General features: G+C 40.2%; 3 protein-coding genes across 4 annotated transcripts; 2 read left to right on the forward strand and 1 right to left on the reverse strand.

Moving 5' to 3' along the window:
- Positions 1-16,309: 16,309 nt before the first annotated feature.
- nkain4 (sodium/potassium transporting ATPase interacting 4) lies at positions 16,310-84,945 on the forward strand. 2 transcript variants are annotated; one of them, XM_012862337.3, is made up of 7 exons: positions 16,310-16,636; positions 39,453-39,590; positions 42,472-42,552; positions 55,012-55,212; positions 70,819-70,879; positions 80,112-80,196; positions 81,731-84,945. In XM_012862337.3, exons 1-7 carry the CDS (start codon positions 16,583-16,585, stop codon positions 81,738-81,740), a joined length of 630 nt encoding a protein of 209 aa, XP_012717791.1. In that variant the 5' UTR covers positions 16,310-16,582; the 3' UTR covers positions 81,741-84,945. The 2 variants fall into 2 exon arrangements, with proteins under 2 accessions (XP_012717791.1, XP_012717792.1); XM_012862338.3 differs by lacking the exon at positions 80,112-80,196 and having other exon boundaries at positions 16,312-16,636.
- Positions 84,946-84,987: 42 nt separating this feature from the next.
- birc7 (baculoviral IAP repeat containing 7) lies at positions 84,988-90,189 on the reverse strand. Its single transcript, XM_012862259.3, has 7 exons — positions 89,454-90,189; positions 88,854-88,953; positions 87,914-87,995; positions 87,739-87,784; positions 86,803-87,012; positions 85,450-85,515; positions 84,988-85,338 (listed from the first exon to the last, which is right to left on the reverse strand). Exons 1-7 carry the CDS (start codon positions 89,944-89,946, stop codon positions 85,139-85,141), a joined length of 1,197 nt encoding a protein of 398 aa, XP_012717713.2. The 5' UTR covers positions 89,947-90,189; the 3' UTR covers positions 84,988-85,138.
- Positions 90,190-95,533: 5,344 nt separating this feature from the next.
- Positions 95,534-103,153, forward strand: LOC105926113 (YTH domain-containing family protein 1). Its single transcript, XM_012862315.3, has 6 exons — positions 95,534-96,043; positions 96,843-96,867; positions 98,624-98,703; positions 98,900-100,552; positions 100,696-100,740; positions 102,993-103,153. The coding sequence occupies exons 1-6, from the start codon at positions 96,017-96,019 to the stop codon at positions 103,017-103,019; spliced, it is 1,857 nt and encodes a 618-aa protein (XP_012717769.2). The 5' UTR covers positions 95,534-96,016; the 3' UTR covers positions 103,020-103,153.
- Positions 103,154-144,179: the final 41,026 nt, after the last annotated feature.

The raw sequence follows: 144,179 nt of genomic DNA on the forward strand, positions 1-144,179 counted from the left end.
TGTTTTTTTGTTATTTTTTTTGGTTATCTTTTTGAGGAGAATGCGGATGTGACATAAAGGATAAAAAAAGAAGCAGCAATTGAGAGGAGCATCCCATCCCTGCTAATGAGATCCCGAAGGTTTGCTCTGATTGTGCAGATTAGACTGTTTTGGGGAGAAATACTTCTCCGCCCACAATGAGTGACAAACTTTGGCTTAAAGTAATAAAAAGCTTAAAAAAAATTGTATACACTGGCAGAGCTGTGGCTGAGAGGATCTTTTCAAGCATGGCTCTGAACACTGAATGGAGCAAATTCAGCAACGAAACCAAGAGTGACGTGAACAGAGTGTCATGGATTCACAGAGCTGAGGTCAAGGCAAGTCAAATATCCTAAGGCTGAAATATACAGAATAGAGTTCCTTAAAATAGAGATTTTGTACAGTATATCCTGCAGAAGGAGGAAAATGTCAGAAATGATAACCAAGATTCTGCTCGGTATGAGGAAAGAAATGCCATGATTCACATGTAGAAATGCAACTGCATTTTGAGTTTAACTTTTTGGACATATTAAACCCCCCACTCCATTTTTAACCACTATGATACAAATATATTTTCAATAGATAGCTAAGAATTACATTTTCCTAACAATAAGATTATTTAATAAATAACGGCAAAAGGACCATCTTTATCAAACGTAGCCATGTTTAAATATGTTATTACTTTCTCACAGGTTATTCTGAACTATTCACTCAGATGTACACTAAAGAAACACTTAAAACTTTCTGAAATCTTATCCGTATTTATTTAAAAAAAAATCTACAATCTATGTGGAGGGAGGAAATGAAGTGCTATTGTACAACAATGTGTGGACCAAGGTCTGGTATCATTGTAAGGCAAGGCAAGTTAATTTATAAAGCACTTTTCAGTAATAAGATGATCCAAAGTGCTCTACATGAACAGAAACAACATTACAGAGGGGAATATTACATAGGAAAAGAAAAACATTACATTAACAAAGGAATAAGCCAAGTAAATCCTTGACTAGACTTCTTTCATAGATTATCAAACATACAGAAAGCATAAAATCAAAGTACTTTATTGTTTCTATTCATAATAAAAAATAAACTAGTTAAATAATTGGGGGTTTCTGATCTGAAGTAATTTTGTCCAACTTTTTAAAAACTACATATATAATAATTTATTTTGTTTTATTGTTTCACTGGAACAAGCTTCATCACTAACATGTTAAAGCTTAATTGTTTCTATTCATATATCACTCAATTGTTAATGTAGATCGTGCGTATGCTCATGTGTCTGTGAACTATGGCAGATAGCTCTAACAGCCAAAGTCATTGATAGTGATGGAACGTTATCAAGCAGTTCAGTAAGACTCTGTTTCAGGTCACAGATGTCACAGAGCGTCTTGTTTACATAACATCCAGCAGAAATTAAGATATTCAGCCTTTCAAGGCCAAACGGGGAAGCTAGATTCTGATAACAGCAGCTTATACCAAAGTCATTAATTAAATTAGAGAAAGTTTAGTTTTTCAGAACATCCACCCTCACCAAATTATGCACACTGCTGGTCAGCTGGCTGATAGAAGGCCCTGACATTTTTCTCATATTCACAATAAAGACAATTATTTGGTCTTTATCGTGAATTGTTCGGCAAATATTTCTGGCCATCAGAAACATGAGTGTGCGTGTTGTGTAAAACTAAAGAAACGCCATGAGTTCTTTAGGTACTGTTTTAGACCTACAGTGGGCCCAACTAATTAACCATCTGATATAAGCATGTTAAACACCCAAAATTACTCTATAAAGAGTAGCAAAAAGTATTATATTCACCACATCAAGAAAACACTGTGGATTTTTAAGACATAATTTTGCAATGATCTATGTATGAACCCCCAAATTAATAATGAATAAATGTCATGGTTATAATTTTTAAAAGTAAGACATTTTTATTCAGCTATTACTGCTGTTACTATTATAAATATCAATTAATATTAATATTATTACAAATCTCACTGCGTATTGACAAACATTGGAAAATTATGAGTGCAACTACCAATGCTTGCTTATATTGGCATGCAAATATGAAAAGCACTGTAATATAATAAATATATTGGATGATCCTATTTTCTATGAAAATAAAATATAATTGAGTTAATATCTACGAGGCTAGAAATGGTGGTGGTGGTGGTGGTGGTGGTGGGGGGGGGGGGGGGGTTTAGAAATAAATATAGATGTTCACCCGTTCCTTTGAACATGTAAATATTTTTGTACTTTACTGTTGTTTTTTAGTTATTTTTTTGTAACTTTACTATTCCTTTTGATATATGTTCAGTAAAATAAAAATTCCAATAACTGATGTCTAGAGATATTTTAGGAGCAACATGAATAATTGTTGTTCCTGTTTTAAATAAGCTGAATTTCATTTTATATATTTTTGCTTAAAATGTTTGTGCTAATACCATAAAACTGTGGCATGGGTATTAAAGGTTATCGTACAGTTATACACATGGGACACAAAGTAGCACTTTCAGGGTGGTGTTCTGTGTAAGAAAGTCTGTTTAGTCACCAGATATTCACTACTATTAACATATTTTAAAACGTTTTTTGAACATTGGTTTCAACAAGCTAATAAATCCAAAGAAACTGGTGACGCCAAGAAAGTTAAAACGTATAAATGCATGTTTTATCAAACTCTGAAACTGAACACACCAAGAAAAGGGGCCAACTCTCCAAAGAGTGAAATCATGGTTTCAACTTTTCTGCCTGATTGTAAACAATTCCCCAATGTACAATAGCTGTCTATTTTATGAAAGTCAAGATGCCTGATAAGCAGCAGTAAGGTTTAAACACAAGCAGCTGGTTTAAGCTTCAATGGAGGGAAATTGAACCTCTTAGGCTGCATGACAGGTGGATAAATGGGAGCAGAAGATGTGCAGCAGCATCTGTGCCGCCTTAGAAACAGCAACAAGGTTCTGAGAAAGCGTTATTAAATGTTTCTGCATTACGAGCACATTGCAAATTAAGAAAAAGGGGGTGGGGGAGATAACAGCATAACTATGTAAAGCATTGCTTCCTCTTTGCTTTATTTACTCAACTGGCTTCTGTATGGAGTTGTGTTCAGAGTCGTTTTGCTGAAACGCTGCTCAGACACCAATCAATAGTTATGAATTACAGTGCTCCCGCTTTTATGGCAGCCGATTGCCACTCTGAGCCTGAAATGCATTTAGCTCAGATCGAGACAGATACTGCACTGCCACCAGAACTCTACAATTACAAAGCTCAACAGCTATCGCAGTGAAAAGCTTGAGTTTTCACAATGTTTACATGTTGAACAAACAACAAGAGTCCCCTTTTTCATGTTCCTTCCTTCTGTTTCACACAAATTGAATAAGAGTGAGCATTTTAAGAAAACTAAGAATTTTAGTCTTTAGCCCTTTGGTTACAGATATATGGCACTAATCCTGGATGGCAGGCCAGTTTGAAGCCCAGCGCTCCAGAGTCCAGGCCAGGGCACATCTGTCCGGCTGACTGGCCAATCTTCATGGCCCTGTGTGTTCGCTGAGCTATCACACGTACGCAAACAGACAGTTGACACGTACACGAGCATGTGCACGGACACACTGCGAGGATTCATGGACCATTTACTCTGTGATCTGTGAAGCTCACATCGCAATTTTGCACCTTTTTACAAATAACCAAAGGCCACGGACAATTGCTGACATTTTCAAAACCCTCAATGTGCTCAGTGTGCACTCCCCCCTTCTCTGTTTGGCGGCAGGATGACAGTCCAGAGATGATATTTTATTTAAAGACAGAATGATAAAATGACTGTGAACGAAACTGGCAGTCAGCATGCAACAAAAGTGTGAGCAGAAGGCACCAATAGTTTTTTTTGGCCACATTAGAGATGAGTATGACGTGAGAAAAGAATGATTGTGCGCCGGGTGGGGATTATCAGCGTGTAGGAGACAGTTTCCTTGAAAGGAAAGGTACCTCGACAGGCAAAAATGGCTGGTGCATTCTCAGTTTCTGATTGGCTCACAGCCTTTTCAAGAAAGCCAACAGAGTTTCAAGATACGTATACATTTTTAGAAGAATTGTATTCATCCTGACGCATTTAGGAACAACCTAACCTTCACATTTCAGGGCCGTGGATCACCTAGGAAGTACAAACTAAACACACGTCACACCATTAGAGCAGGGCAGACTGGAACTGGTTGTGATACATTTTGCTCTTGCATCAGTCGTTCATCGTCGAACGCTACTACAATAATAATTATTTTGTTAAATTAAAGCTCAAAGCTTAAATCAGGTATCCTGTTCATCTTTGCAATTAAGTGTAACAAAGAGTAATTGACAATCAAAGGCAATCTGACACCGTATGACAACCAACTCCATAGCAGGGTGGGCCGTACCTGCAGTTAACAATGGGATTTCAGTAAAAATGGCAAACAACCACCCACATGATTTGGGCTTTCCAGTGAAAAAGTGATTCAGATTAAAGTTGTTACCATCAGCATTATTATAAGAGTATTTTTTTTTAATGAGTAATACTATGCGAGCGTTAGGGTAATACAAATAACTTCACACTCAGTTTTATGAGTGTTTAACCACTGCAATATTCACAGACTTTTGGGTCAATGTTGACAGAAGTTCCTTATAGTGGGGCAGCAATGAGCAATGTGATAACCAGCAACAGCCAGCCCTACAATCATCTGAGCTGTCTTGATCGAAAAACATTTTTTTTGTTTGTTTTACTTAAAAGGAAAGTTTGTAGGCTTTGGGGTGATCTGTAGTAACCCAATAGCATATCTCAGTGATTTTCTGAAAAAGCTTAGAAATCCTCAGAGAATTAAAAGGCTAACAGCTAGTTAGAGAGCCCCACCCCCTTGCTTTACGTTATTTTACTTTTTTTTTAAACAACTCAAATGATCTAAACGTTCCTATGCACAGGATTCAACATTATATTAGCAAATATTAACCATTTATCACTCGACAAGCTATTTTCTCATGTGAACACCTTTAGGATTAGGATGTAAGGTTACGGTGGTTAAGGTTGCCCAGACGAGGGTGTGCCAGGATGATTTCCAAACAACTACATCTTTAAAATAAGCTGTGTTCCAGTTGCACACATGGTAGCCTGAGAAGAAAGTGAAGTTGTTTTCAACTCATGGCGGACAAAAAGCGGATCCAGCTTGATACGGCTCACAGTGTCAACTGTTGCACAACTGTGGATAATTATTATCTGCCGGTACAACATTGTATCCCACAGATATTTTCCGTATGAGTCGTTTTAACTTGCTAACAGCAGAGAAAAGGGTTTCCTTTTGGCTAGTTGTCATGTGGCTTCCCGACCCGAAGCCGCATGTGCTGAGCAGTGAACCTTGTTTAATGCAGCGCAGTTTAATGTAGCAGAGCACAAAAATAGTTCAAAATAACGAGTGGATAATGGCTATGATTTATTTTCTAAGACGTAGTGGTATTAGTGATGAGGATGCATTTGTAACCTGTCAAAAATTGTGATCAGATGCTATAATCAAGAGTATTGTGAGCCTTAAAAATAACTCAGTTTCCAAACTGAACGGCTGCTCCCTGCTTGGTCAAAAACAGTCTGATAGATGATTTGTGTTAATTTGCCATGCACCATTGTCAAAGTTGTTCAACTTTGATCCCTGCAGAGCGCAGGTTCCACTGAGCCGCGTGCACCTCCATGCCGAGGAGGGCACTGCGCACCCCTTCTGCTTTGCTAAGCAGCTCCAAACTGTCGTTGCGTCGCACATGCAACACAAATAAACAGGTTCCCGAGCACATCGCCACCGGAGCTGAGAATTTCATCCTTTTCCTGAAACCTCAGGGCGATATGACATCTGTCTGTCACAGGTAATAGAGCTATTATTGATATGAACTGCACAGAACCGCGTTTCCAAATATCTGACCTGACGATTTAACCTTGAAAAAAAAAAATTCCGGGGAAGGATTTATATGTAGTTTGTCCCAGTGGCTAGTGGCTGGAGCCTTCCTTTGTGGAGTTTGCATGTTGTCCCTGTGCCTGCTTGGCTTTTCTCCTCCTGCTCCCAGAGTTTTAAACAAGCTTGTTAGGTTAATTGTTTTGCTCTAAACTGATGTTTGATGTGATGCTGGCGTTGCTGTGCATTTGACTCCTGAGATTAACTCCAATTGTCCACAAACCTGAACAGCTTTAGGCCGATACAGAAAGCCCATGAATGAATTACCAATTTACTTTTATAATAATTTTACCACAACTAATTTTTTAGAAGGCTTCACAGTGGTAGCACTGTTGCCTTGCAGCAAGAACCCCGGCCTGGGCTCTTTCTTCATGGCGTTCCCTGTGCATGAATGGGTTCGCTCCGTGTACTCAGACTTCCCCCCACAATCCAAAAACATGACTGTTCGGTTAACTTGTCTCTTTACATTTCCCTTAGATGTAAATGTTTGTGCATGCATGGTTGTTTATCCCGTGTCTCTGTGTTGCCCTGTGATGGATAGCCAACCTGTCCAGGGTGTACCCCACCTCTTACCCAATGATCACTGGTCCCATCCCCCACAACCCTGCACAGAAGAGGGTATAGATAATGGATGGGTGAATTGATAGTTTTTGAAATCCAAATCTGACAGGTTGTCTGCTCTGAGCCCCTTGTGCCCAGAGGGATGCTGTCGGCTTTGCAAGTCAGCCCATTTTCAACAGACGCTCAGTGAATCTGGAGATCTGGTCAGTGCTCAGATGTTGTATGTTTTGATTTTAGCAGTGGAAACCGATGCATCCCAGCATGAGAGGTGATGGGATAAGCATAAGCAGTCGAGGAAAAAGGGACGGAAAGCACTTCTGCTATTTTAACCCTAGTATCTTATGCAGGTAAATGAAAACACAAGAGCTTTATGTAATGGGTTGAACAATTATCTATTAGTAGATGGTTTATCATGTCCAGTGGAAAGCATTTAGTTGTTTTTTTTTATTCTAAACCTCTAAAAAAGTAGTGAAATATCCAAACAAATAATAAAAGTGTGGCATGCATTTTTATCCAGCCCCTTTTTACTGTGATGTCCCTAAATAAAATGAAGTTTAACCAACTTCCTACAGTCACCTGATTACTAGAAAAAGTTGACTTTAATGTATCTTATTCACAGTATAAATCCAGCATTTTATGAAGGCTTCGGAGACTACTTAGAGAACTTTAAAGAACAAACAGTGCTATGAAGAATATGGAATACAGCAGGTGGGTCAAGGTAGAAATTGAGGAAAGGTATCAGTAATAAAGAATATTCCAAGCGTTGAACATATTACAGAGCGCTGTTCAATCTGCAATATAACAACCACATAAGTCTGCTTTGATGCAGGAATCGGTAGGATATTATGTTGCAGGTGTCAGGCATTCATGTTCTGCATATGGTTAATGTAGCTGGCCAGTAAGATGGATTGTGTGCATCAGCAGGAGTTGGAACCAACGGCCTGTTCTATCACCCTCAACTCAAAACCCGACTCAACCTTAAAAAAAGTGGTTATTTGGCTTTGGGGAAAAGAAAAACCCGAGGAACGCTTTAAGCATACTTGACAGGCTTGATGTTTAATACATACCAAAAGGGGGGAATTTAGAAATCCCTCTGAAAAATATGCACCTGTAAAAAGGAGACGGTTTAGTTTTGTCAATTTGTGGAGAAACCGAGTGGATCGCGTGGGTGGGCTGGCTGCAAACATAATTTCTCAAGAGTCAAACAAGACCCGGAGCTCCTACACAAATTTGAAAAAATAAAATTAAAAAAAATCAAGATCCAAGAGTTAAGCACCTCTCGTCAAAACGTGCTTTATGAGGAGCAGGGAGCAGCCTAATCCCCTTCAGGCAGAACATTTACGCCACATAAGATTAATACATGACGCTTCAGTCTGGAGTACCAGTGCTGAACTTGATCATGTCAGCTGAAAAGCCTCTCCCATCTAGGAGTGTGGTGTAATTCTGAGCATCGCTCCTCAATAAGGCAGGTGAACGGGCCTCAGGGGTGACCCTACTGCTTAAGTCAACACAATGAGTGTAATGAGGTGAGCTACACACACACACACACATACACACACACATCCACCTAGCAGACAGAGACCTTTGCAGAATAGTAAGTGGATTTTTATTCATCTGCATGCACTTGGCCTCATGTAGAAGTTCTTCTCACACCCACACCCACATACTTAGCAGAACAGCACGCATTGCATGAAGACCCTGTATGAATTTCACCACAAAATACGACAATAATATCACTCAGATCAGCAAAGCAAAAGAAGGAGGACACATTTAAACCCCGTGTTGATAATTTTTGTGGGAAGGGGTGGGGGGTTTATTCAGATAATCCAAAATGCAACTTATAAACGGGGAGAATTTAACACAAACTGCTATTCGAAGCTGCTTCTATACTGTTTGAGACGTGTGCATCATTTCTGTGCACATCACAGCCAGAGTCCATAATTAATCTGCCCGAGTGTGTGAGCTGGACTGGTGCCGTCCTCCTATCAGCGCGGACACCAACCCACGCCCTCCGGGCCATCATTGGATTAATGATGAGTGCCTGTGATAGAGGAAGCCCCTCACAAAGGCTTTATTAATTAGCCACTAAGACCGCTGTGTGCAACACATGTTCACTCTAATCAAAACTTTAAAGAGACACGATCGACCCCGCAATCCCTCCTCCCTCCCCCCCTGCTGAAGCGCACTGCATGGCGTTCAGCCCCGATGATGTGTGCGCGCATCACCGCGAGTTGCCGGCGTGCGCACGGGCTGAGCGCACTATTTCTTCTAGTTAGCAGCCTGTTTAAGTCGCTGTTGATCTGCTGGACCTCAAGAGGGCACGCTAATGAATGATCAGACAGGTGGGATCGATGTAGTTGGGAGAATTGACAGGTGTTTTTTAAGGAAACTAAGAGCCCATTCAACTGTCGCGTTAGAGACTCGGATATGAAGAGATGCGCTGGGCGCTACTCACCCGCCCCCGGTGGTATTAGAGCAGCATCCCGGTCTCTCGCGGCCAGCTCTTCGGATGAGTTCTCCTGGGACAGCGCGCCTTGATCCTCACTACCATTCTCCGTAACGCTCCTCACAGCCTGCCCTTATTCGTCTCCTCTGCCATTACATTTACCAATAAAAAAAGGAAATTAAATAAAACAATAAAACGCTGCATTGCCCGGACCAGCTTTTAATTGTCGTTTGCAGCCGTGCGTCCTCTGCGATCAGGGCTGAGGTGACAGCAGCGGATTTCTATTTGAGGGGATGCTGACGCGCAAGCGGAGGGGCTCGCCTCCTGCCTCTTTCATCTGGCTCCATCAGCTCTCGGTTGGGCAGCACCATGTGACTTACAGCGCCGTCAAGGCGCATCCAGGAGCGCCATTCATTTCCTGTTGAGACCGTCAAAATAAAAACGCCATCGGGTATTACAGGACCGGTATTACAAGAAGCATGGTTTATACTCTTGCATACATTTGCTCACATTAGTTCACCTTATTGTAATCCTGTCTACTTTTATTCAACACATTTAACTGTTGTAGGTGTTTTATATGCAAACTATCTGATCCCTCAAAAATGATGAAAAAACAAAAAAATCCCTAACTGGGGAATTTCTTAAATAACGCTGCAGTTATAATTTTTGATAACGAATAACAGAGATCCATGTCCAAGTCAAAGCAAACACTTATAGTGCCGCTGGTTAGATGTGACATGTTAATTACTTTTATTTGTAATTCAGCACTTAAATGGCTTAACTTCAGTTTGAACGAAGTCCATTCATTCTTAGTCTCTCTGAAATGATGCTGCAACTTGCACGGGGAACTAATTTTTAAGACTGATTCACCCTTAGACATTCTGACTTTTAAAAGTGGTAAAGTGTAGAAGTGATAATAGACATAAGCAACTCCTTTTTGAAGTCTACTCATACGACAATGAAACAGGATGAACGCATTTATATACAGGCAAATTTGTTGATGCCTGTAATGAGGACACACTTCTATTCCTAAAAATGTGGGTTTAATTAGTAAATTATTCCCCCCCAACAAAGGGTCTTTGAAAGAGGAACTTACATTTTAGCCATGACATCAATATAAAATAACTGCAAACTAACTGGTTAACAGAACAAACATCTGTCTCAGATTTGAAGGACAGAACTTCGATGCTGCAGCTTGTATATCTTTCCATTGATGTTCAAGACTTAGTTGTGCTTCGCATAAATTCAAGGTTCCCAATACTAAATGCAGCAAAGGGTCTCCGTTTAAGTAGACTGAATGGCTCATGAAATGCCTGAAAGCACCCGTCACTCTAAGGTTTAAAGTTTGAACGTTTACTTTGAAACATGATTGTAATGGAAGGATTATTACTATCTTTCGTGATACCAACAAATCTGTTAATATATTTTAAAGATATCACCACGTCTTTAAAAAAACAAAAACTACCCTTCTTTTAAAGTTGTATTTGTTTACTCACATAAAATCCATCACTACAGGCTTGCTAGCACACATTAGACAGTTGTTTTTTTATGAACTCAATGCTCAGGAGAAATAAAACAATGTTTCATTAGGTAACAGATAGATTTGGCCACATCTGTACAAATTTACTTTGTGGATTTAATGTGAAATGAATAGATTGGCATGTGATTATAGTGCTGTAAGTATGTGGACCATCTTGATTCATCTAATTTTTTGCTGTAAATTCCCCATAAGGCCGCCACAGCTCATGATTGTGCTTTTATTTTGAAGTAGAGCTTTTGTATGTCCCATTTTCTCCAGCTTGTGTCTCCATTGGTTGACGCACAGTTCAATCTGAGAACGACCTCAGAAAGAAGGCCCCCAAGTGGCAAACATCAGAATAACACCAGATGTTAAAAGGATTCCACCAATATTTCCTCACCAAAGAACAATCCAGTCATAAATTATTGACAGCCTCCTCATATCATCCTTTGTATTTATTCTTCGTCAACCCCAGGACGTTGGTGGAACAAAAAAGAAAAATCAGAACAGAATTTGCCTGCTTGTTATACCCAGTGGCACTTGTATGATATTAAAGTTTCATAAGATGGACCTAAATAAAGAAAGCATTCGTGTGCTTCTTCGACAAGCAGAGAAGGCAACAATTTGGAGCCAAGTCAGCAAGTTTGTGCTAATACTGACGTCCTAAACGCTGACGAGAGCAGCTTGCTTTTCATTCTGATTTACTTATAAAGCAGACTTCAGCCAATAAAAAAATGACCTGTTTCTGTCACCCAAAGCAGGCCCTCATGAGACTTTGACTGAAATGATTTTATAATCCAGGCTGAAATACTCTGAGATAAATTCTAGGTCACCGCAATCATTTTCTGAAAATCGATTTATTCAAACTCCTACGTGTGAGAGCGGATATAATCAGCTCTGCTCTCACATGTCTACCTCAGAAAGGATGAAATGGATGTTTGATCATCAGCAAACAGACTTGTCTTGAGTGTGCCTGCACAAGGGATCCTGACTGGTCTGCTTAATCTCCAAAACGTGCAAGAAAAAAGAAAAAAAAGAGAGAGAGAGAAAGAGAGAAACAGACAGCCAGAGTGGAAACAAGAAGCGACAGTCTAAAATGCTTTCAAAGAGAAGAAAAGAAAAAACTCTGTCCTTCGAAGGTCTTTTTTTTCTATTGTTGTCCACCATGAGACAGACTCTCAGGTCTCCTCCACAAAGCAGGTCCCCTCCAAGCAGAACGCCACTGGCTGTCCTGTCACTTCACATTAGCGTCTTTGTTGAGAACAGCAGCCCTGGAGGGCTGCACTTGTCATGAAAGAAGTGCCCCCCCCCCCCCCCCCACACACACACACACACTCACACACACACATGAACAAAGAGTATGGAGAAAAGAAGGTGTCAGGCAAAATGGGAACACAGTAGAACCATCAGGCTTTCAAACAGTCAGAACTATAACAGTGACCTTATTTCAGCTATCACCCAACACACACACACACACACACACACACACACACACACACACAGACACACACACACACAAACACACACACATTCACGCATGCATCGTGTTCTGGTACACACTGAGATGTTCTCATAAGAAATGCAGCTGTGCGGGATTTGAACATCATGCATGCAGGAGTGGTTAGAGCTGTGTTCTGCTGGTGGGCCTACTTCCTGCTCTGACTTGCATAAAATAAAATGCTCTTGGTCTTCTAAAGACCCACCTTATGAAATAAGACTGAAAATGCATTTTTTTTAAAAACTGTTTACCATAGTTTCTGAAAGCAAATTATTATTATTAGCATATCATTATTTGTCAGTGACATGCTGCCAACATATACAGTGGCACCAACATTTGTTAGCAGCTCTGGTGCAAGAAGGTTGGGTGAAAAAAGCTCACTGTTTGAAAAGCAATAATAAGAGTGGAGTGACCGAGTCTCCAAAACAAACCTTAAACTATATCAACCGACTGGTTGTTTGGATATGACAACAGGAACAAGTATTTCTTGTACTACCACAACTAATGTAAACATGTGAATTCTGCTAAGCTCTACTGAGGCGTTAAGTGATGTGCCTTGGCCAAATGAGACCAAGACTGTGCTTTTCAGCATTAAACACCCAAGGTTGATGGGATTTCAAACAAAGCGATGGTGTTGCATAAATAATGCCCACTGTTAAGTATGGTGGGTGATCTGTGATGCTGTGGGCCTGTTTGTTTTTCAAAGGTCCTGGGAACCTTTTCAAAATGCATGGTTTGATAAACTCATTACAGGTTTTTTTTTTTTTTTATGATTGCATAAACCACAAAAAACCTAATAATTACATAATTATCGACACCTTACACTCAAGGAGCAAAACATTGGACCAGATTCTCACCACTATACACACAAAGTCATCCACACACTTAGAACAATGCACACAGGGATTTGCAGAACGCTTGTCTGCATTAGACACTGAAGTATATCTTAATATCTGTTCCTTACAGTTCCAAAGCACCGACTGACAAATGGCCACACTCATGTTGATTAAACTCGCACATCAGGTGTACAGACACATTACTGCTTTATTGTAGAGACACCGATCAGGTTTGAGCACTACAAAAATGCAGCAGGCGAGTTCACCTGAATGGAAGAAGACAGAGGAAGAAGGGGGTGGGGAGAATCTGTGGAGGGTGAGCAGGAGGTAGATCTGAACCAGGAGGAGAACATCCTACTGTTTCCAAATTTGTCAAATATCAGCTGTGCAACGATGGATCCATCATTCAAGATGGTTCTTCCCACGTTTTCTTGCCAATGAGGATATTGCCTGAGATGTTCTTCTTTTCTTTGGCCAGGTCCAGCTAGGTGTAGAGATGAGTAGTATTTTCTGTACAGATTTATTTTTGTTTTCTTCTTTTACTTTGCTGTACTTTTTCTATAACCTCTCCTGGTTGGACAGTATTTTCATTTGTCCATTTTCTGGACTTACACCGTTGGGACATGTTTTGTTGTGATTGTCCATGTCGGCACATTTTGGTTATGTGAAGAGAAATAAATCATATTTTCGATAGTCTGCAGCATTGATCTTGGGTTGTGTTTGGTGAATTTACCATGTTTTATATTTTCACTTTCTCTGTGTGCTTCATTTAAAGTAATCTAATCACTGAGAGGTAGAATTGTTTAAAGTTAAACACAGCAGTGTGTGACTGGTTCAAACAAAATCAAGTCTTATAAAACGTGTATTTCATATGGTAACATAATATGTTTTTTTTTTTATATAAATGTGTCTATTGTTTCTACTAGAGTGTTTCATTTTGCACAGAATCTGAGGTCTTCTGCATGTTGTGTGTGTAGCTGTGCTAATAGTGTGTAGTGTTTTTAAATTAATCGTTTAAAAAAAATTTAAATTTAGGACATGTTAATTAAAAAAAAATCTGGAGGACTCGGTTAGAAAACTGAAATAATTCAAATAATTCAGGATAATGATCCAAAGCATGTGGGCAAATCAACCCAAACTCAGCCTTCTTTCGTGGCCCACAGTGGAACAGGCCAATACAAATTTTTCATAAAGAGGGATGTATATAACAGTGTGTGTAATCAATCAAATGAAAATCAATAGCTCATATAAATTATTATTATTATTATTACTTCAGCAGCCATGTCGGATTTAGGGATCAGGATTGACAATAAACCTTAGATTTTCCTGGATTAAAAAAAACAAAAACATTTTCAGTGTCAGATTATGCTCCTGAAATAAAAGATGAATTTATTTAAGGCCGTTTTGCACGTCTTCCCCAAGGATGGCAATAAATTAAGCTTTAATACACTTCCAAGATAAAGACGCTGCAAGAACGTTAGGACAGCAGGAGGAGAAAAGTCATCTGTGTTGTTAAAATATTTAAATATGTTCATCCACATAGCTTTATGCTATGTTTGCAAGAAGGTGAAAATACATCTGAATATGGGATTATTAAAGTATGTCTGATTCTGATTCTGATATTATATGTACCTGCTAGATGTCAGAAAGTGATTATTCAATACAAAGGCTATGATTCACACTATGTTGACTCCCTGCTGTTGGCTTTTCCAAAGGCTATCCTGAGTTATTTTGTTCAGAGGGGCAGCTCCTTCTGGGCCGGGGCCGGAGCTGAAGGATGCCATAAGAAGAGGAGTGGAGCTTAAAAAAAGGAACAGAATGGAGGAGCGTGTGATGAAATTAGACGTGAAGTGTTCCCCCGGTCAGCCCTCAAAAGCCTGAAACATTTATGAAGCTGGTGAGGAAAGAAGTGGGAGCCACATCCTCGCAAGGACCATGAGGTTACCCTTTAAAACAAACCATAGGGACAAAAATATGTTGTTTACAGACAGAGCTTACCCAAGGTTGTATGAAGACCGAACCAGAATTTAATTTGGGGGTCCGACTGCATTTAGGTCATCAGCAATTACCGTGCCACCAATCTCCCTTTTATGTTCTTCTTGCTGAATCAGTTTTAAACATCTTGTTTTGAAGTGCAGAACCATAAATGGCCTGTACTTGTATAGCGCCCCGTCGAGTCGGAGGGCTCCAAAGCGTTTCACACTACAGTCAGTCATTCACTCCTTCATAAACTGACGGTATTAAACTACATTGTAGCCTCAGCTGCAGACTGTCAGGTGGAGCTTTCATGCAATCGCGTCACCGGGCCCTCTGACCAACAGCAGCAGTCAAGACGGGTGAAATGTCTTGCCCAAGTACACAGCAACCAAGATGGATGGAGCCAGGGCTCAAACTGACAACCTGCTTGTTACAGGACCAACCTCTACCTCCTGAGTCACTGTTGCCCCATAAGTCAATATGGAATATCATTGTTATATTATAATTTTTCCTACATATATCAAGCATGCCAGGAAAAAGGTACAATGTGTGTTACAGCTAATTATATGGGAATTTTTTTTTTTACTGTGTGGAGGTGTCTGTATATTTTAGAACGTGGCCTTGGGGAATAATCAAATGTTTTTATATTGTAAAAACTGGTAGTTTGGGAAAGGAAGGGTCACACTTTAATGTTGTTTCGCAGGAAGCCAGAGAGAAGGGACTATTATATGCTCATTTATTACTTTTTAACCACTTATAGTGTGCATAAAATGTTTTCTGCACACAAGCCACAGAAATAATCAAATCATATTTAAATCATTACTCTGTTAGTATGGCATTCAAACATGAAAGTTTTTTTATCTTATTATTTGTGATTTACTTTATTATTTTGTTATTATTTACGTGTCCAGCCGGTGCATTTGTCGTCTTTTCTTGTTTCAATTCGAGTAATCTTGGGTCCCCCAAGTCAGCAGGAGTCCTAAAACAACTAGTTTTACCAAGAGCCGGCCCTCGGTTTCTCCAAAGTCTCGCATTTACCACCAGGTGGCGCCCTTTCTCCATTTTTTTTTTTGTAGAGATTCGGTCCCGCGTGTTCAGTGGTTCTCACGCAAGGATCAAGTCATGAATAAATTGCTTGTAGGCCCAATTAACGCCACCAATAATGTTAAACAGACATTAAAAACATTGTTTTGATTTTTTTTTGTGAAGATGGGAGGAAATAATCAGCATTTTAAATATCAAGAATTATGAATCAAGAAATTGATTCTTGATTGCTGATATTTTAATATAATTGACAAATGTATTATTATTATTATTATTATTATTATTATTATTATTATTATTATTATTATTATTATTATTATTATTATTGGGATGTTGATGACGCCCCCTGTCAGTCGCTCAGTCTCAGCAGCTCCGGCCGTCTACCCCACCAGCACCACTCTGACCACCCCCTACCCTCGTCCCTGCCCCTCCTCCTTTTTTTTTTTTTTTTTTTTTTTTATTTTTTTACACACACACCGGCTTGCTCCCAGTCTCTCCCAGCCAGTCACCGCCAGTGCGCCCGGTCGGCCAGATCGGAGGTAAACAGACACGTCCGGAGCAACGAGACCGGAGGCAACCTACTGCAGTCGCTGTTCCCGGGGCTCAGTTAAAATAAGGACGCCGGAGGAGGATGGGACAAAGCCGGTGTTTGGATCAAGACTGAGAGTGGTCGGCAGTGAGAGCTCGATTCCAAGTCCTTCATAGAGTCACCGCGTCCCCCCCCCCCTGCTGACACAATGGGCTGCTGCAGCGGACGATGCACTCTCATTTTTATTTGCACTTTACAACTGGTGAGTTTGCGCACTAGCTTTTCTTTTTTCTTTAATTACTACTTTTAAAATTAAAAAAAAAAAATCCACATCTTTAATGTGAGTACAGATAGTGAAATAATGCATTTTGTGTTTTTTGTAAAAAAAAAAAGTGGTTGAAGTGTCCTCTAAATGAAAAGAGAACCCGCTGAAGAACCTAACTCTTCCCAGTCATTAATTTAACTCCCATCTGAATAATGTGATTAAGAACCCACTCTTTGTTCAGACAGAGAGAGCGCCACAGGAGCACAGCACCACACACACACACACACACACACACACACACACGCACACGCACACACACACGCTTTGCTACAGTGCACCTCACTCTCTGTGGTCCCCTCTTTCTGGCACTTTTCTGTGTGTATAGAAAGTAAACTTGCATTTGTTGTGTGATTTTAAAGTCTGAGCTTTGTGTCAGTCACGAACCTGGAGCATGTGAGGCCAGGGAAGCTTCACAGAGCTTTTCAAGTTCAGGAAGTCGCTCAAAGTAACAGGATTGTAAGAGTGCACTCTCACAAGGATGCTCCTCAGGCTTGCCTTTTCCTCCCTCCTCCTCCTCTGAGCAGAGTTTACTTGACGGGGTGTGACAGCGTAATTTATGATGGCGATAAATACGAGCCTGCTCACACGACCAAGTAGAATGCCTCTTTCAGAAAATAAGATGGCAACAAAATGTTCTGTTCAGGGACAGAAACAGCCCAGGTTTTTGATGGATTGTGTCTAGCATGAAGTATTTCAAAACACCAACGGAATGGAGATGTTAAGAAGATAAAAAGGAGGGCGTGTTTAATCGTTAGTAATGCATACCATCACTTCTAGCATTTCTGCAGGTCAAATAGAGTTTTTGACCTGCAGCCACAGAGGAGGGACTATAAAAACGCTACTTTTGCCTCAGGTTACATTATCTAAAACTATGGTGCTGACGATGTGCGGCGTTACTTCATACATAATTGTTTAAAAATGGAAACACAATACCGATCTTTCATAGAAACCTAAAATAAACAGAAATAGCCCTCAAGTAATAAAACTAGGGCTGGGCAACGATTAAAATATTTAATCGCGATTAATCGCATAATTTGCCTGATTAATCGCGATTAATTGCATTGTATTTACAAACTCCAAGAAGGAATTCAAAAGTAGTGTAAAGAGCACTTTTATTTTAATGTTCTGCTGCCATATGAACAAAAGTGTTGTAACATTTGTAGCACTTATCAGTAACACATATTTAGTGTAAAGCTCAACTTAAACATGTAAAACAAAAAAAAAACAATAATAATAAATTAAAGCTTATTGCCACTGACAGGGAATTCTCTTTATGGGGAAAAAATCTACCAAAAACAGGCAATTTCTGAGGTAACAGCAGGGAGCAGCATTACCATTTTATGTTCAATACCAAAGTTTAACTTGGCAGTGGTTCCAACTAACTTGTTTCTGTCATATTCGATGCTGGAAGAACTTTAAACTGAAATGCTTGCTAACTCGATATGCTTGCGTTGCTTGCGTTTATTTGACGTTGACACGCGGTTTTTTGTTGTTGCTTTCTCGCGTGCATATAGTGAATGGCAGGGAAAAAACAGGCAAAAACACATGGATACTTTGAAACGAGAAGCGACTTCACCGACGGCGTCGATGCAGACTCCGCTCCGCACAAAACTTGTTCCGTTCGCCAACTCACCACCTCCCCTAAGCAAATTCCTGCGGGAAACACCGCCTTCCGCATGTCGGCTTTGTTTTTTTCCGGCCAGCATCTTTCTTCCTCTGAATCCGAGGTTTGGCTGACAGCGAGGTTATTGGCGCATTATCGCCACCTACTGTTCTGATTCAAACCCCTACACCGCAGCAACAGACCTTCACAAAATAAAAGCATGTGAGCAACATGCGTTAATGCGCGTTAAAGAAAATATCACCGTTAATAGTCTAATGAGTTAACGCGAAATTAACGCGTTAACTTGTCCAGCCCTAAATAAAATGAATAAGTTTTGCTCCATTTTAATACTAAGCCATTTTTTTTCCTTTGTAATAAAACTAAAGTTATCAGCTGCTAGACTTGTGAAGTCGAATGTGGTCAACAGTGCAAAAGCTCAGCTCTGCCAGGGGTTTTACGAATATTACCTGAAACATGATCATTGGCTAACCTCCAAGTGATTGTTGCTGCATAAATATTACAGAGAAAATGCAATAAATGATCATCAGCAATGTGAGGGGTATTTTAGTTTTAATCCAGTCAAGTAAATGAGACCAACTTCCTATAAAAAAAAGCATGACTGAGCTCATATGACCATACTTTTATTGATAAAATAAATCAAACCACCAAAGTAACTTAGAGATGGAAAAACGCTAATTTGTTGTGCAAACATGTTAAATAATGACATATAACACAATTAGGCTCAAGAATGACTATTGTGAACTGTTAAAAAAAAGTATTTTGCAAAAATAACATACACCCTACAGGGGTACGAATCCACCTGGAGCCACAGACCTCGTTTTTCCCTCTGCCTCGTCAGAGAGAAGGAGGTCAACCTTTTGAACCGGGTTTATAAAGATGTCAGCTGGTTCCTTTAAAAAGCCCCTGAAGATTTCTGCGGACAGCTTCATTTCCCCCTCGCCGCTGTTTCTTGATGACCTCACATTTCCTGTCCTGGAGCCACACGCAGACTCGCAAACACGGCTCACACCTCCATGCTGACGAGCGTAATCTGTGGAGAGAGGGCTTGTGTTAAACCCCTCAGTGGCCTTTTTTTTTTTTGAAGAAACATCCGGTTGTGTATGTGCTTTGTCTGCATGAATATACATGCGGTGGTTATGTGTGTGTCGAGCAGCACCAGCGACCCCCGCAATCTCTTGGCCTATCCCTATGAATCTGCAATGAGTCCTAGTTGTTCCCTGTCCAATTCACCGGTAAAAAAAGCCAAACCCTGCCATTAACAAAACAGCACAGTTTTCTCCTCAGATGTATAAATAGCGCTCGTAAACCACAGCGTGAGCTAATTAGCTCAACAGAGTGCTTTGATCAAACCTCTTTTGGCATCTCGGCCATACCCTAATTGAATTGTGGTGCGCTCTGCTCATCAACAGGCCGGCCGGAGAGCCGGGACTCATCTCTCTGGGACAGAAGGCAGCAGATAATGAGCCTATATTGATCGAAAATGCCTCAGTTCCTTTTTTCCCTTTGCTCCTTAACTGTTGCAGACAGCAGCGCTGGACGGTTGTCAAGATCCCGATCAGCCCTGGAGAGTAGCAAGTGCTGGCTGGAAGCCCTGTCTCTGTAATGATTTGTTTGTACTGAGAGACACAAATAAACCCAAGTTTTCTGTATATTTCTAGGTCTCTGCGGGTCGGCTGCTTGAGGTGTTGCCCTTAAGCTGACCCACAGTGGAAGGGGTTCAATTGGTAAAAAAAAAAAAAAAAACAGACTATTGGGAGTGTCAGCAACTGGCCATGATGAGGATGTGGTTCTTAATTAAGCTGAATGTTGTTGTGGCCGCTTGGTTACATGCTGAGACCTGAGGGAGGCCTTGTACAGTGGTAAAGGAGTGTTTTTTTCATGAAACAATTAGGATAAATATGGACTTCGAGGAATCAAGGTATACCAACGTTTTAAAAGGTTATCGCTTCAAAACCACTGTTTGGAGCACAGAGTATTGGTACAGTAGCCCTACTCCACCTGTTGCTGCTCACTGCGTGTGAGCTGGCTGAAACGAGGCTACTACAATCGTCCTGAGCTTACAAGTAAGACAATCTGAGCTCTTTTGAAACATTTACAGTTGCGTAAAGCAAATTCTGATGAGTTTTTTGCTGACGTTGACTTCTGTGTTCTTAGGTGAGAGAAGAAGCGAGAGCTGCGTTCGGGATTAAAACCCTCTGTCCAACGATAGATTTGTCGTCATTTTGCGGCATTTATACTCCACAGCGGTATTATAATCATTTCAACGTCAGAGGAAGTTTACATTCACAGATATTTATTAGAGAAAGTTTGAGAGACGTGTCCCAAAAGAGGAATCAGCCTTGTGCAGACTGCATTTTTTCTTAAAAAAACGTGTTAATAATCCACAGGGGCTGGGATTCTTTTTATCTGGGTCTTAGAAGCTAAATGTTTTAAAACAGAACATTTTCCTGTCAGTGAAGGATTTACTCCCTCATTTGCCACAGGCAGCTATAAACAGACAGTAATGATGTAAAATGTATTACAGTTAAAGTTGACAGAATGTATAAGCTTCAGAAAACTTTGTTATTTAAACATTACCGGGATACGACCCTGATTCTCGGAAAAGGTTCCTGGGGTAGAAATGTACCTCGGAGGTGCTTTTCCTCTACAGGAACCTCTTCTGTTTCCACTGCAGGAACCAGAGCCAGTCCAGAATAATGCTCTCATTGAAGCCTTTTTAAATGCGAATGCTACAATATTTTACAGTGTTTATGTTTTGAGGGTCAACTTAAAACAATAATTACCTCCAGGAGCATTTATTGACATGTTTTGAGTTTGACAGAAACAGATTGTGTGGTTATTGTTCCTTTGAGAAATGGCCTGCGAGCAGTAAATATTTAGGGTGTATTCACACCTACCGTGTTTGGTCCACTTCAAACGGACCAGTGTTCGTTTCCCCTCTTTGTCGGGACCGTTTGTGCAGGTGTGAATACATTCAAGTGAACCCGGACCGAACAACCGGACCCACTTTTTGAGGTTGTCTCGGTCCGCTTCCAAACACACTCTGGTGCGATTCGCTTCTGGTGTGAAAACGAAACGGCCTCGATCCGACTAAACTACATAAAACTCAAATCTCTTTGGACCACCATAGCAGTGAGGGTCGTACCTTTTGGCTTAGCAACATTGCTGCCGGCATGCTGTGGGACTCCTTCAGCCTGCAGCACGCATTCGACGCCGTTCTAAAATTACAAATAAAGTGTCTTGAAACCTGCTTTGAATGAGCTTCACGAGACACAGTGATTTAACCGAGTTGCTGCACACAGGATTCCCATAATAGTTTTCCCCCGTTTTGGGGTCTGTGCCACGTCCCGCCTTAGTGTTTTCTGTCCAGTGCGAGCAACCATCGTCTCACGGATGGCTCTGTCACGAGTTGTAAAAAGTACAATGTGAAAGCAAACTGCATCAAACGAAAAGGAAAAATAAAGTCCACTTTTGGTCCGGACCAAACAAGTGGACTAAAGGATTTGCCTGGTGTGAGTATACCCATAAAAGCGTCCTGTGCGTTGTAAGTGATTTTATTTTAGTTTTAAAGTGTGACCGCTGTAAAAGAATCACCTTGTTACGGAGCCCCTAAAGGGACATGGAGGAAAAAAAAACTATTGCGAGATCTCGCAAAAGGTTTTCCTACGTCATATATATATATATATATATATATATATATATATATATATAGGTCTGATGCCTTCACGGAGTAGATGCAAGTCACAAAAACTTGGACGTGTAGACCTGTATCTCTCTGTCTTAGAAAAATAACATTATAATATAAACGATATCTTTTAATTTTGTGAAAAGTTAGCCCTCGAGCCCTGATGTCAATAGTCCGTCGATTTAAACAAAAATACGCCACCCAGTGCTGAGGTATCATTAGTGTATTCAGCTTGAATCAGCAGGTTAGGGTAGCAGGTCGACCGCCCCAAGATGGCGGCCGTAATTCCTACGCCGCGACAGTCAGTGCGGGGTCTACTGTTATATTATGTCTATGGTTTTATCCTTCTTACTTTGCACCTCCGCTGTTGTGTGTCTGTTTTACGTCCGGTTCACCGACGTAGGAAAACTTTTTCTTTTAATCTTTTAAAATGTCTTTCACTAATGTCAAATCCATGTCTGCAGCCAAGTACGGATTTAATGTCTTTATATGTCAGGCCAGTACTAAAATAGAAATCAATAAACTTCTCCCATGGATGACGTGTGTGCGCCTCCATTGTTTTGTGTCTGTTTACAACTTCTTTTTCTATTTAATGGCGGTTGGCAAACAACTATGTGGTGACTAACCAGTAATGAGTGTGGATCAGGTCATTTGTTTTACTTCTGGTTCGCTGACGTAAGAAAACCTTTTGCGAGATCTCGCAATAGTTATTGCGAGATCTCGCAAAACTATTGCGAGATCTCGCAATAGTTTTTTTCCCTCCATGTCCCTTTAGGGGCTCCGTACCTTGTGGCTGTGAAACACGGGGTTTAAATCCTCAACTGTGCTCTCCTTTCCCCTCCTCTCGCTCCAAAGGCAAGCCAGCGTTGAACTCTGTGTCAGCACAAATTTACTTAAAGATCGTTTGAGTTTTACTTTTCCATACTGTTGGGAGCGACTTTGCACAAGTGCGATCGCTGCGACAGCATCATTGGCTGTAGTTTGTATTGGTGGAATATTTATTTCGTTTTTTTTTGTGAAACACTCTGTATCACCGTGGTTTATGTAAAATTCCTTCTCGTCCCAAACTGTTTCGAGTTAAATAGCTTAGCTTTTAAACCGTGACTGCCACAAAATATTCTGATCGTTATGATGCTGTATTTGGTCTAATCTGATAGCATTTTCAGTCGCATTCTTGAATCTGCTGTTATGGTGGCCAGAGATCAGTGATAGTTCAGCTGAAGGAGGACTCGGAGTAACCGGATGGCATTTACGTAAAGAGCTCGGTTTTGGACCCCACCCTGAACATACACAAAACTGACCAATAGAGATAAAATAAAAAGTTGCAGGAAATTAATATTTGGGTCGCATAGGTGAAAAGCGCCTTTCGAAAAGGAGACACGTTTTAAACAATTAGACCATGTTATACTTTTTTGTTTAAATCTTTATCATCAAATGTGATATTTTCATTCAAAGTTATCATTCAGTGAGAATCTCACACTGATACACGCCTGGGGGTGGCACGGAAACACACACTGTACTTATCATAGGGAACAAGCTCAGGAGTAACCCTGAAAATACAGCGCCTTCATTCACATAATTGCACCGATGGACAGAACTTAACACGCAGACATTAGTTCACGAACCCTTGCTCGTTTTGAGACACGCCCCAAAATTACAGCTGCACATTCCTCACTGTAAGTTAAAGGTTAGCAGCTCTGACGTTGGGTAAAAGATTACAGCTTATGTGTAATGGATGCACAAGCTAGCGTGTGAGAGATGTTGAGGAGATGGGAGAAATAAGAGCTGCGAGGAGTTTCATTTGATCTCTTGTGAGGAAAAACAGATGCGGTCTGGTGCTGCAGAGGAGTACTGAATTAGAACAGGTTGATGGGAAAAGTTTTGAAAAGTCCCAAAAAAAAAAAAAAGACCGTGTCCTTGCTTGAGGTGTTTTTTATTATTATTATTATTCATGAAGCAGATGGAAACATTTTTTTTTGGAAATTATTTTCGTTATGGGAGATTGAGATCAGTTAAAAGAGCTGCTGTTTTTCTTTCCAGCTTCTCCAATACTAGACATTAACCGTAAAACATTTCCAGTAACTGATTAGATCTGTGACCACAGCGGCGATTCTTTAAGTATGGACTTGCTATATATATATATATATATATATATATATATATATATATATATATATATATATATATATATATATATATATATATATATATACAAAGACTTATATACAAAGACTAAAATGCCAATTTCCTGCAGCGTGTATGCTGTTGATGCATATTGTTTTGGTCCATTTGTATTTAAGTGTGTGCACACAAAAGGTCCTGGGTCCATACGGCACATATTAGTTCATCACTCGGCTGTAATTAAGGGTTCTATTACTGCAGCAGAAACAAGCTGCATGGCAGTAAAACACTATATGCTGTCTGGCCTGCAGAGCAGGGAGTTATGGTTAGTGCTGCTGGATAATCCTGTTGTTCCTCACCGGTTCCTAGCAGAGGCGATAGATCATAACAGGGGAGGGGAGGGGGGATGAGAAAAGTGAAAGATGCTGCCGGCAAGTGCAACCGTATTTCAGTTTAACTGGTTACAGATGCAGCAGACATCTGTTCAGGGTAACTTGGTCGTCGGGTGTTTTGCAGGGAGTGTGTTTAACTTCTTTAGAGTTCCTGTGTGTGAACCTGGAGTGTAGTGTGATTAATGATAATGAACTGTATTTCCTCGCTACCCCCAGGTTGATGGAGGAGATAGACCAGCAGGAGGAGAGTAAATGCTCGCAGCTCTTTTATCTCTCCATTTTGTTCTTTGTCTTTGCCGTTCGGGGCTTTCTATTGAGCTTTTATTGCCCTCTGATTCTGTGATTCATAGTATTGGGGGCATAAACCCATTGGTTTTGTGTTTGCTTTAGTTCGCACCAATGGTGGCAAACAAAGAAAGGGTCTCTATCTGATTTATCCTTGTGGAAATAAAACTGTGCGCTAGACACAGCTTTTAAAGGGGTACTTCTCTGAAATCAAACAGCTTCTTTGATCATTTCTATTTTAATGAGGACATTTCCTTCTAATTTAGTTTTAGCAGCGTACCATTTCGAAAGAAGCCGATCTCTGCCCACATTGTATACTTTGTTAGCACCAGCTTTCAGTGTTGTTAGAGCTGCAAGTCTCTTAGGTCATGTCTCTACCTACCATGCACATCAGGAGAAGACTTTTCTGCATGCTTCTTAACAAAGTAGCTCAAGCTCCGTCAGATTGGTTGGAGAGTGCCAGTGAAAACTGAATTTCAAGTTTTGCCAGGTCTCAACTTAACCTAGCCTGTTCTGTCACAAATCTAGATCGTTCCATTGTAGCTCTGGCAGTACATTTAGAGCTGCTTTCATACGGAACAGTAAAACTCTGGTAGGGGCTAAAACACACCAGACCATCCGACCCGTCTGAGCCGACGGAAAATCACATCGTAGAAATTAGATCTGGTTGACGTGAATGGCGCTGGGCAGATCGGCTGTACTGCGTAGCTCTGAACAAGGTAGACCCCTGCTCTACCTTGGTTGGAGCTATGCAGCAATTTGATGGGAAATTCTTGAGGCTCGTTGTAACTCCCTCCAATTTGAATAATGGACACAAGGCGTTCTTTGCGTTTACTGGCATTTAATCAGACACAGGTGTCATCAATTATGCCGTGAGAAGGTTAAATTGTCTCATTTTACCAAAGCATCTCCATCAGCAGTGGGTGAGAAACATCAACATCAGCGAGAAAAAAAACAAAAAACATCTCACTTTTTCTAATTCACAATGATAGTGGAGCCTTTGTTGGCCGTTTATGTGCAGAAAATCTCCCTACGTACGGTTGAATTGTCCAACTAAACTCGTCCCAGTGGTACCCAGCTGTCGGTTAGGTGGGAGAGGATTCAAGCCAAATGAAGCAAGCCTCATTCTTTGAATAAAGCTGGAAACGTCTCTCCATAAGCTGAATACAAATTGTGGAATGAAACTAGTGCAGCCCTTGTATAACAATTGAACTTGTTGCTCATTACCTCTGCTTTATATCCAGAAATGATTTAAAAAGACTGTTGACCAGAAAACGGCACTTTACGTGTAAGGTGCAGGTCCTCACCTTGTCTTACATTGTCTCTGGGTATTTGTTATTGTCTTTGTGAAGGTCGGGCAGGTTGTCATAATTATCCTCGGTGTGTGTGTGTGTGTGTGTGTGTTTTTTGTGGTGAGCTTGGGCTGTCAGTGGGACCCCTGGTGTTTAGCGCTGATTGTGGTCTTGGCCCAGGCTGTCTTGATTGCTTCGCTTGAACAGCCCTCATCCACGGAAGAGCGGATCCTGACAGGTCATGTCTGGCCTTAGCTGCTAAAAAAAGGCCCATCAAAAGACGTTGATTAAACAGCGGCTTCCACTGAGTCACAGGCCAAGGTGACTCCTTAACACATTCACGCTCACATCCCCAACCTCTGGAGGTTCACTATGTCATCATCTCACCTGGGTTTTTAATGCAACCCAGAGTTTTTTTATTTTTTTCTTTATTTCTGGAGGGGAAGCTCTTCTTGAAGGTTTAATGAATGCAGAAAGCTAACAAAGCTGTCTGGTATCTCCTTTTTTCCCCCTATTTTACGGTGCTGCACCCACTCTCCCCCTCATTTCCTCCCCTGCTGAGATTAGAGGTTGGAATATGTTTAAATTATTGATTGTTATTTGATTTAGAAGACCCTCTGGAGATTTTGGTAAGATAAAAAGGTGCGTAGAAAAATTAGAGGGAGAGAGAGGAATCGGGGGATGGGAGAAAGTTCGACCTCTCTCTTTGAGCTGATAATGAGTTTGACCCCAGAGACCTGAGGTCTGCACATTTTCTTTTCTCACACCTCTGTTTTTTTTTTTTTAAACCTCTGCTTTTCTTCATTCACCGTAAATTCGTCTTACCACAGAACACAGTATGTTTAGCGTATGAGATACAGGAGAAGGAGACTAGGACTAAATTTAAGTTGGCATGCTGAGAAGAGACATGAATGCCAGCAGACATCTGGGAGTTAGATTGCTACAGACTTGGGGCTTAATGTACATCCTTCAATTAGAGCAGCTGTCACGCTAAAAATTGCTGTTTTGATCCATATCCTTTAGTCAGATCCAGCTGGGTGCATCTCTGTGTTTTTGTCAACCCAGTTTAAAATCCAATCCCGTTTAAATAAGATTTAATTTATTTCTTCCTTGTTGCTTATCAGAACTAACTTCTCTTTCGGTCTTGCCTGTAGTTTTGAGTCAGCATCCATGCTCTAACCATGTAGGTTTTAATAATATGTAGGCCTATGTGCTTGTGGCAACCCCCCCCCCCCCCCCCCACACACACACACGCACTCCTCTCTGTCCCAGTTGACCTTTATTGCAACCAGTCTTTATTTTAATGTGTTCAATTTAACACACCATTAATGTCGTGGTTATAGCGAAAACACTGCTCGCAGATGCCAGCGTGTCGACTCCCCCATCCAGACGCTGGTCCACGGTCGAGCGTCTCTGTGTGTGTTCCACATCGGTGACGCTGCAATATTCAGCCATAATGGAGATAAAACCGGGACTATTTGAGAGCCCATTTCTCTCTTTCCATTCCAGTGGTTCCATTGGTGTCATTTGTTATATTGTGGCACTGAATAAATTGCATTGGGAGGTCCACAGCTGGGATGACTATCTTGACAGATCGGACTCAGCTGAATGCATATTCGTCTCAATCAAATTTTCCTCCTCAACTTTGAAGTTTAAGCCCTTGTTTTACATGTGACTGATGAGTGCTCGGATGTTTTTTTTTTTTTATTTTGCTGTAAATATGTTGTGAGATCTAAACTTAAAAAAAAAATCTGTGACAAAAAGAGAAGTGTGTAAGTCATCTGAGCAATCAACATCTGCTGCTGAACATTTTATTCAAGCCTTATCTTAATCTAAGTGTCGCTACTAACTTAAACTAATACACCTGTCACACTTTTGTGTATTTGCCTTTTGTTCTAATAGAGCTGTAAGTCATTATACTTTCGGAAATTAATGCTCCAACATCGCCTTCCTAGGCGTTTAACACTGCAGCATACACAACATTAGCAGTCCCGTTAATCCTGTGAGTGATTAAACACATGGACGCCCTTATTCAGAACAACAAACCCAGTTAATTATGACTGTTGGGATCCAGCCTGTTGTCAAAAGCTGAATAGGCAGAAATTGAGTGTAACAGGTTTGTGCTCTGGCTTTGAAATTGTACCGCTTAAACCAATTGTTCACGTTACTACGCCATTAAATTTCCCTTAAGGACTGCAGAGGTCTTTTAACTGAATGGAAATTAACCTGAATTGATTTGATTTTCTAGTCACAAGTCATTCAAGTCCGAATCTAATAGCATAAAGAGCACCAAAGCCTCTGCGATCAGTACCGCATGCAACAGAAATTGACTACACGACCTAAAAAAGTGAAACTTGGCTGTTTCTGCAATGGTGACGTATTAAAACGGTTGCTGCAGATTTGACATTGATGATGTAAACCACCCACAACCCAAAGGTGCTCTGTTGGACTGGGATCTAGTCACTGTTGAGTGAACTCATTGACATGTTCAAGAAACCCGTTTGTAATTTAAGCTTTGTGACATGGTGCGTATTCCTGCTGGAAGTATCCCACCAGAAGACAGGTAGACGGTAGGCAATGATACTCATTGTGCTCTTTGACAGACAGTTTGTTACTTAGCGGCCCAAAGGGGGGCAGAAAATATCCCCCAAAACATAACAGCTCCACCACCTGCCTGAACCATTGACACAAGGTACCATGGATCCATGCTATCACGATTTTAATGCCAGCTTCTGAACGATTTGACAGCTTCCATTTAAATAAAACCTCGTTAGACCAGGCGATGTTTTTCCCCCCTTTCCTTTATTGTTTAATTTTGATGATCCTTTGTGAGCTTTGGCCTCGGTTTCAGCTGAAAGAAGCCTCACCTGGTGTGGTCTTCTTCTGCTGAGGCCCGTCTTCCTTCAGATACCTTGGTTGTGGCAATTTGGTGCTTGCTCCACTGTTGCTATCCCACTGTCTCAAACCAGTCTGCTCGTTATTTTCTGACTTCTGACGTTTACAAGGCTCACATGTCTGCTGCTCACTGGATATATTGTCTTTTTCGTTCACTCTCTGTAAACTCAAAAGATGGTTGTGTAATAAAAAAAAAAAAAAAAAAAAAAACTGCAGATCAGCAGGTTCTAAAATAGTAGAACCAACCTGTTAGGGACCAACAACTGCACCACCTTCAAAGTCGCTTGAATCCCTTTTCTTTTTTGTCTTTTGATGCTTGGTTTGAACTTCAGCAAATAATTTTGCCTCGTCTAAATGATTATTAGCTATTTCTGGAAACAAGCGAAGCCATGGAGTCTTTAGGTTCATTTCAGTTTGTTTCCCTTGTTTATTCTTAATTTGACATTGTCACGAACCAGAGACAGAGGGACCCAGTATTCAGGCTGGACAAGTAGATGAATGAAAAAACGGGTTTAATTAAGGCGATCTAGACAATACAGGGGCAGGCAGAACTCAGTGGGCGGAATGACAGTCCAAAAACGGTACACAAAATGGCAGTCCAGAACAGGCAGGAATACAAACAGGGATAAGGCAAGCTCTGATAATCCAAGGGCAGAATCAGGTCAGCAAAACGAGTGAGCAGTCAGATAGGGCAGGGAAAAACAGGTTCAGGATGGCTCAGACGTCAAAAAGGCAATTGGGTAATATCAACAGACATTATGGATGCTGGACAAAACTCACCAAAGGCTTGTAAAGACAATGATCTGGCAGAGTGCAGGAGACAGAGGCAGATATAAGTAGGGGAGTGAGCAGGTGAACAGAGTGAAACTAATTACAAGAATGGGTGGAGCTGATCAGGGAAGACAAAATGGCTGCAACTAAACTGAAGCTGATTGGATAGTAACTGGTGAAGGGGAGTGAGAGGAAGACAAAAGAATGCTGGCAGGTGAACTGAATTAGGGCTGGTGACAGAAGTGAACAGAGCAGGCCAGAAGAAACTGATAACAGGAAACAAAGTACAAAATCAAACCACATTAAAACCCAAACAATTCCATTAACCAAAACTAGTACAGAACCTAAACCTAAGACAGAATCGATTACATAAAAGAATCACTAAACCAAAACAGAACTTAAACTAATCCAGAACCAAAATCACCATAAAGACCAAACGGAACATAAGCAAATAATAAAAACCCAAATCATGACAGACATCTTATTTTTTTTTTTTTTTAAACCCTGTTCTCTCTTCTACAACCTATGAGGTGTTGGATGAGGCTACTTTAAACCCAAACTGCATAAAATATGATCTACTTCACACAGCCAACATTCAAATTGTACCTGAAATTGATTGCTCAGCCGTACCGCGTCACTGATTTAATGCTAACTAAAGTTGCACTCCTCTGTGTTTAAAAGGAGCTAAAATTGACACAGGAGACAAATCTAAGAGGGTTAAACTTGAACTTAATGCAGCTTTACCACAGTGAGCATTACAGCACAAGTCAGACAACAGAAAGAGAGAAGTTCAAAGTACTTTGTTAAAGTCCCCGGGGAGATTTACTTCAAAGTCTGTTTTCTCTCATGAGGCTGGATTTTTTTTATTTTTATTTATTTATTTTCGTATATTCCCAGTGGCAGTGACATAATAGCATGTTATAAACAGCAGGAATAATGGACATTGAAAAAATGTCATCCTTAAAAATAGGAGCTGTTCAATTAATTTGCTTTAGTTTTACTGAAAACATTCAGCGGCAGCCATTAAAGTGTTTTTAGTGTCAAGACATAAAGCATAAAGTACTTAGAGGGAGTTGCTGATTCATGCTTCACTGTGAAGACCATATTTCAAACCGAGAACAAAAAAGCAGCTTATAAAACCACCCTACTCACTTGCACTTTTCTTGCAACTGTACTGTATTTTTTTTTCTAATTTGATAAATTTTCCACATTTAAAAATAAATACATTTATTTATTTTACCTTCCATTTCCCTTTCACACCTGAATTTCCCCACAGTGCAACAATAAAAGATATTCCTATTCCATTATTCTGTTTTAAAGGCACCCTGCCTGTTAATCCCCGACTCTGTCATGTAGACCGAGCTCCACCGAGGGCTATCTATCTATCCAACTCACCATGGGTCCATTGAAAGCCACACATACACTCACCAACACCATAACACACAAACTGAGATTGACACCATTAGTCACACACTTTATTGGGACCAGGCTTGTCGCCGGAGTCTAATAACTTTACCCTGGCAGGAGGCGAAAACTAGATTGGGGAAAGTTTTAAAGAAGTTGTTTATTATCTTGTGGGAGTAAAAGCGTAAAAAACAAGCCATGGCAAGGAATGGAACATTTAAAACGTGCCAGAAACCAAAGTGGCTTCTGGCCGCTGCCTGTTTCTGTCTTCCTCTTGATTTGTGCCAGAACGCAGAGCAGGGCAGCTGTTCCTCTAATGCTCATTTGTAACCGTTTTAACACGGCCCCGATGCACTTCTGTGTGCACCAGGTCAATGTGCGAAAGTACAGAGGCATGTTTGGTTGGCGTTGATCAGCAGATCTGCTTATCAACTCCAAGACAGCTGCAGTCATTGATGCTCACTGGAGAGTACAATCATCACGAAAATAAAGTACACCGTTTTTGAATTCTATATCTACAATTATATATATATATATATATATATATATATATATATATATATATATATATATATATATATATATATATAAATTGTAGATATTAGACTGAAATGACTGAATTGGAATGCTGGATCAGCATCATCCATCCTATATCTGATCCAGCTAATTAGTCAATATCGGAGCCGATATCTGATCCAGGTATCGGATCGGTGCTTCTCTAGTTTGTTGTTTACAAAGTCTTTAACATTTGATTAAGACTTGACCACTGTGTTTTCTTGACAACTGTGTTCTTTTGTTGCTGTTTTTTTGTTTTGTCAAAAATTATGTAGAATACATTTTAAATTAAAACCTTAAAATGCTTTGTTTTTATGGCATAAATATTACAAAATTACATTTTAAAATAGACCAGAATTCTACTGTAGCTACATGGGATTAGTAATCAGAATATTTATTAGTTCCCCTAATATAACTAATACTTTAAATATAGTTATTACATACAAGATTCTATATTTATTTCTGCTAATTTAGACAATAATGGCTTACAGCCAATGAAAGCCAAACACTTATTTCTCAGAAAAATTGGTATTTAACAGTAACAGGATGACATATTTGATATTTATTCAGAAATGTTATATTATGGCCATGGTGTGGTGATCAGACAGGGACAGAGACCATCCACAAGGAGGGTCAGCCACAAAACATTAATGCTAAAAAAAAGCTGGCTCTTCACAGAATGCTGTTTCTCAGCATAGCATCGGAAAGTTAAGTGGAAGGTAAAAATGGGATACAAACTGGGTAGAAAACCAACAGGCTTGGTTTAAAACTTTGGCTTAAAGCAGCGCTTCTCAAATAGTAGGGCACGCCCCCTAGGGAGGGCGGTGAGGTATTGCAGGGGGGAGCGCAAGACCGCCTCTTGCCTTTTTATTTATCCAGACAATACAGGTCTTCTAAATCATTGTCTGGATCTGTGGTCAGTAGTATGATGAATTCTATTAATACATTCCTAAAAAAGTTCAAAACTTAATGTAACTGAAGTTTGTCTTTAATATTAATGGCTTGATAATGTTTTTGCCATATGAAGTTTATAGCTAGTTAAAAGTTGACTGCAGGTACGAGTCGGGCTAAAAGCCATTTATATTGTTGTTAATATTGTATAGTTAAAGTGTGGCAATGTTCAAACATTCTAGCTGTTAACCATTGCTATGTTATATAAATTAACTAATATATGTTATACGTTTTAAAAGGGATTCTGGGTAGTCTTCAGAACGACAGCTTTAATAAAAAATAAATAAAAAAGACGATAAAAGTTACATTTTTTTTTTTGGGATGGAAGGCCTGAAAATCTTTTCCTTTTAAAAAAGGGGGGGGGGGCAATAGATAGCATTTGAGAACCACTGGCTTAGAGTATTTTGAAGCCACATGTATTAAAGAGCTTGGGGCAGATTCTTAAAGCATACACACAGACAGAGCTCAATCACATTCCTTGTGTCAAGCCAGAATCACAGACAATACCAGAAGCATCTTACCTTGGCTAAGGAGAAAAAGGACAGGATTACTGCTTGGAAGTTAAAACTATGGTTGCACATTATTGGGATAACATGCAATATTTAATAATAATGGGTAACAAATGACAGGTGATAAAAATGAAAATTTTAAACAGTCTTAAATGACTTCCTGCTTTCAGTCATTGCAAACATCGACCCCATACAAAAAATAAAATAAAATAAAATTCATTATGTCTGTCTCAGCAACAAGGTTATATTGAAAAATTTGCTTCTGGCCTGCATCTGTTGTGTTGCCAACGGAATACAAACTCTCCACTTAACTCATACCTAAAATATTTTTTTATGTTTCATTAAACAAGTTTACTAAATGTATTACTAGCATTGTCAGCCTGAATAATTAGCTAATATCTTTTGGAGTCCAAACAGTTCTTTCCAAAATGAATTTTGAATGCAGTTACATCTTGATAGCCAAAAATGTTTGATATCTTCTGCAGCCCTTGTAAGTTTAGCAATTAATTTGGAAATCAAGCTCCCAGCACCTAAACTAGAGACGAAGCATCTGCATAAAGTTGATGCGCCACCATCCTTGTTGTCTAAGGGTTAGAGTTGAGGTTGTGACGTTGTTGTTTTCAAAAAATGTCTGTACTTATCTTTTACTTCTGCTCTCTTGGATCTCCTGTTTCTCAAAAATCAGCTGTCATCGCATGAAATCAAGGTTTCTGGGTTTTACCAAGCAGAAGGAGTTGATAGCTTTATCAACCTTGGCTCTGTAGCTTCACACTCGTTCTCTTCCTTGGGGTGAATTTATCTTCCAAAATCCAGAAGCACTGATTTCTGTGAGTGCCTGACTAAAAAAGATGATTAATCAAAGGCTACTCTCCTCACATCAGAGGAGGATATTTTAAAAAAAAATAAGAAGGCAGTAGTGCAGAAAAGGATGAATCAGAGCATGACTGGCCCTTTTTCAGATGTTACTTGGCATATAATTTTTTATCTGTATTCAGTGACTAAAGAAGGCGTGTAAAATGCCAGAGGGCAAGGCAACCATGAAACAGCAGTGATCATATGGATATTAGACAATTTAACCTGGTGTTTTACTCTGTCAGGCTTGGCCAATTTGGCTAATTGGTTGTATATAAACAAAATTAGCCATTTCTAAAAGCTAGCAAGCATAACAAAAGAGAAGACCTCAAAGAGTTAGCTGTCCTGGGAGCCGCCCCTCACATCTGCCGCCACTCCTCACTGATCCCCCCCCACCCCACTCCCACCCCCTGCATCAGAGTAATACCCTTGAACACAGAGAAGACTGAGTCATGCACCCTGAAGTCACACAGAATTGGCAGGCACACGCTCACACTTCCTGATGACACATCCAGCAACATGTTACCCAAGGACATTTCACAGAAGACACCCAGAGAAAGAGAGGCACTGATGGGATTCATAATATCTGCGGGCTAAGGTGGAGAGGTGTGGAAACGAGAGGGGTCACCAGTCACCGACATCCTCTTGCTCCGAGGGGCCACCTCATCTAGTACTTTTCCTACCTGTTGGGAACAAAGCCTGCAACATGCTTAAGTTTCTGATTGAAATCCAGGTTGTTGTTTGTTTTTTATATATATAAAGGATTTCAGCTGCTTATCTCGAGCACACACGCACGCCTTAATTAGTTCTCCAAATATCCTCCTGTTTTCCCGTTTTCTTTCCTCTCTTTCACCGGCTCTGATCCTCTCGTCGCTCTTACTTTCCTCTCTTCTTCTCCACGGTGGCGCGTCAACGAAGGCGGTGATGCCTGGGATGTTTTGGGGATTAGGGCGAGGGGGAAAAACTGTCGATTTGAATTTGCTTTTTCCGCTCCGCTTGCCACTGTATGCACACCTGAGCGTACACACCAGCTAATATAGTCTGACAGAAGGAGCAGGATTGAGCTCTGTGATCCTCATCTGGCATCACCGGGGCTAAAGAACTGAGTAAGTGATGGGTTTAAAAAAAAAAAAAAAAAAAAAAAAAAAGTTATAAATAGAGACTAAGGAAAACAGCTACAATCAGAGGGGAGACGACGATGGATGCAGTGAATGGGGTTGGAAGAGGCTTGTTGCATCCTGCTACACTCTTGCCCTGAGTATTTATCTTGGGAGGAGTCATTTATGTGGGCAGCTTGCTCCTCCACACACACACACACACACACACACACACACACTCAAAACCAAAATGCAGGGAGAGATTCCGTCGCTCCGTAGGGAGTGATTTGTGCTCGCCGGAGGTCGGTGGAAGGCTTTTACGGGCCGGTTATGTAGCCGGCGCTTTATTCCTGGAAGAGCATTGGTATCTTTTGATCAAATTCTGCCCCACTCACCAGCAGCCTACTTCCCATGGATTGCGGACTAATTGTGCCGTGTGGGTCTCGTGCGATCGTGCATGCCTGCATGTGTGTCTGGGCGGGCGGCGGCCCTTGCTTCTCTTTGATTGATTGTTGTCATCTCGGTGGATTATTGAGTTAGCAGCGTATGTTGATGGGCTCACTGCAGCATGTCTTAGGAGAGACCACACAGGCTAGCATTTCTTAAGCCTGCGCGCATCTTTAACTCAATAGCCGGGGGAATAATGTTTCGGAGGAAGGAATAGATGTGCGTGTGCATTGAAGTTAGCATACATTGTAAGTTAACAACAAATTGGGTGCATTTAATTGAATATATTGTTGTTGGTGTTTTTTTTTTTTTCAAATTCACGCAGGATCTAAATTATACATAGACAATTTGAAGTATAGTGCTTGCATTGTCAATAGGCTGAGATCAGGATAGTTCCATAAGCTTAATGTTATCTTGCTTTATCATATCGACCACTCGTCTCGGCAGAATTTGTAGAGTTCATTTATTTTGACTAGAGTCCTGGCATGGGTCCCGCTTTAAGCACAGTTCATCAATTTTCAATAGCATTGAGGTCGGGGCCACTGCAGGAGCTTAATGTTAGCCTGCTTTATAATTTGCAAAAGCAGTTTTGTCGTTTGTTTGGTGGAAAACAATCCTTTCCTTTCACGGTCTTTCATAAAGACTAGGATCACGCTTTGTTCTGTCTTGGAAAACCGCGAGTGTCACGACTCCATATGATGAAACTTTAAACCTCGTTGGTGAAATTAGCAGATTTTTGAAGCTGTTTGCGGAGAGGCTTTTTTTTTCTGATGAGAGACAAAGCTCATTGCGAAACAAGTTTCAAATAAACAAGAATAAAGGTGAATAAGACATTATCATGCTTGCTTCATGAGGACGTTTCTGGGTAACAATTCCCCCTGAAAAAGGGCAATTTTAAAGAGTCAGGCCTTTTAATATCTGAGCCAAATGATAATCTCTGTAGCTGGATCTCCTCTCTTATGTTTTATTAAGTTCTCTAAGCATGACCTACGGGGGACCATATGATCTCGCTCTATAGGATTTATTAATTTTCTAAAGTTCCGGATGAAGGCAGGGTTTTTTTAGGGAGGAATGACCTTAGTCATTAAAGTTCTTTTCTGGTTTCGCCTCCCCTGTCTTACGTTCTCCTTCATTTTCTCGCGCTCCCTTACGAGGAAAAGGCTTTATCGCGGTTTTACAGCAAAGGCAATCCTTCACTTTATTCAGCTAAATGCACGCCGTAGCTCAATCACTTCATCCTCTGCTGCTTCACACCTTACCTGTATAAATATTTTTAATTATCACTCTGGATTCAATCATCTTCCTCCCCTGCCAATATCACTGCGTCCCATTCGAGTTGCTGTCGCCTGCTCCGATACATGAGGATGAGCCGGCAACCGCGTGTGTAAGCAATGCTTGTCTGTGTGCACGTCCTCAGCGGCGTGCGTTTCCTTCTTGCATCGGCAGGGACGACATTTCTTTCCTCTCTCATCCATCTTCAAACGTTTGGCTGTAAATGACATGTCAGGACGCAATGAAAGACACCGTTCCTTTGGACACACTCATGCACCAGCAGCAACAACAACAAGAACACACACTCTGGGAATGAAATGGAATTGGATTGGAATAGGAATTTTAATTAAATGCTCTACAACCCCTCTGTGTATTTTCCCTAAATGGTTTGCTAATAGAGTGTTTTTTTTTGTCTTTTTTATTTATTTTTTTTTGCACAAAATTATTCGCACTTAGATTTTGGATTCAAATACAAATGAATAAAGATGGAAAATTATCTTGTGTGTGTGGTTAAAAAAATTACATTTGAATAACTCAAATGATTACTGATGAAAAACACAGGAAGCTGTGCAATTATGCCTTTCACTATGGGCTTATTCAGTCGTTCTATTGCTTATATGTACTGCACAAATGTGTATATATGTTGTTCTTTTTTCATAAGGCTGTAAAGTCGATGGGGGTTATTATTAAGCAAGGTGCTCGTCTCCCGTAAAGTTCTCAGAGTATATTCTCATTGCTGGCAGCCATTGGCTGAAATGTTAGAAATAATGACATCTCCTTTAGCTCAGTGGGGGTAACGTCAATAAGTCTGTCATTATTGGTTTTTATAAAACTTCCAGTCCTCGCCTCGGGCTGCTTCCATCATTCGGAGCTAAACAATCAGGCTGTTGTTGTCGAGTGTGTCTGAACAAGATTGTTGCGAGAGGAGCACATAGTTTCCGGATCTGGAGAAATCTCCACATTATAACCAGTTACCTTGAAGTCATGAAATTTTCTTTTCCTTTAACATATACATTTACGGGATTAAACAGTGCATGTCAAGCTAAATCATATTTTTCTTGCTCCATATTTAGCAGTTTTAGGCCATTAATTTAGATTGTGTTCAGATGAGTCAATTTGTATTTTCATAAACAATAAAAAAGCAACAAAAATGAAGTAACACTTTGGAGACTTGGAACAGGCATATGGTGAGGTCTCTAAGGTGGAAAAAATAAAGTGGATCAGCAAATATCTCCATTCAGATTTAAATTTTGATAGCCTTTGTTGTCCCTCGAAGGGGAAATTACTTTTTCGATTGACAGCAAAACACGATTGAGGCAAGATGGCTATAAAGCAATAGGACCGTGAAAGAAGAGGCAGTAAAAGACATTAAAACATAGATATAAACAACCTTATTTGAATTAAAACAATTACAAACATAATTTTACATATTGATTGCAGTGTGGAGCATTTATAACTTTAACTTCTGGCATCGCCTTCCTGACGCAGTAAGAACAACTTCCCCTGCGAGTTACAGTGTTGACAAAGTTTTCTATAAGGCTCGTCTGTCACAGATTTTTGTCAGAGATTGTTGCTGGTCTCCAGCAGCTTCCTTGGCAACATTATCAACCTCTAACCTGCGTTAACATCACACATTTCACTCATACCCTTCTTTTCATCCTAACAAACCAATGAAAAGATTCATTTATAATAAAACATTCACTGCTGCTATTTATTCATACAGCTTTTGACATATTGGCAGAAATACAGGCTTTATGGAATAAGAAGCACTTGAAGCCAATATTCAACATATTGCTGAATTCACTGACTACAATATAAACACAAAAACATATAATCTTTCATTTTGCAAACTTGTAAGTTAGCCACACTTTCTTGCCATCTTATTGGTCATAATAGTCAATCATTTTTCAGTCTTTCTGAAGATATTTTAATATTGTCTTTCTTTTTTCTCTTACACATTTCTAAGTAGTACCTCATCAATTAAAAAAAAAGCATTTTTTGGACACTTATCTCTGACCTGTGACTCATTCAGGCATAGACAAAGTCTCTTAAACTCATGGGATGAACCCCCGGTGTATTATTGCAAGATAGAAAATACTTTCAGAAATCCTGAAGCACTTTGGGCTGAGACCAGTTTTAAAGATCCCAAGCAAGTCCGGTTCCTTGGATAAAAACTTAGAAGAAAATAAGGGAAAACTGGATATATCTTTACTTATGTGTGTCTTCTCAGTTTTCTGACAGAAGGTCCAGAAAGACCGCCTACACTGCAGCTGTTTACTATTTTGATTCTCGTTGATAGTCAAACATACAACCATTGCTGTTTGTCTCATAATTGACAAATAATCCAATTACTAATTAGTGTTTATTTTTCATTTCAAAAATGTTGCAGTTACTATGTATGTCCACAGTCCAAAAACGAACAAGTAGTGCAGGATGTATGATAATAGGATGAACCTAATTCTGGCTGATTATCTTCCAGGCATGTGTCTTTTGGGGAAAGTCTGTGCTCTCGGTGATGCTCCTCTATCAGTGGTGCTCATGCTCATGAAAGGCATATTGCCTCCAAAACTTTTAATCTGTGTATTTCTTGTCTCTTTTCAGGTGTTGGCCTTGGAGAGGCAGGTGTTTGACTTCCTTGGCTACCAATGGGCCCCCATTCTTGCAAACTTTTTCCATATCATCATCGTAATCTTGGGTCTCTTTGGAACCATCCAGTATCGGCCACGGTACATTGTAGTGGTGAGTAAAACAAACTGGAAAGTCACACTTATAGTCTACTTTATTAAGTACATGAGCCTAGATATTGATTCGACTAGTTGTCCAAAACATTCCTCGGGGATTCTGCCCCACGCTGACAATAGTTGTTGCAGTTTTGTTTCCTAAAAGTTTTGGATTTGAATCTCCAGTTGCACCACACCCCACAGGTTCTCTGTTAGATTGAGATCTGGTGAATTTGGAGGCTATTTGAATACAACAAACTCATGATGATGTTCAGGTAACCAGGTTGTGATGATCTGTGATATGGAGCATTATTCCCTGGTTGTAGCCAAAGTATGTCAAGAAATATCCACCGCCCCCCACCCCTCCCACCACCACCACCACCATTTCACAACCATCAGCCTGACCATATGATACAAGGCTGAATGGTTGTAGGCTTTCATGTTGTTTGTGCCAAATTCTGATGCTACCATTTGAATGGCATAGCTGAAATCAACACTCATTGGATTAGGCAACATTTTTCCAATCTGTGTCTGTTTTTGTGATACTGTCTAAAAGGGAGCCTCAGTTTATTGTTTTTTTTAGCCGATATGAGTGGCACCCTGTGTGGTTCTCTGCTGCTGTAGCCCATCTGCGTCATGATTCAAGGTATTGTGCATTCAGAGAGCCTATTTTACACACCTTAGTGTAACTTTGAGTGGTTGCTTAAACTACATTTCTATCATACCAAACCTTTGTCCTCAGCCCCCTGACATCAACGAGGCCTTTACCTCTATACAGCTGCCACTTCCCTGGACGTTCTTTCTTTTTCTGACCACATCGCCGGTCGTGTCCAGTAGATCAGCAGTTCCTGAAATGCTCGGACCAGCTCAGTCTGCGTCCAGCATTTATGTGAAATTCAAAATCCTTTTAGTCTCCTCTCTTTCACATTCCAGTGCTCAGTTGGAATTTCAGCAGATCATCTTCACCATATGGAGATTCCTAAATGCAGTGAATGCTGCCAGGTGATTGGCTCATTCGCCATTTGTGTTAACAAGCAATTAAGAGTTGTACTTAATAAAGTGGCCAGTGTGTATTTTTAACTGATGTTTTTTTATGGTGTTTTTTTAAACAGCGGTGCATCAAAACTCTTCGCGTGATTGCACAGAGTACTGTTGGTTTTGTCACTTTCCTAGGCAATTGCACACTGTGGTGCGCTGCTTTGTGCATTGTGAAATGCTATTAAGTGACTGTAATCCCCTGGTATTTAGGGCTAATCAAGTCTGGTGAAATCTTGGTTAGAGGACTAAGGAGTATTAATCTGATTTAAACTTGGCTTCAAGTTTCTGAACAGAGAAGGTCATTCTTTAAAGAAAGCACATGCTGACTAACGTTCAGCATCTACTGTCAATTATTACAAAGAGCTTTTACACTCTTCAAGCCTTTATTTGACACCTTTCTGTTTGTCTGAGGCATTGAAAGCATATTCTGAGCACAGATGGCAATGCTAATAACAGGAAGAGATGTAAAAAAAAAAAAATTGGAGCGAGAGATGGGAAAGTAAATACAGACAGACAGGAAAGATAAAGAGGCGTACAATAAAGCCGCACAGGATGAGCTGCAGAATCAGAGGAAGCATGAGGTGAAAGGAGGAGCGGAAGGAGGGAAAGTTGAAGCTATTCTCTCAAGTCAAGTGGAAAATGGGCGAATTTGAGCTGAAGGGGTTTTGTGATTCGACACGTATGTTTTTATGGAGCTGCAGCTTTGTCCTTTGCTCTCACCCTGACACTTTAAGCACATATTTCATCATGAGCGAGAGGATTTCTCAACCTTTCCTCTGTTGACTCCGCCAGTGAATACCACCCAGTACCACTCTCTGTCTGTCAGCACTTGGCTGTCTGACTGTACAATTTTCTAAATGGTTGAGTCTTGAACTTCAGTCAGCCTCAGCAATTCAAAAAGCCACAACTCCCACAGGGTTGGCGCAGAATGGCTGAGCTTACTGGCAACTTCATAAAGTCAGGTCATGTATATGTAAATGTCGGGGTTCTACGTATACAGATCAGCTCTCAAAGGTGCACACACCCCTTTTTAAAAGGACAGATTTTTGTGATATCAAAAGAATGGGGCCATGAAATGATGATTTTAAAACATTTACGACCTGTGTCCTCTTAAATTCAACTGGAAAATAAACAAATATGAGAAGATGTAAAAAAAAAAAAGATTGAACTGTTTTTAAAAGTATTTGAACTATTAAATCAAAAATTATTTGCCTTTTGATTCAATACCTCCTTTCAGTCTTATTCGTATCACAACCAATTATAGTACATTTGATCAACCAGAAATAAAGTAGAGCTGTCTTTGAAGAATCCCTCAGACATTTTATCATTAGCAGCCTTTAGCACCATTAACCATCATTTAGTTATTTTTCATCATACAAGTTGATTGTTCGAGATCTCGGGCATTGTGTGCTTTCAAAGCATGATTTTAGATCGCAGAACCAAAGGGGTGTGGCATGCAACACCCCTTTGGTTACAGCAACACCAGAATGCAGAATGTATCTGAGATACATTGCATAGACATTTATTATCTGCATCAAATTCTGCTAAACAATGAGTTTCTCAGATCAGACTTACTTTGGAAGCACATTCAGTAGTTCAGCTCTCACTGTGCTGCCCAAACTCCTGCTGCCTCTGCAGATGTCTTCGCTTTGTATTACATCACAGCATCACACTTGTTCTGCCATTTTAATAGAGGTTTAGCTATATAATGGGTCCCTTTGGATTAATTCTGGCCTCTGACATTTTTTTTTGTTAAAGATCTTATTAATTCAATCTGTCATTTTCCTTTTGGTTCATTTTTCTCTGTTAATTGCTTCTCTTACATGTTCTAAAACCTAATCTTCTGCGTGTCTCTTCCGCAGTACGCAGTCTGGGCCGCCCTTTGGGTAGCCTGGAACGTCTTCGTCATCTGTTTTTATCTGGATGTTGGAGGCCTGTCAAAGGTAAGATTTCAAACATTTCTGTAAGATTTTATCTTTGAATATTGGGTAATAAACATGTCATATTTTGGAGAAAGGTACTATCTGTACTGTGAGTTTATTTCCTTGAGGTCACGAGAGCAGGTGCAGTGGGGCTTGTGTGTGCTGGGAGGGAGGTTAAGCCTGATTTACTACCCTGTTTTTAGGAGATTTGACAAGTGCCTTTAAGGTCTAAATTACACTAGTCATGATATTTCCATAGTGACATTCCTATCGGTCTTAATAAAATAACATTTAGACATAGAAATAAATGACCTGTCAAAAATCTAAAGGAAGGTGAACATTGTTGAAGACTCTCCAAACAAGTCTAGAGAAAAGAAATTATAAATGGTGCTAAATTAAAGATAAAAATAAAAGTTAGGCAGATTTGTTTGAAGAGTTGCCAGCTAATTCATCATAATTAGCATAAGCCCTGTCTGTCAAGTATGGACAGATGCGGGAAAAGTAAAATAAATCATGAAAACACAACTAGAAATATGGTACTGCAAAATATTTCCTTTGATTCATAATGTGATATCATTACATGATGTTTTATAAGATCAAGACTCTCTGTTGTCGTTATCTGTTACCATAATTAAATTCTGATGAGGCATACACCTCAATTAAGATACACCTCATTAGCAAGAATTTTGGCATTCTTCAGTTACTAATTTCGAAAACCTTTTCTTGCTTCCAGATTGTTAGTCAGAAATTGGATAATAATAGGTGTGCAGCTTGGAAAACAGGGTGAGCACCATTAAGACAGACAGGAAAACATTATTGTGATTAAAGTCTGACGCCAACCCTTATTAAAAGAAACTTTTACAGTCAAATTACATTGCTCAATTGCCAAGGCAACCAATATAAAATGACTATGTTGAAAGAAAAATTGGGTCAGAGTGAATTCTTTTTCTTGATGTGTTTTATTTTCTAGCCCCGTCTCCATCCATCCATTCATCCATCCATCCATCCACTTTTCAGTATTATAACTGAAATTTGGTTAATCCTTGGGTATGTTTGGAGAAATGAGGAAGGAAAAGCCGCTGCCTCTGAACACATGTAGCACTCCAGGTGTATAGGTTGGCATTCATTGAATTTTAGGATAGAAGAATGGAAGAACAGTATAATCATAATTTGTCTCATGGTGGGAAATTCAGGTGTCCACAACAAAATAAATAATACTGTACGATAATTTAAAATGGCATACTCAGATCAGATGAAATGTGGAACTGAGTAGAGTGATACAAAAGTGTACAATATGTACATGTATAATCGTGCATTAAAAACAGCAACAGACTATTTACAAAAACATCTAACTATTACTGATTAATGTGATTTTATCTGTATTAGCTAATAAAATTGAAGTGAATAAAAACAAAGAGAGCTTCAGTCTGTGGACAGTCACAGCAGTAATTTTCTCTACTATGTTCTATTATTGTGTTAGAATAAAGAAGCAATAGGAAAACAAATAATAATAATAATTTCACAAGTCACATATCTTTATAACACATTGCCTTATTTCATTGTGAATTACTGATTTGTATTGAAATCAAGTGTGAAGATTAACCTAAATAAATACTAGAGATAAATGTTGTGAAATACTTAAACACTGGTTTTACCTGTTGAATAATTGCCCTAGCAAAACATTACTTAAGTCTTAAGTTATCGTTAAAAAAGCTAATTACTGATCTTGCATAAACCACACCATCAATTTAGCATTCAGCAGAGCCGTTTTCATAACGTTCGACTTTGTTTAAAGTCATGAGGCTTCAAGTCAAGGATTAAACAACCTGGTTGTCTAACAAGAAGTTTCTATAATTTTTTTTTTTTTTCAAAAACGCTTCAGTAAGAGAAATTTTTCCCTGAAAAATATTAAGAATAACTGACTATGGCACAGTAGTTGTTTGTTTTTATTGCTCTAAGCCCAAAATAAAGTTTTATTTAAGAAAACAAACGGTTATATTTCAGATTTATTCTCACTGAATATAAACCTTAGCTATAATTAAATATAATGCTCTGCCGCCGAGTTGTTTTAGCTTCTGTTATGCCTAAAGGAATGGCCATGAATATACTTGCTGTCAAAGTAAACACAATTATATGCAGTGTAGAGTATAATGAAAGTGTGACACCAGTAACTCTTAGGGATCCAACAGCAGACTATAAATCACTCCATGGACTCCATGAAGTTTATGGAGCAGAACAAACTGCAACATCTCTGCTTCTTTTATGTTTTCCTGGTGTGTTTTTGTGGATTGAGCTGTGAAATACATATGCCGCCCTGCCAGTTTTCTAATGCAGGCTTAAACAAATCTAATTAGAATAAAAGTCCTATATCCAAAGCACTGTTAATTACATCAATATACAATACCTTGCTAAAGTATTCATACCCCCTGAACTTTTTAATATTTTTGTCCTGTTACAACTGCAAATATTAATCGATTTTATTGTTGTTGTTTTTTTTTTTTTTTTTGTGATGGACCAGAAGATGATACACAGGTTTCTATTTTTTATTAATAAAACCCCAGCAGGACAGTGCCCTAAACATATGTCCAGATCCACAGTGAAATGGTTTAAATCAAAGAATATTCGGGTGTCAAAATGGCCTGGTCAAAGCCCAGACATGCATACAAAATTCAGGTGAGAATCTGTGACAAGACTTGAAAACTCGTCTCCACAGATAGTCTCTGTCCAACATGGCTGAGCTTAAACTATTTTGATAATATTGTAACCGAGTTTTCAGAAGTGTGAAGGTCATGGGTGAAGAGAGCAGCGTACAGCGAGGGTACTGCGTTGCACTATAGGACCTTTATTGACTTCCACTCATGTCTGAACCACCAGGGTTTTAGCTGAACCACCCCCTTAAAGACACACCGCACATATCCCTGCGCTCATATAGTTCCTGTACTATAGACCTATACTAGAAAATGGCCAAGCCTGAATGTACACATCAATAAAATTAATGGCAAAAATAAATCATCTTACATACCTCCCCTTCTTCAAATGAAATTTCCTCATTTCAAAATCAAATAGTATCCAAAAACAAATCATCTTACAATATGATTTACAAAAATGTCCACATCATCTTGACATCTTGCAAAGCTGGTGGAGACTTTCAGCAGAATCATGGTTATATCGACTCCGGGGGAATCAATGCAAATGCACGACGCACTTTTCAGAAATACATTAGTAAAAAAAGAAATATTGAAAATTGGTCTGTTAGAATAAATTCCAATGAGATCCGTTTAGTTTCAATGGGACTAAATGTGAAGAATTCAAGGAGCATAAATACATTTCCTAAGTAAAAGATCAAAGTAGTGTTTACTCAGAAATGGACAAATTGCTAATTGTATCTAGATTCTCTCCTTCTTTCCTTCCTGAGTTACTCTGTTCTAGTGATGAATATCGTACCCAACAACCTGCTGACCACTGAGGATAATAAATTCATGTTGGCAGCATTCATCTGACACCTGCTCAGACAGCCAAAATGAGTTTCAGAAACACCGTCCCAGGCTACGGCAAGTTTGTCATTGTGTGATGATCCTTGGCTTCATTGAGGGTGTCTGTCTGTCTCTCACTGTTATATATCAATGAGTGTGTGTGTGTGTGTGTGTGTGTGTGTGTGTGTGTGTGTGTGTGTGTGTGTGTGTGTGTGTGTGTGTGTGTGTGTGTATCTGTGCGTGTTCCAGTGTGGCTCCTACTAGAATAATGATGCTTGTAGGGGCCAGCTGCTTGGGGCCGAGGCTGAGCATTAACCCGACAGATGGAGCCAGCTTGGGCTCAGAGCTCTGCATATGGTGGCCAGGAGGAAAGCTGGCTAATGGAGTGCACAAACACACAAATACACACACACACACACACACACACACACACACACACACACACACACACACACACAACCCATCCACACAGCAAAATCAAACTCGACACTTGACAGTCCTTAAGAGAGGATCCCCCAACACACTATATCATGAAACAAAGTGAGCTAATTCTTTCTGGAACACCTTGACTGATGTTGACAGGACGATACCAGAGGCTGTGTGTTTGTCTGAGCTTTGTATGCTGGCCAGGTCTTCAGAGTGAGGGGACAGGTTGTCACAGAGTCATATGCCACATGCTCTGTCACCTCCTATTGATCTATTATACCCTCCCCCACAGTGCGAGACAAATAGACCCCCGCCCCTCCGCTCACCTTAAACAGGCTCCATCCTTTGACCTCATCTGTTCGTTCTGTCTAAAACTCTACACACAGTGACCGCAGTCATAAACAGTCTTTGCTAAATCCATACTTGGGCAAATGCTGCTTTACATTATTGTTTTGGTAATTGTTTATATTCCAAAAAACAAAACATTAAAAAAAGAAATTCGAAACTATTTTTTTTTGTTTTCTGCAGGGAAAAATTGTTAAAGCTTTAGGCTAAGCAGAAACTTTTATGCATATAGTTTTATTTCCCCCTGTAAACTGTACGTTCAGTTAAGATGCTGGAAACTGCATCCTCAAATGATCCGGTACAATGCATAAAGGTATGGTATGATGATAGACACTGGTGATGCATCGATCAGGATTTTGTGGTTGATCTCTGGTTTTATAAAAGCTTTGACCTGCTGATTGCTGAATTTAGACAATCCCCAGTGCCTCCTGTTTATGGTCCCTGCAGACAATATGGAGGAGTATAAGTACCTGGGAGTGTACTTTAACAATAAGCTTGACTGGACTAGAAACACAGAGGCGGTCTAAAAAAAGGGCCAAAGTTGACTCTTTTTCCTGAGGAGGCTGAGGTCTTTTAACATCTGTGGGATGATGCTGAGGATGTTTTATGAGTCTGTTGTGGCCAGTACCATCTTTTTTGCTGTCACATGCTGGGGCAGTGGGCTGAGGGTCGCTGACAACAACAGACTAAACAAACTGATCAGGAGGGCGGGGGATGTTGTTGGGGAGGAGCTGGACACTGACGACCATGGCAGAGAGGAGGATGCTGTCCAGGCTTCAGTCCATCTTAGACAATGTCTCACACCCTCTCCATGATTCACTGACCCAGCAGAGGAGCTCCTTCAGCAGAAGACTCCTCTTACCCAGATGCACCACAGACTGCCACAGGAAATCATTCCTGCCTGTGGTCATAAATCTTTACAGCGCCTCCATCCGTTATTCTATCTATCTATCTATCTATCTATCTATCTATCTATCTATCTATCTATCTATCTATCTATCTATCTATCTATCTATCTATCTATCTATCTATCTATCTATCTATCTGTCTGTCTGTCTGTCTGTCTGTCTGTCTGTCTGTCTGTCTGTCTGTCTGTCTGTCTATATATATCTAATATATATATATATATTATATAATTATAATAATGGTAATATATATACTTATTAGATATAACTTATATATATATATATAATAATATATTAATAGATATACTATATAATATATATATTCTATATTATCTTTATACTATATATAAATGGTATATATATATATATATTATAAATAAATGTATATCTGTATATCTGGAGCGTGTAACAAAAATAATTTCCCTCTGGGATTATTAAAGTATTTCTGATTCTGATAGATTTAATTTATGTATTTTCTTAGAATGGAGTTGAATACTTTCCTCTAGCCTTCCTGTTTTAAGGGATTATTAATAATTCAGAATTGTAGCATAGGTTAAATCACAGCACTGTAAGAACGATAAGTCGCTGGTAAAAAGGGTTTTACTTTTATTTTAAAATTATTAGGATATGATATTTTAAAGCTGGCTTTAGAATCTTATATTAGCATTTAGGATAGCTATCATGGCTAGCATTAATGAAACTGCTGTTTCCATGATCAGGTTCCAAAGAATGCAGGTCCTTCATTTAACTCTGAGGACTGCCAACATTTCCTAATCCAGCATTGTTCTTCACAAACTAAAGTTTAAATCTCAAAAGGATAAAATGTGATTATGATTTATTCCATTCAGCTTTCCTGTTTTTTGCTGAATGTTGTAGTCTCTTTTGCTCTCTCACAGCCTGCATGAACTGCAGATATACGTATTTCATCGTGTTGAAGATTTTTTCTTTCTTTCAAAAGATGGTTTCATTTTCTAGACACCTAACTAATCCAGAAAATAGAAAAAAAAGCCTTTGAGGCTTTTTCCAGTCAGTGACAGCAGTCTGGAAATCGTTAGATTTCTTTCCCACCTGACTTTTTGGGACCTTTATATTTATTGTTAAACTTTATAGGAAACTATGAAACCCAACACTGCTGCGTTTAAATCTGAAGATTGTGTCTGTTGATATTGCATAATTGTAGCTAAAATATTGTTTTCATCTCAGTAACCTATCTGATTACTCCAAAATAAATACAAATCTTTATAAATTCCAGGTGTGAACGTGTTGCTGATGATTTCAGCCTTTTGCCATCTCAAACTTTTGCAGTTCAGTTTTTGTAACAAGCTTTTTAGGACAACACGGCATGTTTTTGCTAGCCGTGTGTCAATTCAAACCTGTTTTGGATCAATCACTTACAGTAGTTTTCTGTAATTTGCTAGTCTCCAAAAACACTAAAAAGTGTTTTAGCGATTTGAACAGCAAATGTTTTTTATTTATTATTTAAGTCAATCAATTTTCGTCTCAAATGACATCTAACTTCAGCAGTACTGTTTTTTCGGAGCACAGCGCAGCTAAGTTAGCTCTTTTATGAAATGTAAAAGCTGTACACAGAATCAGAAAAAGACTATGACATACATGCAGGCCCACAAGTGGTTTCCTCTCTTTGTTATGAAACTTGATTTATTATATCCATACACAAAACATCCTTGTGAATATAATTCCAAGTCATTTCAATTCAATTTCAATTCAATTTTATTTATATAGCGCCAAATCATGAAACATGTCATCTCAAGGCACTTTACAAAGTCAAATTCAATCATATTATACAGATTGGGTCAGATTATACAGATTGGTCAAAAATGTCCTATATAAGGAAACCAGTTGATTGCATCAAAGTCCCGACAAGCAGCATTCACTCCTGGGGAACCGTGGAGCCACAGGAAGAGTCATCTGCATTGTACATGGCTTTGCTGCAATCCCTCATACTGAGCAAGCATGAAGCGACAGTGGGAAGAAAAACCACCCATTAACGGGAAAAAAAAACCTCCGGCAGAACCGGGCTCAGTATGAACGGTCATCTGCCTCGACCGACTGGGGTTACAGAAGACAGAACAGAGACACAACAAGAGAAACAAAAAAGCACAGAAGCACACATTGATCTAGTAATCTGTTCTACATTAGATGGTAGTAGCGGGTGAGCCGTCTTCTCTGGATGATGTCACAGTTAAGAGAACGCCAGACCAGGTGTACCTACTATGAAGAGAAAAGAGAGAGAACATAAAGTTAAAGCAGAAATGACAACACATAATGCATAATTGAAGAACAGTAGAACTCAATATAGTGAGAAAATTAGATCCTGATATATTCCAGTAACCTAAGCCTATAGCAGTAAAACTATAAAGGTAGCTGAGAGTAACATGAGTCACTAGTTATAATTTTTGTCAAAAAGAAAAGTTTTAAGCCTAGTCTTAAAAGTAGACACGGTGTCTGCCTCACGGACCAAAACTGGGAGTTGGTTCCACAGGAGAGGAGCCTGATAGCTAAAGGATCTGCCTCCCATTCTACTTTTAGAGACTCTAGGAACCACCAGCAGACCTGCGGTCTGAGAGCGAAGTGCTCTGTTAGGAACATACGGGGTAATCAGAGCTCTGATATATGATGGAGTTTGATTATGAAGGGCTTTATACGTTAGAAGAAGAATTTTAAATTCTATTCTTGATTTAACAGGAAGCCAATGAAGGGAAGCTAAAATTGGAGAAATATGATCCCTCTTGTTGATTTTCATCAGAACTCTTGCTGCAGCATTTTGGATCAGCTGAAGGCTTTGAACTGCATTTTGTGGAATTCCTGATAGTAAAGAATTACAATAGTCCAGCCTTGAAGTAACAAATGCATGAACCAGTTTTTCAGCATCACTCCTGGACAGAATGTTTCTAATTTTGGCGATATTCCGGAGGTGAAAAAAGGAAACTCTGGAAACCTGTTTAATATGGGATTTAAATGACATGTCTTGGTCAAAAATAACACCAAGATTTTTTACTTTATTACCAGAGGCCAGGTTAATGCCACCCAGATTAAGTGATTGGTTAAGAAGTTTATTTTTTGAGGACTCTGGCCCAAAGATTAAAACTTCGGTCTTGTCAGAATTTAGATGCAGGAAATTTAAAGTCATCCAGCTTTTGATGTCATCAAGACATGACTGCAGTCGAAGTAATTGATTGGATTCATCAGGATTTATGGATAAATATAGCTGAGTATCATCAGCATAACAGTGGAAATTAATCCCATGCTGTCTGATAATTTTGCCTATCGGAAGCATATATATAGTAAAGAGAATTGGTCCAAGGACTGAACCCTGTGGTACTCCACAGGTGACCCTAGAGTTTGAGGAAGATTTATTATTAACATGAACAAATTGGAATCTGTCTGACAGATAAGATTTAAACCAGCCTAATGCTTTCCCCTTAATCCCTACAGTATGTTCAAGTCTTTGTAGGAGAATATTGTGATCAACTGTATCAAACGCAGCACTGAGATCTAACAGGACAAGTATAGACACAAGTCCATTATCTGAGGCCATGAGAATATCATTAGTGACCTTCACCAGAGCTGTTTCAGTGCTATGATGAGCTCTGAAGCCTGACTGAAACTCCTCAAGTAGGTCATTACTTTGTAAATGTTCACAAAGTTGATTAGCAACTACTTTCTCAAGAATTTTAGATAAGAAAAGAAGATTAGATATAGGTCTGTAATTTACTAACTCATCTTGATCAAGAGAAGGTTTCTTAAGTAAAGGTTTAATAACAGCTACTTTCAAAACCTGTGGTACATATCCATTTACTAAGGATAGATTAATCATGTCTAAAATAGTGCCACTGATCAAAGGGAATATGTCCTTAAACAACTTGGTTGGGATTGGGTCTAACATACAGGTAGAAGGTTTAGATGAAGCTAAAATTTTAGATAGCTCAGAAAGCTCTACTGCTTCTAAACAGTTCAAACACTGCGCAGATTCTAAAGATTCCTCCAATGCTGCCTCACTTACTGAGGACGAGGTAATCATGTTTGGGAGGATGCCAATTATTTTATTTTTAATGGCATCAATTTTATTTATGAAGAATCCCATAAAATCATTACTACTGAGAGCTAAGGGAATGGATGGATCAACAGAGCTGTGGCTCTGGGTAAGTTTGGCAACTGTACTAAAGAGAAATCTAGGATTATTCTTATTCTCTTCAATTAATGATGAAAAATATGCTGCTCTAACTCTGCGGAGGGTCTTGTTATACGACAATAGTCTGTCCCTCCAGATTAAGTAGGATTCCTCTTGGTGTGTAGAGCGCCATTTTCTCTCCAATTTCCTAACATTGTGCTTCAAGGAACGCAGCTCTGAATTAAACCAAGGAGCCAGCTTCCTGTGAATAATCACCTTCTTTTTCAAGGGAGCTACATTGTCTAATGCAGAACGCAATGAGGAAGTCACATTGCTAGCAAAGGTATCGATTTGTGAATTGGAAGAAACAACATTGCTGCCATCTACAGGGCATTTCTGCAATACTGAGGATATTAAAAAGGGGACAGACTCTTTAAGTTTTGATACAGCATTATCCGATAAAAATCTACTATAATGGAACCCTCTTTTGGGGGTGGAGAATTCAGTTAGATTAAACTCAAATGTTATTAAAAAATGATCAGACAGGACAGGGTTGTGAGAGAATACTGTTAATTCTTCACAATCAATGCCATATGTCAGAACAAGGTCTAAAGTATGGAGCCGAGAGTGCGTCGGTTCATGCACATTTTGAGCAAAACCAATTGAATCTAGGATAGTTTTAAAGGCTACACTAAGGTTATCACATTCAGTGTCAACATGGATGTTTTGAGTTAGAGACAAATACTTTAGTAACCCTTTCCTTTAACGGCACTGCTCTGAATATGAAGTAAAATTAACAGTTGGCCTTAGACCACCAGAGTTTCCTTGAATCTATAATATTGAAGGATTGATTTATGCTGGTGGGTGTAGGCGAGTAGTGGCGAGTCCTGGCGGTGAGTTGCCAACAACCCTTAGACTGCTGGTGTGCTGCAGTCATGAGTGTGCCTTCCATAGAGACGGTTCCCCTGGCTCACAGCATCAATCAATGATATCTGTCAAGTCATTAGGCCTCGGAGGGCTACTCCGACCTTAAGTCGTCCTTGTTGTTTGTGACTGTGTGAGACAAATGACCAAAGGGCAAACGAAAGAAAGTAAAAGACAAAGAGCGATGATAGGTCATTAACAACAAGACAGGAGAATATCTGGTATCAGTCTTGACAAATTATAGCTTTTGTCAAACTTCTGTCTCAAAGCCGTTTTTTTTTTTTTAAATTGTTGCAACCTTTATTGTTTTGTATGTGCTGGTGATGCTTATATGTGAATATGAGCCGATAGGAATCAGGGACACTTCCTGACAGACCTCTGTTCTTTTAATAATGCATGTCTTGTCACTGAGGAGCAGATGCCGGGTTAGATTGCTGTATTGGGGTATTGATCAGCGTCAGTTTTTGACCCGCCGTGCACATGTGCTAATGTCTAAGTGCAAAATGAATCGCACCATGGCGTGCAAGGGTAACCCATTCCAAATGCAAGCCTTAATATTTATGTCACTTTTCTGTTTTGTGTTACCTTGTTAAACCTCTCTTGTGCACAACAGATCATTTCTATGAGAACATGTCATATCCCATTAATTTAATCTATTTCATATTTATCTTGCGTAATTATGCTGTTTTTTTCTCCTTGATTTTTGAGGTGAAGGTCTAAGGAGATTTTTATTCACATCAACAGCTACCGTCAGTGGCACATCTAACAATAATGGCTTCCGGGGTGAACCCCTCCTTCAGCCACCTCCTATAAATTAAAATGCATGAAATTATCAGAAATTCTGAAGTGGGATAAAATGCATCACAGTCAAAGACAGAGCTTTTATCCCAGTGTCCTTATTCTCAGCAGCAGTCAGTGGATGCCAGTCACCCACTGACTGCAAATGCATAGTAGCAACTGAAAAGTTGCTAATGGCACAGGTGATATAAATATGTTGTAATTTTAATCATCTAGATGTTTAGGCGCCCCTCTTCCTAATATTACTTTGGGCAACTGCCCATAATGGCCCATATCAAAAACCACCCCTGGATACTCCTTACTCAGTAAATATGAAAACCTTTACATAACCTGTTTTTGTGGGGGGAATTGTTTAGCCCACCACTTTTATCTGCATACTTTTGATGATCAGTGTATTTAATTAAACTTCAAATTGTTAATGGATGGCCCTAAATTTCTACTTCCATAACCTTTGACTGCCAACCTTAGGAAATGATTTGAAGTTTTTAGTTAAATCTTTTTATAGAAAAGTTTAAACACTAACATATTAGTAGTAAGTGATTTAATGTCGTTTATTGCAGTAATTTTAGTCCATGTTTTTTGTGGTGAATACAAGTTTAATTCATCCAAAGTATAGATCTTCTCAGGATTCTAACCTGTAATAACCTATAGTGGGGTTGGCCATAAAGGGCATCAAGAGTTCAACCCTGCTGGCCGTATATTTTATTGGCATGCAGAGATTGTGAATGACGTTGGAAATGTAATGACCTACCAATGATTGCATTTCTTTGCTGTTTTGAGATCACGCACCATGATGCTGCAGTTTAATCGATTTCGCAGCTCTGCTCCTGGCTAAGTTTTCTTTGTTACAGCTTGGATATATAAATAAGTGGCCCAAACAGTAGAATGTGAAAATCGATTTGAAGCAACTCCTTGTGAGATGTCGCCTACTATGGTTCTTATTCTGTGTCCGGCATTTTATTCCCTCTGTATTAATGACACACTCATATTCAGTGGAATGCAAATATATCTTGTTGCAACAGATGCATAGTAATCCTAGTGTATGTAAAAGTAATGAAATAAAGTATTTCTTGCATTTAACAAGTACAAATGATTTTAGCACTCCAAACCGAGCTGAAAAGGAAAGGTTTAGACTGATTTAATATCTGACAGTGAGGGGAAAAAGCTAATGTGTATCACTTAATGAAGTGCATGTAGATAACTGGATTCAGCTGCATATTTAAGGTAATCAGAACCTTGAATATTCTAAATAAATAAAGAGAAAATAATAAATAAATGAATCTAAATGTGACAATTAGAAAGCAATACAACATTGCTTAAACTAGTGTTGAATTATCACACAGAATTCTTTCATATTTATACACTTAACATCTCTTCATTCGCGACAACCTGGCTTGTTTTCCGTAAAGATTATATGAAGACGCTTCATAAATAATAAAGACCACACAAAAAGGTTAATGTGTTTCTTTTCTTCTAGGAAAGCAATCTGCTGACATTTAACATATCAGCTCATCACTCCTGGTGGAGCGAGCACGGCCCCGGCTGTGTGAGGAGAGAGATGCCACAGGCCCCCGGAGTCCGCACCACAGAGAGCCACTCCTACATCACTGTCATGGGCTGCTTCATGGACTACCAGTACATCGAGGTCATGCATAGCAGCGTGCAGATTCTTGTTGCTGTGAGTACATTACCCATAAAGGAAAGCAGCAACACTCATGGGAGTACACCAAGGACGTGCAGCCATGTCACTGGACCATATCACATGCAGATGAATTTATAGGTAGAAAAGGTGAACATAATAGAAACGGTGGGGGGTATTTTTCCAACAGACCCTTTTGAAAGGACCCAAACCTTTTAAACTTCTCTGGTATTTTGTCCTGTCCCAGCCTTCCTTCCTCTGCTCTGGTCACTAAACGGAAAAATGATCAGTTGTTATGTCTGGCTCACGCTCAGACCTGCCAACAGCTAAACAGGTTTTCTCAAACAATGGAAGAGCTGTTATTGTCCTCTATTTACGTACATCCCACTTTCAATGCAACATAAACTCTTGTCCTGCCAACATTTGTATTTGCACACACCCATATGCATGTATGAACAACGTAACCCACCCGCAGCGAGTCTCAGAACACTTTCAGCTACCAGGACCCAGAGAGCTTCTGTTTCGAGACGTGGCTGTACACGTCTCTGTCACGTTGGGTAGTTCGCATAAGATGAAAAAGAAAGACAGCAGTTGGTTTATGGGTGAAGTTGACATGCTGTCCAATCTTGGTATAATTTAAGCCCGATAAAGCACAAGGAGGGACTGCTTGCAGAAGGACCAAATAGTGAAAATACCTGAATTGCATTATTCATTCTATCATCCCTGTGAAGAAAACCAATAAAAGGTTGAGCGCCTTTTAAAGCCAAAACACTCACTGAACCTCATTAGTTCCTTTACCTTACTGGCTATGAAGTTGACTATTGCCATATTTGGACCCTCAAGTTTATAGTGACATCATTTTCTTAGTCTGTTCATTTCTTAGACTTAGTTTGCAGTTTACTAGTTTAAGTATTCCTTATAGACTTTTTCTTCCTCAGGAATAAAACAAACATATAATGCATTCTCTTTGTACTCAGAAGTCATATTTCTCGGTTCCCATAGTTTGAACCCAGAGAATTCAGGGAAATCCATTGCTATAGACTGAACCTTGCTAATAGTAGTTAGCATCAGAGTAATAAAGACATATCATTGCTTTTCTGACTTGCAAACAGAACAAGCTCAACTCTGGTGTCATTGCCGATTTCAAGTTCCATCGTCTAAGACTAGTCGAACGCACCAAGAAATCACCGGCCGGCTGTCAGTTCATGGAAGACTGCTGTCTATAATTAAGACTGAATAAGCAGGATGTGAGATTTTATTTCCATGTGGTTTCAGTAAATTGATATCTTGTATAGATCCATGGCAGTGACGACACAAGCGTCTGCTTTACTCTCCGAATCCCTCGGGTTGGTAAAATAGCTCCATTACATAAATAAAGCCTCAAGCAACCAGAAAAGAGATTGGAACGTAAACAAAGCATCAAAACGTCAAGATACGGCGACGACATGTAAAAACTACTCTGGCAGGGAGTTAATCAGCGGAGAGACATCAATGATTCACAAAACAAGTAGAAGCTTCCAGATCACGCTCACATTTTTTAGACAGCTTATTACTGGGGGCATATTTTTACAATTCAGGGTTATGTTTGTGTTACTGCAACAAGGAACCCTTACATTATATCAGGTGTGCTCATTTTCCAAGCTTAGTATGTGACAAATCTTCTATCTAGTCTGCCTTCTCTGTTTACCACTTCTCCTGTTCAGTGGATCAGCACTCTTAATAGAAGTTGTTGAGTAGTATGGAGATCACCTGCATAAAATGTTGTTTGTGGAACATAACTCTGCGGGAGGATCAGTGGAGTCCCAAAGCCATGAGATGAAGGCACATCAAGAGCACCATGATGCCTTTAGTAAATCTATGCGGGTCAGTTGGTGCCTTTAACACACATTAGTCACACTGAGGTGGACAGAGACTGGACAGATTACTGGACACCAGCCTTGGATAGTTTAACCTGTTGGATTGAGTATTTCGACCCCTAAAATAAGATATTGAGATATTCTGCCCTCTACATTGTTACTGTTTCACCGTGCCGTGACTACGGTGAAGCACCCTCGGTGGACCCAGTTCGTTTTACCCAGTCAGGCGACTCCCACTTACTTTTTACCTTGAATGTAGGACGCATAAAACAGACAAGTATGCTTTTAGTTATATTTTATCTAGGTAAAGACAGAGAAATAGTTACAGTCACACCAGCGCTGATGGGCCCCTGATCGGCAGGAGGCCTCGAGTGCTCATCACGCAAACATTATAAAGGGATCTCGGGACACACCCATACAAGGGCGGTACACATCCAAACTGTGACATCAGCAGGGAAGCTGCGTCACCTCCAGGGTGGTATCTGATAGATATGTGCCAATCTTTTGGGTCAGTGCCATCTAAGTGTGCCATGCAGTTCTGGGATAAACAGCTCGTTCCACTTGACCTTGTTGATATCCTAACAACATAAGACTATGGAGATGAGTTGTTCCTATTTTAAGTGCAAAAATCTCATTCCATTGGCAAACAGTCTCATTTACCTGCTTAAATGAAGGACAAATACACTAATTTCAAGAAAATTTTTACTTTTTTTTTAGTTCCGTTTTTGCAGTGTTGATGTTATGCATTTTTCCAACAGGCTTGAAAAGAAAAAAAAACCCAACCAGATGCTGCCAGTGTTGGTTGTTGATAGAAAAATAATGGGTGCCTATTTTTTGAAGCCCATCTCATGCTGCCAATGTGCGTTTCGCCACGACAGTCCAGGGGACTTGATTTGATTGGGTTTGGAACGGCGAATAGATTCCTACCTTCATTTGGTTGGGTTCACTTTCACGCCACGCTGCTCTTTCGAAGGAGGACAGAACTGCCTTGGCAACGTCATCCAATCACAACAGCCGCTTCACAAGATGCTGCCACTGTTGTCTTTAAAGCTCTTTGGTGCTCCTCTGATTTCCGTCTGCTTTATCTCCTCTCTGCATAAGAGATTGATAGAGACCTGCATATAGTTAGCATGCACAGTCTGTGGGGGTACAAATGTTCAGGCTGCATGCCCTGGGCTGCAGAGAAACCTGGGGGACCTCAGGGACTGATGACAAAATGTCACACAAGCCTCATGGTCAAGGGCGTGCACAAAGCCTACATTATTTTTAGGAGAACCGCTGAACTTTGGCTTTTAACTGCCTGTTCCTTTTTATTTAGAGTGTCCTTTTTCAGATTGATCTTGTACACGTTTACACGAAAATAACAAAAACAAACGACCTGGTTGTTTGGTGTGTATGGAATAATTGGGTATATCGGCAACTCTAAGCAAAACATATTAGCATAAGAGTCTGCCGATACTGAAGAAAAGGGGAGCTGTACCTCTTGGTCTTTCAAGGTCACCTGAAAAGCCCATAAAAGATTTAGATGGGGCTCCAAGGAGTATGTTTCATTAGGATGAAAAATGTGAATACGGCTGTAGTGGTGGAAGTTCTGTCATCCGTCTCCTCCGGGTTTTCCGATCCAGGGGGAAGAGATTCCTATGTGGAGCCTCGGAGTCAGTCAAGTCGGGACTGTTTAGTTGCTTTGTCCTGCTGCAGGCAACGCTCAGGCAACGCAACTTCATAATCGAAGAGGATAAGCTTGAAATAGGAGCATCGTTTTTTCCAACTTGGATACTGCATTATTTATCACAGAGGGGAATATTTTTTCTCCTCCATCTCTGCTTTTTTTAATTTTTTTATTTTTTTGTTGTTGTTTTACCGAATCCATGCATAGTTTAATAGCTGCGCTCCTTCTACTCCAGTTATCATGGCGACTTGTTATCTCGGTTGCGTTGTAAGCACCGACATCAACCCTCCTCCAGTCACGGTCCTCCCTTCTTCGATGTTAAACGAAACAGCTGAGTCTGAGACGATTTCAGCGAGACGGAGGGAATGACGGCGCGAGAGAGGAACGGTGGCAGTGGAAGGGATGAGATTTTAGCTCACATCTGTAGGCATTACTCACAGACGCTGATGGGAGCATTGAAACATGTCAGCGCCGCTTGTTTTTCCCAGCCAGCAGCCGGAGAAGGTGCTCTCTTGTGTTTAGATTATTGTATCATTTAACTGGGGATATATCTGTCTGAGGCTCTTCTTTCTACTGTAGCACTTCAATTCCCTGCAAAAAAAAAGAAAAACCCGGCATAGGCTGGAAGTAGATAAGGAAATAAAACAGCAGTGTGCATCACTCTCTCGTTCCATTACTCATTTCCTCTGTTTGCATGTTTTTTTGCCCCTCATCACAATCTCTCCGCTCAGTCTGTCTTCCTGTCTCCTCTTGCCTCCCTGCATCCCACTCTTTCTGACCCCCTCATCCCTGTCAAATTTCCACCGCCTTAAATAACAAATAAGTGACAGTGCAGTTCTTTTTTTAACCACTCCACTGTCACTTTAGCTGCTTTTCTCAGTTTAACTAGCTCCCTATTATGTCTCGTCTGCCGTAGGGGGGGGGAACAAAATGCCCACATTGGTTAATTACAGTGTGTAATGGGTCGCTATGCATTTTGCGGCCACTGTGGTTCACACAGTTCAGCAGCATGAAAACAACATGATCACCCCACCCATCTTGTCATTTGTGTGAGAGGTCAAGGTTCTGTCTTTGATGAGTCCATTAGTCCATGTTGTGTTTTCAGGCTCTCATGCCGAGCAACCAGTATCACCGCATCGTGAGCCATCTATAGGGGATCTTTGATGTTGTTCCTGTATGGAAAGTGAAAAATAATTTACTGCACAGTATATATCAGGGACTATCCATGCCTTTCAACAAGAGATTGCAGCATCTGCTTAAAATTGGATTCCCAGATGCAGGGATGGAGGAAGTGGGGATGCAGCTTTGAGAAATTATTTGGAAAAAGAGAGAGGGGTAACGTTACATTTTCTTGACCTAAGAGAATATATTCAGACGTGCTCAGGTCCAGTTTCTTAGGGGTTCAGATCTTATCCTGGCATTTAAAGATCTGTCAATACCAATATTTTGCTTCTCCCTGATCATCTAAAGTCATTTTTGATCTCGGTGTAGCCTCGTGGTTATTTCATTAGGTCATTAGGTATGCCATGATAGTATTTGGTTTGGCATCCCTTTACCTGCTTACAAAGCAAAATGGTTAGCTTTGTAAGCGTCCACCTTCTGATTTAAATCAGCCAGCCTCAACGTCAGCTGCAGCAACACAGGACCATGGTGTCTGAACCACTGGGTGCATTGTTGGTAGCCCATCTGTTTTTGAATGGTGTTTTCATATATTATAGTTTTTGATTCAATATTTGCCTTTTAAAAAAAAAAAACTGACAGCATAGAGCAAACAGAATAGAGGAAGACCTGAAAGTTGAAGAAAAAACAACCTCTAAGTTTTTCAGACCCTGAGGGCTTCATTTTCCCCTTGTCTTTTATTAAAGCCTCATACAAAACCTATTTTTAACACCAAAAAAAGCTGTGGTCGTGCTTTTTTTTTTGCGTTGCAGTTGTGTGTTATTTAGTGTGGAAAACGCAAATTAGCTCTGAAAACCCAACATACCTGGCTATATGTCTATTTGCTATGTTTGTGTGTGTGGGCCTGCTTTGATTTGGGGGGTGGGGGGGGGGGGGGGGGGGTCGAGGAGGACAGGTGGATATGTTCTCAGCAGTCCCTACCTCATCAAGGGTTGTCATTAAACATGCAGCTGCCCAGACGCAAGCACACGCTTGTAATTTTCTGCAGGGATGCTTGCTGCCTCTCTGCCAGGCAGGAGAATCTTGTGTAATTAACCTATAGGCCATCTGCACAACGCCTCTCAGTGAAGGTCCATTCCTCTGCTCTAAATGGTCATGTGTTTTAATCTGCAAAAAAAAAAAAAAAAAAATGGAGCCCCAATCAATAGTGTAGTAATTAGCTTATGCCTCGACTTAGATTTTTATCACTTAAATTTAGCCAGAACGTATCTCCAGAACACTCACAGAAATAATAATGAAATCATCATGACATTAACAATGCGGATTATAGTAATTTAGAACTTAATTAGATGGTTTTTAATCCTTTATTATTCAAATATTATCTGCTGTAGCTTTTTAAAATGTCATTTTCAAAGTTGATATGAAGCATGCCCTGATCATGAGGTAGTTACACACGCCGTGGGCTAAGGCTTATTACTGAATGTGGGTTTTTTAACGTGGTTATATATCTTTTTGGGCTGCCGTTGTTGACATGAAACCGATCTTCATTAGCCTATGCAAATGCATCTAACCCTTTTTTTTCTTTCTTACTCAGCAGCTGTTTCAATTCCCACTCCCTCGCATGACAACACCACAGACTTCATTTTCCTTACTGAAGCACAGAAGAGGCTAATATAATTGCAATTTTTGCTGTAGATTTCCCTGCGATGTTGTAAAGTGTAGCTCCTGATAATCTTATGCAAAACGGAGATTAAAAGAAGTATAATTTTTATCTAGTTGTTTTTGTGTGCATAAAATCACCTCTGCAGAATTCTGCTGGACGAAGGAAAAGAGTGACGCTTATTGTTAGACCAAGTAAAATCAGGAAGCATAGACGGCTGAATAGAAAGATAACAGGATGGAGTAACAGGTTGTGCGGTCAAAGAAAACCTGTGTTAATAAAAGAGAAGGAGCTGCAGAGAGCAGAGCAAGAGAAAGAAAGTAACTGATTGGCAGCCAAATGATTTGGCTTGAGTGCTACAGACAGACTTACTGAGTTGCAGGGGGCAGGGAAAGGCTTTATGTGCTTAATAACATGACATTCATTTCTAAAATAATCACTGTGGTCTGACAGTGAAAGGAGTTCATCGGCGATAGAAGCTAATGGAAACGTGTGTTTTTTGTGTGTGAGAGACAATGAGAGACAAATGCCGTTATCTGCGTTAGCGGACCCTTACCAGGCAATCAGCCCGTGGACTTGTCACTTGTTATTGAGAACACTGACCTGTATTAGCTTCACCCTGTGGCAAAATACCACCTAATGGACACTCCTCTGATCTTGTTAGCTCCCTGTACATGACACTAACTATCGAGCTGTCAGCAGCCATAAACGGACAGATGAGCTGAGGTCTGGCAGGCGTACTGGTACTCTGTGATTTTGTTTCCTCCTTTGATGCATGGTTGGCAGGATTTTTGTTGTAGATTTGAGAATAAGATGCTAAGCAGATTTAAAATAAAAATAAAATTAAAAAAAATCTGGGCAGGAGTTAAGGCTCTATTTCCAGGTGGTGCCAAACTGAGAAAATGATGTCCTCTTACAACTCCAAAAATGACTAATCAGCTTCTGATTAATCCAAGACACACTATTCTATAAAGGGTACTGACCTGGGGTGCAATATTACATTCAGTTTATGAAACGGAACATATTTGCTTCAAAGATTGAAGCAAGATGAAATGTTAACGATGTTTAAGGGACATTCTTTTTGCTGTTGTTGTAGTTTCTTTTTTTAAAGTCGAGTAAAGATTTTACAAATAACTCCATACTCAAAATCCAGATTAGAGACAGCAAGGAGAAGAACGTTGGAACTCAAGGTCCAGCTGAGCAATATCATGGATATCGGGTCAGGGATGAAGAAGATTGTATCCTTCATGCAGAAGGAGGATCAGATAGATAGTCTGTACAGCTCCAATGACCTGAAGACATTGTTCAATAGCTTTCCGTCAGGAACAAGCATGACATTCTCCTCCCCTGGCCCCTGTCAATTTGCCCCTCCGACCTCAGATGTCTCATCTCCCGCCTCGGTCATATCGCTCCATTGTTGTCTTTAAACACATCAGGAGATGCTGTCGGCCCATTCCGGTAAGCAAAAACCACCATGCAGGACCCCTGCTGTTTGCTTATCGTTCTGGAGTAGGAGATGAAGATGCCGTCGTACACCTGCTTCAACAACACCCCTGTCATCTGGACAAAACAGGCAGAGCTGTGATGAGTGTTCTTTAATTTCTCCAGTGCACTTATCAAAACTCATCGATGACTGGTGATACGTGATGTCAGAAACTGCAGAAGAGGTGGGTGGAAGCCTCAGTGATCAATGTTACCTGAAAAGCAGACCGCAGCTTGTGCGTCTGACTAGACGGCCTGCAGTGCTTAATAAGTTTCCTATATGAGGACAACCAGTGAATTTAATTGAGTCATAGTCTTCGCAGGAAGCTCGCCCTCCAGAGAAAGCAACAGTGGCATGGAACGTTTTAATGGGAATACACCTCCAGCAGAACCAATCTTAGAGTGACTGCATCTGCAGTGACTGACTGGCGATCAGATGGGACAGAGCAGACAATATATATGTGTGTGTGTGTGTGTGTGTATATATTAAACATATATATATATATTAGGGCTGGGCAACGATTAAAATATTTAATCGCGATTAATCGCCATGATTAATCGCGATTAATCGCGATTAATCGCATTGTATTTACAAACTCCAAGAATGAATTCAAAAGTAGTGTAAAGACCACTTTTATTTTAATGTCCTGCTGCCATATGAACAAAAGTGTTGTAACATTTGTAGCACTTATTTTATACTGGATATTTTCAACCCATCTATTGAATTTAGTGCACTACTTGATCTTTTCTTCATAAGAGAACAGCAAGCACTGCAGCCAAAATATGGCCTTTTTTGACCTGCTGTATATTAGCCAGTCCCTAAGCTTGATGTATCATGAAACTGTTGACCTTTTGGGTTTTGTGTTTTTTATTTTATTATTACAATTAAATAATAATAATAATAATAATAATGTTATGTTCAGTGTTTTTTCGCTAATCCACCTCTTATATATTTCAATCCTTATGTAATTTTGTCTGTGTTGTGTGCACCTGCCTGTTGCTTTAATCCTATAAATTTCCCCGTCGTGGGATAAAAAAAGGATTAGCTAATGTTATCTTATCTTAAATAACAGTTTTTAATATATGTACTGGGTTCTTTCAAGGTCTTAATTACATGTTATGTGTGGGCTCCAGTAACATCCATCCATCCATCCATCCATCCATCCATCCATCCACTGATCTACCTGGATGTTCCCTGGAGGACTGAAACGCCTCAGTCAGAGACGTCTGTGGGTCTGTCGGGGCAATGAGAGAAGTTTCGTCTCCTCTCTCCGTTTCTGGGGCTCGACGTTTTCATGTTTTTTCACGTGCTTAGATAAATTTGTTGTGTTTCCACTGAAATGGAACCGGCTTTTTACAAAACATACAGCTTGATTTCATTTACGGTATTAAAATAAAGCCAAACGGTGCTACTTCCTCTGTTCATGTTTTTTCGCTGCTGCGGTCTCTCTCAGCTGTTTAAGTTTGTGTGAGAGCACAGTGGGCGGGCCAGACTGAGCCTGCGTGCTGATTGGCTGGCGCCGTTGAGCCATGTACGAGAGGGGAGGGGGAGCGGGAGAGTGCTGCCGTGACAGTGACTGAAAGCATGTGAGCAACATGCGTTAATGCGAGATAAAATAAATATCGCCGTTAATAGTCTAATGAATTAACGCGAAATTAACGCGTTAACTTGCCCAGCCCTAATATATATATATATATATACACTCAGGATTTTGAGCAGCAGTGGCTGTTTTGCCGTTTTATCTAGTAGAGACATCATAGTGTCCAAAAGTGTCCTGTTAGGGCAGAAAAGGTCGGCACGTTTGTCGCTGGTTCCAATAGGGGTCTGAATATTTGCTAAATGTTAAGTTAACAACACTACAACCCGATGAGAAGTTTAATTTGTTGTATTTTAAAAAAGGTAAAGCTATAAAAACAGAACTTCCTTCTTTCTTAAGAAAGAAACAAGAGTTTCAAACGTAGACCTGTGGTGTCCAAATTAAAGCACTCAACCTCCTGTCTGGGGCTTCTAATAATACTTCCACCTATTTCACCAGACAGAGTCACATGCTATCAGCAACTGGACAGTCCTTTGAGACACTGCATTTCATTTGAAATTCTGTGGTGTTTTAATACTGCAAGATCCACCCTGTCTGAAGACAAGAATGTGTGGCCTGCATAATGATTTCAGTAGAATGCAAAGCCTGACTGTGTTCAAGATTTGCTCAAACATTCTGTGGGTGAGATAAGAACAGATCATTGCGTACCGCAGATGCAGAGTTGGTCCACCTGGTGGCTTTTACTACCCCCAACCAGATAAAAGATTTTGCCGCATAGGAATTCAGGGATTACAATAACAACAAACAATAAATTCCTCTTAATAAGAAATCTGTCCACATTCGCTTGCCTACTTTGAGATTTTTCGTGTTTGTCTGTGATCTAGAGATATCACGAATTAATCAGATTGGATAAAGAATAAGACGAAAAATGCTGATTGACCACGGATGCAGAGAGCTGTGCCCCTCTCTTTAATGAGAAACCAGCATGAAGTCACACGGAAGTTAAAGGTTTCAGAGGATACGCTCATTTGGGCGGCGCCCCTCGCCATTATAATGTGTGAATTTAGACTTTCTCAAAAAATAACCTCAAATAAGAACATATTTGACATATTTTCTGAGAGAACAGATATAATAATTACTTTTATTTCATAACTTATGTTTACCTTGTATTTAGTCACTTCCTGCAATTTCGGGGAAGGAGGCCCTCTAGTGCCCCCCTATTAACAAGATGCCACTGACCCCAACACCGTAATTAAACATTGAATGTTGACTTCTGTTATCGCCTCCATTTCTCTGTATGTTTATACCACATGAATAAGTTGCTCAAGCCTTAACAACCCAATGTTTATCTCGACTCGAGCACGTCCGCGGACATAAAACAAAGGCGTACTCAATCAAAACAAATGCAAAACTCTCCCTTGCACAGGAAGCCCCACATGGACGCACACAAACGCACGTTGCAGTTGCAAAACAGTGCGTGCCCCATGCTGTTAACACCATCTTGTGTTTGACACTGGCTTTTATACATATGCTAATTCACCTCCATTTCCCCACCACTGTAATGGATGGGGCGAGACAGCAATTAGATACCGGAGAGCGCAAATGTGGTTGTGGGAGAAGCTGCAGAAGGTGTGTAAATAATTTTTATTTTTTCTTTACTGGCCATGACTCCTATGTTTCATTCATAAGCAAAACATCAGGTAAGCTCCGGTAGATGTATAAATGAAAAATGGAACAGAACTCAAAATGATAGGAGCAGCAGTTAATGTTATTCTAAGTAGGTTTTAACTGAAACACATTTTCCATAAGTGGGAATCATGAGGTGCAGGTATGACTCCTCCTGGGCCCTGTGTTTGTGAGGAGGGCAGCGTGCCCGCCGCTGTTTTAATTGGCATGGCTCCGTGCCAAATGATGGATGGATGGCTCGGCAGAGAAACACGATGTGTGAGCTTCTGAGTCGATGGCAACCATCTGCCGGTGCCATGGGCTATTCTCAGGGCTGTGTGCTTGCCCACACGTGGGTCCTCCTGCTTTGTGCTTTCTGGTGTTTTTATGCAAACGTGCAACTGCTGCATGCAGACTCCGAGAGTCAACCTTTCCGACTCACTCGGAAACTCTGCCGCACAAATCCATTTAGCGAGTTTAATTAAGCCTGGACAGCTCTCTTTGTGTACTTCTTTGCTTTGGTTTTGTTTTTCTAATAGCTGATAGCTGATTTATTTGCGCGTCACTATTGATTGAAACTGACCAGTTTCCTGTTTGCTCCTGCCAGTCGGCTCCGATTGCTGACCTGCAGCAATCAAATACAGAATACTGAGTGTTTCCCCCGTTCATGAAATACATCAAAACTAAAAGTCAAAATGTTTATCTTTTAACCTGGAAATGCATCGACAAAAAAATATGTTCTTTAAAGCCCTTTTTCTCAGGTTCAGAATAAAGTCCAAAATGTATTCTGTGTGTAAAGGTACTCTGAAAGAAATCCCTAACTAACCAAGATCTGAATCTGCAGCTCAAGCTTTAAAGAAATCTCCGTTTGCCAGTTAAAGCCTGATTGATGCATTTCTGTTTTCGGATGATTGCTATATAGGTGCCATGGCATCACTTTGTAAACCATTACATGTAGTTGATATTGCTACATATGTAACTACACCAAAGAATGTTGTGTTGTCAGGCCAAATGTCCCTCCTCGGTAAAAGGGTTGGTTGCGGTAATTATATGCGGCTCTACCTGGTTGACTTCGTTCTGATTGGCTACAACCATATTTGGAAAACAGGTCAAACGCGAGCACCCCCACCCGTCTGTGATTACCCTCGTCATTCGGGAGTGAGGGGAACCTTCATGCATTTTAAAACCTCCCTGTGACATATCAACTCTCCGTTTTAGTAACCGCTGTGAAGTTAGTTTGAGGTTGAATATGGGAATATGTGCTCCGCAGCTTCAGTGGTGACTGCCTCCTGTTCCAGCCGATACAGGGAGGCTGATCTGGGGCTGCTGTCTGCTCGCTCCTCCGCCTTCCTCCTCGGGGAGTGGAGCAGTCAGACATGCTAGCACTGGAGGAAGAGAAAGGAGCGGAGGAGGAAGACTATTTGCTTAATGGTGTGCTCTGATTGGACAATATGAATTACGTAGAAAGGCAACCCGTTTTCTGGTCTGACCGTTAATGAGCAAAGCAACAAAGCTGACCGAACGCCCCTGAGCAGGTCCTTTGGTATTCAATTTTGACATTAACACGGCCTCATCAGTGCACAACAGACCATATTATACCCCCAAAACCTCAGAAAAATGAAAGTTGTTGTCATGGCCCCTTTAAGAGCGATTCTTTACTCTGATATTCCAGCGCATAGGTTTAAATGTTACTCTACCCTAAACAGTTGCTGCATTCATGTAAATGTTTTTTTTTTCACTTTAATTATTTCTCATTCTCGTATATTACCAAAGAAAATAGTTTATTTTTGAATGTTGACTTCTTTTTTAACTACATTAACAGAGAAAAGTTTGTAAGCATAGTTATGAGACTACTTTAGTGCAGACTAAACTTTTTTTTATCTAATCAATTTTCTTTCAGCATTCAAGTTAAATTAGTTGGCAAATTATGATTGATCATATTTTTTGCACCCTTTTAAAACTTTTAATAACCGACAACTCTGGATGTAAATGTAATTAGTCAGCCTATCTACAATCATTTCAGTCTGTTGATCTTTTGGCACATACTTTTTTTAAATGTCATATTCTGTAGAGGGTCTACAACTTCTTTCAGATAATCTCTTGAATATTAAATATTTTAGTATTGTTCACTACATAGCTGACAGTGTTCTTTAAAGCTGGTAAATTATATTTGTTTAAAAAAACACCTGTAAATGGTCGTTTGGGGTATTTTTGTCTGTCCAAATTCTGTCTGGAAAGCTGAGTGCCTCTGGTCCAGCTATGTACTCCTTTAAAACTCACACCCATTTTATCTGCTATAAAAAAAAAATCTATATCTGTCTTCTGTTGTTTGTGTGTTTTTTGGCCCAGTCTCTATTCTAAAGCCCCAGAATTATATTCAGTGGAGGCTGTCTTTCAGCTTCCTTTACCCTGGCAATTTCTCTGAGCACTTAACACCTTCTGCACACACCGAGTTGGTCGCAGCTCAGAAATAGGGGGACACTGGAGAATTATGCCTCCCTCTGAGCGTTTTTTTGTCATAAGTCTTGTTCATTTTGGTCATCTCCTCTTCACACTTTAGTCTCAATCTGTGTTTTGCCAGATTGAAAGGCCTTTTTTGGCTTTTCTGTTTTTTTTTTTGTTTTTTTTTACTTTATTATAACAACATAATCCCATTAGTCCAAATCCTACGCCACTGCATCAATAATTGATAAAGGACAATTAAACGTGTTGTGAAGGGATTTAGGTTGAGACGTCTGGAGAAAATGATAGCACAGCGAATACCTGCTTTTTTATTCAAATTTGAAGAATTCTTTTTTACTGTAATATGTTAAATGTTTCACTGAGATTAATGTGAAATCCCAGGAGATCAGCAGTTTCTAAAACACCCAGACCTGCCTGCCTGGTACAAAACACGATTCTAATTTCAACCTCACTTCAAATTCCATCCCCGTTCTGATGCTCAGTTTAAATTTGAGCAATTTACCTTCACAACGCTGTCGTGCAGAAACAGATTGAGTTGCTGCCATTTGATTTGTTGACTCCCTGTTTATCTTAATGATTTGAATAGTGTACCTAATAAAGTGGCTATTGTGCAGTAAGTGTATATTGCTTGAAAAAGCAAAGTTGAGTGTCTTGTTGTGAAAAGAACATGTATTGAAGTTATTTGTGTGCATTTGGTTGTAAGATTTGTAAGAAGTTTATTTTATTAAGATGCCTCGCTGATCACGGAAAACAATGTGAATTTTCTTGGCATGTGGAACATTTTGCTGATTAATAGAATAGCAAAACAATTCTCTAAATCTAACCTTTTTGACCCTTACAAAACCTGGAAAAAAAAATCTAGAAATTCATCCATCTATTCTCTATTGCAACACAGCACAGCAAATACATGCATTCACTGTAGTCCTTGTTTTCAGCGTGGACCGTTTATGTATCTAGTTTTGTGTGTGTTGATGGTGGTCGTTAGCTTAAGTCATTTCTTGAAGTAAACTGAGCCACAGTGACTGTGAAAGGCAGTGTAAATGCAAGAAAACTATATCTACTCTAACAGTCACAGAAAAGTTAATTTGTCTGCAGTTTTCTATATATTGCCTCGTAAAAGTGTTTACACATCTTTTTTGCTCCCCCCCCCCCCCCACAATTTCAACAACAATCTTTTACGCATTGTATCGAGGCTATGTGATAAGCCAACACAACAGAGAGCACAGTTGTGAAGTTGGTGTGTTTATTGGTGTGTATGTGTCTCTTAAGCTGTTTTTTTTTATTCTGATACCCCTAAATAAAATCCAGTAGAACCGACTGCCTTCAGAATCCACCTAATTAGTTAGAATAGTCCTCCTGTTTATGGTTTAATCTCAGCATAAGGACAGGGGCTCTGTAAAACCTCAGTGGTTTGCCAGAGAACAATAGTGAACCAACAAAACACCAAGGTTTGAACATCTGACAAAGCACTGTTCAATCCAGAAATGGGGAAGTTTAGTTCTTAGAAGTCCTGTTCAAAAGTTTTCCATCAGCAATGTAGGGGCAAAGCAAATGCAAAAGGAACTTTTTGGCCACACCACCCTAAACACACCATCCCTATGGGGAAGCGTGTCGGCACCGTCATGCTTTCTATAACAAACTGGTAAAAGTTCATGGAAACTAGCGTAAATTTGTTGTAAGGGGCTATCTTTGGAGTATGGTGTTAAATACGGGACGATTCTGGAAGATAATATGATGAAAGTAGCAAAAGACTTGGAACAGGGGTGGAGCTTTACCTTCCAGCGGCCTCAACAAGCAGCCAGAGGATGGCTTGGTTTAGTTCATAACGCAAACATGTGCTGTAATGGCCCAGCTTAGGTCCAGAGAAAATTATTTTTTCAAACATCATTTTTTTATTTATTGTATCATTTCTTTTTATTCTTTAAAAAAATCTCACAGTTAAAGAGAAAAATACAATAAGGTAAATCAATTTAACTGTCTTTTTTTTTTTTTACACTCATTGGCAGATTCAAGTCAATAAATAAATATCTTTAGCAAGCCTGTATGAGTTGCATCATCTGCCCTTTGGAGAGTTATTGAGAGAAATGTATATATTTTTTGGATTGTCTTTCCATCACCTTCAGAAACAATGCAGGTCTCTAACTGTCAGCTCTATGGAGAGTAAACCTCTCTCGTTTCTTTGTGTGTTCACAGCTCCTGGGCTTCGTGTACGCCTGCTATGTTGTCAGTGCCATCACTGAGGAGGAGGACAGTTGTGAGTGACAACACACACACACACACACGCACACACACACGCACGCATGCATGCAAACAGTACTGCAAAAGGGACCTCGCAGGGAGGATTGGATCACACCCAGATTCAGTCACAGACATGAGAAAGCTTAGAACTGTGGAGTTGCATCTTTCTTCCTCACCCTTTTTCCTGTCACACCCTTCTGTCTCACTGCTTCAGCTTCTCCCCGTCTCTCTCCTCATTCCTCCCCCACACCAGCTGAGGCCTCTCACTCCTTTTTCTTTCAGTACCAAAGGGTCCATTTGTTCCTTCTCAACACCTCCTTCATCCTATTCTCCCTTTTTATTCTGTTTCACATATGCACTCGCTGCCATGTCTGTGCGCTTCATGCTTTTGTTACTCCAAAGTCTGTTATTTGCCTTTGATTTGTTTTTTTTTGTTTTTTTCACCTTTTCTCCCCGTGTGCCGCCCGCAGCTCTCTAAGGCCTTAGTAGAGTTGGCGTTGCGTTTTTTTTAGGTGCCACAGCTACACCTCTATTGCCACTTCTGATCACACACATGTAGTTTCCTCTTTTTTTGGATCTCTCCCATCTACCTAAACTGCTTACCGTTCAGTACTCATTCAGTCCTGTTCTTATTGTTGCCCTGTCATTCAGTAACAGGCAAAAAGAATGAGGGAAGGGTGTGGTTAAAGACGAGGGGGTGGCAGTAAACAAGTCATGAGAAGATTGGGAAACCAGAGTCGGACACTCGTGATAAATGACCAAACTGCTGTGACCTTAGGGAGAGCAGGTCAGGGGTCCTGCCTGAGGTTAGCTGATCATAGGTCAGGAAACATTTGATCCTGGGACCAATAGTGGTCATAAATATCTGATTTGTTCTGCAGTGACTCCAGGCTACATTTTTTCTCATGCATGAGAATCTGCTTTTACAGATGTTTTTGGAAATGGGCATGGAGAAGGAGGTTGTGGGTGTGACATAATTGAATAAAGAAGGTCTACAGGGGTGATTTATGCGATTTGTGTTAGGATTGTTGGTATGAAAACTGAGCCGTTACTGATGGAGTTGACTGACGTTTTCAATGCAGTTAATTGATTTTACTAACCAGAGAGCCTTTTGACAAACTGGCCTTTTTATAGCTACTACGCTTCATTTAAACTGGATTATCGTTGCTCTGAACTGGTGGGTATTTATTACTTTAAAGGACTGCATGTAGTTAGATTTCGTGATTGAAAACATTTTTACAACCACAAAAAAAGTGCTTCTGTTTTTTGGCACTCTTAAAAGTGGCCTATATGGAAGTGGCATAAAAAAAACAATGCTGAAAGAACATCATAACTTCCAGCAGGATAATGATCCTAAACATAAAGACCAGAACGTCAGTGTTGTGGTTCATACAAAAGCTCATTTGTGTGTTACAATGGCCAAGTACAAGTCCAGGCCCACTTTTAAATCTGTGGGAAGACTAAAGAATTAATGTTCACAGATACTCATCCAATCTGATTGAGCTTGAGATGTTTTGCAAAAAAAAAAGAAAAGCCAAGCAAAATCAGTCTCAGTCGCAGCTTTTCGGGTATAATGCCACTGAATGACTCCGGGAAAATGAATACAAATGCACACTACACGTTTTTGACTTTTATTTGTACATTAAAATAAAAAAATAAAAAATAAGTATTGCATTCTCTTCTTTATGCTTCATGGTTATGCACTACTTTAAGTTGGTCTGTAACATAAAATCCCAACAAAAAAATCTAAATTGCTCTGAGAAATAAAAATGGCGGAATCGCGAGACTGGTAAACTGGAAGTCCATGACCTTGTTTAGCAGTCCTGCAGCACATACTGTGACGTAAATATTCAAAAAACGTAATAGAGAACGGAGCAAACTGAACGGCTTGAACAAATATGACCCAAAAAGAATCCAAAGATATCTACGCAGCACGTGGACAGACTATACTCACATTTTCTGCACTCCTAGAGACTTCAAGTACACAACAAAATGTACTCTAGGTACAAAAGTGGATTTCGCATGGTATGTACCCTTTAAGGTTCGTACTTGTAATGTGACAAATTGAGCAAGCTCAAGAGGTATGAACAATTTTGCAAAGTACCGTTGCCATAAACTGAACAGCACTGAATTAAAGCCATCGCATGCTGTTACTGCGACTGAAACAGCAGATTCTTGTAATTTGAGGATCTCTGATGTGGTTTCAGTGTGTGTCATCCAGACCAATGTTACAAGCTGTTCTGAGGTGGTCACATTCCAGAGACTCACAGGCTGTGAGTGGTTAGTATCACCACCCAGCTGCCCCACCCCTCAACTCTGGGAAGTACCATTTAATCACCAGTCACCCCTAAATAATCCTTGCGCAGCAACACAGTTTTGTTTGACAGAGAAAAAGACTTTCGGTACAAAACCTTCTCCTTGTCCTGTTTTTTTTTTTGCTCCTTTGTGCTCCATAAATATTGTCAAGAGCTGACGACTTGTGTTTGTTGAAAATTATAGCCGCTCTCGAAAATTGGGAACAGAAATATCAAGGAAGCAACAACAAAAGCTGAGAGTAAAGGAGGAAAAAAAAAAAGCATGAAGTGATTTTTATTGGCTTTAATTATCCCGCAGTGGTTCTCTGATCCGGGCCTTACCAAAGTGAAAGGCTGCAGCGGCTCTTTGTTATTGTAATCAGCCCTTTGCCAGTGTGCACAACAATATTTGCTCATGCAGACACAGGTGCACAGTCACACGGCACAAAGACCGGCTAGGGCACTTTTCTGCTCTCGTTTTCTCTTGGTATTTGATGTGCACATTAAAGCAAATCTCCTCACTGAGCTCACCGACTGCCTCTGCATCTCTCCTCCTCCTCTATACGCCGCTCCCTCGTTTGTGCCAGCTCCAATTCCAGAGTGCTTCGCAGGTAGATGCGATACTGGGGCGTCTAAATCCAATTCGGGTTTGTTTAAGAAACCCGTCTCTCCTCTTTTCCAATCTCGGTCTTCGGAGCTTTAATGAGGTGTGCTCGTTCAAAGTTGCTGCTCTCTGGTCACTCGTTATATCAGCCTCATTAAGCCCCTTGCCAGTCAATAAATCCCACGGCTGATTGCTGCCTGACCGAGGAGGAGAAAGATTGAAAGAATCCCCGGGAAAATAGAAAAGAGATGGAAAGATGAAAGGAGTGCATGAGAGGAGCTGAGGGAGGTGTTTGGCGGGAACAAGTTCAGAAAAAGGAGCTGAGGCAACGTACAGTAAAAAAAAAAAAAAAAAAACAGAAAGCAGAATGAGTTTGTCACAAAGAGGGAGATAAAACAGGAATTCTTCTCATGCTGTACACTCTCCAGGGAGAAGCCAGAGTTATATCCAGTGCTCAGGCTAGCAATGAAACACACAATACAATTTACAAGCATCATCTACTATATACTCAGGGTTTAACCCGACTTCCAGACGTTATTACTAATAATAAGCATCCGAGTGTGCGTTTGTGACGTCTCAAACTCTCTCTTCCCCCGTAACTTGGTGAGGCTTCATATCTGCTCCCACTCGTACTGATGTTCTGCTTGTATTTCGGCGTGTTGGGCTGACTTTGACTGGCTAGCTGTTTTGTTGCGTGTTTGTATGTATGAATTTGTTCTCCAGTTATCAGCGGCAAGCAGGCACACCGAACGAGTGAGTGGTTGGTAAAATCCTCTTTGCAAAGTAGGTCATGGAGTTAGCTGCCTAGTGCTGGGATAAGCTCACTTCAGCTTGTCTTCTAATTATGACGCCGCCCTTTGTGCTGAGTCACATCTGCAGGGATGGATGGATGGATGGATGGATGGATGGATGGATGGATGGATGGATGTCAAAGTCAAATTTTACTGTAATATGCGAAATGTTTCACGGAGATTAATGTGAAATCCCAGGAGATCAGCAGTTTCTAAAACACCCAGACCTGCCTGTCTGGTACAAAACACAATTCTAATTTCAACCTCACTTTAAATTTCATCTCCGTTCTGATGCTCACTTTAAATTTGAGCAATTTACCTTCACAACGCTGTCATGCGTAAACAGACTGAGTTGCTGCCATTTGATTTGTTGACTCCCTGTTTATCTTAATGATTTGAATAGTGTACCTAATAAAGTTGCTATTGTGCAGTAAGTGTATATTGCTTGAAAAAGCAAAGTTGAGTTATAGTTCTGGTGGAAACCGGCCGTCCCTTTTTTTAATAATGAGATTTTCTTTTTTGGACAAGTGTCTTTTTATGAAAATGTTTTGAAGTGATTTGTGTGCACTTGGTTCCTTAAAAACACATCCTATTTCTTTTTTGGCTTCTTTGTGTACCAACAGGTTTAATCTATAATTTAAAATAATAGATTTTTTTATTAAGATTCCTCACTGATCACGGAAGACAGTGTGAATTTTCTTCGCAAGTGGAACATTTTGCATATAAATAGAATAGCAAAACAATTCTCCAAATGTACCCTTTTCGACCCTTACAAAACCTGAAAAAAAAAATTCATCCAACCATTCTCTATTGAAAAAAAACAGTCATATCTAAACCAATTTACAGCGACTAATTAATCTAACAGTCATGTCTTTGGACTGTGGGAGGAAGCCGGAGTACCCGGAGACAAGCTACCCATGCAAAGGGAGAACATGCAAGGTTCCTGCAGGTCTGAGCTCAGGACCTTCTTGCCACAAGGCAACAGCGCAACCAAGGGTGCCACAGAGCAGCACCTTTTATCCGTACAGATTTCCAGTGTTTCGTTTAATGCACAAGAAACTTTCATGTATGATAAATTGATATTTTAGTTCAGTCAGTTTAAACAAATATCCCTCTATAGTCCCACAGGGGAGAAGTTTGTTCTCTGTGTTCCATCCATCCTTTGGGGAGCAGCGTGCCGCCACACATAGCAGTGAACTCAGAGTAATCTGTGGTCAAGGGTCTTGCTCAGGTAACCAGAGTGACCAATTTTCGAACCGGGAACCTTTGTAGCCTCTCCAAGACGCAAGCGCTCAGTTTCCGAACCACTAGGCAACCACTCCCACACTATGAGCTTGATATTCTCTTGCACTGAAATCGCTATTTCCTTCTAGCACCTAGTCAGCTGACAAATCCTCCAATCCAGCAACGTCTCGTTTTTGCTAAGGTAAGGTAAGGCTAGGACGTTTATTTATATAGCACTTTTCAGTAGCAAGACATTCAAAGTGCTGTACATGAACAGCAATTTTGCAGCAATTATGTCCTCCATTACTGAAAAGATAAACTTAAAGCTAATTCAAGGATGACGATAGAAGTACACAGATGTGTGCGTGACCACTCAACCAGGGCTCACGCAGAGAAAAACTTGACCTGTCTTCAAAGGAAGCAAAGTTCCCCCCTCTTTTCTGACTGAAATTGTTTCACTTTTTTGCTAAAAGCCCCTCTGTTTAGAAGAACTGACCACCTCTGACTGGATTATACGGTCACCACAATAAGCTCTTGGTAGAAAAAGACATGTGTTATATTCCTTAAAAGATTTCAAACATGAATCAAAAAAACATGAACCGGCACTCATGAACATGCTCATTAAGATGCATTTGTGTGCTGCAGTTTGTCTTTTTTGGCCAGTGATAGTCCTCAATGCCCTTATATTATTTTTTTTCAAATGGAAACAAATTGATACACATAACAAGCAGTCAAAAAACAGCAAGTTTTCATTATAAAGAAAATAGTCAAGATAATGCAGCCATACTGAAAAACACTGCTGAAGAGATGAAAACAGAAAACAGTAAAAAAGGCTGAAAACAGACTAGCTGTTTGCAGACTAAAAACAAGGTAAACAATACAGAGAATGGGTGCTTTCAGATTCTGCAGATGCACCAAGAAACAGCTGTTGCTCCAAGTAAAAAAAAAGAAAAAGAAATTGTAAATAAGAAAAACTGAAACAGGTGGCATGCAACAAAATACATATAAATGCCACAGATGGCGGTTTTATCGCCAGGAGTTGTAAAATGCCTGCGATTCTGTGTGCAGCAACAACACGTCATGGAGATTCAGTTCAAGTTTGGGGATGAATTTATGCAAATTGAGTGAGAAATGTAGTATGGATCAGCAGTCTGTGTAATGCTGTGTGCAGCCTCATCCATCAAACATTCATGGAAGGAGGGCATCTGATAGGCCGACGATGTTCAAGCACACCCCAATCATACAGTCAAAAAAAAATTTGTTCACCCACAGAATTAACAACGGTCCAGCAAAAATTGACAAATATTCATGCCATTTTGTATGAAAGTATCTTTTTTTTATGCTTTCTTGGATCAATACTGTAACTTTAAACAGATTCACCACCAAGTTCTCACATGCAAAGTCACACAACTGTTAAATTGCCCTTTGCAGAGCGTTTGTAGCAAAGACGGTTGTGCAGTAGAGTGTGTGGACGGTGACAGATGGCGAGCCAGAGTAACAGACAGGCTCCCAAGTGTTGAACTATCAGTCTGGCCTTTATCTGACCCTCTCCGGTTTTGTCTCTGCCAACCCTTGCTTGTTTTTCTTGATCTTCCCCACACTTTGCCTTTTCCCACAAAGCCCACTTTACCCTCTTGCTCTTTGTTCTCCACTTGTCTTGATGTTTTTCATTTCAGCATCAATCACCAAACATTTCGTGCAAAACCAGACACGCGGCCTTTTCAAAACGGAGATTGCTGCAGTTTTCACTTGACCTGAAACATAACTCACACACATACACGCCTTACATTACAACCCGAACCTCGATTCTGACCTGCATACCTGTCAAGCCGTGCATGTGCCTGCACAAGAAAAAGATCTGAAACCGCCCTCAGCCATGTGCCTTGTCAGGGAAGCATGTCGGCCAATGATCTGTAAATATCAACGTCTAAATTTTTTTCCCCCCTGTATTTTAATCATGTAAAGCACTTTGCATTGTCTCTGTACTGAAATGTGCTATACAAATAAATTTGCCTTGCCTTGCCTTAAATCCACTATCTTTATTTCACATTTTCATTTTAATAACAGAGCTTACTCTCCTAAAATGTAAAGCTATAAAAAAGTGCTTCTATTACTGTGTTGTCATTGACTTTGTAGCTATCCTACCTCCTTAGGAAGCATGTGGCCATAGAGGACTGTTAATTGCGTCTATTGGTTAACGTAACAGCAGTGGTCTCAAACTCAAATCCTTGACGCCCGTGTTCCTTGCCCTACACCCATATTTTAATCAGGTGTATTGAAGCAGATGCACATCTAGGCCCTTGAGGACCGCTGTTTGAGACTGCTGCTTTTCAGCAATCCCTCTTACTAAGCATTAGGTGACAGTGGAAAGCAACAACTCTGTTGTAACAGCAGGAATCCAACAGCACAGCCTGGCTAAGTGTGTGCATGTATCTGTTTGCGACCAACTGGGGATTTGAGAGACAGAACAAAGGCACAAAAACACTGTTCCTGGAGTACTTTCTATGTTGAAGAAAGAGTACAGAGAGCTAATGGTGCAGTAGCTCATATGAGGCTTGTCTATGAGAGAAACGCAGCTGAAAACACAAGCTCTGAGCCAGTTGCACAGTGTATTGGATTCAGCAGTTCTAGCTCATTCTGTGGCTTTGTCCGTTAGAGAGAAAGGGTTAAAGACAGAACAAGAGGGCAAAGTGTTGCTAAAAATCCCGGTAGCTGCTGTCCACAGCTCCAGCATCTGTAATCTCATAATCTTTAACAGTGTGTTGTCCGTTGAGGGAGAACGTTATTGTCAGCGGCAGCTCAGCCCTTCATTTATTTCTAAACGTTTGAGATTTGGTGACTTCCCTATATGATGACCCAAAGGTGCTGAACGAACAAGTAATGAACAAAAACAAATTTCTAGAAAAATAACAGGTTGTGGCAACGTCCGGCAGTATGGAGGAGGGGTGGTTAGTTGCATACACAGGCAGTGAAGCATCAACAAGTTTTGGGAGTTGAGCTCAGGCTGAGATTCTGATGTTAATTCATTGAAAAATGCCCCGATCAGCACCAAATCCAAACTGTTTGTAATTAATGCGTCCTATAAATTCACTCCGAACTAGAGTTTTTGTCAGGCTGATAAATATGTCAACCTGACAATGACGTCCCCTGAGGTGTTATTGTGTCTAAAAATGGCAAATATAATTATCAGCTAACTATATTCCACAGCGTGGCTTATCATAGTGGGGGGTTAGATCCCCACCCACTTATAATAAGAAAGCTATTTGTGTAGAAATAGCAGGGGAGACGTGCGCGTGTGGCAGATGTGTGTTTGTATCTGGTTTGCAGATGAAACGGTGAATCCCAGGGAAGCATGGCAGGGTCACAGGAAAAGCACAGCACAGCACAACCCCTACCGACCCCCTGGTCCCACCCAGTCCACCTATCAGTATTCGGCAGACAACCTCTGCCTCCTCTTATCAGTACGGAGCCCATTCCCAGCAGTTTCCGTGTGTGTTTTTCCCCTTCGCAGCCGTCGATTCCCGCAGAGTGACAGATCTTTCCGTTTTCCCTCTTTGTTTAGAGCTCTGTTTGTTTGCTGTCTTGTCTAAACTGAATCAAATCCAGCCTCAGTTTCTCACCCTGCAGTTTACACATGAATTCCTGGACATGCTGGCCTCTTTTACGCGTATTCCTTTAACTTAATCTTCATGGCCCCCTGTCAGTCAGACCGACAGGCGTGATGCCCCACCCCGCCTCTGCTTTCTTTCTGCCCGCTGGTCTCCTCTGCTATTGTAACCGTGCTCGAGGTTTGTTTTTGTTTTTTTTCGCCATCTCAGAACTGTTTCTTCTCATCGGTGAAAGGTTCACGGCACTCGGCAACAAGCTTGCGCCTCTGTTTCTTGCATTACATGGCAATCGCGGGCTGATCTACAATCTCAGCTCTTTAAAGGGAGGATAAGCAGAAAAGTCTGGGCATTTGTTTTGTGGCTGGAGGCGGCTTCTGTTTCTTTGCGATAAAAAGGCCGAGGCTATTTTAACTGGCAAGCTTTCACCTGTTCCAATGCTTTCCCCTTGGCTGCAGGCAGATGCACAGATTTAAAAAGTTTTAGCATGATGAGTTTTTTTTTCTAACTTTGTCAAAGATTAAAAAAAAAAACGGGAAGCTTTTCTTTTAAAATACCCTTAAAGGATTAACTTTTTTTGGTTTGTTTTTTTACATTTTAGTCTAAATTCACATACTGACATATTTGTTTCATGTCATTCGTGTCTTTTTTGTTACTTTTGTGTGTTTTTGTGTTGTTCTCTGTCTTTTTATTTGCTCCATAAATTACATGTTTGATCTTTTATTTTCAGTTGATTTTATTGGTGGATTTGATCCATTCCCACTCTACCATGTCAATGAAAAATCATCCCATCTCCTCTTAAAGCCTATGCACCCGTAAGTATCTCATCCAGAACGCATCGCATCTACAGTGTCTGCAACCTGACTGTGGTTGTGGGGTGACGTTTAATTGCCAATAATTACAAAATATTTCTATAAAAAAGGCTTGTTTAATTTTTCCATTTAGTTGTTTCTCAGTAAAGTTACATTTATTTATCTCATAAATTCCAGACTAAGTGATAGATTTCTACTTATTGGTGACTGTGGTTTTAAGCTAATAAAAAAACAAAATGCAGTGTCACAAAAAGATCACCTACTCATTTGCATGGCAGTTAGATGACTCGACAGATATCCAGCTGAAAATCCACTGACACATTTCTACAAAGAGGTTAAAACCTCAAAAAGCTCATCGCTAGAGAAGTTGACTGTTCAGAGCGCTGTATCCATGCATGTTAATGAAACGTTGAGCTAAGGCTGCACAATATGTCGCAGTGTCAATTTGTGCAAATAATCATACTCCAAAGGAATGTTTGATGTGCAGTAATTGTTGGCTAACACAGTATATCAACAGTTTTATGAACTTGAATTTTACATGCTAATGTAATGTTTAGCATAAATAAAGCATATTTCCGAAAACGCAATAAATGGTTAAAATACACCACAGTGATGTAATAAAAAATAAATACAAAAACAATACAATAAGACAATTAAAACAGCTAAAACAACAACTACAAAGGCTGGTTAAACATAAATGTTACAGTACATTTGAAATGTTGCCGGCTATTAAAGCAACCTGGGCTTACTTATCGCCTCAGTAGAACCACGGGCTGATCACCTCCATCCTACTCTGCATTGTTGCAGGACCTGACACAATATAACCATATATCCATATACATACTTTGACATATTTTTTAGAAGGTCCACATTGCCACAATAAAAGCATTTTTTTCCTGATAAACAGACTTTTTTATCAGCTTTTAATCCTCAAAATGAACAAAAACAAATCCATATAAATGGGTAACTCTGTGTGTAATAAATTTGAGTTTCAACTTCTGAAGTGAAATTCGGCCCAAATTGAACTTCATAATGATGCTCTAATTCACTACGATGCACTTGTACTTTGAAGATGACCCTTTCATGCTCATGTCATTCTTTTTTTTTCTAAATAACTTGAAACCCCAGTCTTAAACATGCTACATCCTGTCAGAAGTAATGGCACAGTTGTGGCAGATTAAGTGTTCGTGTGTCCGTGCCACAAGCAGCTGGGAGAAGCACATTAAAAACATGCAAATATCTGTCCAGAAATTGGATTATTTAATTAAATTACAAAAATAAGTTGATGACAATGAGCCACAGAACGCATGTAATAATTCTCAGCCGACATGAAATGAATATTTAATGAGCTTCCTGACAGTTTAATCAACTCCGTCTCAAATGGGAGGGAGGACGCTTTCCTCTCCCCAATCTACAGGGAGTTATATTCTGAATAAATTCTTCCAGGGGGAGTTTTGTGTGTGCCTATGTGTATGCATATAGGGGGAAAAAGTGCTAATCCTCTTTTCTGTCTTTCCATATTTTTTTGCTTTTCCAGGTCTACGTAAATAGGGAAGGCATCCAGCAAAGGGAGGTGATGCAGCAAATTCCCATGGAGCCAAAATGGCTGATTTCACACACGCGCCCCACATCTACTCCGAGCACCAGACGTCTCCTTTTGGCTTTCAGTACTTTAACCTATCATTTACTGGTGTGTGTGGCCCTGAAAAGCCAGCTTCACAATAAGAGTCCATTGTTACAGGATTTGGAAATTAACATTGGTGATATTTGTGTTTGGAAGTATCATTTCTTTTCGTGAGCTTTTCACCATGAGCTAACTCTACTGTATAGAACCTGTTTCAGCAGTAAAAAAAACATTACATAGGTGATGATGGAGCATCCAGCATTCCCAGTCTGTAGCTGTGTGTCATAGAGGAGGCTGATTTAGTATATTACTGCTGGTTTGGCTCAGATCTTGACCATAGGGCTGAATTAAGGTGGAGTCTGCAGAATGAACCATTGTGCTGCCGCCTGTTTACTTTGGGATCTGAATGCATAAATACAGAAGCAAAGCAGGAAGAGCCAAGGGAGCGGGGAGAAGTAAAGGCTGGGGGAGACAACAAAAGCACCGGTAGAGCAGACGCATCTGCCAAAAATAGAAAATGTAAATAAGGAAATTCATAGTTTCAAAGGACTGGAAAAGAGCGTCAGCCTTGCAAAGAGGTGCTCAAACAAAATGAACAGCATGCAAGTGTTACTTTTGTGTCTGAAGCATTTTACTAGAACTGTTTTTTTTCCGAGTCAGTATTTCTGAAGTGTCAGGTGTTGTGTTTGCCAACGAGCTGAAAGCTTTTTGTTCTGACTTCCACTCCTTTACTCTAACAGCAGACAGATCTGGGAAGGGCGATCATTACAAACACTTCTGCAAAAGTCGCAAGGCATATTTTTAACTTGAAGCAAACAATAGAGATTGTTCTACCTTTTCATATTGCACACAATGGGAGTCTGAGCTGTTTGGGTACGGACGCTACGTGTGGCTGGATTACATCTCTACCCGAATAGAACGGAGCTTCATCCCCTGTCAGTCCAACGCGTATATTCTTTATGTACATGGTGATAGCCTGAGCTGTGATCAAGTTGTTGCATTTATCAAAGTTTGAATTGTTACAGTGGTAATTATGATTGAAAGTGGTGAACCAGTAACTAAAACCCTTCCGCTCACTCGTGTCTTTTATTCTGAAACAGCTTGATTTTAACTTTTTACTGACAATAGTGAGCACATATGATTCATATCGCCTATACTGACTTCAGCACTTTTTGAACATATTACAGCATATCCATCAGGTTATTCACCCAGTCCTGTATAGTCAGAGCTTCTGTTGCCTTACTGTTATGTGAATCACTACTGCCCTCTGGTGTTCAAACGGGTCATGTGCAAAGTGTACAGTTTCAAATCTCCAGAAATCTTCTGTTCAGATAACAGGAAATAGGGGAATTTAGATGGAGAAGAGCTTAAAGGGTGTGTTGTCCCAATCAATATACATTCCATTCCACATGACTCAGGTTGGATACCGGCTACACTTATTTTATTTGTTTAGTTTTACTATGTGTTAACTGAAAATTACAGTGCTTTGCACCTCTTAAACTTTTTCAAATCTTGTCACATTGCAACCATATGATTTTATGGATATTTTGGTATTTAATGTAATAAACCAACGCAAACTAGTACATCAATTTAAAACATGTTCTAAATAAAAATGTATAAAGCGTGGTTTACATTTATATTCTGACCCCCCCTGAGTCATTAGAACCACCCGTTGCACCATAATCAGCTGCATGTCTTTTGTGGTACGTCTCTACCAGTTTTGCACTTCTGGAGACTTGGAGCATCCGTTTCCAAGTTGTACCACACATTTTCATGTAGAGGTATGAGGTATGGATTTTCCCCTTGGTCATTGTAAGTCATGAATATATTTCAATCTAAACAATTTCATCATTGCTGAAATGTCTAAAGTCTCTTATTACATCCATGGTCTGGTTTTATCCCAGGATTGCCCTGCATTTAGCTCCATTCCATTTTAACTCTAACCAGCTTCCCTGACCCTGCTGAACAGAAGCATCCCCTAGAGCACGATATCCGTACCATTGTGTTTCATGGTAGCGGTGGGTTACTCAGGGTGAGGTGTGGTGATAGTTTTCCACCACCCCTGGTTAGTGACAGATTCTCCCACCTGAGCCACAGCTCCTCCAGACTCACCGTGGCCCTCTACACTGCTTTTCTTGTTAATGCACCATTATCCTGGCCCTTTTAATTTAGGCAGGCTGCCAAATTTTGTTAGGCTTGCAGTTGTACTTGCATACTCGTTCAATTCAATTACACACATGTGGAACTCTTACTTAATTGGGTTGGCACTGAAAACAGTTGCTTCTATAGGATTTTATTTAGGGGCATCAGAGTAAGAGAGCTGAATACAAATGCAAGCCACTCTTTTGAGATTTTAATTTGTAAAAAAAAAAAAAAAACATTTTGTATTTTTTTTTTTATCATGTTCCTCTCCAAAGTTATTAACAACTTTGTCTATCCCATAACGCTGCAAACGATGCTTGTGGCTGTAATGTGGAAAGGTATGACGAAGTTCAAAGAGTCTGAATGATTCTGCGAGGCACTGTACAAACAAAGAACTTGAGTGCTGTTCACTTCTGTGTTGCCGGCACTAACCTTAACCGAGCGCCCGATTCCTCCGTGATATTAAGAGTTCTTCACTGCCAGACAAGCAGAATGTAAACTGTTTGGACGCAGAAAAACGCGGGAACACTTCTGCTCGCTGGTTTCTGTCCGATGAGAGTACGCTGTTTGGTTTTGCAATAATTCAAAGCTCCTTCCTGCGAATTAAGCTGCACTCATTGTTAGCTCACTGGATGAGAAAAACAAAGCATCTGATATTGTTGTGACCTAATCGGTCTCAGTAGTAAAGGCCCTCCTAAAATGTCAAAACTGGTCTTCCTCTCGGTGCAATACAGGCTTTCCCAAAGTCCTGGTTGTAGTTTTGGTTCTGTTTGTGCTGGTCCAAACTGAAAACGCTTCCACCTCTTTGTAGATATTTCTTTCTTCTTTGTATTAAAAGGGGAAAAGAATATGTTCTCCTGTTTTCTGTCTTGTGTTACTCCAACCCCGTGTGACCTGATTGTGTAATCCTGTTTATCCAAAACTGTGCTTTGTGTTCATGTAAATATAGTGTTTGTTAATTAAAAACAAAATTTGCTCTTTTAAAAGTCTTGGGAGTTATTTTAGGAATGCAATGATGACCATGGACGAGTTAAAACCGAACAACTTTATTGTTTACCATTACAAAAGCAGCACTCCTTATTATCAGAAATTCCCTGAAAATCGCAGGCAGTGGAAATTCGAGAGGAAACTGTGCAACACCAGTGCAGGGGCAGTTTTTTTTTTTTTTTTTTGACGGCCTTAAGACATAAAAGCACGAACGCTGCCTCTGATGACAGCTCTGCAGATGGGGCAGTGACGCAGGCTGGCAGCACAGTCCCCGCAAACCACCAGGTGACCGCAGGGGATGAAGACGATGGACACCAGCTTGTCCATGCAGACTTTGCAGGTCCTCTCTTCCTGCAGCTGCCTGAGCAGCTCTTCAGGACTTTGATCCTTTGCTGGTGGAAAATAGAAACCAAAAAGGACACTTGTTTAGGTTAAGTTAAACATTGTAACGGCACAAATTGCTTTGCCAGTTCTGTATAGTAAGATTTTACATGCATACGGACCTCTCTTTGGGATGGGTGTCTCGGTCCTCACATTTCCTTCACTGGATCCAACGCTCGTCTCTGGCTCTAAAGGACACAGATAGTGGTAGACCAGGGGTCCTCAGACTTTACAATCCAAAGAGCCATTTTAGCCCTCAGTCCAGCTAATTAAAACTAATCAGGAGTTTGCTAATGTTACATGAGCTTTTTAAAAAAAAAAAACTTATTTTTCATAAATATCTACAGGAGATTTGTGGTACTTTTTTTTATAAAACCACCCTTTTATTTCTGTTTTCTAAGTTTTAAAGTAAAGAAAAACATACAACTTTTCCCAAAACAGGATGAAAACATTTCCTTGAATGGGATGTTAATATCTGCAGAAAATGAAGTAAAAAAAAGCACATAGTTTCCAATCTAATAAGAATAATATATCTAAAAACATGTTACTGGTACTTTTAGCATCATGGTCAATAACATTCAAACCATGCCTTTCTATTATTGCAACTCATAATTACTACGGTTCATATAAAACTATGAACATATTCATTTGAAAACTGTCCATGTTTTATTTTTTTTATCAGCTATCTATGAAAGTAATATTTGGGTGGCACGTGCTGCAGAGCATCATAAGTAGAAACCTTCTAACTTTCCTGAAGCAACCCCTCATGCAGTCGTCTTAAAATATTCCCTGGTTCTTCCAGACCTTAACTTCACATTTAAGTCTTTTTCTACCTAGTGACCCTGAACGTCTCAGAGAAACCGCTTGCATGCCAGTCAGCTGATAAAATGAAAGCTGTCTGAGAGTTTACATCTGTTGGAAAGCTGCAAAATGCATCTCTCCAAAGGGTAATCTAGTTTTCCATTAGTGAAATGTATTGAAGAAAGTGGCATTTTTAACTCCGATGGAGATGTATTGAACTTTCAAACATTTTATGGGTATATTGATTAATATATCCAACATGTTCTAATCAACGCATTAAGCCAGATCTTAAGGGTAAATATGATCCTGACCAAATAAGCAGTTGTAACATGAAGGAGGAACATAACTTTTTATACCAAATACTAAGAAAATACATCTTTCTGCACATATACTTGTGATTTCCACCAAAGGACCAATTAAACTATAAATACCAGTTTTTCCTTTTTTTTGGGGGGGGGGGGGGGTGGCAAGTACAACAAATCACCTTTTTTATAAAGGTTCATAAGACAATATTATTAGCAAGAATATACATAATTATATATATAGAGTAACAAGTCTCGGTTCAACACAGGAGTTGAGTAGAGTATGAATAATCAAAAAAAAATGAATTGCTTATATGAGGTTAAATCAATCAGTTTGTTAAATGTTTACAGTATGTTTCCATCTCTTGTTACCTGTGCTGTTTGGCCCCGTCTGCCTCTCTTCCTCCTCTGCTTGCAAAACATCAGAAACCAGCTCGGACACTAAGGTGTAGTGCTGGCCTGTCAGCAGGTACTTAGTCTGCACCAGACTCTCCACCACGCTGGCTTCAAACCCCATCTGTAGCACAGTTTGCACAATGGGAGAGAGCATGGCTGATGAAGCTCCCAGACCTCCGACCAGATCTGAAGGAAAGGGTGGAGGGAGAAGAGAGGAAAGTGACATGAAACCAGGAGCTGAATGCCATGTTGGTCTTACACATGTCCTGAGACCACACGAAAGGTACAATCTCAGATAAAAGTGGGAGAGAAAAACAGAAAACATTGTAGCTTACTTTTGTAAGGCAAGATGTTAAGCATTTTCAACTGCAGACTCCTTCTGTATGCCTGCAGACAATTTGATTGCAATGGTTCTTTGTGCATTTTATGTGATAACTGCTGTGTTACATTTGCTGCAAAGCTAGAAACAATTGAACACCCTCTAAGGCGTTTAGCAGTGGCTGCAGGCCTGAAAGAAGAATTAGCTCATATAATCAAATATCAGTTATGAACTGCTGCCTGTCTTGACTGGTTCGATTTCATAATAAAGACGTAAAATTGTTATCTTCTGATTAAATACAGATTTAAATCTAAGTAGACACAGAAAATTAACTTGCTATATTCCAAAGAAAAGTTACTTAAAGGTTAATTTGAGGTTTACAAAAGAGGTTGTGCAATAAATGCACAACCAAATGTATAATTTGAACACCTTGACTGAGAAAATAATTAATTCAGTCAAGGAATTTAAAGTGTAAGTGAAAAGCACATCAGTTCTTTGAGGCTGGGCACAGACAGTAGGTGCCTTTTTTTTGTGTTTCTCATCTCACTTTTGCTAAATGTTTTTGTGCCATTTGTAGGCTCGATGTGACTTACCGTTTCTGGCACCATTGTCTCTGCCTATGGACGTCTGCGAACCTGCCTTGAAACCAAGTTCATGTGAAAAAAAAAATAGCAAACCGGTTTTAACTTAAAGAGTAAATTGATCTAATGCTTCCAGTTAGTCCATGTAGTTTTAATCCTTATTTCTAAAAAGGAATAAGATTCTTACCACAGTGTCGCCCAGGTGGGAATGAGCGTCCTGGATGTTGCTGATGTACTCCTGACCTCGTGACTGGATCAGAAACTCACATCTAAGGAACATAAAGAGGCTGCTTTTAAGATAGGCGAAAAAACAAAAAAACAATGTATTATACCGGACAAAACTGCAAAGTGATAAGCCTAATTTTTAAGTCGAAGGGAAAGGACACATGATTTTCAGAATCCACCCGCTTGACCCTGACACATAACCCTGCTGGGATGATGCTGTTGGGGATCTTTTCTTTATGAAGGACAAGAAAACTGGTCAGAGTGGATGGGAGATGGAGGAAATACAGAGTAATTCTGGCAGAAAATCTGTTTGAGGATGCAAAGGACTTGAGACTTGGGTGGGGTTTCACCTTCAAGCACAACGACTCTAGACACACAGCCAGAAAAATAAACAATTTAAATGAAAGCATATTTGTGTGTTAAAACAACCAGTCCAATGTCCAAACCTAAATCCAGTTAAGAATCTCCAGCAAGGCTTAAAACAAAATTGCTCCAAGACTCTCCATCTCCTCTGAGCTTTATTTTGCAATCTGTGAAAACTTCTACAGGCTAAATTTTGGTTTTTAATCAAGTGATTTCACACATATTTGAGGTCTAAAACTCAAATTAAATTTGACAATGAGCACAATTTGATTTAAAAAAAAAAATTATAATAATTCTCAAGGTATCTGATAGAAACCAAATATTTCAGAATAAAACCGCCTTCTTCTACTTATTTTTATCCTTTATTTCAAATCAACTCCACGAAATGAGAAAATGACTTAATCTCTGTGTTTGGGCTCATTTTGGCATTGGATCTTTCAGTAGTGGCTCAGTCTCATGGACTTTAATGCGTATCATACAGATTGAAATTAATTTGTAGCTGATCTTTTCTCATCTCACTGGTACAGTCCTGTTGTTACCTTGGAAACCACTTGGCATGCTCCTGCCAGGGGTCGTCCCCTGGCTCCCAGTTCCTCAGCCCTCCATCACAGAAGAAGCATTTGACGTTATCACCATGACCTGAGATGATAGACAATAAATCAATAAATGCATGCTGTAGAGAGGGTTCGATGACAAAGACTCAATGAACTTTCCAACTCAATGCACAAACCTATAATGCTGTCCAATGTGTCAAAAGTAACCCAAATAAAACAGCTGTTATCTGGTTCTCTGGCATCGTCTACCGACTCTTACAGAGCAGTAACAGCCCATTTCGGAGGGGTGGAGGGGGTCAGAAATGTTTTTAACATTATTTTATAAACGAAATTATCTAAACATACAGTCCACACTGCATGTTGCCTGGCGGCTCCTGCTTTGTCCAGGTTGTTCTGTCCCCAACATCCTGACTCAGCAGGAACAATTGTAGCATGAACTCGCACACAGAAGAGGTCACTCCAGCAGCAACCATCTACTGAAACATTCTAGTGGATGCTCCGGTGTTATACGAAAGCCGCTACAGAAAGGAGCTCATTAAAATGTTTATATTTCAGTACTTCTAATAGGGCATTGAGAGTAGGTACCTGTGTAGAAAAACCCTGCTTGGGCCAGAACATCTGGCTGCACCAAGGCTTCGGAGGGCCAGTTGTGGAAAGTGGCGAGTCGAGAGTCCTCTGCCTCCATCTCCGGGTACGCTGCTTGTCCAGCTGTTACCTGATCATCCATAGTCATCCTCTGGAGTTGACTCAACAGCTGGCCGTCCACAGAGTCCGAGGAGCCGGCGGCCAGTGGAATATTCCCCACAGCTCGACCCAGGATGAAGCTGCAAGTAGGAAAATGACGCTTGTGCTCCACGTCTGGGCTGTCACCTGGCTCCCAGTATCTTAAAACCCCTCCGCAGCAGAAACACTGGACTTTGTCCCCAGACCCTAGGAAGAAGAAGCCTGCCTTAGCCAGGTCTCCAGAAGCCACGGGTGCATCTGCGGGCCAGTTGTGGAAGGTCCGAAGTCTCTCCAGTTCTCCGAGCATCCGAGGCTCCTCAAGGATGCGCAGCATAGTATCCCTGTCATCTGTCATTCTGCAACATGCGGGCTTTTCTCTCTCTTTTTGTCCTGTGCCAGTCAGCCTTTTTGCGGTCCATAGTGGAGCACGCACTGAAGGTGAGTGCAGAACAACAGCTGAAATAATGTGATGAGCAGCAGGGTCCTGCGCAGCCGCCTACAGGAGATTGTTTTCCAGAAAATCCTCCAGTTGCCAGGATGTAGGCTCATTGATCCTTGATTGAATGACACCTCGTACACGCCACGTCGTCGCTGCGCTTCACGGGAAAAAAGTAGGTGAATCATTTAATTGGAACAAGTTTGACTCTTAAAAATCAGTAAATGTTTGAGACGAAAAGTAATGAGAGATACCGCTAGAAAATGATTCAGAGCCTCCAAGCTTGTTCACGTTTTGCCACTTTACAACAAGAAACTTCAATATATTTTCTTAGGATTTTCAAGAGAAACCAATAAAAAGTAGTTAATAATTGTGGAAGAGTAAGGAAAATCCCACTCGAAGGTGAACTTCTCCCCCAGTCTCTGTGGGTTTTGAACCCACTAATAGGTTTGCTTCTCGTTGGCCTTCATTTGGCTCCATCCATCGTCCAATCGACTCTAACCAGTTTCCCTGTCTCTGCCACAGAAAAGCCACATGCTTTTACTAACATGTACTGTGAAGATGGTGAGCTCAGGATAACATTTTGCATTTTGGTCTCATCTAAAACAGAATACGTTCCTCCAAACGTTGGCTGTGTGCCTTTAATTGCTTTTGGCAAACTGCAGACTAGTCCTGTTCTTTTAACAGTGGCTTCCTTCTCTCCTCTCATTAACACAGACCAAAGGTGTACAGCTTACAGTGATTGGTTTTCCTGTAGAAAGACTCTCTGATTATTGCTTCCCTTTTTATGAATTTATGTTTATATGGATTTCTTAGTCTTTGTAGGAATTCTGCTATGCTGTACTTTCTTTCCTTGCATTTTTTTTAGATTATGGATTAAGCAGTGAGATGTTCAGTATTTGATGTCTTGTTCCACAATTTAACCCCGCCAATGTTGTCTAACAAACCTCTGAGACCTTCACAGAAAAGCTTGTATTAAATTTCACAAAGATGGACTCTAGAACTGGATTTTATTTAAAGGTATCTGACGAAATGGTCCTGAATACAAATGCACGGCACACTTTTTCAGCTCATTTTCCTTCTATCCCATAATCCTGCACTACTTTATGATGGTTTATCAAATAAAAGCCCAATAACAAACATTGAAGCTTGAAAAACCGGAAAAGGTTTTTCAAGCTTTTTATTGAACATGTTGGATATATCAATCAATATACCAAAAAAATGTTTGAAAGTTCAATACATCTCCATCGAAGTTAAAAAATGCCACTTTTTTCGAAACATTTCACTAATGGAAAACTAGATTACCCTTTGGGGAGATGCATTTTGCAGCTTTCCAACAGATGTAAACTCTCAGACAGCTTTCATTTTATCAGCTGACTGGCATGCAAGCGGTTTCTCTGAGACGTTTGTCTTATACAGGTCACTCGTATGTTTTAGCATCTTGGTTGCCTGAAGAAACCGAACAAGGACCTGCAGAGTTTAAGCTTATACTACAATGAAAGAAATACACTTAATCTGCTGTAGTGAGTTATTGCTCTTGTTTTCATTTGAATATTCCCAAAGCGGAATGCGTATGTTGACTCGCGCTTTATCTAGAGGCTCGAACTCTCTGAAGCTTCACATGATCAGGTTTAGGATGTTAAAATTGCAACTCCTCTGACATAAAAGGTCAACATTAAGAAGCACAGTCAAAACATAATTACAAGGAGATAGGGAATTAAGTTGGAAAAAAGCGTTTAGAAAGGTCTGTGATTTGTTTGAGACAGGAGAAAAAGACAGTTTATGCACTTACAGCAGCTGAAGTTTAGCCCAAACAGGAATGTGTGCTGGTTTGGCTCAATTACACACTTTTTAAGAGACAAAGTGGGATTTTCATGAGCCTTGATGGCATACTTTTAGATTTAGACAGCTTTACACCACATGATGGCCATCGTTTGACATTCGACATGACTTAAGAATTTTTCTGCCATTAACTGAATTGACTCACAACCAAAAACTTTGCATGATTTTCAGATTTACAATGATTTATTTTATTTTTATTTTTATTTATTTATCCTTTATTTAACCAGGTTATACCCATTGAGATTAAAAATCTATTTTGCAAGGGAGACCTGGCCAAGATAGGCATCAAAATTACATCACATTATTACATACGTACAAAGACACACACAAGAAAAGCCAAATATGCACTTACAATAAAAATCTCATTTAAAACATTGACATGTGAGGGAGTCCAACTCAAAGCATCTCATTTTCAGCTTAAAATACTCAAGGAACCAATTTACTAAGTTTCAAGTTGTTTTGCAGCAAATTCCACGTAGAGGGAGCAGAGTAAGCAAAGGCCTTTTTACCCAGCTCAGTACTGACACATGGGACAAAAAACAAGACAACAGCCTGAGAACGGAGAGAGTAATGACCAGTACTTTTTTTCATAAGAAGTGAACATAAATAAGATGGAAGTTACAAAAAGTGGATGATGTATATCATGCACGGACGGTCGGACGCCTCTAGCTTTTTGGCTGATCAAAAGCCGCACGCAGGTCAGATAACAAGCACACGTGCGATGATTGATGATTACCGCGGTCTTTTTGTACCCCGTGTCATTTCTCCACGCAAGTTCCACATGAGCGCCAGGCTGAGCTGAACTTTTTGATCAGAAGAGGCCCTGCAGAAAGCCACAAATGGTCTGCTGATATGTCCTGGCCTCGTTTGCACCCACAAATGCTGCAGGGATTAAAAAACGAACACTTTGTACCACAGGGTTGTGCTGCAACACATAACAGGACAAGGCACACACACAAATAAAACTTGTTAAAATGAAAAAAAAAGGCACAAAAACAGAAGAGAAAGTGCAACTTCTAAAAAGATAAAGTAGAATGAGGATTAAAACCCCTAACAGGCAATACACCTACTGCTTTACAAACACATAGTCACAGTGAGGCGGCCAAATCTAGGAATTTTCAAACATAGGGATGGTATCATCTTGCTGTGGGGCATTTTTTTTTTCCCCGCAGCATTGCACAAAGCAGATTGCAAACTGCCTGTAAATTCTTCCACTGCCCCTTAAAATAACAGCAAGAATTGGGTGTTCCAACAGCACCTTGATCCAAACACACATAAATAAATGTTTTGAAATGGGTGACACTCACTGACATTGAGGTCCTGCTGTGGGATTCTCAAAGCTCTGACCACCTCTCTATTGGAAAATGTCTGGATTATGTTTTAGAGAGTGGTTCATACCAAGACGGCAACACATCTTGATTAATTGTGCCTTGCAGAAATGTGAAACCTCCAGCCAAAGCAGTAACAAAAGCTTCCTGATGGTTGAGGTGCAACTTGCTAAGGGAAATTTACCAAATATTAGTGAGGCCATATATCAATATTTGAGCCTAAATGTAAACTTTTGAACCTGCATAAATCAATTCAACTATATTAACTTTTTTTTTTTAATCATTGCTGTCGTTTGATCTGTCTAACCTGGAAATATCTGTTTAAATTAAAAAAAAAACTGAAACAGACATTCATAATCACTGCTTTGTTTCAGAGCTTTTGATAATAATCTTTAGATGTTAGAAATCATTACCACTATTATTTATGTTCCTCTGATGTGAGTATTTCAGCTCAAAAAGTGAGGTGCATTATTATACAACATGTATTTCTTACACACACACTGACACATTTTAGGTGTTATTTTCTTTTAATATTAACGATTATGGCTTACATGTGGTTAAAATTAATAATTAAGCATCTCAGAACATTACAATATCACATTGGAATAATATAAAAGGTATTTTTATATAGAAATATCAACTAACAAGTATGTTGGTATATTGTACAGCAGATGGGCTTTGATCAGGGATCCTTTTGCATGAATTACTACATCAGTGCACCACGGCTTAAAGATAATCTGCTGAGGGGTCAAGGAACCCAGATTGCTTTGATAGGAACCTTCAACTTTCTTTAATTTTTATGTCTGGAGTGAATCATCTTTCTCTTCACAATGCCCCACCGCATCTCCATCAGTCAAGCACAGTTATGGTCATTGAAGCAGGTACTGATAAGATAAGATAAGATAAGATAAGATAAGATAAAATAAGATAAGATAAGATAAGATAAGATAAGATAGGCTTTATTGATCTCACATTGGAGAAATTCACTTGCCACATCGGCTCATAAGTGAAGGTGCAAAGTAGGAAAGGTGTATCAGTTATATACAGTGAATCTTTATATATACAGTGGATCAAAAAGAATACAAAAAGAATAAAAATACAAAAAGAAATAGGAATGGGCATATGATGTCTTATTATATATATATATATATATATATATATATATATATATATATATATATATATATATATATATATATATATACATACATATATATGCATATATATATACATAAATAAATAAATATATATATATATATATATATATATATATATATAGATATATATATATAATATATATATATATATAATATATATATATACACATGTGTCATACATGTGTATTGACATATATTCAGGTGTTGATAGCAGCAGAAGTCATTTCTTCAGGATTATTGCACGGATTATAGCACAATATATATATTTGTGAGTTTATATATACTGGTGCGTTTATATATACCGGTGCGTTTGACAGTGTAGGCAGATGCCAACTCCTGCTGGAAATGGAAATGAACATTTCCATTTATCGTGTCAGGAAGCATAAAGTTCTGTAAAATGTCAAGCAAAGGTACTTGGACTTTCTAAAAGACAGCGGAGAAGCACCAGGAGAGGACATGGCTCCCCAAGCCATCGCTCACTGTGGAAACCTGCCCCAGGATCCTCAAGCAGCTTGGGATTGGTGCCTCTACATTCTTCATCCAGACTCTGGGACCTAGATTTCCAAATAAAATCCAAAATGTATGGCTGTACCTCATTTCCTGGATATATCTGTGCAAACTGCCTTTGGAAGATCTAACCCTGACTGCAGCCCCCAACCCTTGTGAATCTCCCCCAAACTCTTAAATGCACTTTGCTTCATAGTCCTCACTGTGGTTATCATTGCTGCTCGTGCACGATTCCCACCGATATTTTTTCTTTTCACCTAACTTTCCACCAATGTGCTTGGATTCAGCACTAGTGAAACTTCCAGCTTTTTTTTTTTTTTTTTTTTTTTTAGCAATGACCTTTTGTGGTTTACACTTGTTGTGGAGGAAGTCAATGACAAGTCAGCAGTTTTCCTCATGACTGTGTGTAGTCCATTTCATAAGACAAAAGTTACGTGTTAATTTTTTATTATTTTTTTTTACCAGTATTATGTAATAGCTTATTCTGATTTTCTATAAAAACAAACAAAACAAAAAAAAGATTTTATGGGTTTGCTGTTATGATAAAAAAAAAAAACGCTTGAAATGTATCACTCTAATTATGAAGGTTACCGATTAGATGATAATCTAATTTATTGGGACGCGCCTGAAAAACGCAGCGAACACAGGTTTGTTGGAGAAGATGCTGAAACTTTAGCCGCCCCGCGGGGGAGGACGCGAACTACAGCGGCAGCTCAGAGCCCGGATGGAGCAGCCATTGGGGAAGTGTGCGGGGCTTTAACGTAACCGAGGAGGACTCGCTCGCTCTCTCTCTCTCCCTCTGTGGAATAAAAAAAAAAAGAGACTAAGTAAGAGGCGAACGAAGAGATAAATACTCAAGATCCACGGGGCTGCCACGCGGCGACAAGTGCTTCACCTCGGGGGGAAAAAAACTGAACTCGGACTGGACACCTTTGGGATACAGTATCCGAGGCGCCTGACTTGAAACTGTGGAAGTTGGGAGAATACTCAGCTGAGCCTGCGCTACAACTGCTAGCCACAAGCTAAGCGGCGCTGCTAGCCCCCCTTTGAGCTAACTCCTACTGAGCTGTGTGAACTTGCTCACAAATCACGGGGGTCGAAATTCAGTCACAGGCTCGGGCTCCGCGAGAAAACCAGGGACTTGCTTAATGAATTATGTCTACCACAAGCATTGACCCTCAGGTATGAAGGACGCCTTATATCTCGCCAGTTGTGAGAGCTCGCGAGCTAACTACCTGCTAACGTTATCGATTTATTTGGGCTACGGCTATTCCTCGGAAGTGCTAGCTAGCCGCTAGCCTCGGCGTGTAGCTAGCGAGCTGGCTGCATTCCGCGAACACCGTGAAGGCTTTTATTGACGTTCGAGAGAGATGACACCTATAACTCTGCGTGCATCGTGCTGTCGGGTGTATTTTCGACAGGAATTGTGTTTTGTTTTTGTCGTGAACACAAATATCCGTAGCCAGGGCATTATTTTAGTTGGGAAAACCCTAAAGCGAGTTAAGGTAAACAGATTTACATAATGGGCACAGGGTAAGTTGCTCTTTGAACAGCAACTTTTTAGTGGAATGCGTTGCCGTGTCTTTGCCCTGAGAAATGCCTTGATTTTTTTTTTTATTCTGGATCATCTGTTCATGTAGCTTGAGCGCCGTCGGCGTTTAGAAAGCTACTTTAAAGTTGCTGCGGTATAGAAGTTGCTACTGAAGTAACGCTAGCGTTAGCTGGCTAATTGACTTAAGATGTCCAGAAAATGATACAGTGTGCCAAAATAAGTGACAGCGACTAGCCGTAAGCGGTCATGTTTTTTTTCCACCACAGGGCTGCTCTTCGGAAGTGTTATGCATTGGCCCTTTAAGGAAGTTTGCAGAGCGATCCTTGAGCTGTAAATATGCCTGATGTAAAAGCACAATCGCTAAAAAAATAAAATAACATTTGTTTCTTGTTTTTTTTGTTTTTGTTTCCTGGACCAACCTGGATGCAGAGATCAAAGGGACAAGCGTCTAAAGGTAGGCGATGAAGGGTTATAGTTTCACAGCATCTGATCAGTGTGGTGGTTCTGTTTAGTTTGCCAGAGGAAATACTTATTGGAGTTATTTATTTTTTCTTTTTCTAAGTGAGTTATTGTTACATGGTTAGATTTTTGTCACAGCCTGATGGGGACAAATGTTTCTAGAAAAGTGAAAAAAATAAACAAGTAAAGGACAATAATTTCTTTACGTCAGTATATTACCAACATTTAGAGGGGGTTTTATGTCAATAACTAATTTATTCTGAGAGAAAATATGATTACCTTTAAAGTAATACCAAGAAAATGGTTGTTCTAAGCTCAGATTCTAGGGGGATTTATGTCCTTAGATAGATAGATAGATAGATAGATAGATAGATAGATAGATAGATAGATAGATAGATAGATAATTATTTTATTAATTTCTGTTTAAGCAATTGATAAGTTGTCACTCAAAAATACAAATAAAATAGCTTAATTTCTTTAAAAAAAAGCATTCTTTCATCTGACATTAAATTGACTATATTTGTATGTTTTGTTTCTTGTGGTTCCATCACATGCTCGATAATTGACTTCTTTTGTTCAGCCAGAAGGTCTCATTTGTTACTGCAGAATATATTTGAACTACTAAAAACAGCATCAGATAACTTTCTACCTAAACCCATAAACACACATCAGACTTGCATTCTTTGAACATTCCTAAAAACCCCAAAAATAAATTGAAACTATGGATGATTAGATTATTTTTTTAGGCTATAACTTTACAGTAATGGTATTGGGTTTATCACATGAATCAAAGCGCTATCTTGCTTTCTACTGTGCTGTATAATTAAAATGATTTTAGTAGAGGATCCTGTAATAATAAACCCAATACTACAGCCCTCAGATGATAGATAAACGTAGCCTTTGACAGGGAAGTCATACATAGTATATGGGTTCATTATTTAAAAATAATATAATATTAAGCTCTGATGCTCTCAGGAGGAATTTAGCTTTCAGTTTTTGTATTTCTCATTATCACAGAAGCCGTTAGCTCAGATTCTAGTGAAACTCCACACCTTTTTTATAATCAAAGCCCACATTTCCCTTCTCTCATGCTTTTTTTTTTTTTTTTTTTTAAGGATGTCCTCTTCTACAACATTTTGCTATTAGGAGTGTTCAGTATGAATGTGTCCTGATGGCGCAAAGCGCACAGTCTGGTTATGTGTGGCATATCTCCTTTAAGCTTGATTTACAATTGCTCATTTGTCACTCTCCCTTTTTAATATAGCTGTTTTTTCCCCTGTTGTGGATCCAGCTGAAGGCTCCTAAATTTGACTTGATTTTTCTGTTTGGTGTATCGTATATTTTTTTTTTATTCTTGAACAACGGTTAATGTGATCTGGAGTCATTTTCTAGCATCACAGGGCTGTGTTATGAGAGCATTTTAAGTAATTGCTCTTGTCTTTTTGTAAAGATAAAAGGGTAAAACCTTGGAGAAATAAAATACATCCTGTAATTTCACTGTTAGATTATTCTGGATTTATATTAGTGTATATTATATTATTAATATTTTGTTTGTTTCATCTTGAAGTGATTTGTGTATTTTAGTTGCACAGAAACTAGGAGGAAAAAAAATAAAGATCTAAATGTGCTGCGTGCTTTCTTGGTAGCACAGGATGTCTTCATATCTAAACAACGGCCTCTGTGAAAAATCGCTCCATCTGCCATCGATGTGAATTCAAATGTGCCTCTTTGTCTATTTGTTATGTTCGCAGTGCAAAATGGTTCACTACATCAGAAGGAGACTGTCCATGACAACGACTTTGAGCCATACCTTCCTGGTCAATCTACGCAGGTAAATCATACTCTTAATTTTTCAAATAGCTTTTAAGCTTGGTTTTCGTGAACAAACATCACAGTATAATAATAAATGTGAAAAGCTACCTGTTTAGTGTGTATTAGCGGTACCATGTTAGCGTTGAATTGTTTCATGAGTGTTAAATTGAGCCTCCATGTCACCCTTTATTTTTCATGTTTCCACCTTATTTCAGAACAACAGCTACCAGTCCATCACCGATCCCTACATGTCTAGCTACTACGCTCCCTCCATTGGTTTTCCTTACCCACTGAGTGAGGCTCCCTGGTCCACCGGTGGGGACCCCCCGATTCCATACCTCACGCCCTATGGACCTCTGAGCAATGGAGACCATCACTTCATGCCGGATACCGTGTTTGGCCAGCCAGGAGGACTGGGAAGCAGTATCTACCCCCACAGGTTTAACTTTTTCCCTGAAAACCCTGCTTTCTCTGCTTGGGGCACGAGCGGCTCCCAGGGCCAGCAGACTCAAAGTTCAGCTTATGGTGGCAGCTATAGCTATCCTCCCAGCTCCCTTGGGGGCACCCTGGTGCCTGATGGTCAGACAGGGTTTCATAGCGACACCCTGAACAAAGCCCCTGGTATGAACAGCCTAGAACAGGGGATGGTTGGGCTGAAGATCGGAGGGGACGTCTCTGGTCAGGGATCGGGAGTCAAGGCGGTGGGGTCTGTGATCGGCGGACCCGGAGTGGCGGCCACAGGGAACGGAGCCACACCTATAGGAATGCCTCCACCCAAACCCACCTCCTGGGCCGCCATCGCCAGCAAGCCTGCCAAACCGCAGCAGTTGAAGTCCAAGGTGAAGCCAGGCATGCCCAATCCGGGGGGGGCTCTCCCCCCACCGCCCATCAAACACAACATGAATATTGGGACCTGGGACAAGGGCCCAGTCACTAAAGTAGCCACAGCCCCACTGCAGCAGCAACAGCAGCCTCTCGGGCTGCCTCACGCCATGCCACCTCAAGGCCCCATGCAGCAAGGACACATGCAGCCGCCTCCCCCCCAGTCGTTAGTGCAACCCCAAATGCAGCCCATGGCCTTACAGCCTCAGCCGCCGCACCACCAGCACCATCAGCCGCCACCGCAGCCCTACCAAAACCACACCCAGCCACCTCAACCCCAAACCCGCTGGATCGCGCCGCGCAACCGCAACCAAGGCTACGGGCAGGGGGGCCTCGGCCCAGACGGGAGTGGCATGATGGGAGTTGTCGTCGGTGGGAACAATGGCCCCCAAACATGCGCCGGTCAGGGACCCGGTGGAGAATCCCACCCGGTGCTGGAAAAGCTGCGTGCCGCCCATAGCTACAACCCCAAGGACTTTGACTGGAATCTGAAGAACGGCCGCGTTTTTATTATTAAGAGCTACTCCGAGGATGATATTCATCGCTCCATCAAGTACTCCATCTGGTGCAGCACGGAGCACGGCAACAAGCGGCTGGACTCGGCCTTCCGGGCAATGAATGCTAAGGGTCCCGTGTACCTGCTGTTCAGCGTCAACGGCAGCGGCCATTTCTGCGGCGTGGCGGAAATGCGCTCGCCGGTGGACTACGGCACCAGTGCCGGGGTTTGGGCGCAGGACAAGTGGAAGGGCAAGTTCGACGTGGACTGGTTGTTCGTTAAGGACGTGCCCAACAGCCAGCTGCGCCACATCCGCCTGGAGAACAACGACAACAAGCCAGTGACCAACTCCCGCGATACCCAGGAGGTTCCTCTGGAGAAGGCCAAGCAGGTGCTGAAGATCATCGCCACCTACAAACACACCACCTCCATTTTTGACGATTTTTCCCATTATGAGAAGAGGCAGGAAGAGGAAGAGGAGGTGCGCAAGGTGGGTCCGGCCCTCTCACTGTTTTAGATAAGTCCGCTCTTTTGAAGCGGATGTGCAACTCTTCTCCTGCTGCATTTAACCAGCTGGTTTCTAAGAGGCTTGTAATTATTTCCATTTTTCTTTGTTTTCTTTTCCTTTGACAGACTTTTGAACCTGCTCAGATACAGAACCGCTCTCGGTTGGATCAGGTAAACATCTGCTAGATTTTTGTGACGGGGCTTTTTAACATCCCAAATACGTTTTTAATGTTAAACTTAAAAGAGAAATGATTGTTTAAAATTTAGCAAAAGAAATCACCATATCTAGTGTTTGTTGGTGCTATTAAATAGATACATGTAGGCCTTTATATTCTCTGCCTTGCTATGGTATTCAAACCTCTTGTATATTTCTACATTTTGTCCCGTTACAACCACAAACGTCAACGTATTTTATTGGGATTTTACGCGATGGACCAACACACACAAGCAAACGAGTGTAACGGCGAGTGATCTGTATGCGTCCCTGCTCCGACACACCAGAATGACATTTCTGAATTAGCTCTTTTGTATTTCATCGAGATCTGCAGAGGCTCTTTGTCCAATTCATTTGTGTTGAACCGCAGAGACTTAAAATACCAAGCAGCATACGGCCCTTGACATCTGACTTTGGACACAGCTATTAGCTGTGCCCTCCACCAATCTAGCCTTAGTGGAAGAGCGACTGAAAGAAGGCTATGGCTAAAATGAAGTCATAGTAAGTCGGGTTTGCAGTTTGCCATTAGGCAGGAAAGGGAGATACAAAACGGAAGAAGGTGCTCTGCTCAGAAGAGGTTAAAATGTAAAATGTCAAATTGATATGTGGCAAGACTTAAAACTGAAGTTCACACGTCCTCTCTGTTCAATCTGTCTAAGCTAGGTCTGTTTAATAGAAATTTATGGGCAATATGTTAATTATCTAGATGTGCCAAGCAAACAGACTCCAGACAGTGAGTAAGTTATTCAGCTAATAACAAAAGCAGTTATAATTTTCATCTCAAACACAAGGTTTTAAAGAAAAGGTTGCCTCTGTGCAACTTTATGTTGCTTTGGCAATGACATAACTTAGCTGCAGTTTCTTGTCTACTTACCACCTCTGTACCTTCTCATACTTTTTGTCTTTCATTAAACAACAAATTTAACCAAACATCAGGGGCTCTGAGAGCCTGAATGAATGCTGGGCGTTTAAATAATTATCTAACGCTTATTGCACTCCAAGCAGTTCTTGACGATATTGCGGTCCCTGATATTGCGATGACGATAAATTTGCGATATATTGTGCAGCCGTAGTTGGTAGACAGAATCCTTTTAGAAATGACTAAGTTTGATTACTGAGGAGTATTTCTTTTTTTTTTTTTTTACAAAGCTTGCAATGGTTACTTCATGTTGGTGGAGTGGGTGGGATGTTCCAACCGTGCAAAGTGCAGTTTTCACCACATCCCCAAAAATCAGAGAATACAAAGGACGACAAATGCAGGAGTCGCGTGCTGAACGTCAGCGGGTCTGGCTTGGAAACATCGACTGCAAGCATCAGCCGTTTAAAAATGCAAGAATCTGCTCTGATCACTTTTATTCCAGTTAAAAAAAGAAATCAAACCTTTTGTGAACCAGTCAGCACTTACCGATATGTGCGCAGGAACTATCCTGTTCATAATTTTCTACGTCTCTGTTGTTTGCATCTAAAGGCCAGGAGGGGCATGTAGGTGTGCGTTACTGTAATTACTGTCAGGCATCAGAACCTTGTTATTCACATAAAGCGTTCGGACGTCCTTTACTAAGCCGTTAAAACACAGTTTGTCTTCATCTACGGATTTTAGGCCACAAATCTCCTCCATTGCGTAGGCACTCTTCGTGTTCACTTAAGTAATTATGCCATAGTACGATATCTGAGGCTGTTTGTCCGCTTCATCTCATCTGGCATTGTTCCTTTCTCTACTTCACAACAGCAGCAATCATTTTTGTGTATCGTTCTCTTGCACATTGGTCAGGAGTATCAATTATACTTTGTTTGTTCGTCTGGATGCCACGACGGTTGCCTAGCGCTGCACTTGCCTACCATCGGGGCAGCTTAGGGACGTGGATCACTTCCGTTTCAGACAAGTGGGAATTATGTGTTGATTCTGTCAGGCTAAATGCACACCGCACTTTTCAGATTTTCTAATTGTATTGTTTTGTTTATTTTTCAAAAATTATTCCTGTCTGACATCGCGTATCTGAACTACATATGTTGGTCTATCTTATAAAGTCCTGAAAAAAAAATACATTGAAGTAATGTGATAAAATGTAGGAAAAAAATGTTCAAGGGGTGAAAATACCGATGCAGGGCACTTTTATGCTAGATTTTAAGATATCCTGAGCTCCACTGTGGTAACATTTACCATTTATCTGTCTAACATGTATGTTTTTTTTTTCTCCCCTTCAAACAGGAGCGCCAAAACCGGAACAAACAATAGAGGACATTTATCCATGGCTTGATCATTTACAATAGGACTCGATTTAAAGACAAGAAGAAAATGAAAAATGCAACCAAGCCCCTCATTTCTGTTTTCTATTTAATCCTGGTGAACGTTTTTTTTTTTTTTTTTTTCTCTCTCTCTCGGTATTTCTATTTTATTTGTTATGCCCCACCTACCACCACCAACTCTTGTGCAACAGTAATAAGCTGATTAAATGTTACCTAGCAGGCACCACACTCAATTTTTTTTGCATTTTTTTTTTTTTTTCATATTTTTATTCTTGTTCCATCGCGTTCTTTTCTTTACCGGATGGGTTTTTCTCTCTTGCTCCCGCCCCCTCCTCTCTCCAATTGAATCAGGGTTTGACTGCCACTTTATATTTCAGTACAATCAGGAACTGACGTGTCATGCCCCTCCGTGTCCAGTTGGGGGCAACATTGCCATGCTCTATAGGTTTTATCTGTGCCAACAGGGTTGAAGGATCCTTAAGGCAATGTTGGACTTGGAACTGGGATAATAAAACTTCAGTGGTTTAACTATTTTTCATTCAGATCGACAAAATCTCTATTTTTTTGGCTTACTACTGACAATTTTCATTTCAGAAACTTTTTTTCTGGAGCCTTATTTTTGTTTTTAATTATCAGTGACTTCTCAAAAGAACTGCTCAAACAGTGACATTGCTGGAGAAATCAGGGAAAGTGTGAAGTCACACAGGACTTAAGACATTTCAGAAGAGGAAGGGCTTTTGGGGGGAAGAAACAACAAATGCCCTTCACAACTAGAACTTTCACCATTTAAATCAAAAATTGTACTAATGACACTTTCAAAGCCCTCTTTTTTTTATTTTATTTTTGTCCAATTTCTTTTGATGTTCGTCCTGAAAGCGTCCTCTGTGTGTGTTTCAACAGCAGATTCTGCTTGCCTACAAAACCTGTTCAACCTGAGCAATTTGTCCAATCCACAATGTTGAATTGCTTTCTTAGAATTGCATAATGACATAACTGCTAAGTTTTATGAATTGTTGCTCTTGTGTTTTTCTTTCACAAAATAGGGGGTGGGGTGTTGGGGGTGGGAGGGGGGGGGGGGTCAAATATTTGTCCATTCACCGTCATTCTGTCTTAATCCTTTGTTGTTGTTTTTTTTTTTCTCCCTTGAATTCGGTTTTTGCTAATTCTTTCATGTCGGTCATAATGCTAAGCTTTAGGAGTCTATAGGAGTCTATATATTCACGGAGAAAGCCTAAAAATGTATAACCTAAAAATTAATGTAACTGATTTACTATCAACTAAGAAAAAAAAATACGAATGAAATGTGGTTTCTGTGTGTTTTTTGGTTGTTTCAAGTATAGTTTGTTTTAGCGTGGATCTACTGGTCCTAATACAGCAAGGTCTGAGTAATGTTTTTAAAAAAGAGACAACATTGGAAAACTAAAAAAAAAATATTGAGATATGTGTGCTGATGCATGGTAAGCTGATATAAAGTGGGTCTGCTGAAGATGTCTGAAGAAAGTCCTCCATGTGGCTTGCCTTTAAAGGCGACAGTGCTGTTTACCAGATGGAGAAGAAAAAAAGCAAAGGACCCCAGGTTTTATTTTATTTTATTGTCCCTTCTTTAGCGTTATTCAAAACAAAAACACAGCGTTTAAGAAGAGCAGATTCTCTTCTTTTTGGTCGTGTTGTGATTTATCCAGGTATTTTTGACCTGCAAAGTTGCTGTGCTGCAGAGAAGCCCCTGCTAACGAATGTGCTGCTCCTTTTTCGTTTTACACAAGTCTGTGATTTCTAAATCTGATCTCGCCTCAAATGAACTAAAAGCCACTTTTCAGATTCCATTGAAAATGTTCTTTACCTATTCAAGATGAAATGGTTGATAATGTGTGGGTAATTGTGGCCAAAACTAGATATTTGTGTTTTCAGGTTACAGATGATGTATATTCTTTGATCTGTTTTGATTATTTTATTTTTATTGTCCTTACCCTATTATAACAGTGGAATGGCTCAAGTAACGCACTTTACAGAAGTCGCTGGAGTATGAACTGTAAGCTTCGGAGAGGGAGTACATTTGCGATGCTGCATTGTGTTCTAACCTGGCCAGTGTAATCACCTCTCATAGCCTCTAACCTTCATTATCTTTGTACTTGCACTAACCAATAGCTAGGCTGATCGAAGCAATATAGGGGACATGTGCACCCTCGCCAACACCACTCTACATGCAGGGTCGGGCAGAGGTGAGACGCTAAAGGATGTCACAGAGGACTGGTCTTTTTTTATTTTATTTTATTGCCTCTGGAGGTGGTAGCTGGTTTGGTTAAAAGTGCAGGGCTTACATGTACATTAAGGTTAATTGTTTGATGTAAGGGGGTTGTCGGGTCAGCCACGGAAGTCAGCACTGCAGAACGATCCATTATATGACATACTAAACCTCTGATTATCTAAAAGGCCACAGCTGTAGTGGACACAACTTGTTCAAAAGGATCTATCTTGGTTTTTCTTTTATAGAATAAATCAAGCCTTAATAAACTGTTAGTTCAGAAATCACTTTGTCTTGATCTCATGAGTCCTCTTGTGTCCATCAATTCTCACAGTGACCTTATCCAAAGTAAGACTAGCTCCACAGGCCAGCCTTGGTGCTGAAATGTCACTGAAAGGTTTTTCTAGCTGGAAAAAAATGTCTTTATGTTGCCTGTTTATTAATCCCCTTTGCATTGCCCTATATTCTTTATGGGACCTTGCTACCAACCTGCTGTATAATTTACAGTTAAAAGAGGTCTCAGAGCTTAAAAATGTGTTTAAAAGGGGGGTTCATTTAAAATATATCCTTGTAAGGAGAAGAGGAAATTTAGCCAATGCATTTTTTAGCCTGAAGTTGCTTATGAGAATTTTATTTTCGGTTCTAAAAGGCAGAATGTTTTTTTTTTCCTTTGCTTATTTGGCGCTGTCCGTGGTCCTGATTTAGAGAAAGAAGCAGTAAGGATCCTCCTGCCGCTGAATAAACTTAAAGCTATACAGACTGAAAATGTTTTGTGATATTTTACATTTAGATATGATTTTCTGTCCTAGATGAACCATCCCAAGGTTATGGCGAGGAAACCACCCGCTGCAAATGATCCAAGGTTGTGTCTCTCTTCGTAAAACCCGAATTCAAACTGGTGCATACATGTTTGGTTAAGAACAATGATGACAAGTAAAAAATGTGTTGCATCTCTCTCTTTATTTTTTCATTTTTTTACATGTTATTACAAGACATTAAAGAAAAAAAAAGATTAGACTATATGTGGAGAAATTCAAATCCGCTTATCTGGACTTCGATGAAACAGCTATCTGAACCACTGACATGAAAGAGCCATGGTTCATTCTTTGCTGTCTTAAATTGGATTCCGATCTTCTGAAAGGGGTTTTTTCAATTCTGCTGATACGGAGCTAACGGAGGACAAAACCCGCTGTGAAAGGTTATGAAACTGCTTCGCAATGTCAAATGTGTCACCATGACGATTTGGGACTCTGCTGTCTTGACATTGGCTCAGAAACCTGCAATATTTAATTTTCGAGCAAGGGTTTCATTAATTCTTCTGTTTAGCTCTTTTTTAATTGATAATTGACGAGTCTTCAATATATTACCAAGACCAAAATTTGGTAGTATTTGAGCTTGCATTGCACATTTTATAAATTTAGTTGTCATCGTGTGTTTTCGAGAAATGTATAAATAACCTGCTTCTAACAGAAACACAAATCATGGCAGTATTCGTAAGAAGGAATAGCATCTTTTCTTTCTTTTCTTTTTTTTTTGCCTTTTTGTGTTGTTTACTTATGAAGTTAACCCTTGTCAAAAATAGCTTGTAGCCAGTCCTAAAACTCACCAAGACAGGCAACTTGAATGATAGCTCAAACACAATAATTTGACTTTTCATGTTGAGCAGAGATATTTACTCTAAATGTTTCTCATTCTCATTATGCCCGTCAGTGGTCTTCATGTATATGTGTATAGATGCACTGTAAAAGGAGCGCCTGTAGATGGCATTAAATCACTTATTGCCATGCGTATGGACTTTATCCGAATAAACTCTGCGTCCGTTGTCAGTGTGCATCTTTCGAATGGTCTCTCCTCAGCTTCTGCTGTGGGCCTGAGCTCTTGAGACACATTCGATGAAGATGTGAAGGAATGAAACGGCCACGAGATGTTTCTATATCTGGTCTGCAGAGAAGTAAGAGCTATTTCCTACGAGCTTATTCCCCGTTGACAATTCATTTTTATGTATAAGGTTTAATGAATAGATGGACCTTACAAAAACCATTGGTAAACCCTTAAATGATAGGCTAATGAAACCCTATTATGAGCAGCTGACCACACCTGAAAGTCAATTCGTTTTGGAAATCCATTCTCCACAATTCAGCTGTGAGGAACAGCTTTTTATATAATACTTAAGATCTTCATTAAAACCTTTTTAGATTTGACTTCATGGGCGGCATGGAGGTTGACCAAACTGGACATATATATATCACACTTTAAACCTACGCATTGCGTCCATCCAATCCGAGCAACACATACACACGCGCGCGCGAGAGAGAGAGAGAGCCCGCATCTGCACGCGCAACCTGCCTCCCCGTGAGCACAACCACGCGAACCGCTTTGATTGGCAGTCGCGGGCCTGTTTCTGTGGCATGCAGGGTCAGTTCCCCTGCAGCCTGCGCATTTAGAACAAATATTAAGGGAAGCGAACGTGGAAAAGGATGCTGTGTAGATTCCTCTCTTGGCATTCACCGCGTGCCTTAATTGTATGGACATTAAATCAAGGTCCGCTGTGAACACGCAGAGTGACAACCCCTTTTAGGACCCCGCTGATGGGCGCAGGATGAAGCCAAGCGAGAGCCCCACTCCCCCCGCCAACATCTTCCGCCAAGGAGGATGCAAGACCAGCATGCCGGAGATTTAAAGAACAGATCCAGGTGCCGTGCGCGCGCTCAACTGTATAGGCTATCCAGGCACATGCACACGAAGCTAAAGCCGATTTGCAGCGCCATTACGCGCGCCACGCACACCAACGCTCATTAGACACTCAGATCTAAAGCCGATTTACAGAAATAACGGACGCGCTGGTCTCCCGCAACTCTGCAGAGTACACGCGAGGGAAAATTGATATCACTGCGCCACAGCGTGAAAGCACAACCTCCCGTGTGAATTATTGTGTCACAAAGCAAGCGGCAGGCAGGAAAATCCTGAGCATATTTGCGGTTGCCTTTACGCATTTTTTTTTTTTTTTTGGCACGCTACCTGACATGGAATGACAGCCGAAGCTATATATGCTCCCGACCTCTTCCTTCTCAATACGAGGCACAACGTGGTCCAAAAACACAGACAACACTGCGAAAGACAGCAGCACAAGCAATAATGAGTTAACAGTCTGAAGCCATACATCCCACCGCGAAGAGAACTGTATGTTCCATTGAACTTGGCTTGAATGCAGTTCCTCGTCTTGTCCACGATCAACGCCCTCGGACGAACGCGCGATGCCTTCTTTCTCCTCTCGTGCAGCTGACACTAGAGAGAGCTATTCTTACATTATGCTACAGTGCAAATCTTCAAGCATGTCCCTACAGCCGGTGGAGTCTGGAGCTGTGTTTTTTTTTTTTTCTTTCTTTCTTTCTGCGACGTCTGGAAAACGGCTTCTTCATCTTCAAAAAAAAAAAAAAAAAAAAAACATCCTTTCTCCAAACCAAGATGTCATTCGCTTCCTCTCGGATTCGGCTCTTTAATCTGACCCATTTCGAGTAAGAAATCCAGCCCTGGTCGCATGCCCCCCTCTCTCTCTCTCGCTCACTCACTCACTCGTTCTCATCTCTTGCGGGTTGTGTGATCCACTGTCTCCCAGATTAGAGCCCCCTCTCCTCCCATCCTAGACAATTGCGAGTCTCTGCTGATTGGGCTTCGGCGCAAGAGGATTACATGGGCGCACAATGACGTCATGGCCCAGGGCCCAAGCCATCCCCCACCCCAATCACCGCCACCACCTCCCCCCATTAAAACCAAATCCTCATCAGCCTCAAACGTCCTTGAAACCACCTACCTGACTTTCTGCAGCGCCACATGCGTGCATGCGTCGGTGCAGGCCGCCTGTAAATCAGCTTGTTGCAGCCGGCACTTTAGTGCAATAGAAGAAGCAAAAACGACCACCATCGCGTGTGTGCACCTGCGCATCTTAAAGTTGTTTTTTTTTTTTGTTTGTTTTCTTTAATTTATTTATTTATTTGCCTTTGCTCAAAAGTGAGAGAATGGTGGCGACAACTGAAAAAAGTTGGACAGAGCCCCATTCCAAAACGCACCAAAATAAAGTTCGATCCCCATAATCGCACAACAAAGCGCATCCATTATCCTCTCCCTATAAACAACATATAGATTAAACCGGTGCTTTGGGAAGGAAATCCCCGATTGACCTGTTTAACTGCCTTAACCCAAGCATTTTTTTTCTGTTTGGTTACTTCTTTGCAACGTGCCAAAACGGTGTTCACACAATTCAGTTATTCCTCTCAGGCCTATACCAAAGCGCCTGGACCACAATCACGTGATGCTCCCAAACATATGGCACAGGATAATTGCATAACGTGGAAATTAATAAAAATACGTATTTATAATACAACCTTGCAGAGTAATCCCGTACACCATATGTTATATGTTAGAATAAGCCTTTAAGTATTATTGATTTTTAACCTTCACTCAGGTTTAAACTCCTAAATGCATTATATATTTCTGTATCTATTTTTTTTAAAATAAATTACATTTTGAATATTTTTAATAATACATTAAAATGTATAAGAATGCATTATTTTGAGTCTGCATTACAAAACAAAACAAATAAATGCTGCTTTTGTTGTCAACAAAAATTCAAACCAATTTTTCCTGTATGGCTGTCTTGAGGACGCGCTTACTTAAATAAACAACAGCTAAAACTGCGCCGTATTTGCATTGCGCGTTTGAGCACAATTCCAATTAAATCCCATCGATTTCCGCCCCAGAAGAAAAATGTCAGTGGATTTTCAAATGTTTCTCTTGGCTTGCGTCTATACCTCCCACTGTTGGCTGAACAAAGAGACGGAGAGGAAGAACTGTCAGCCCGTGTGATTCCTCCGCTCGTTGTTTCTCGGTAACTGAGGCCATAGAATCGCAAAGGTGCCCCCCCCCCTCTCTCTCTCTCTCTCTCTCTCTCTCTCTCGCTCTCTCTCTCTCTCTGTCTCCCTCTCTCCCTCTTTCAATTCGAACAAATGCAGTTTTTAACTATTTTAAAACAATGCGCAGATTACTCAAGCCTCCATCACAAGCTGCATCTCAAAAACGCCCCTCACTGCATATACATTAATGCAAAAGCAATCCACTAATTCAGCGTTTGGCCTTAAAGTCTGTTTGTTCCTGCTGCCAAAATAGATGGCAAAAAAAAGAAGAAGAAGAAAAAAAAGGAAATAACCCAACGCTGCACAGCTGCCAACTGCTGCAAAAGAGGCGTCTTCTTTACCAATAAAGTGTACACAGATAAATCCACAGCGGCCTGGATTTATTATCCTCGGTTCGGCGCCTTTCTCTCGTCCAACTCTGCGCCATAGGCTGTTGCCGGCTTCTCGTCCACGTTTTGTGCAACCGAAGGCTTTCCGGAGGATAAAGGAAGCATGCAAATGCAGCAGGAAAACCTCTAAGCCTCAGCAAGAAGACGGTCCGCGTCCTTCCACCTGCGCCGTGAGCCGCAGAGAGAGATGGTGGAAGTGGATTGCAGTTTTTTGGTTTTTCCTGCTCGCCTCTCCCTCTGCGGAGCTGAGCGGCCTCCACGTCTCAGGCTGAATGAAAGGGGAGTTGTCCCTGTGCATTACAATGACATTCAGGCCCCATTCATTCAGCCATCGTCTAACGGTCTTTGGACCGCAAATGCACCCCCCATCGGGGGGTCTCAGCCCCCTCATTACACCCCCAATCCCAACACGCAGCCCCCCACAAAAGCCTTAACAAAAGACGAGAAGGAGACTCGGCCCCAGTTGTGCGAGCTGCGGCCCCTGGACTTTTGAGGAATGCTGGGAAATTTTTTTTCCCACCCTGCGCGTTTGAATTACACGACCTTTTCTGAACAAATTTCCTATAACAGCTTTTTATGTGTTTCTACCATCTCGATATCCTCTCTTCACCTTTTACTATATCATTAAAATTAGGTGTGAGGTCTCCTGCAAGAGATGTTCCTCCTTAACTACAGCGTGCATACGAAGTACAGTTTAAATAACTTTTTTTTTTTTGAAAGTTGGTGCAAACAGAGGACAAATATTTTGTGACTCCTTGTTATAACCCTTAGGAAATAATCTGTGCAGTAATAAATATGTCAATGAAAGTGTCGTGCGGTAAATCTCCCTAAATGTGTTGACGTTATATTGTGCTAAAAATTAATAACTGTCTGCATTTAAATTAAACTTGCGTCAACACATCCAAAAAAAATTAGCCAAAGATCCCAAAAAGAGCAGTTAATTTTTTTCTTATTTTATTTCAAATGCATTGAGGTTATTTTTCTTGTCTAAGGTTTCATCTTTTCAAAACAATTAGTCTACATAATGATAGCAATAATTATCATAAAATGTTGCACTTTCACCAGAGTCAAATTGAAACAGTGCAAAAGTGCCCCAATCTGGGGAGGCATGTTTCCCAGGAAAATCATACGGATTTCTGAAATGTTGTTGAAGGCCCGAATAGGCACAGCTGGGCATCTGCTCATGGGGCCATTCATCAGGAGGAGAGAGAGGTCAGCCTTGCAGCCTGGTGGGCAGCTCTGCACCATGTGCTCGTTATGCAGACACACAGCCTATAGCCTACTTTATAACCAAACTCCCATTAAACAGAGGAAAATACAGTCGGAGGCTAGATAAATCATCCAGGTCACGTGGACATTGAGGTCATTGGAATTTATGTGTCTTTAATAGCAGCTGTAAATATTAGCATCTATCTATCTATCTATCTATCTATCTATCTATCTATCTATCTATCTATCTATCTATCTATCTATCTATCTATCTATCTATCTATCTATCTATCTATCTATCTATCTATCTATCTATCTATCTATCTATCTATCTATCTATCTATCTATCTATCTATCTATCTATCTATCTATATATACCAGGGTATATATATATATATATATATATATATATATATATATATATATATATATATATATATATGTATATATATATACATAAAAGACGCGACAAGCAAATAACAGGGTATATACATATATATATATATATATATATACATATATATATATATATATATATATATATACGACAAGCAAATAACAGGGTATATATATATATATATATATATATATATATATTCAAAGGAAGTAAAAAAAAACTTCATTCCCTCTTCGGCAAATTCAAAACAGTCGTTAAAGTTTATCAAAGAGCAAATAAACGAATCTCCGTTGCATTTTCGCCAAAAAAACAACAACCTCCCACACTTTTATACCGGCGTTGCTACATGTTTTGAGAGGCGTAGAAAGAGGTGTAACTTTGCAAACATTTCTTAAGTGTAGAGAGCCAGAAGGACCCTCCAGCATTGTCCACCAGGAGAAAGAGAAACACGTTGACAAAAGAAGCCATTGTTCCCGGTGAACAATCCAAGGGGCCTAGTGAGCTGTCCTCTGCGATCAGGCAGCCGGCCGCTGATCTGAATGCAAGGGGCCACTCTGAGGAGAAATGGTAATATACGGCGAGATATACCGCAAACACTGGCCGGTATTAAAGCACGAAAGCTTCTGTAAACACGCACTCAGTGGACACACGCGGAGAGGTGAGTCTGGACGTGCAGTTAAAAGGATCCTTCACGTGCTTCAGATGGAGCATGTTACACCTGCACACAGGAGAAACCTTTATCATTTTTACAGCCTCAGTAGTACTTGTTTCACGCCTACATTGATACAAATATATTATCTAATATTAATTTACTTCTTTATCCACCCATCCAACACAATTGTTGTTGTATTAGAGCTTTTAAAGGGCAGCTATATAAACACGTACAATACCATAGAATATGTAACGTATTCTTACATTACGCCGATGAAAATAAATTAATCCAAAAATGTGGGCTTCATGAAAAGTTTGTGTCCTTTTTCAAAAGGTGCTTTTAATCTGACAAACCTCATCAGACAACAAGACCTAATTTATTGAATATATATATACATATATATGTGTGTATAAAGAAATTTAATAGCAGTTTTTTATTAATTTTACGTTTATGTACGCTCACAATCTGGTACATTGTAGTTTCCTGTTCATGGTGGCTCTATAAATAATAATGATGGTAATTATGATGATAATAATAATAATAATGAAGAAATAAGATGCACATTTGTTCACAATAATTTTCTAACTTGCAATGCTGCACAACAGTGATTCATACACACTTTCAACTCATGTAAATGTCATTTTAAAAAAATAAATATCCGTTTCACTTTTTTCGGCAGAAAAATGAATTGCTATTTTTCCCTCCGTTGCGCGCTCCATATCAATAATGCCGGACCGACTTCCACTGGCTGAGGTCAGCGTCAGTACTGATGTAGAGGTCCTTGACTCTATCTGATAAATGTCATGAGCTGTTTGCATTGATCTGCTTGTCACGCAGCCTGCAGAAAAAGAGTCATTATCCTGTCTGTTTCTGTACAATTATTGTACGTTTGGGTGGCTGTTGAATCTTAAATCTCCTCTGAAGGTGTGTCGGTGTGTATACATCTTGGTGTCTGAAGCTAAATGCCTTATTAAATTTGTGGTGTTGTGACGACTCAGACAGTATTTGTGATGCTGTCAGTGCTTAATGAGTCCTCATCGGTGATACGGATTAATAAAGTGGGTCAGTATTTTATTTTCAAATGATCAAAGGCTTTAAAACCAATAACTGATAAAAGTATCAGAGATTCTTTCACTTCATACATGTTTATTTTTGTCTCGGTCTTGTTCTTCAGCCTTAAATGGACACCATGAGCCACTAAAACATTACAAACCTTTGTGGACATTCATTACTGAATGCTCTAAAACAAACCAAATCCCAGTGCTTGAGCACAGTGGCTGCAAAGACCTTTTTTTTTTATTTGTGTTCATCTGGCACAGACGAGTGAAGTAACACCAGTGCTGAGGTGAGTTTTACACAAATCTTCAGCGTCAGCCGTTCACATGAAAACAAAGGCACACGCTTAACCTCCTTTCAAAGCGTTGCTCTTACTGATGTGCATTTGTGCCCACCGGATGACACACACACACGCACACACACACACACACACACACACACACACACACACACACACACACACACACACACACACACACACACACACACACACACACACACGGACACACAGTATGCAAACCTGCAACCAATCCAATAAAGTTATGTGCAGCCTTTTCCTTCAACACGCTGTGACTAAACCTCACTTTGGTCTCATGTTCACAGCACACCGCTCCTCGACGCCGTCAGTTAACCCCGCAATTAACCCGCACCTCAGCCAAACATCATTAGGGAGAGAAAGGAAGCGAAACAGAGACGGAGATTTACAAAGATAAAAAAAAAAAAAAGAAGAAGAGTGGGAAACGGTGACATGCATCTCTGGGAAATGAACCATGACTCACTGCAAATCACAAAAATACAAAAAGTCTGTTTATTTTTATTGCTTTAAACTTTTGCTTCTTTTTCCATGGTCCGGTCAGCCTTTTGTCTACGCTGATGCGACAAACCGTCTTTAATGTACACATATCTTAATTATTCCTCATGCGCTTCTTTGATAGGGGTTGATTAATCTACAATAACCATACAGCATCACCCCGTGACCTCTCCCATCCCCCCACACTTTATTTTGCAGACTGGGAGGTTCCCAGTATAGAGGTTTGGACGTTGGGCGCATCGGAGAGGTTTTTGCATACAGCTGTATTCAAACACAGGGCAGCGACACCGAAGGGTTGTTTCCAAAATATGAGAAAACATAACAGAAAAATAATACTTAAATGCTTTGTTGTGATTTCAACTGACTTAATTATAAAACAATACAATATTTTAAACAGCGGTCTTTGTTAAAAATGGGGGCTGATGGGATTTAGTTTGTCTATTTTTCTTTTTTAAAAAGGGATAAAGTGCACATTAATGGATCAAACAGAGGTGGTTCCTTGCATGGATGCTGACATGGATGATCCCCTCCCAACCCCCATCTGCACCTCATTCATAGGTGTCACAAAGAGCGGAGAATCTGTAATCAGCGGAAAATATAATAGTCTAGTCGGACCAATCTTTGTAAGGGGTTTTAAGTTCTGTCTTATTCTAAGGTTTTCTTAATTTCAGAATTAATAGGAAATGCTATTTCCCCCCACAAATGGATTAAAGGTTTCATAAATCCTAATGTAAACTGGGTCAGGATTAATCAGTCAAAGTATTTAAAATGAAGAAGAAACTAATAAGTATATCCTTCATTTCCATGAAATCAAACCAGTGAAGCAGCCGTTGAATTTAGAACCCAATAGGAATCTTGAATCAGATGCCAACTTCAGCAGCTCTACACTGGACGTATGCACATTACTCACGAGAAACAGAAAACACGGTGGTGGAAAAACAGACAGAAAACTTTTTTGTTTTGTTTCTTTTTACCCTTTTATATTTCAGCCATCATGGCCCCCCCCAGAAAAAATGTCACCCTGGACGTTGAACCATATCGCTAATATGAAAAACCACAGCCGCCAGATTTAGCCAATATGCTAATTTCAATTGTAGAATTGTGTAATTTAATGGTATAACGCTAACTGGATTAAAAAATACAATGCACTAACAGACAAAAGCTGAATCCAACACCTATCAAAAGGACATAGGACAAAAATCTAAGACTAAACAAAGGATGAACGTCATCTTAAATCTCCCTTCAGATATTATTTTTCATGAACCTTAAAAATATGATACAAAAGTAGCTCTCTTAAAGATGATACCAAACGGTTCTAATATTTGCAGATTCACCAAAATCACGGTTAGTCTATATGGTGTCTGTCTTTCCCACTTCGTATTGACCTCTGGTGGTTGCTCTTTTGACAATTGTGCTTCCAGTCCTCTGTTTCAACAACTTCTCTTAGTCAATAAGGCCAAACATATAATTGTTTATATTCATGACTATCCTGAGACTTCTACTTTTTTAACAGAGTTGAGTTTTTATCCAAAAATTTTTCTGCTGCCTGCTGATGGAGGATGAAAGTCCAAGATTGATATGTGCAAGACCTTTATAGAGTACATAGTTCTTCTTATGAAATGGTTACATACATTAAAAAAGCCTTTAATACAGTCTAGCAAGAAACACTGAGCTGTAATATCATTAAATGTTTATTTAAGGTGGTGAAAATGTGTGTACAAAGTGCAACATTTTAAGTATTCTGACATATTTGTTTGTGATTCCCCCCACCCAGCTAGGCTAAGCTGGAGTGTGTGGGCCATTCTGCTGAAAACCCGCCACTGAATGCTGCCGTCAGACACCCAAATCTCACCAAAAATAAAGCTGCAGGCGGCTGAAGTCGAGAAGGTGGGGTTATAGTTCAGCCATTCTTTCCATTCCTTGTTGATGCGGCCCTTTATTGTATGATGTGGTTCCTTGCAGCCGTGTGGAGTATCTGGGAGAACTGTTTCGTCCCCCATAAGAAGATTAGAGATGATTGGTTTTATTGACCGGCCTACGCCACGGTTATCAGGGCGACTCTCAGAGCAAGGAGCCGCGCTTTTGTCTGGCCCTCATTGTTCTTCCCAACCCGAGACCCCGCAGTGATATGAATTTGATATGACAGTAAAGTGCCAATTATGTACATATCTGTGAGGCGTCACCCCTCCCTCCCAACCACCATCACCTCCCGCTCCTCTTCCAGCTCTGAAAAGACTGAGATGTGAGGAAGAAGAGGACGAAGAGAGATAAGGTGGACCGAAAGCTAAGAGGTTTATCAAACTGGTCTTGGGTGCAATTTTTTTCAGCAAGAATCTCGTATTATTCTTACATTTATTGTATAATATCAGTAAATTGGCCACATCTTTACATTTATTTTCCACCAGGTGTGTCTTCTCCCATCTTATCAACATCGACTGCATCTGTGATAGGCAGATTAGTAACACAGCCAGCTCAAAGTTTATGAAATTAATAAGTTATCAGCAGAGATTTCATTAAATGCGGTCGATTAAACAATTACTTTTCTTTAGGAAAATGGCTTAAATACTGGCCCTCTTTTTAGGACCTAAACATAGCAGTTTGTTGTGTGTGTGTGTGCTTTCAAATAGATTACATTTATTACATTTACCCTAACATGGGTGTGATTAAAACATAAAATATACAGCTATACTCTTATTTGCTAAGTTTCTGTCTGTATTTATGCATGTAAGTGTGTGTGTGTGTCTGTGTGTGCGCGCGCGTGTGTGTGCGTGTGTGTGAACTGTGTACTGGCCTGAAATCAAAAGTTGGAAAAGACGTGTAAGTCTGTCTCTAATTTCCTTTTATTACTCTCTTCCTATTTTCTCTCCTCTTTTATGCACTCGACTCAGGGAAAAAGGTGTTAAATCATCTAAATCATTCCCGGGCTATTATATCCAATTAATGCCTTCTCATGGTGTTTTATTGTGTTATAAACCGCTATTGCTTGTGGTTCAGTAGACAAACACAATGGGTGTCTGTGCCCCCCACCACCGGGGGCTTGCTGTGGCCATGCTGGGGAGGGACGGAGGAGGCAGGAGGGAGGGAGGCAGCGGGGTTTTTGGAGGTGGTAGGGGAGGACTTGGCCACTGCCCACAGGGGCCCTGGCCACTCTAAATCAGTTAGTTTTGGAGGAGATCCTGGTCGGCTTTTAAAAGGGTCCATTATAGGCTTGTTAATGCCTCAGCCGAGGGGGAAACACTGCTAACTGCACTCAATTCTCTGTGCACTCTATCTCCGTCTCGCTCTCCCTAACACAAACAAATACACCTACAAACAAACCCCCCCCCCCCCCCACCGCTTCCCTCTCCTCCTGACGCTCCCCTTCTCCGTGTGCGGTTTTCTTGAGATATTGTGTGAGCAGCTTTTTTGCTGGGTCTTATGCCTGAATGTTCCCGTTCGACGCACTCGGCTTTACCCCGGGTCTCCTGATCATGAATTTCATGGTCCCGGCCTTCACTGAAAGCAGGGCACAATATCCTTAAGTCTTCTCATTTTCTGCAGTGGCCTGCGTACTATGAGGCCGGCTGTATTTTTATTTTTATTTTTTTTTCACGCAGCCAGGACCATACACGAGTATGTGTATGCGCAACGGGGAAATGTGTTAAGCAGATCTAGGGCTTCTTTGAAGATGTATTTTGGGTGCCTGGGGGCGAATTGTGGACTGTTATTTCATATTTAGGACAGTGCGCGAGGGGGTCTTTTGAGAGAGGGTGTGTGTGAAATTTTAATTCACACTATAAGTGTGAAGCGGCTTAGTTCATTTATCACTGAGAGCAGATACCCAGAGAGCGGTTTTAACTCCCGAAAGGTCTTCTATCACACCAAGCTCTGGAGGATCCCAACAAGCTTCAAATCTAAAAGAAAAAAAACAAAACCTACTGAGTTCAACAAAGAACTGACTTATTGTTGTTTGTACCAATTCAAAAATGGTTTATTTATTTATTTGTTTGTGCTCTGTGGTATTTTTAGCTGTTCTTCTTGCATACGTTCATCACTCTTGCTGTTGCTCTTGCTCTGTTTGCAGTACGAACCCAGAGCTCCAGCACTGGTTCACCTGAGGTGCAAACTAATGTCCTCCATCTCCGCATTCTGAACTGTCGGCAAGGAAAGGTGCCTTTTGGTCGCCCTGGAAACCATGCCTCCCAGCATGCTTTGTGTAAGTGACAAGATGAAGGTGTGACAGAGTGAGGGGCTTTGTGTGAACGGGTTCCTCAGGAGCCGGGCAGCTGTATAATCGCCTTTTCACTATAAAAAATATTAGCATTATTATTCCTTTACATTAATCTACGCTGTCAGTTTTAACTGTCCTGTGTAGTTTGTACTTTTAAATTCCTGTTCTTGGTGCTAAAATTCCCCCGGCATGATCACCACCATATCATTTTTTTCTGTTTTGGGAAGAAAGTACCATAACTGGCTCGCCTGACTGTTCCAGCCCTGGCAGCCTGCGCTCCTCTCCCTCCCCTCTGAAATTGTTCGTGTGAAACGTTCTAGAAGTGTGCCCTTTCATAAGAGGACAAGCATGTTCCTTTGCATGTGTCCAAGGCAGACAAATCCCCCTTTGAAGAAGTAAAAAGTCTGAAAGTGGTTCTGAGTCATCTGCTGTTTGTGTGTTGTTTAGTTGTGATAAGAACACTTTGACAGTTTGCCCTGTTCTGTAAATATGTCCAGGAAAGGATCCACACACATTCACATTTACACACACACACACACGCACATACGCGCCCTTCCAGACTGACTCCTACGTTTTAGATCTTACCTGCATGGATGCATGTGTCGCCGTGTTTACTCGGGCTTCCATCTCAGCCGCCTGATAAACGGTGAAACCAATAACTGATAAAAAGTATCAGACAAGACGCAGAGCTGTCCACTGAGCACCTGGAAATGGACCTTTTCCTGAACACTGACCAGATAAGCAAAATCTGAAATAAGCAACTCCAGGGAGTGCCTGCCAGGTCTTACTGATAGATACTATAACTCTTGGCAGAGGCTTATGGGCAATCCAGTGGATTCTTGTTATTTTTTTTTTTTGCAAAGGAATATATCAAAGCAGTCAATATGGTGTACCTTTCATGGAGCAGTAATGACATCATGACCCAGAATCATATTTAGAATCAGATTTAAACCACCAGATGTGACATGTATGTATATATATATATATATATATATATATATATATATATATATATATATATATATATATATATAATATACATACATATGCACATTTCTTAGTTACATATATATTTTACATCTCTATCCATCCCTATCCAAGCTGTTTCATTCCTTTCAAAGTTTTAATATCCCTTAAACTTTTTTTTTTAAATTTAGTCCCATTACAACATCAGAATTCAATGTATTTCACTGGGATGTTGCGTGATAGCCTAATTAAGTTTTGAACTGAAAAGGCGACGTTCATTAGTATCAAACTAGTGTTATGTGGAACCACCTTTCGCTGCGATCGAAGCAGCAAGTCCTCAGGAGTACGTCTCTTTGTTGCCCATTGTTCTATACAAAACATCTTAAACTCAGTCTGGATTGAGAGTCTGTGAACATACATTTTCAGATCTTGCTGCAGATTATTAATTGGATTTAGGTCTGGACATTAGCGGGGTCATTTTGACACATGAATACGCTTTGATCATAACTACTCCATTGTTGCTCTGGTTGTATGTTTAGGATCATTGTCCCACTGGAAGGTACACGTCTACCCCAGTCTCAAGTGTTTTGCCTCCTCTATCAGGATTACCCTGTATTTAGTTCCATTCATCTTCCTATCAACTTTGACTTGTTTCTATGTCCCTGCCAAATGAAAGTCTTCCCAAAACTTGATGCTGTCTCTGCCATGTTTCACCTTAGTGATGGGGTCTTCTGGGGGAGATGCTGCGTTGGTTTTCCACCACACACAGGATGTTGTATGTAGGCCAAAAGATTCAGTTTTGGTCTCATCTGAGTCAGAGGACGTGTATCCACATGTCTCTGATATGAATTATGGCAATAATGCCACAAGAATGTACTCTATTCACTATTAATGTGACTCCGGGAAGGTCAATTTTCGCACTGGAGTTTACTTATGTGAATACATGAGGCTAAATACAAATAAATGCAACACTTTTTAGTTTTTTTGCATTCATTTCTTTCTACTTTATGGTAATCCACTATTTTATATTGGTGTATAGCATATACAACCTCAATACAATTGCTGATTTTTTGGGGAGAAAGTTGAAGGGTATGAACTATTTTTCCAGGTATTGTTCTGTTGGTGGCTGATTGCACTTGACTGAAAACTTTGGGCTAACGTGAAACTTCTCAACGTTCTCACTTCTCAGCCTCCCAAAGCAACAATGTTTTTTATCTTTTAACAAATGCTCCATTAATCAGAAATCCCCCACATCCTCACATTTTCCCACCCTATTATCATTATTAGCATCTCATCACCACTTTGTCATTAGCCGCCTCTAATGGTGCCTGCGTTGTTTCCCTCATTTTACAGTCTGTTGTGGCTTCAAATGTTTTCTTTCTCTATTTGTTTTTGATTAGTTCGGTTTCTGCATTAGACGTAATTTGCTGCCGTCTCGAGCAGACCTAAGGTACATTTTGCGAAGTTCATTTGATGCTCCATTTGTTGTTAGTCTTATGGGAAGAATAATCTTTGAGTGTATGGCTCTGTGATTTCCTCCCACCTCTCTAAATCTACATCTTAAAATAGACTCAAACCTATTTTAGTTCTTCTCTCATCTTTTTTTTCTGTTCTTATGCTTTAAATCTCTCCATCTGACCAGGCAGCTTTTTTTTTCTCTCCCATTAAGCCGTTTTACAGTGTGTCTGACCTTCTGTGTTTTTTTTTTCTTCCTGTCCTTCCATTTTTAGAGCGGTTTTATCACTTTTATTCCCCAGTAGCCTACTTTGTTCTCCCCTGCTCAGTTCTCCTCTCCATCCTGCATGCCTCAGCAGCCTCTCTCCTGTCTGTCTGTGTTGGCATGAGCCTCGCTGGCTCTGCACCCGCCTGCCCACACTTTATGCTGATTGGACCAGCTGTTCCACTTAAATTCACCATGGCAACCACAACCCGTTGCTTAGCAACCCCGTTCTTCTCCCTGATTCCTGCCATCCTTCTCCACAGGCAGAGGGAGAGCGAAAGGGAGAGGAAGAGATTGAAAATTCCCTCAGATTTGTGTGCGTGTGCGTGCATGTGTGTGTGTGTGTGAGTGCGTGTGTGTGTGCGTGCGTGCCTTGGTGCGTGCGCGTGCATGTGTGTGTGAGATATACATGGGTATGTTTGGCTGCCGTTCTGTGACTCAGAAGAAAATGTGTTGTGTGAGTTGATGAGATGTTTGAAACCAGCCAATATTTGCACGTGTGCCCCAGCGACCATCAATTAACTCCGTGGAATCTGGTAGGCATTGGTTAAAGTTGGTAGTTTAAATTTATATATCTTTGTGTGTGTGTGTGTGTGTGTGTGCGTGTGTGTGTGTGTCATCTTGTCTCCTGTTGACCAGACTTGTCCACTCAGGCGTGATGAGGGTAAGGGTACATGGACACTCATGCTAAAGAATTCATGGCGCTGCTGCTTTCAGAGACCTCACTGTCAGTGTAGCCTCATGGCCCCAGCATACTAATCCAACATACTGGATAGATGGATTTGGTGCGCGGGCCACTTTGCAGTTCAGGGTCTTTCATGCTTCTAAAACTATTTTTTTTTCTTCTTCAAGATTGCAAAAATTTCCTTCACAAGGTTTTGCAGTTTAAACTCCTTTTACCCAAGCATAAGAAAACAGTCAAATTAGTTTTTTTCACTCGCATGTAACATATAGCACTCCCCCTACCTCCGCTGCTGCTGTGCAGTCATTTGTGTGTGACAGCTGGATGAGGAGGAACATCTGTGTGGACAACAGTTTAGTAATATTTCTATAAGCAAAAACAGAGATGATCATCGGATGAAGGCTAATTGTGCAGAATATTTCTGCAGTGGAAAAAGAAAAGTCTTCCAATTAAGAAATGATGTTTCAAAAATAATATCTAAATTTATTAAATATATTAAATGTTTCAAATAGTGTTTGGTCTTTCTCTGGAGTTCAAAGGAAACATATTCCAAATCCACCCTTTTAGTCCCTTGAATACATTGTGATGTGTACTTGGAGTCTATAAGGAATGCAAAAAGTCTCTCCAGGTGCAATGTTGATATCTTCATATTCTTTTATGGTCATATTTTTCAAGCTGTTCTGTTTTCTTTGTTTTCTACTTCATTTTGTGAATAATTATGTCGCATTATTAACTGCAGAGTTTCTAAACAAGGTCATAGACTTTACTTCTTGAAGCAATTTTTGCTGAAACTTCAAGTGGATAAATCTAAATGTTCAACGTAGGGCTGGACGATATAAAAAAAAAGGCTTATAGATTAAATAGAAATCAGATTGATCGATATCGATAATTATCAAAAAATTCAAAACATACAATTTAAGAGCAGCCCTGGCCATTTTATGCTGTTGTTTAATGCCCCTTTTTTAAATAAAGAACACAACTCTTTATTCAACCAACTTTTTACCAAAACTGCAAGTCTTAAAAACCTAAGGTACATCCATCCGTCCATCAATCATTCCATCAGTGAGTCTGGCCAGCCGTCGTAATAGACATTTGATATTGTTGTTTTATAATTTTCTTCTATTTCCTTTTACCTACATAAATAATTTAAAAATAGACATTATATTGATTGTTGATAAAATATAATCCTTGATTCAATCAAATATCAGTTTTTGTTGTTTTTTGTAGCAAATCATTTTTGATGTGTAATCAAGTATTGCTGAATAATTTTTAAGCTAACAAATTACAAAACATTGAATGAATGAATAATAATGTATTTCAACCAATTGAGTGAAATTATAAATGTAACACACACCAACATTATGTATACATATTGATATATATAATCATATTATATGTATAATTTAGTGATCATGTCTGAAAACGGTTAAAAAGAGGACGTAAAACTTATTTAATCATATCCCTTCAGCTTCCTACAGCCCTTAACACCAATAATCTTCCTGATTCCTGCATTTCTTATGAGTCCATACTACTCCAAAATCCATTAAATAAACAAATAAATCAATATACCGTAGATATAAACATACATATGCACATTCACATGTGCCTACACACATTTATATTCAAACACTTATTACCTACAGCCCACAGCCGAAACCACTACAACCATTGCAAAAGTATGCATACACCCATGCAGCAGCAACAGGCAACATCAGAGGAATGTACGAATGCATCTAGAAAGCTGTAGGACACACTTGGAGCAAGACGGCACCCTTCAAATCTACCTTTGATGAAGTGATCACCGACAGAGGGGAAAAAATGGGGAGATGGGTGGAATACTACTCAGAACTCTGCTCCAGAGAGACTAGCATGATCAACTCGGTGCTCAACGTTATCAAACCCCAACCCACGGTTTGAGTGATGTCCTGCAGGTGTAACCCCAGACTTCTACAGAATAGCTCAGATATGGTAAAATCAGTGAACAGTAGAGAATGTGCAATGCTTTATAATTAAGAAAACTATTTTTTGCGTTACAAAGAATCAAGATGATTCTGTATAATTTATTCTCAACATATTTAACGTTAAGTTTCCAGCAGATTTTGTAGTGAATAATGGAAATATGCTGGAATTATGTTTAGACTGAACAGAATAAATATTATTACTTCCTTGAATTTGAGATGAAGACTTTTAAATGGGAAGGCAAATAATTAATAATTTAAACAGGTCTTACAACATTGACTGAAACTGTTTTTTTCCGTTACTGTAATTTAGTTTAACAATGTTTATCAAAGCTACATAAACACATTTTAATTCCAGCAATACATTATATTTCTGATATATTATATTGACTGCATCACTCACAGTTTTGTTTGTTTTCATGTTATAATTTTTTTTAATTTAGAAATTTCACCCCCCCCCCACACACACACACACACACACACACACACACACACACAAACACACAAATTATTGTTTTTTTTTCTCAAGCTTGTCATACTATGAGAATTTCACACCCAGACTAAGATAGGCACACACACAGTGCAATAAAAAAGTAAGACAGACAGAAACCAGCCTGAGTAGACACTGCTCTGGCATGTTGTCATCCATCTGCTCTAACCAGGGAAGAAAACCCAGATGATAACAGACTCTTCCTGCAGGCTGGGAAAGAGGCCCATGGTCAGGTAATCCCACAGATCATCCTGGGGAGAGCACCACGCTTGCCCTCACTTCTCATAATTGGATGTTATACAAGTCCAAAGTTGTTGTGTGGTTTGTTCCCACTTCACGCATTTGTCATAGAAAGATTAAAAGTCTCTACAAAGCCCTTTGCGTCCTGCGTGTTTTATTCCTTCTGTACATTCCTAATGTGGGTTTATGATGAGGGCGTGTACGCCCTATTATTTATGAGTTTATTTTAATGTGCGCTCAACTTCTCCTTCGTCCATGGAGAAATCTGCTGGGCTTGCTAATTAACCTGAGCCACTGAAACAGGATCAAACATGGATCATACTGATGTATAATTATCTCTGATCAAACAGCTCCTGGAGGAAGCCTGCTCACAATCATCACAAGCAGAAATGTAAAAGAAATTTTGGACTTATGGACATAGGGATTCACATGCACTTAACTGACATTTTAAAATTTTGGCATTGATTAGATTTTTTTTTTTTGTGGTGGTGGTGGTGGTGGAATGATTCAGGCTGTTCTCTCATAAACACAGAATCAAAACTATGCATACACCTACATTCACTTGGATAATTTGAATAATCTAAAATGTAACTTGTATGTGATAAAGTCTATTAACGCCTTTATGGTCATCAGAATTAACTACAGCAACTTAATTTTACCTGCATAAAAAGGATGTGTCTGTTAGCACTCTTTGGCTAGACCAAAGCTCTGAAGAACATAACAGTCCAAGAAACTCGGTGAGGACCTAAGAGGAAGAAGTTAGGTCTTGTAGAGATTTCTAAACAAATATCCACGCCGAGATGATCAGTTCAAACAGTTGGTGCTGAACTGGAAACACCCTTAACAACTGTGTTATTGTCAGCGTGTAAGGTCTGTTTTACGGTGGCCGACAGGGGAAAACACACAAAACTAAGCTGCAAACAAGCCCTACATAAAAAGAAGTGTGCCAGATCACTAGGGGGAGACAACCACCAACTCCCATGGGATCAGACACTCAGTAAAGACATTAACGTGATCCCCAGAAGAACGTTAGAGGGAAGAAAGAAAAGGCACTTTTTTGTTCATGTCTTTTTTAAAAACATGGCCATAATCTTTTACAATATTATAGAAGATCAGCATATTTGCCTAGGTAATATTAGTGCGCTCGTCTTTACTGAGTCCCCCTACTCCCCCTAGTGATCTGGCACACGTTTTTCAAGAGAGATTTTGCAGCTTTTTAAAAAAAAAAAAAATTATTGTGGTTGTTTACAATACTGGACCTGGATCAATGTGTGCTTCTGTGGCTTTTTGTGTCTCTGCTCTGACTTTTCTAACCCACAGTCGGCCGTGGCAAATAGTCGTTCACACTGAGCCTAGTTCTGCTGGAAGTTTTTCTCCCTGTTAAAGGGCAGTTTTCCTTTCCACTGTCGCTTCATGCATGCTCAGTATGAGGGATTGCTGCAAAGTCATCGAAAATGCAGACAATTGTCCACTGTAGCTCTACGTTTTTGAGGAGGAGTGAATGCTGCTTGTCAAAACTCGACGGAACCTGCTGGGTTTCCTTAGATAGGAAACTTTTTGACCAATCTGTCTGGATGATTTGATTGAATTTGACTTTGTAAAGTGCCTTGAGATGACATGTGTTGTGAATTGGCGCTATATAAAAAGAAAAATTAACTGAAATAAATACTAGCAGCATTTTTTATTTTGCTTCTGTTTTCTAACCTTACCTGCAAGCTGAATCATCATGGTATTTGTACGTTCACAAACATGTGAATCCATTTTTTTCCCACTCCTGTCTCAACTGATCGGCCCAAAAACAATTTGGGCCAATCACGTTGCAGTATTATGGTTTAAGTTGGGATGTACAGCTGTAACGAAAGCAAGAGCTGCCGAACCAAAAAAACATGGTAGCGCAGGAGGACACATGCGTAGCTGCTGCTATCATATCTGTTCTGTCAGAATCCACAATTTCGTCTTTGAAAGAAGAACTGCAAGAAGAACTTGTTGTGATTTCTCATGGCATCATCTGCTTACAATATTTTTATTTGATACTGATAATACCTAAAACCAACCTTTGGTAGGCGGGCACTAGGTGTCTCTTCACCTAAAAAGCGTGGGAAGTTCTGCTGAATGTCCCTCCTTTCCCCAAACCGATTCGATGAGAGCAGGCCTGGATTGATAATGTGTGGAACGGAGAATGCTACACATTATCAATCTGGCTTGCCAGGTTATCTATTTTCTGTGATTGCAGTGTTTTTCTTTTGTAGCATTTTTCTGTTGCATTTGTTTTTTGGACGCAAGAGGAAGCTGTCTGAAAGGGATGTTCAGGTACTAACCCGGATTGTATCCAAAAAACATAAAACCACGGCTCCCCAAATCACAGCAGAATTAAATGTGCACCTCAACTCTCCTGTTTCCACCAAAACTGTCCGTCGGGAGCTCCACAGGGTCAATATCCACGGCCGGGCTGCTATAGCCAAACCTTTGGTCACTCGTGCCAATGCCAAACGTCGGTTTCAATGGTGCAAGGAGCGCAAATCTTGGGCTGTGGACAATTTGAAACATGTATTGTTCTCTGATGAGTCCACCTTTACTGTTTTTCCCACATCCGGGAGAGTTAAGGTGTGGAGAAGCCCCAAAGAAGCGTACCACCCAGACTGTTGCATGCCCAAAGTGAAGTATGGTTTGGGCTGCCATATCATGGCATTCCCTTGGCCCCATACTTGTGCTAGATGGGCGCGTCACTGCCAAGGACTACCGAACCATTCTGGAGGACCATGTGCATCCAATGGTTCAAACATTGTATCCTGAAGGAGGTGCCATGTATCAGGATGACAATGCACCAATACACACAGCAAGACTGGTGAAAGATTGGTTTGATGAAAATGAAAGTGAAGTTGGCCAGCACAGTCACCAGATCTAAATATTATTGAGCCACTTTGGGGTGTTTTGGAGGAGCGAGTCAGGAAACATTTTCCTCCACCAGCATCACGTCGTGACCTGGCCACTATCCTGCAAGAAGAATGGCTTAAAATCCCCCTGACCACTGTGCAGGACTTGTATATGTCAATTCCCAAGACGAATTGATGCTGTATTGGCCGCAAAAGGAGGCCCTACACCATACTAATAAATGATTGTGGTCTAAAACCAGGTGTTTCAGTTTCATTGTCCAACCCCTGCACTTGGCGCGTTTGCCCATGTCTGTCTGGTCCCAAAGTGAAATCTTCCAGCTCCAACATGTCTTCTGGTGGGTTTATTTTATTTTATGGTAAAAATAGACCAGGAGGAAAATGAATGGCCACATGGCAAATATGCTTTGAGGAGTTCAGGTCAGGGTTTTAAGCCTAAGAAAATGTTCTCAAGCTATCAAACAAACAAAGTTGTCAGAATAATAAAGCCGGACTATGTCCAAATTCTACTACTCTATCTCAAGCAGCAATAAGATAGTTGACAATTTGACCCATCTGAGTGGTGAAAACCAAGAAACAATCCTAGACACAAACTGGTTTTGTAATGGATAAAACAGACTATCCTGTAGTTTTCAGAATGGCCTTTCCAAAACCCCAATTTCAATCTTGACATAAGTACTTAAATTATGTACTTCACTTAAAGGCTGGGTTCTTGCCAGAAAACCAACCGGTTTCAAAACACTTGGAACATAAAAGGCTTTATGACTTTGACTTTCGCTATGGCCCATAAAACTGAAAAAAGTATGTGAACGAGATGCAACTCATTCACACACTTTTTCACTCACAGGGACAATTAACATGACCAAATTAGTGTGTATACAGTATGCATATTTGCGCCTTCAATTTATTCATAATTTTGAGATGAGAAGTGCTTTTGCACTTGAGCCTGGACTTTGAAGGCTATATATTGAGCAAAGTTATACATTTATTTTAGGTTGAAATGTAACAGGGAGAACTGATGTGATGTGAAATTGCCTGTAGAGCCCAGTTCATTGGCAATAATGTAAAGCCCGTCACATTCTGACTTGTAGCATTTTTTGTTTTATTGCAACTTAAAAAGACGTTAATAAATACTTAAAATTTCTTAATGCATTAAGGTATGTTTACTAAGTTTACCGTTTTTTTACTTTTAACTATAGAACTGAAACATATACTAAACATCTCATTTACAGGAAACACATGAAAAAGGTGTTTGGTTAAAAACAAACAGTGATGTAATGTCTGCAAGAAAAAAAATCTATTCAACTCTTCTTTTATGTGTTAACTGTAAATTAAGTGTTAACTTAAAGTGGCCAACTGCACTGATTTCTGTTTTTGAGTATACTATAAAGAATCATTAGAAATACACTCAGTGGTGTTAAATCTTTATTTACTGGCACTTAAAATGTAAGGTTCTAATGTGGGCTATTAACTTCGTGCTTGGGATCGTGAATGGATGCAGGCAGCTTTTCTTTGCTGGCATTTTTTTTTTTGCAAAAAGGACTAAATTGACTCTGACACAGTGGAATTGAAAGGCACAAGGTTGATGTAGATTTGAGTAAATAAATTGTTGTATTAACCGTTTTTTTTAAATAATTTTTGAAAATGGCCAGAGGTATAAGAAAATGTAGACTTTTTCTTAAAAATGTAAAGATTCTAGGCGTTAATAGAAATTGTGTGAAAGCTATTGGGAGGTGTTGCCACTTTGAAGTCTGCAATTAAACCTAGTTTGGTTAATTCCCTGTTGAGAGCTGCTTCAGCAACATTATGTCTGTCATAACCAGGGCTTGGCCATCTGATGATCTTTCAGAAACTTTCCTTTATTCTGTAGCAGTGTTTTTACTCAATGTAGATGATCTGGTTAGTACCAGATAATAATAAAAAAAATTGCTATTTTTTTCTTTCTTTTGCTTTCTTTGTCACTTTTCCATGACCCACCATTCATATTGTTCAGGAAGGAGACGGGTTCTGTGCCATTATATAAAATATGTATATCCCACCAGAACTAAACCAAAAGAGCTTATGAAGATTTTGGCTGAAGCTGGTAGAGAAATTATCTGTAACGTTCACAGCTTTTGGCTGGGATCCTGTCTCTGCTGCTGACGTCACACTCTGCCAAGCCCTACTGTACTTCTGCCTATATGTAAGCCTTGGGGATCAAGACCCTGGACCGAACTCACTCTGCCTGTTGGATTCCCCTCTGATGCCTCAGCCTGCTTCAGAATCCCCATGCATGACCCTGGTCTGTCCCCGGACCTTCTCCCCTGTAGCTTGTTGAGTTTTGGACCCGGTTTCTGCAAGCAAAGGACAAGCGAAAATCCTCCTGCAACCACTTCTTGGATTCAGCACTACACCCCAGATTAAATCTTAGCTGTGAAATATGGACGAGATGAAATCTTGTCATGTGGCCTTTTCTTTGCAGAACGGACTGGTGCACTTCACAAAATAGAAGGTATCACAAGGGCATCTTATGGAAATGTTTAAGCAATATCTCCATCAGCCACCATGCATGGAGCTGTTGCAGAGATGGAGAGCTCTTTCAGGGACCAATTGCTGCAATTTAGATGCTCAAAGGAGCCCTTCCACAGGTTGTACAATCATACATATTGCATAGTCTTATCACATCCTTCTGTAAATCTCTAACTTGATTATTGCATTTTAATTGGAATATGCCATCAATAATTCCACAATATATATTTTTTGACTTTCAGATAAGTTTATTCTCGTTTGCTTTAGAACTAAACTTTAAACAAGTTTAGTTCTAAACAGTTATACTGGATATTCATTATCTAGTATAACTGTTTTGCCATTGTCACGCCCAAATTTCCCCATTGTGGGACAAAGGCATTTCTTATCTTAAAAAATAAATGCTTGGGACTTCTGAATGGAGAATCAGCCTTAGTGACTGAAAGACAAAGTCAAAGTTTTAAAATGGCATTCACAAAGCTCTATCCTATAGAAAATATGTGGCCATAGTTTGTAAAGGCGTTTGCCAACAAGCGGCCCTAAAAACCGGACTCAGTCGCACCAGTAGTCGAAACATCAGCAAACTATTGTGTAAAATTAGGTGGTGACGAACATTGCTTCTTTAAATTGTGCGCTTTAAAATATTTTTACTAGCTGATTCTCCTGCTTGGACAAATATAAAAGCACAAATATATTCAACATGAATGACACTGTCGATAAAAGTGGCTTTCCTATATGAGAGACTTGAATATGCTGCTAGATGCACAATGCATTTATGTAGATGGTGAATGGACACAACCCAAGGCTCTTATGGTAATTGAAATTGGCTTGCTGAGAAGCTGCCATTAGGCCTTCCAGGATTTGAAGCAACATTTTGCCCCTTGTGTCAAAAACGGGGGCCCCAACACCAATTTAGCTGATTGGAAAGGTAGAGTTATAAAGATAAAGGAACCTGTCCTGCAGTTGGGTTATACCTTCATTTTAAAAATAACTAAAACACAACCTGCAGCTGGACTTTACGGCCACTGAAGTTTCTCCAAATGAAACCTTAACAGAAGAGGAGAATCAACACGAAGAGGATGATGAATTATCTCATGTCTGTCTGCTATAAAACAATTTAAATTTTTAATTGTTTCTTGTTTTGCAGCACAAAAAAACTATTTCTATCTTGAACTTTTCTTAACTATCTGAAAGCCTTCTTTTGATTCTGTTTTCCTGTCAGAGCGCAGAAATTGTAAAACTACAAAAGTCTTCATTGATCTCCTCAGCCAAACCCTCGTCAGTGTCTGAGATATCTGCCGGTTTTCTATTCTTTCATTTTTTTGGTTCCTTCTTGTTAGGGAAATATGAAGAAAAACTCTGGGCTTGTGGTGTCTCTGCTGAGTTCAGGAGGATTGGAGAGAATATTTTTTTTTGAGGAATGTTGATAAAGAGGAAAGTCTTTACTTGACTTTGTGATGGCCTTAAGTGATACATTGACTGTTGTGACACTTTATCTTTGTTATAAAACTTTATAATGGAAAATCGACCCTGGCTTCCAAGTCCAGACCTTATCAGCAGGATAGTGCACTAGATTGAAAACTGTGTTCACGTGTGTGCATCGGAAATAAAACTAAAAACAACCAAGACTAGGGGGGGTTATTGAAATTGGGCATCTGAATTAAAACTGTATTCATTTGCCTATTGATTTTGCTAGAGATTAACCATGTTAATCTCAAACGTTATCTCAGCTCCTTCCTGCCAGCAGCTGTTAGACTTTATGACCTCACTGCTTCCAATAAGCTCAATAAGTTGTTTACATCCGCACTATTAATGGCAATTTTTTCCTTTATTGTTGTTGTAGCTAGCCTGCTGCTGATTCTAATGCACACATATACGTTTTTGTATACACTTACTCAGTTGCACGTTTTATTTAATCTGATTATGCCCTTTATGATAACTTTAAAATATTTTCTTTCTTCTGCTGTGGACTTCATCCCTTTCTTGGTGCTGATACACCCACATGTCCAAACTGTGGGACGAGAAAGGATTATTCTATTAACATTTCTTTTGCATCAGTAAGAGGAAAAAAATCTGTCCGTTAACCCCACCATGTCACTCCATCAAGAACCGACAACAAGGGGCCCTAAATTCACCCCCAAGCTTGAAGGACAATAGCAAACCCGGGCCCTGTTGCCTTCCCGGCAGCCTGGGTCTCCTTTGTGTGTCGACCTGGGAGCCACTATAGTGACAGATGGCAGGGACATACTGCCGCATGTGCTACCTATCCGAATGACGTGCAACATGTACTGTTTGCTATAGACAACCGCAGAGAGACGGCAGCTGTCCATCTTACGCTCCACACCGCCCTGCAAGGGCAGTTTACCCAACCCCAACGTAGAGAAAATGTTCATAACTGTATTTGGATAAAGATACCAGCCGAGAAAATTAAATTGTACAAAAAAATATATAAAGTTTGTTTAAAGAACAAAGGCTTTAAAAAATAAATCTTATGTATTTTTCTGCTTTCTTCTTCAAAACAAATAGTAAAAAACAAATATTAAACTCTTAGAAAACCTGTAATTAACAGCCATGATGAAAATAAACATAGCACCAACAGTATAGCTATTTCAGTTTGACTGAATATTTCTTTGTTGTAATGAAGCTACTTGGCATAATATATAATTTGCCTTTAGAAAGACTGTTTCTTTCCTTTCATAAAGACGTCACATTTGTAAGGAAAATGCATTTGTCGTCTGGGCAGCACAGTTTAGTGTGTGGAAATCAGGAAACTCATCTGCCAATGCCGCACAGTCTTCAGTGGAGGCAGTGCGATGCTGTGGGGCGCTGTATCCCTTCATAGGAAATACAAGGCAGTTACCAAACAGCTTATTTCTGCTATCAACTTTTGTTTGATGCTGTTTATTGAAGTGGAGTATCGGCAGATTAACAGTGTGTTAGTTTAACAATCGGGAGCTGCTGTACTGAATGGGAGAACCATACACAGCTACAACATCCTCAGCACTTCCTCCTTTAGCTGGTCATCAGCTTGGTCCACCATGGGATGGCATCCCGTTCTTCAAAGAGGATTTCTTGCAAGTCAGTCAATATGGTTGTGTTGGTCACTCGGACACAAACAGCATGCCCAGTTCAGCGGGGTTGAGATCGACTGCAGGCAGGTCCTTCCATCCTCTCCGCTGCCAAGCTCTGGAGGTTGTGTCTGTTAAACACCCCTCTGTGGGGGCGAACATTGGTGTCTGGGAGGGCAGATTTCAGTCCCGAAACAGTACTGTGCCACGCTATCACACTGCTTCCACCAAAAGCTGCTTTTCAGCGGTGCAACTTATATATTCAACTCTGCTGTTCAATCCGCAAATGCATTTTCCTTTACAACTGTCAGATTTAAGAGGAATCAAACAGGTTTTTCAACAGTATAATATTTATTGCCAACAAGCGTTGTTACAACAAAGACATAACCCCTTCCCTTTTCCTTTTTTACCAAACCAATAACCATAAATATAGATATTTACATTCTTTTGAGCTTTTACCATTTTTCTCTTTTTTTTTTGTTGTTGTCTTGCATCAACTCTTGTTTAGGTGCTTCAGAAGCAGATTGGAAGAAATCGGCCATTTTTGCATTAACTGTTGCTGATTTATAGCCGAGGCAAAGGTTAATGACAGTGTTGCTCATTGCCTCTTTGTTTGTTTTGTTTTTTCCCCCACTGTGATGTCATTAAAATGAGGAAATACCAGGACCCAGCAGCACTTAATTCATTGTTACTTTCTTTCCTTTGACCCCCCCAGTCTTTGGCGCTCACGGCTGCTGCATCCTCCCGTCACCTCCAGCTCCACCTCTCATTCATGGCATACCCTGGAGAGGATAATGATCCCTATAAACAGGCCTGCTTGTGAAAATATCATAACCGAAACGTCGCAGTTCAAGCACACACCACTGGAAGGATTTTGTAGCTTCATTGTATGAATGCACTTGTAAAACGAACCAAAATTTATCTGCTGAATTTCCAACAACTTTCAAATCAAGGTAAAAAAAAAAAAAACAATAACATTTTAGTTAATTTGTATGAAAACAGATGCATTAAAAACATAGATACACAATACACACTGTAGTAAATTAATACACGACACACAAATGCACAATCAGGCCAAAGAAAGGTTGTTTGAACCTCAGTGGATGTTTTTCAAATGTATTCATGCTACAATTATTTTCCCTTTACATAATTCATTTTATTTAGCTATGATGTGTATCAGCCAAAGCATAAATGTAATTTATGGAGAAGTGGGAGAAAAGGAATATGTGGTTTTCAAAATTACTTAAATTAATAAAATCTAAAAAGTGTAGTAAGCATTTAGATTCCGTTCCCCTTCACTTCGATACCTCCAAGTAAACTCTAGTGTCACCAACTTCCTTTACAAGTCAGCTAATTAGTAAACGAGCTGTGAACAAACAGCATCATGAAGGCCAAGGAACTCAGCTGACAGGGCGGGGATAACGTTGTGGAAAAGGTAAAAGCAGGTGATGTTTATAAAACTATATCTCAAGCTTTGAACACCTCACTGAGTACTGTTTGATAAATGTTTCAACTTATGTAGACATTATATAAAAGAAATGTTTGGAAATATCTAAATAATGCAGGATCACTGTTGGGCTGAGATCCAGTAATATCAAGAGAGTAGATTCAGATGCATCACTTTAAAGACTGAATGCTAACTTTTCAGCAAAAAGACAGTTCAAAAAGTTAGTGTCAGAAAGGATTCTCTCTTCTAATTTTGTACACATTTGGATAATTTGAATTCCCCCATTATGGGACAATAGAAATATTTCTATTCCATCTTAATTGCAAATCTGATTGCAAATTTTTAGCTGTCTTATTAAGAGACTCCCATTGCTTTGATTCTGTGATTTCCAAACTCAGCCGAGTCAGTCTGAAACAGTTTGATCCAGAGAAAACAGAAATCGTTTCCGTGTCCTTTATGAACAGTGTGTACGGTGTGGACTTTATTTCTAAGGCATAGAGTTTTCAATACAATAAAGTGTAAAATATACAGCATCTTTTCAGACAACAATGTGTTTCTGATTGCAGATACCTACACATACTTTCAAGATATTGTGTGGCTGCAATGGCACTCTCAGGCAGCGCTTATCAGTGTGTCTTCTTTAAAAGCAAGAAGTGTTGGTAGCAGGAGCCCAGGAGAGGCTGTGTCTGTCTGAGGATGGACGCTGCCCTGTCACCCACCCCACTGCTTCCACCTCAGCAGCAGCAACACCCCGGGAGCTGCGAGACAAAGTCTGCATACAGACAAGCAGGAAAGGAAGCTGCATGGTGGAAATTCACAAATAACTTTTTTTTTTTTTTTTTTTTGCAAATCCTATACAGCTTTCTTAGATCGCTGTCAAATTATACCTAAACCTTAGAAATGTTGCATCTGACCTTTCTCTGCAGCAGCATAAGAACAGCTGAGAGCCATAATCTAACGCTGGACAAAAAGATATTAATTAAACACTTATGGCTCATGTCAGATCAGTTCTGCTTTAAGCTCTTGCTGGAACCACAGAAATTGTTTGGTCCTCTGAGAGCTAGACTATAGTGGTTCTTTGAAATGAAATTAGTTACATCTCCTTTATTTCTCTTTCCTCAGTTTTAGCATTCCACGTGTGGTTGCTTCTGTACTTCACTGTTTTGTATGTTTTCATATTTCAGCGGCTTGCATTTTCTGTTAATCATTGTAATGGATGCTGGTAGGATCTGTTCATGCAACCAGATAGCTTCCCCTCTTATTTTGAAATGTTCTGGATCCGATTTACTCTTTCCAAGTCTAACTTCCTCTCTGTCTCATCTGGTCATTAAAAATTCACGCCTTTTGCTCCATCATCCGTCAAAAATAGACTTGATCCGTTTTTCTGATGGCCAACCAAAAATGAGCTGATGGGGATTACCGCATCGGCTAAAATGGCTTCTATTTGCTACAGCAAGGAAAAACGCACATATGACGAAGTCTGTGTGAACGAGGGGTCAGGGTCTCATCTCCCTGCACTCCCAGTTCCTCCTCTGCTTTTTAACTCACCTGTCTTACATTCCAGTAATTGCTCTCCCCAGCTTAAACACGACTTGGCTTTCTCCATGTGTGTTTTGTTTCTCATGTTCCGCTTCTGGTTTTTCGTCTTTTATATTTCCTCATGGACTCCGTTTAATGGCAAATTTTTGTAAAAGTTTAATTTCCCCTTCCTGTCTCCTCTCTGCATTCAGCTAACCCACTTCACCATTACATGCCAGCATCACTTTCCTTTAAATGTATAAGTTACTTTGTGTTGGTCTGTCACATAAAATCCCCAAAATATTTTGACATTTGTGGTTTTTAAGGTGACAAAATCAGAAAAAGTTCAAGGGGTATGAATACTTTTGGTAGGCAATGTATTGAAAACAAGCTTAACAGCCCCCCTAATGCCCCCATATTCAATAGATTAGAATATGGGTTCCAATTAGGCTCATTTGTCAGATTATTAAACATACTTTTCATTCAGCCCACGTGTCAGTATTATAATGTATTTATTTATCAGTTTGATGTCATATTCTAATCTTAAATGTCATGTTTTCATTATATGTAAGCAAACAAATCATCGCTATTAACAGAAATTAGGCGCTTTGAAACTTCCGTCTGAGTAATTAATCTATATAATGTGTTTACCTTAATTGGGTTACTGAAACAAATTGACTTTTTGATCATATTCAATTTTTTTTAATATAAGTGCATATCAAAATGTAAATAAAGGAATCATTACCATAATTTCCTGCATTATATCCTGTTGGGCAACCGTCTTTTTTATATTTTTTTAACTCGACTGAAATTAACTGAAAGTAAATTAAACAATGCAGCTGAAGTCAGGAATGAGAGCAAGGAGAGGTCAAATTGGAAGGTGCTGAAAGCAGTTGGCATGATGCACCATAGAAAGACAAGGTGCTTCTGCCAGATTTTATAGGACACACACACACACACACACACACACACACACACACACACACACACACACACACACACACACACGCCATCTGTTATGGACACACATGCAGCTCACGGGCCAGACATTTACTTTACATGACTCAGACAGAAACCTATCCAGATATACGCACTCTAAAGAGAATACTTTACGGTCAAGATGCAGGAAAACGACTTCTTTCTGCTAGACACCCACTGGCTCAATAAATCATCTTTATTTGCTTTTGCAACAAGCGTTCCAATAAAATTTGTCCTCTGCAGTTAACCCATCCCTTAGGGAGGGGTGCACTGTCACGGTGCAGCACCCAGGGAGCATTCTGGGTCTTAGGGTCTTGCTCAAGGAACCAGAGAGGCAGCCTGTGGGATTTGAACCGGGGAACTTGTGCTCTTTCTGGGACGCGGGCGCTTTGCTCTAACGTCTGGGTCATCATTCCCTCACATAGCAAGGGGCTCAGATATGAAACAAGCGACATCGTTAAAACATTAGAAAATACATTTCATGATCATGATTGGGGTTCTTACATTGTTTGACTGCATGCGAATAAATTGTTTGTGTGTTTTAAAAAGATTGGAGAAGCAAATCAAAGGTTTCTCCTTTTGCCAATATTCCCATCTGTTGAAGGCCAATTTGCCAAGCTGTGTTGCTGCTAATTATGTTTATGCAGTTCTTTTTTTTTCTGTTTGCTTTTATTTTGTGAAAACAGTGATGGAGCATGTGTAACCTCAACAAATCAATGCATGTATTATTTTAATTGAACTAAAAAGTTAAAGTGTCTAAAGCTGAAGCAATAAGCACAAACAGCGATGGGTTGATGTGTTCTGCTGCTTGGATGGATGAATGTAATACTGTTTAAGGATGCCTTGTTGCTTGGCTTTAGATACAGTTTGGGTCAGGATGGTAGGCCCAGCTTCATGGCTTCTCTCTCTTGCCTTTCTTTTGTTTGGCACACCACTTGCCTTCTGCCAGGGTCAAGGTTTCGTTAGTTAAGGCCAGGGGGTCACCAACAACATCGGGGGACTCTTACAAGGCAAAGGTGCTGCGTCTGTTGCGTCACGGACACAAAGAAGCGCGGATTTCGGTCACACACAAAGCACCGCGGGCCGGGGTTGGGTGGGTGCACGCTGGTGGAAACCACCAGACGTCCCCCACCCCCTTGGTGTGATGCTCATGTTTTAAACTGCTGCCTAATCTGTCTGATCTCCATATCTAATTGACACTCCCACATACACACAGTCCCTCCGACCTCCACCCCCAACGCACACACAAGCACCATCACGTTAACAGAGCACTTTTTTTTTTAAATTCACATTTCTCCTTCTTGGCAAAATGAAACAGCCAATAAGAAAATTCTGATGCCCCCCCCCCACCACCCCCCTCTACCTTCCCAGTCCATCCATCCCTCCATCTTCCTACTCACCCTTCCTCCTCCCTGAACCACCAGCTGAGCCTGCTGATGGTTGAGGTTGAGGTCTGCTTGTGGGTGAGGGGGAAGGAGCATGAGGGATTTCTCGGGGGGTTGAATGAGGCTCTCTCAATGTGCGACACGTGCCAGGGTGAGTCCTGCTCCTGCTGCTGATGATTCATAATATAACCCCCCCCCCTTTTTTTTTAAAAGGACAAGTTGACACACACACACACACACACACACACAAACACTGCCGTTTATCTCACTTAATCTACCCATTATAGTGAGCGACAAACTCTCGACAAACACGGCGCCCTCGGTTTACGGACGCTCAAATATGCACAACATACCGGGTCCGCTCATCCTTCATCCTGATTGGCCGAGTGCTGCAGTGGCAGGCACGGGGGGGAGAATTAAGGTCACATGGTGCGTGCTGCTGCAAAGCCTTTGCTGAACCCAAGGACAAGCTGGCCTACAATGGCTGCAACCTCTCTCCCCCCAATCCCCCCCCAGCCCCAACCCCCCCAACAGGAGAGGGGTGGTAGAAAAGATGGCGTCAGCCCATCGTCCTGTTATAGAATTACTGTTTCAGGCTCAAATGCCCTGTGTTCGAGCCTCATCTGCACTTAAAGAACGGGGAAACTTGATGGAGACTTTGCGTCAGCGTGTAAATTCCTGTAAATGGCCGCGATGGAGGCGAAAGGGAAGAGAGTACAGTAGTACAGTACGAGGTGATGTTTCTCTGGGGAGGCTGAGGTGACAGACCGCTACGCCTCTCACTTCAGTGATTTTTGCCTGCCGCCTGCTGCCTCATATACCCACAGCACTACACTCAGTTGCCATGGAAACAGGAGGATGAGGTGTACATTTTTTTAATTTTTTTTTTTTTTTAGGTGAAAATTTGTATTTCCATGTTAAGAGATTTGGGTCTGGTGGAGGCCAAGTTTAGCTCATTTTTTTATTTTATAATTTTTTTTTTACTTATTGATTTATGCCTGTGTGCGTACACCTATCTATATGCAGCGCTGCACATCGCTGTGTTTGTGCTCGCTTACTTTTTTTTGTCAAGTTACTACTTTCCTGCCTGTTCACCCGAGGGATGGAAGATTATGGGGAGGTGAATCCCAATTTCTGCTAACAATGTTACCGCATCGCAAACACACACACACACACACACACACACACACACACACACACACACACACACACACACACACACACGATCATACGCTGAGAGTTACCGCTCTCATTTCCCAGCTCCATTGGCACCCTCCTGTTTCCATCACACTCTCAAATAGTCCGAGATGCCCAGATGATTTGACGGTGAGAAGAGGGGTAGAGGGCGTGCGCCTTCTCCATCAGCGCCACGTTCATTAATGCAGTAATGCTTGGCGTGCATGGATTTATCTACATGCGCTTGTTAACCAAAGGCCCTGCTTTTTAACATATATGTGAAACGTCCTCTAAATTAGCCGACTGTGGGAAAACAGAAACATGGCAGGTTTTAAATTAATGTGTTAATAGTTTGGAAACAAGGGCGATTTAATTAGGTGCAAAGGGACAAGGATCACAGCAGCACTGCAAAAATAAATGATTTGATTTCACAGTCCAGCTAAACACTGTCGACTCTATACTTATGCATTGCTTTCATGTTCATTTTGAGTCTTACAAGTTGCATTTAAATAGTTTTTTGTTTTTGTTGCTTTAATTTAGAGTAGAATAAGATTTTTGTGATTTTGAAATGGGAGAGAGATCGATCCACTTAACAATATTTAAAAATAATCTGTTTGTAGCCATCTTTAATCTACGTGTGCAACTCTGGCGAAATATTTGAATTGTTTGAATTCATTTAAATTGCTTTGTTGTATAGTACAGAACAGACAATGCATGACAATATTTTACCGTTGCCCACATGGACAGGTTTTCATATCAGCTGTGTCAGACACTCGGTATCTCCCATCCCTAAATTGCCTTAAGCTTGTCTATAATGAAGTTACGCGTCTTGGAACTGACTCCTCCTGACATGTGCGCAGTATTCCTGTTTTATGTTCTTTACACTGGCGTCCTGTTTGTTTTAGAGTTGATATAACATCATTACTGTTTTTATGAAATCTTTTAAACATTTTTCACCCCTTTATTTATCTGAACTTTGTGTGTTGCACATGTCCTTGAGGTCATCCAGTCAGCTTTATTGGATGTGTCAAGGATTGAGCCTAAACGCTGGGGTGATCGGGCTTTGTTGGTAGTGGGTTCCACAATCTGGAACCAGCATCCTTTGGACCTTTGTGCCATCACCAAACGGGGCCTTTTCTAAAAGCAAATTGAAGATGCATTTAGTCAGAAAGGCTTTTAATGTTATTTAGCACATCCTTTATTGACTGAATTATTTTATTATCTGTGATCTTTTTGAGTGTTTATGATTATATTGTTAAGCCCTACTGTCTCCTTGTTTGGATGCTCTAAGTTGCTTTATAAATCATAATCCAATAAATGCAATGAAATTATGAATGACCTCAACTCAACATCTAGACAATTAAAAAAATGTATCCTAAATACATATAAACTAGTTTTGTAACAGACCTAGTGCAGATTAGAGAAAAATATATTTAATAATTTGCACCAAATTCTTGTTTTTAATAATCATTCCAGGTGTATCTTTTTTATCAGCTTTCCCTGAAATATAAATTGCTCAAATGCATCAATAAAGTCCCCAGATCAATACGACGTTCATGCCTCTGAGTGTCTGTAAACTGTTGACCGGCCCTGGAAAGGTCTGCTTTCACACGAACGCATGAGGAAAACCCGCTGAGTCAAAACAAGGCAGAAATGTTAGGCTACTGCTGTTTTTTTAACTAGTGTTTATGATGCGCCGCTGCTCCACACAGAGGTGCAGATCGGGAGCAAAATAAAGAAATCTGCGCTACTGCAGTGGAACACATTGCACAATCTAATCAATATTCTCTAGTCACAGTCAGCGTTGGTCTCAGGAATAAACCGAGCTTGATAAAGCACATAGGAAATCACAGCCCAACTCTGGCAGATTCTTCAGAGATTTCTTTCAAGTGAGAGGAAGTTTATTCGCTCAGGGTAATAGGGTGTCACTCTGTTTGCTTATCTCAGCATACATGTTTGTTGACTTTGATAATTGAGCTTTTGTTTGGGACCTCCCCGCCTCCTCCTCTCTCCTACCTCTGCGTCCTCCCACTGTTTCCCCCCCTCCTCGCATCCCCGGTGCCGTTATTGCTGTGATATTTTTCTCTCTTCCATCCCAGAAGTAATTTGGCTTGTGAAATTGCACCTTTTTTCCTCAACTCCCCACCCTCCGAGTGCTCCTCTTCGATTTCCTGTCTGGGTGGCTGCAATCACTCTTGTCTTGTCCTTGGTCCACGACCTTGGCGGCCGGCGTCGGCTCCGATCCATCGTCATGGAGATGACCCACATCTATCACCATGGAGACAACCTTTGAACAGTGGTGTGCCACACCCACTCCAAGGACTCAGCAGACTCGCTGCTGCTGCGTCTGCACACGCGTTGACATACATGCTGAGACGCAAACACACAAGGCAGGAGATTTCGAGGATGCAGGATGTTTTTTTTTTTTTTTTTTTTTTTTGGTATGCCTGAGAGCTTCCGCTTCACTGTGAGACGGCTGAAAGTCAACCGACTGCGGTATCGTGGAATTCAGACAAAACTTTCTTACAAAGTATAAAAAAAGAAAAAAAAAACACAAATAGATATTTTAGATGTATCTCGCGCATTGATATGCAACGAGTATAGAGAGGTGAGATCAGGTACATGTAAGCAACAGAGATGGGAGGAACGTAGAGTGAGACAGACTCATGAAAGGACAGCGCAGCGGCTCCTTGTGATGATTAATCTACCTAGTTTTATACTTGTTTTATGTTTGTGTTGGGTGTCTGGAGTAGCACAGTGGGAATAAGATTTTGGCTTACTTGTGTTTTTGTCCTCGGTGATGATACTTGTCTGTGGTCATAAAGTGCTAATGTTGCTCTCAGTTATGCAATAACCAAAGGGATTCAATTCAGTTACTTTGTCTACATGCACCAGATTCAGATTTATCAGGAAAAAAAGGAGGAAAGCTCAAATAATCACAATAATAATCCATTTATGACTCCTCTTAATCAGGAGCAATTGTTAAATGTGTATATCTTACTGGCCTTATTTTGTAAAATGTTTAAGATTTATTTATTCATTTTACCTGAACAGGTTTAATATGCCCTGCATTCATGTACAGTGCCTTGCTGAAGTATTCAGATCCCTAGAACATTTTCATATTTTGTCACAACCAAAAACTAGTACTTTTTTTTTTTTGTTATAGACCATCAGAATGAAGTGCATAGTAGTAAAGGGGAAAGTCGAGGGAGCATAGTTTTCTCAATGTTGTTAACACGTACAAATCTGCCTTCAGAAGTAACCTAATTAGGAAATGAGAGCCCACCGGTGTATAACTCTGTCTCAGTATGAATATATTTGCTCTGTGAAGGGCTCACAGGTGTGTCAGAGAAAATCATTGGACAAACAGCATGATGAAGATCCAGGCACACGGCAGAAAGGTCAGGGATACAGTAGTAGAGAAGTCTAAAGCAGGTTAGGTTATAAAACTAGACTGCAAGCATTTGACATCTTATAAAGAGGGCAGCCACATAAATTGACAACCTGGGCAATGACAGCGTTATTCAGAGACGCAGCAAAGTGGCTCAGTGGTTCAGAGGAGCTGCAGAAATCCGCAGCCCAAGTCGGAGAAAATGTCGACAGGTCAGCTATTGGTTGTAGTACTCCCTGGCCTTTATGGTTTATGGAAGAGTGGCGACACACGGCGAAATTATGTGGGAGAAATTCCTCTGGTCAGATGGAAGCTTTTCTGTCGGGTGAAAAAGTAGAGCACATAACCCAAACACACCATCCTCCCATTGAAGCATGGTGATGGCAGCATTATTAGTTAAATACAAGGCAGTTATGTGAGAAAACCTGTTAGAGGCTGCCAAAGACGTAGGGGGACGTTCACCTTCCAGCTGAACGATGATGCTGAACATATAGTCTGAGCTACAATAGAAATGTTTCTCAGCCCTGGTCCTCAGGGCCTACTGTCCTGCATGTTTAAGGTGTCTCCCTGCAGCTCTGAGTTAAATGATCCGGTGATTAACAGACTTTCGTAGCACGTAGCACTCGAGAGGCTGCTGAGGAAGTAATGTAATCATTTAGATCAGTTATGCTGGAGCAGAGAAACGTCTAAAACATGAAGGATCATGTGTTGCAAGAACCTAGCCAAAGTCCTTGAAATTAATGCTTACAGACAGTCTGCATTCAACCTGACTGAGCTTGAGCTCTATAACATAGGGGAAAAAAATGTGTCTCTAGAGGTCCAAAGCTGGTGGGGGAGAAACCTAAAATGACTTGCTGC

This window comes from Fundulus heteroclitus, unplaced genomic scaffold (assembly GCF_011125445.2).
Source record: "Fundulus heteroclitus isolate FHET01 unplaced genomic scaffold, MU-UCD_Fhet_4.1 scaffold_54, whole genome shotgun sequence".
Lineage (NCBI taxonomy): Eukaryota > Metazoa > Chordata > Actinopteri > Cyprinodontiformes > Fundulidae > Fundulus > Fundulus heteroclitus.

Coding starts and splice junctions, on each gene's coding strand:
- nkain4 (XM_012862337.3), top strand. CDS start 16,583: ATGGGCTGCTGCAGCGGACGATGCACTCTCATTTTTATTTGCACTTTA. Junction 42,553..55,011: donor ATGTTGGAGGCCTGTCAAAG/GTAAGATTTCAA, acceptor CTTTTCTTCTAG/GAAAGCAATCTGCTGACATT. Junction 55,213..70,818: donor GCGTGCAGATTCTTGTTGCT/GTGAGTACATTA, acceptor GTGTGTTCACAG/CTCCTGGGCTTCGTGTACGC.
- birc7 (XM_012862259.3), bottom strand. CDS start 89,946: ATGACAGATGACAGGGATACTATGCTGCGCATCCTTGAGGAGCCTCGG. Junction 88,954..89,453: donor AGCAGGGTTTTTCTACACAG/GTACCTACTCTC, acceptor CTATCATCTCAG/GTCATGGTGATAACGTCAAA. Junction 85,339..85,449: donor GACACCCATCCCAAAGAGAG/GTCCGTATGCAT, acceptor ATTTTCCACCAG/CAAAGGATCAAAGTCCTGAA.
- LOC105926113 (XM_012862315.3), top strand. CDS start 96,017: ATGTCTACCACAAGCATTGACCCTCAG. Junction 96,044..96,842: donor CCACAAGCATTGACCCTCAG/GTATGAAGGACG, acceptor ACCTGGATGCAG/AGATCAAAGGGACAAGCGTC. Junction 96,868..98,623: donor AAAGGGACAAGCGTCTAAAG/GTAGGCGATGAA, acceptor TTATGTTCGCAG/TGCAAAATGGTTCACTACAT.